Here is a 129,103-nt window from a genome sequence, read left to right on the forward strand (position 1 = left end):
GTTATTTGGGGTGCTGATTCAGAAGATTGCATTGGAGAGACCATATCAGCTCTAGTTTCTGACACAGAACATAAGCCATCCAGTAGTCACCATCTGCTTGCCCACAGAAAACCATATTTAATAATTAGAGCTGATGTGGTCTACCCAATGCAATTTTCCGAATCCGCACCCCAAATAACCCAAGGAATAGGCCTGAAAACGAAGACACCAAGGCACCCATGCTTCTAGGTGCCACATGGAACGGCTCCACTCAGGGAGGGAGGAGGAGGGGAAGCAGCAGTCAGGAGGCTTGTCATGGCCTTTCGTGAGGAATCAGCGTTTCCCCTCCTGACATCCCCGTTGCCTTGGAACTAGAAGAGGGTTTTGGGAGACCAGTCGCTCTCATTGCAACGGTGCAATAATGGTGAGGCCATGGACCATATTTGAGTTCTTAGGGACCACAGGTTGGGAACCACTGCCCTAGGAAGATGATGATGATGATGTCAGTGTCTACTCTGTTTGTATATGTTGTTGATGTTCATTTTTCTCCCTCTATTTGCCAGTTATCAATCATTCTTGTTGCCATAATCTTGTTTTTTTTTTTAATGTTTAACTGCAACCCAGCTTTTGCGCTTTCTGACTCACAGAACTTCCTGACTGTGAGAGCCGTTCAGCCAGTGGAACTCTCTGCCCCGGAGTGTAGTGGAGGCTACTTCTTTGAAGCTTTTAAACAGAGGCTGGATGGCCATCTGTCAGGGGTGATTTGAATGCAATATCCCTGCTTCTTGGCAGGGGGTTGGACTGGATGGCCCATGAGGTCTCTTCCAACTCTTTGATTCTATGATTCTTTCACCTTGATTAGAAGGCTCCTCAGCTCCTCCTCGCTTTCAGCCATCAAAGTGGTGTCATCTGCATATCTAAGGTTGTGAATGTTTCTTCCAGCAATTTTCACCCCAGCCTTGCATTTGTCAAGCTCTACACATCACATGATGTGTTCTGCATACAAGTTGAATAGGTTGGGTGAGAGTATACAACCCCTGCCGTATGCCTTTCCCAATCTTGAACCAGTCTGTTGTTCCATGGTCAGTTCTTACTGTTGCTACTTGGTCCTTGTACAGATTTCTCAGGAGAGAGATAAGATCTGTATAGGAAGGATAATAATATCGAGGATAGTTTTGATGGTGTGGTGAGCGAATTAGAACCAGACATCCTGAGGAGTGAGGTTGAATGGGCCTTAAGAAGCATTGCTAACAACAAGGCAGCAGGAGACGACGGGATCCCAGCTGAACTGTGTAAAATCTTGAAAGATGATGCTGTCAAGGTGATGCATTCCATATGTCAACAAATATGGAAAACACAAGAATGGCCATCAGACTGGAAAAAAATCAACTTATATCCCCATACCAAAAAAGGGAAATGCGAAAGACTGCTCAAACTTCCATACAGTGGCCCTTATTTCTCATGCCAGTAAGGTAATGCTCAAGATCCTGCAAGGAAGACTCCAGCAAGACATGGAGCGAGAGTTGCCGGATGTTCAAGCTGGGTTTAGAAAAGGTAGAAGAACGAGAGACCAGATTGCCAATATCCGCTGGATAATGGAGAAAGGCAGGGAGTTTCAGAAAAACATCTATTTCTGTTTCATTGACTACTCTAAAGCCTTTGACTGTGTGGATCATAATAAATTGTGGCACGTTCTTGGTGGGATGGGCATACCAAGCCACCTTGTCTCTCTCCTGAGGAATCTGTACAAGGACCAAGTAGCAACAGTCAGAACTGACCACGGAACAACAGACTGGTTCAAGATTGGGAAAGGCGTACGGCAAGGGTGCATACTCTCACCCAACCTTTTCAACTTGTATGCAGAACACATCATGCGATGTGCGGGGCTTGATGAATGCAAAGCTGGGGGTGAAAATTGCTGGAAGAAACATTAACAACCTCAGATATGCAGACGACACCACTCTGATGGCCGAAAGCGAGGAGGAGCTGAGGAGCCTTCTAATCAAGGTGAAAGAAGAAAGCGCAAAAGCTGGGTTGCAGTTAACACCAAAAAAACCAAGATTATGGCAACAAGAATGATTGACAACTGGAAATAGAGGGAGAAAACGTGGAGGCCGTGACAGACTTTGTATTTCTAGGCGCAAAGATGACTGCAGATGCAGACTGTAGCCAGGAAATCAGAAGACGCTTACTTCTTGGGAGGAGAGCAATGTCCAATCTCGATAAAATAGTAAAGAGTAGAGACATCAGACTGGCAACAAAGATCCGTCTAGTCAAAGCCATGGTATTCCCTGTAGTCACCTACGGATGTGAGAGCTGGACCTTAGGGAAGGCTGAGCGAAGGAAGATCGATGCTTTTGAGCTGTGGTGTCGGAGGAAAGTTCTGATAGTGCCTTGGACTGCAAGAAGATCCAACCAGTCCATCCTCCAGGAAATAAAGCCCGGCTGCTCACTGGAGGGAAGGATACTAGAGACAAAGTTGAAGTACTTTGGCCACATCATGAGGAGACAGCAAATCCTAGAGAAGACAATGATGCTGGGGAAAGTGGAAGCAAAAGGAAGAGGGGCCGACCAAGGGCAAGATGGATGGATAGCATCCTTGAAGTGACTGGACTGACCTTGAAGGAGCTGGGGGTGGTGACGGCCGACAGGGAGCTCTGGCGTGGGCTGGTCCATGAGGTCACGAAGAGTCGGAGACGACTGAACAAATGAACAACAACAACAAAGTAGTGACAGTGTGACTAAATTGTCAATATTTGCTTGAGAATAGTGCTTGCAGTTCTGGAGGGACGCTTAACTTTTTGCATCTCATAGACTTAGCAGGGGGATTTGGTTAACCAGTTAAAATTCATGAGTAAACCAGGTTTTTTTTAACCTGAACATTTCGGGGGGGGGGGGGGGTTACACACCCACCCACCCACCCACGCACAGAGGAGGGAGGGGGAAGCAGGGGGGGCAGGTATCTCGAGAAGGGGGCGTCCCCTCCTCTGGGGGGCTGCGGGCAGAGACAAAACAGCTGGGGGGGGGAGGAAGGAAGGAAGGGAGGAAGGAAGGAAGGGAGGGAGGAAGGAAGGGAGGAAGGGAGGAAGGAAGGGAGGAAGGGAGGAAGGAAGGGAGGAAGGGAGGAAGGGAGGAAGGGAGGAAGGAAGGGAGGAAGGGAGGAAGGAAGGGAGGAAGGGAGGGAGGGAGGAAGGAAGGGAGGAAGGGAGGAAGGAAGGGAGGAAGGGAGGAAGGGAGGAAGGAAGGGAGGAAGGGAGGAAGGGAGGAAGGAAGGGAGGAAGGGAGGGAGGAAGGAAGGGAGGAAGGGAGGAAGGGAGGAAGGGAGGAAGGAAGGGAGGAAGGGAGGAAGGAAGGGAGGAAGGGAGGAAGGGAGGAAGGAAGGAGGAAGGGAGGAAGGAAGGGAGGAAGGGAGGAAGGGAGGAAGGAAGGGAGGAAGGGAGGAAGGAAGGAAGGAAGGGAGGAAGGGAGGAAGGAAGGGAGGAAGGGAGGGAGGGAGGGAGGGAGGGAAGGGAAGGGAAGGGAAGGGAAGGGAGGGAGGGAGGGAGGAAGGAAGGAAGGAAGGAAGGAAGGAAGGAAGTGCTTGCAGTTCTGGAGGGACGCTTAACCTTTTGCATCTCATAGACTTAGCAGGGGGATTTGGTTAACCAGTTAAAATTCATGAGTAAACCAGGTTTTTTTTAACTGAACATTTCGGGGGGGGGGGTTACACACCCACCCACCCACCCACGCACAGAGGAGGGAGGGGGAAGCAGGGGGGGCAGGTATCTCGAGAAGGGGGCGTCCCCTCCTCTGGGGGGCTGCGGGCAGAGACAAAACAGCTGGGGGGGGAGGAAGGAAGGAAGGAAGGAAGGAAGGAAGGAAGGGAGGAAGGGAGGAAGGAAGGGAGGGAAGGGAAGGGAAGGGAAGGGAAGGGAGGGAGGGAGGAAGGAAGGAAGGAAGGAAGGAAGGAAGGAAGGAAGGAAGGAAGGAAGGAAGGAAGGAAGGAAGGAAGGAAGGAAGGAAGGAAGGAAGGAAGGAAGGAAGGAAGGAAGAGGAGGGGCAGGCAGGGGCAGGCAGGCGGCCCTCCCGGCTCCGCGAGCGATGCGCGCCCGCCTGGGGGCGCCCTCGGGGTGAGGCTGCCCAGCGGTGGAGGCAGGCCGGCCGGCCATGGGCAGATGCAGCGGGCGCGGCACGCTGGTGGGATTCTGCGCCTTGCAGCTGGTAAGCAGAGCGCGGCGTGCCCCTCTCAGCCATGGGGCCTTCCCCCTCCTCTCTCCCTCCCTCCCTCCCCACCCAGCCCTGGGAACCGACTTGCCTGGCCATTGACATCCACAGCACAAAAGAGCCATGAACAAAGCGCTTCCTTCCTCCGGGGCTCCTACCGACATACACACAATCGGAGCGGCTTGGGCTCACAGAGGCCCAGAAGGGACTCCTGGGTATACATACACCCAATGCCCAGCGAGGTTTAGTCCTTCAGCTGGCATCAACGGGCTGGAAGTATTGTCCAAGGCTTTCATGGCTAGAATCACTGCCTTGTTGTGGGTTTTCGGACTGCATGGCCGTCTTCCAGCTCCTGAGGTCTTTCCTGCATCTCTGGTTACTGTCATATTCAGAGGTCTCTTGGCAGTGAGGCAAGTGTAGAGTGTAGTAGATCATAGAATCATAGAATCAAAGAGTTGGAAGAGACCTCATGGGCCACCCAGTCCAACCCCCTGCCAAGAAGCAGGAATATTGCATTCAAATCACCCCTGACAGATGGCCATCCAGCCTCTGTTTAAAAGCTTCCAAAGAAGGAGCCTCCACCAGGCCCGTAGCCACGATTTCGTTTGGGGGGGGGGGGGGGCTGAATTTTTTTCAGGGGGGGTTGGGAGGGCTGAGTTTCGGGGGGGGGTGTGCTGAGTCTGAGTGAAAGAGGGTCTAGCCTAGCAAACCTTTTGTATCATTACCCCAATACCCCCAGGCATATGGGATATATTGAGTATGGTGATCAGATCATGATATGAATAAACATAACAGTTTGAATAATGCACCAGTAAGGCCTTTTCGCGAACCACCATGAGAATTTCGGGGGGATTATGTTAATCCTACAAACAAAAATTACATTTGTATTTATATAGATAGAATCCTAGAGTTGGAAGAGACCTCATGAGCCATCCAGTCCAACCCCCTGCCAAGAAGCAGGAATATTGCATTCAAATCACCCCTGACAGATGGCCATCCAACCTCTGTTTAAAAGCTTCCAAAGAAGGAGCCTCCACCACACTCCGGGGCAGAGAGTTCCACTGCTGAACAGCTCTCACAGTCAGGAAGTTCTTCCTCATGTTCAGATGGAATCTCCTCTCTTGTACTTTGAAGCCATTGTTCCGTGTCCTAGTCTCCAGGGAAGCAGAAAACAAGCTTGCTCCCTCCTCCCTGTGGTTTCCTCTCACATATTTATACATGGCTATCATATCTCCTCTCAGCCTTCTATTCTTCAGGCTAAACATGCCCAGCTCCTTAAAATTCTCATGGTGGTTCGCGAAAAGGCCTTACTGGTGCATTAGGCCTTGCATGGTCTGGGGCTAATGTATCTGATGGATCGTCTCACCCCCTACCAACCCCAGAGATCCCTCCGCTCTGAGGACCAAGATCTATTGGAAGTCCCCAGTGTCAAGACCTTGCGTCAAACGGCAACCAGACGCAGAGCCTTCACAGCAGTGGCGCCATCAGTCTGGAATGCTCTGCCACCTGAAGTTCGTGCCCTGCGGGACTTACCAGCTTTCCGCAGGGCATGTAAGACATACCTGTTTTGACAGGCTTTTAATGTTTGATACTGTTGTTTTTAAATTGTTTTAAATTTCTTTTAAACTTTGTTAGATTTTAGCTATTCTTGTAAGCCGCTCCGAGCCCCAGGGGAGTGGCGGCATATAAGTTTAAATAATAAATAAATAAATAAATAAATTTAGTTAAACTGTTACGTTTATTCATATTATGATCTGATCACCATACTCAATATATCCCATATGCATGGGGGTATTGGGATAATGATACAAAAGGTTTGCTAGGCTAGACCCTCTTTCACTCAGACTCAGCCCCCCCCCCCCCGAAACTCAGCCCCCCCCAAAATCCCCCCTGAAATTTTTTTAGCCCCCCCCCCCTCCCCGAAACGAAATCTTGGCTACGGGCCTGTCATGGGCCATCCAGTTCAACCCCCTGCCAAGAAGCAGGAATATTGCATTCAAATCACCCCTGACAGATGGCCACCCAGCCTCTGTTTAAAAGCTTCCAAAGAAGGAGCCTCCACCACACTCCGGGGCAGAGAGTTCCACTGCTGAACGGTTCTCACAGTCAGGAAGTTCTTCCTCATGTTCAGATGGAATCTCCTCTCTTGTAGTCTGAAGCCATTTTCTCCAACGAAGCAGAAAACAAGCTTGCTCCCTCTCCCTGTGGCTTCCTCTCACATATTTATACATGGCTATCATCTCTCCTCTCAGCCTTCTCTTCTTCAGGCTAAACATGCCCAGCTCCTTAAGGCTTCAAAGTGTGAGTGTCTTGTAACCAGGGAAAAGGAAGGCATGTCACAATGGCAATCAAGCTATTCTATTCCGTTCCAGTCTATTCTATTATATATATCAGGCATGGGCAAACTTTGGCCCTCCCTCCCTCTAGGTGTTTTGGACTTCAACTCCCGCAATTCCTAATGGCCTCAAGCCACTTCCCTTTCCTTTACCACTTAAGCAACTGAGGGGGAAAAGGAAGGGGTCTGAGGCTGTGAGGAATGGTAGGAGTTGGAAGTCCAAAATACCTGGAGGGAGGGCCCAAGTTGGCCCATGCCTGGTCTAGCATTAGGTATATTGCGCTATTTAAAAAACTGTTGTGTAAGATGTTGCTGAATGAGGAATTCTCCACTCTGTTCCATTTCTGTTCTCTTTTAGATCGCAGCCCTGGAAAGGCAGATTTTTGACTTCCTGGGTTATCAGTGGGTTCCGATCCTCGCCAATTTTTTACACATTATGGCTGTTATCCTGGGCATCTTTGGCACCATTCAGTACAGATCCAAACACCTCATATTGGTAGGTACCAAGGTGGCAAAACCCCTTTCTGGGTCATTTTCTAGAACCTTTTCCTGATCAGAGTTGGGAGTCATAATGGCATGCCTGGTGTTTCATTTTTTTCCCTTTTTGGTTTGATTTAAATGCATACTTTGGAATTTCTCAATTCAGCAGCTGATTCAATTGGAATCGGATTGTAACTTCTGGAATCCCCAAGTGAGCACGCCTAGAGTCAGGTCAGCAGAAATAATACCTCCAGCTCTAGAATGCTACAGATACAGTATTAATGAAGTTCATATCATTTAAATATTCCTTGCCTAGGGAAGTACATAAGACATCCATATCCCTGTCAAGCCTAAGCCTAAATACTTTGTGAGTTAAATAATAATAATAATAATAATACTTTATTTATACCCCGCTACGATCTCCCCATGGGACTTGGTGCGGCTTACATGAGGCCAAGCCCACAATACATCAATTCAAGCAATACAAGCAATAACAGACACAATACAAAGCAATTAAAATAAATCTCATACACAAATAGCATAAACATTAAACAAGGTACAGTGCACATTTAAAATCTATGGCTGGGCCAAATGTAATAGAAGTTTAAAAAATAATGCTAGGCATGAACAAGATAAAGGAGGTGGGACGCTGATGGAGACATACAAGCAGACATACAATGCAATGTTTTCCCCTTTAGAAACACTAGGCTCTGTTTCACACCCAATTTGGGGCTTTCCTTGCTTTGGAAAGCCTTAATAAATTCTTCAATGGACTTGAAGGTACATCTATCCCTGTCAGGACTGCTTTAATATTGGCATATTTTAAGTTGTATTGTAATGCTTTTAGTTGTGAGCTGCTTTGAGTCTCTGTTTGGAGAGAAAAGGCCAGATATAAATAAATGTAACAACAACAACAACAATAGGATGATTTAAAGACTCTGGCACAAGCTAGTAAAGATGGTTCCAGTGGTGATTAGCACACTGGGTGCAGTGCCTAAAGACCTTGGCCTGCACTTAAACACAATCTGCCAGCTACAAAAGGCCACCCTACTTGGATCTGCACGCATTATTCGCCAATACATCACACAGTCCTAGACACTTGGGAAGTGTCCAACATGTGATCCAATACAACAACCAGCATAGTGATCTTGTTTGTTGTGGATTAATCTGGTTGTATTTCAAATCATCATCATCATCATCATCATCATCATCACCACCACCACCTGGCATTTCTTTCTTTTCTTTTCTTTTCTTTTCTTTTCTTTTATAGAATCATAGAATCAAAGAGTTGGAAGAGACCTCATGGGCCATCCAGTCCAACCCCCTGCCAAGAAGCAGGAATATTGCATTCAAATCACCCCTGACAGATGGCCATCCAGCCTCTGTTTAAAAGCTTCCAAAGAAGGAGCCTCCACCACACTCTGGGGCAGAGAGTTCCACTGCTGAACAGCTCTCACAGTCAGGAAGTTCTTCCTCATGTTCAGATGGAATCTCCTCTCTTGTAGTTTGAAGCCATTGTTCCACGTCCTAGTCTCTAGGGAAGCAGAAAACAAGCTTGCTCCCTCCTCCCTGTGGCTTCCTCTCACATATTTATACATGGCTATCATATCCCCTCTCAGCCTTCTCTTCTTCAGGCTAAACATGCCCAGCTCCTTAAGCCGCTCCTCATAGGGCTTGTTCTCCAGACCTTTTATCATTTTTCTTTCTTTCTTTCTTTTTCTTTCTTTCTTTCTTTTTCTTTTTGGTTTATTTAAAAGCATAGTTTGGAATTCCTTGATTCAGCAGCTGAATCAATTGGAATTGATTTCAACTTCTGGAATCCCCAAGTGAGCATGCCTAGAGTCAGGTCAGCAGGAATACTACCTTCAGGTCTAGAATGCTATAGATCAGTGTTTCTCAACCTGGGGGGTCGGGACCCCTGAGGGGGTCACGAGGGGGTGTCAGAGGGGTCGCCAAAGACCATAAGAAAACACAGTATTTTCTGATGGTCATGGGGATTCCATGTGGGAAGTTTGAGCCAATTCTATGGTTGGTGGAGTTCAGAATGTTCTTTGATTGTAATGAACTATAAATCCCAGCAACTACAACTCCCAAATGTCAAGATCTATTTTCCCCTGACTCCACCAGTGGGCATATTGAGTATTCATGCCACGTTTGGTCCAGATCCACCATTGCATGAGTCCACAGTGCTCTCTGGATATAGGTGAACTACAACTCCCAAACTCAAGGTCAATGCCCATCAAACCCTTCCAATGTTTTCCATTGGTCATGGGAGCCAAGTTTGGTTCAAATCCATCGCTGGTAGGGTTCGGAATGCTCTTTGATTATAAGTGAACTATAAATCCTAGCAACTACAACTCCCAAATTACAAAATCAATCCTCGCCCAACCCCACTAGCATTCACATTTGGGTGTATTGGGTATTTGTGCCCAGTTTGGTCCAGTGAATGAAAATGCATCCTGCATATCAGATATTTACATTATGATTTATAACAGTAGTAAAATGACTGTTATGGAGTAGCAATGAAAACAATATTATGGTTGGGGGTCACCACAACATGGGGGACTGTATTAAGGGGTCACGCCATTAGGAAGGTTGAGAACCACTGCTATAGATATTAAGGACGTTAATATCATTTAAATATTCCTTGCCTGAGAAAGCCCTGATAAGTCCATAAGACATAGATATCCTTTTCAGGCCTAAGCTTAGATACTTTGTGAGTTAAATGCGACGTTTTTCTCCTTTAGAAACAATAGACTCTGTTTCCCACCCAATTTGGGGCCTTCCTTGTCTTGGAAAACCATAATACATTCTTGAAGGCACATCTATCTCTGTCAGGACTGTTTTAATATTTGTATATTTGAAGTTGTATTGTCATGCTTTGTGAGCTGCTTTGAATCTCTGTATGGAAAGAAAAAGCAGGATATAAATAAATTTATTTATTTATTTGCTTTATTTCTATACCGCATTTTTCAGCCCTTAACAGGCGACTCAATGCGGTTTACATGGTACAATTATCAAACAGTGTCAGTGCAATTAAAACATAACAACGCAACAAACAGGATCAACAGCATCAATCCACAACAGTTAACAATCAACAAGACAGATCAACAAAACAGACATAACATAACGCCTCAGTTGAAATCAGATCCGTTCTCATAATCCTTGTGCCATTCCTATGTTCCATTTACCGTCTTCCTATGATTGGTTGCACTGCTTAACCAAACGCTTGTTCATAAAGCCAGGTCTTAACCATTCTCCAAAACGTCAGCAGCGAATGTGCCTGTCTGATGTCTGCTGGTAGGGCATTCCATAGCCGAGGGGCCACCACTGAGAAGGCCCTGTCTCTCGTCCCCGCCAAGCGCGTCTGTGACGCAGGCGAGATCGAGAGCAGGGCCTCCCCAGACGATCTTAATGTTCTGGTCGGTTCATAGGTGGAGATGCGTTCGGAGAGGTAAGCAGGGCCAGAACCGTTTAGGGCTTTATAGGCTAAAGCCAGCACCTTGAATTGTAAATGTAATAGTAATAATAATAATAACAGTAATAATGATAATATCAGACAGTTTAATAATATTTCAGTATTTCTGTGTGTTTTGCATGTGTTTTTTAAAAATTGTGAATGCTGCCTTGATTTCTAGACTTGGGGAACAGGTGGAATACAAAGAAAGTGGCTGGTTGATGGACAGTGTTGCACCCTAAAACTGAGACACCCTTTCACCCAGAGGCCAGTGACCCAATAATAAAATGTTGATTGAAGAAAGGATATAAAAAGGGGGGAAAGGCAAATCCAAATGAGATGGTCAAGATACAAAATGCAATACACAAAATAAGCCAGAGTTCAGTAGCAGTACTTCAACAATGCCAGGGAAAAATCCCAGAACCAATGCAATCAAAGCATCCCAAAACTCCAAAGTATTTCCATGAATATGAACACAGGAATCTCTTCCAGGTAAAATCTCCAAAAGTACACAAGTATAGACAGGAACACAGAAGAAGAGTCTTGACAATACAGGAACATGGAAACATGAACAAGAGACTGATTCCCATTTAGCAACATTGTCTCCTCTGAGATACTTGAAGCCAAAACACTTAATTTAAGCCCATCCAGGCTGCCATAAGATCATGTCGAACGCACCTGGATTTCAAGGTCTTATCTCAAATCCGCTGGGAAGACCTAGTTTGCCTGCTTTTCACGCCCTGCATTCTCAAATCTAATTTACACTCCCTTGAAACCTCCTTGCCCTCCTCGTCTTCCCAAGGCCTTTTCTCCAGGGAACTGGTACTTTCAGTTTCCCTGGTTGCTTGGGAAAGATCTACAGAATTCCAAACATCAGCCTGGTCAGCCTGACCTGCCTCCAAATCTCCCTGAACACTCCCAGACACCTCATTTTGAAACACCTCATTCTCTGAAATTGAAATTGAATCCAGACAAGACAGAGGTACTCCTGGTCAGTCGCAAGGCCGAACAGGGTATAGGGTTACAGCCTGTGCTGGATGGGGTCGCACTCCCCTTGAAAGCGCAGGTTCGCAGCTTGGGTGTGATCCTGGATTCATCGCTGAGCCTGGAGCCCCAGGTCTCGGCGGTGACCAGGGGAGCATTTGCACAGCTCAGGCTCGTGCGCCAGCTGCACCCGTATCTTGGGAAGTCTGACTTGGCCACGGTAGTCCACGCTCTGGTTACATCCCCTTTAGACTACTGCAACGCTCTCTACGTGGGGTTGCCTTTGAAGACGGCCCGGAAGCTCCAACTGGTCCAACGTGCGGCAGCCATGATACTAACAGGAGCGGGACGCAGGGAGCATACAACTCCCCTGCTGTACCAGCTCCACTGGCTTCCGATCTGCTACTGGGCTCAATTCAAGGTGCTGGCATTGGCCTATAAAGCCCTAAACGGTTCCGGCCCAAGATACCTAACTGACCGCCTCTCGGCCTATGAGCCTACGAGGACTTTGAGATCTTCCGGGGAGGCCCTGCTCTCGATCCCGCCTGCGTCACAGGCACAGCTGGCGGGGACAAGAGATAGGGCCTTCTCGGTGGTGGCTCCTCGGCTGTGGAACACCCTTCCCGTGGACATCAGGCTAGCCCCCTCCCTGTTGATTTTCCGCAGGAAGCTAAAGACCTGGCTGTTTAAGAAGGCATTTGATCAAGAAGTGCAATGACTGGAGATTTGACCATAGGACTGGAACAACGGAAATGATATCGGACTGTGGGTTTGATGATGAGACGATTCGGAATGTAGTAGAAATTTTGTAGTATTGTTGATGTTTGATAAGATGTTTTTTGATAATGATGATTGTGGATATCTTGCACTATGTCTTGTAATTTGCACCTGTTTTTATGTTGTACACCGCAATGAGTCGCCCTCGGGCTGAGAATTGCGGTATATAAGAGCAGTAAATAAATAAATAAATAAATTCTGAAGAAAAATCCTGACGCTTGCCAGACTACAACAGACAAGTCCCTAAGTTGTTTAATTGCTGGCCTTGTTAGCTATCTCACTAGAGAGTGTTAGGTGCAGAAGGTAGTACCTTCAATTGATAATTATATAGAGAAAAGCCCAGACTCTCCTGATTTTAACACACTTTATGTCATACCCTTGTAACCGACACTCTGCCTCTTTTCTCTCTCCTGCTCTTCCCACCCCAGTATGCAGTATGGCTCATTCTATGGGTTGGATGGAATGCATTCATCATCTGCTTTTACCTGGAAGTGGGACACCTTTCACAGGTAATTCCTCCTGTAATCGTTTTGAGTGCTTACCCTTCTCAGACCAGCGATCCACCTGACAATCACAAGGCTTCCCATCTATCATTTTTTTCTGCTGTGATGGGCCACCTTAAATAGAACTGACAGATCAGGAGGCGACTGCATCATTCTGCAGCATTTTAAAAACATTTGGTGTTTCTCATGGTGCCAAACAGAATGCAACCTGGGCTGCTGGATAGGGTGTTAGAGATGCAATATAACCAGAGGGTGAGAGGTCCTGTCTCCAGCAAAGGATCACCGCCTTGTTGTGGTGCTGGAGCTTGAGCACCTCAATGATGTCATGAGCGAAACCGTGAAGGGCCACCCAAGACGGGACGGTCGTGGCAGAGAGGTCAGACCAAGCGTGATCCCTGGGGAAGGCAACGGCAAAGCACCCCAGTATTCTTGCCAAGAAAACTAAATGGACCAGTACAACCAGAGACTCTCACCGAACCTTTTTAACTTGTATGCAGAACACATCATGCGATGTGCAGGGCTTGATGAATGCAAAGCTGGGGTGAAAATTGCTGGAAGAAACATTAACAACCTCAGATATGCAGATGACACCACTCTGATGGCCGAAAGCGAGGAGGAGCTGAGGAGCCTTCTAACCAAGGTGAAAGAAGAAAGCGCAAAAGCCGGGTTGCAGCTAAACATCAAAAAAACTAAGGTTATGGCAACAAGAATGATTGACAGCTGGAAAATAGAGGGAGAAAATGTGGAGGCCGTGACAGACTTTGTATTTCTAGGCGCAAAGATTACTGCAGATGCAGACTGTGGCCAGGAAATCAAAAGATGCTTACTTCTTGGGAGGAGAGCAATGTCCAGTCTCGATAAAATAGTAAAGAGTAGAGACATCAGACTGGCAACAAAGATCCGCCTAGTCAAAGCCATGGTATTCCCTGTAGTAACCTACGGATGTGAGAGCTGGACCTTAGGGAAGGCTGAGCGAAGGAAGATCGATGCTTTTGAACTGTGGTGTTGGAGGAAAGTTCTGAGAGTGCCTTGGACTGCGAGAAAATCCAACCAGTCCATCCTCCAGGAAATAAAGCCCGAATGCTCATTGGAGGGAAGGATACTAGAGACAGAGTTGAAGTACTTTGGCCACATAATGAGGAGACAGGAAAGCCTAGAGAAGACAATTATGCTGGGGAAAGTGGAAGGCAAAAGGAAGAGGGGCCGACCAAGGGCAAGATGGATGGATGGCATCCTTGAAGTGACTGGACTGACCTTGAAGGAGCTGGGGGTGGTGACGGCCGACAGGGAGCTCTGGCGTGGGCTGGTCCATGAGGTCACGAAGAGTCGGAGGCGACTGAACGAATGAACAACAACAACGAGAGGTCCTGTTTCTGTATCATCTTGGAATGTCTGTACTATATACCAAGAAGGGAGAAATATATCATCTTGCTTGGTAAAATTAGCTTTAGAGCAGGCTTGCACAACCTGTGACTTTCCAGGTGCTTGGGCCTCCAGCTCTTGCCAGCTTGTCCAATAGTTAGGAATGCTGGTAGCTGGAGTCCAAAACAGGATCAAGAGCAATGCATTTATTCTAAATCATCATGCCAGCCACGTGACTTCGGAGGTGTCTACGGACAACGCTGGCTCTTTGGCTTAGAAATGGAGATTTGCACCACATCCCAGAGTCGGACACAACTGGACTTAATGTCAGGGGACAACCTTTACCTTTACCTATTATTTATGATTATTTATTAGGGAGATTTCTATGCCACCTTTCTCCAGGATGGACCCAAAGCAGGTCCTGGGTTAATTTAAGTGCTGAATCACAGTTACAGCGATTAAACATGAGAATAATGACATCCTGAAGTTAGGTCGTATTTATTTATTTATCATGTCAGAGCAGCCAGTCCATTATATTACAATTCTAACAGAACAAAGCAAACAAACAGAAAAATACACAACTTGTGAGTTTGGTAGCTGGTTAAATGTCCTTTGACCAGTATCTGGCCACTTGGAGTGCTTCCAGTGTTGCTGCATAAGGTCCTCCATTGTGCATGTGGCAGGGCTCAGGTTGCATTGCAGCAGGTGGTCAGTGGTTTGCTCTTCTCCACACTCGCATGTCGAGGATTCTACTTTGTAGCCCCATTTCTGAAGGTTGGCTCTGCATCTCGTGGTGCCAGAGCGCAGTCTGTTCAATGCCTTCCAAGTCGCCCAGTCTTCTGTGTGCCCGGGAGGAAGTCTCTCATTTGGTATCAGCCATTGGTTGAAGTGCTGGGTTTGAGCTTGCCACTTTTGGACTCTCGCTTGCTGAGGTGTTCCAGCGAGTGTCTCTGTAGATCTTAGAAAACTATGTCTAGATTTAAGTCATTGGCGTGCTGGCTGATACCCAAACAGGGGATGAGCTGGAGATGTCTCTGCCTTGGTCCTTTCCCTATTAGCTGCTACTTCCCGGCGGATGTCAGGTGGTGCAATACCGGCTAAGCAGTGTAATTTCTCCAGTGGTGTAGGGCGCAGACACCCCGTGATAATGCGGCATGTCTCATTAAGAGCAACATCCACTGTTTAGCATGGTGAGATGTGTTCCACACTGGGCATGCATACTCAGCAGCAGAGTAGCACAGCGCAAGGGCAGATGTCTTCACTGTATCTGGTTATGATCCCCAGGTTGTGCCAGTCAGCTTTCGTATGATATTGTTTCTAGCACCCACTTTTTTAGGTCTGCATCAGGCGTATAAAATAATGAAAGCATGAATGGAACATAGCATCATGCAAGTGTATATAAGAATACCAACAGAATAAGTTGGGGTCAGGTGATGATGTATGGCAAATTGGAGGATTCTGGAGAGAGCTGTGAATACTGTAATAGCTGCATCAAAGAATAAAGGAAGCTCCTGCGCCTGCTCTTTAGTGCAGTATTGCTCACATACTATAGACCCAGCATGGGCCAACTCTGGCTTTCCCTCCAGGTGTTTTGAACTTCAACTCCCACAATTCCTAACAGCCTCAGTCCCTTTTCCTTTTCTGCTTAAGCGGCTGAGGGGGAAAAAGGAAGGGGGCTGAAGCTGTAAGGAATTGTGTGAGTTGAAGTCCAAAACACCTGGAGGGAAAGCCAAAGTTTGTCCATGCCTAATATAGACATTACTTTAATACTGCTCTGATATTTGAGCTGAGAAGCTCTGCTTCAAGTTGAAGAAATACCTGACAAATCTCTCACAAAACCCCGGAGTTCTGGGCAACCTGGGCCAAGAAACCCTAACAGTGAAAACCTTTTCCAAGTGTGATCCACCTGTAGCCAAAATTGTATCACCCTTATCAATAGGATTGATGTTCAAAAACACCAAGCTATCCAAAGGCTCCCCACAGGGCCGGTCTAACACAGTGGGTTAAACCGCCTGATCAAGCCCGGGTCAGGGTGAGCTCCCGCCATCAGCCCAGCTTCTATTTACCTAGCAGTTCGAAAGCAACAATGAAAGTAGATAAATAAGGTACCCCTTTGGCAGGGAGGTAAAAGGCACCCTAAAAAATCATGCTGGCAAAAAATCCGATCAGGAAAGGCATCCATGGACGATAGGCTCCTCAGTGTGGAAAATGGAACAACAGCACCTCCCCATGGCCAAGTCGAGCATAGCCAGACACCGGAGATAAAAAGAGGGAAGCCTTGCCTCTGCTTATGTACTGTCTGTCTTTGTCAATTGTATAACGGCACTGAATGTTTGCCATATATGTACCTGTAATCTGCCCTGAGTCCCCTCTGGGAGATAGAGCGGAATATAAATAAAGTATATTATTATTATTATTATTATTATTATTATTATCATTATGTGCCTTGTTGTGCCTCCTTTTCCCCAGGACCAAGACTTCCTCATGACTTTTAACACTTCGCTGCATCGTTCGTGGTGGATGGAGAACGGTCCTGGTTGCCTGGTGACCCCAGTGATCAATTCCAAGCTGGCCTTTGAGGATCATCACGTCATCACTGTCAGTGGATGTTTGCTTGATTATCAATACATAGAGGTGGTGAGCAGTGCCATGCAGATATTCCTTGCGGTAAGTGGTACCAGCAGCCATCTCCAGCTGAATCTTCATGCTGGGATTCTTAAGGTGATTCTGCACACCCATGATCTCCCAACAGAATTCCCTTTGGGGTTCCCTTCTCCTGAAAAGAATCAGACTTATACTTGAGGCGGAGTTTTGGAAAGTTAGTTTTTTGGACTACCTCCCAAGTCTTACACGTTGGCTGTGGGATTCTGAAAACTGTAACCCAAGGATTACATCTATTTAAGTCCCAGTGGGAGGAGACACATTAAAATGAATGCGATATAACAACGCTATGTAGCAAAATTTGAAAAATGTTCTGTTCCTGGTTTGAAAGTGTGATTTTCTGTTTAATTGTGTGGTACTTACTTTAAAAGGAGTTGTTATACTCCAGAAAGTTTCTTTTTGTAGTTGTCACAAACTCTGTTGAATTGGTTGAGACCCAATGAGATATTCATTGAAAAACTAGAGTAAAATATGCTATAGCGAGATGTTATTCCCGCAGAAACAAAGTTTGTTATTCTCGCACAAACAAACTTTAAAAAGAGTTGTTATACACCAGAAAGTTTCTTTTTGTAGTTGTCACAAACTCTGTTGAATTGGTTGAGACCCAATTGAAAAACTAGAGTAAAATGTGCTATAGCGAGATGTTATTCCCGCAGAAACAAAGTTTAATAAACTTTTTCCATGTTTTTAAGATAGAACCAATTAGAAAATGTCATGACATTGATAACCCAGGAACAAACATTGTGTTAAATATTGTAATCAGGAGGGACTAAATACTATGCCTTCCTTGACCACCAGCAATCATAATTAATAGAATACAATCGCTTTATGGTCATTCTGCTATTGCAAAACAAAATTAAATCCCTTCGCCAGCATACACCACAAAAAGTAATTTTTTTTCAGGTCTGTTCAAATATAAAACCATTTGAGTTCAATGGGATTTCCTCCTAGGTAACGCTATGGGATTGCAGCAAAAATCTGTTATGAATATATGCTTTTCAATTTATTTACTGAAAAAATAAAACAGCAGTTCAGTAAAATACAACTAAAAGATAACTCAGAACAATCCGATAGTGCTCGGAAAACCCATCCCTTCAGGCATAGGAAAGTCAAAGAGGCCATGGCAGCTATTCTAACCTCAACTAAGGTTATTACACTATGGACAGTTCATAATGGAAGTAGAGAAGCAGAGGGAGATCAAAGATTACAAACATTGCTTTTGAGATTGCAACTCCCAGAGTCCTTGGGAAGAATAACCAATACGGGAGTTGACGTTTCACCATCTGATTGTGCTACTGGGGGATTCTGGGAGGTGTTGTTCAAAATGAAGTTATCGAGTTCTTAGGTAGATAAATGGAGGATAAATGTTGTGGTAATACAAATTGTGCCACTAATAAGCATAACAGGCAAATTCTGTGTATTTCTGCGGTAGCTCCTCTATGGTCAATTCTGTGCTTCGCTTGCTGTCTGCCAAAGAAGAACATCACATCACTCTTAACACTCCATTCCCAAACACGCTCACTTGGGCAAGGTGAAAATATTATGTTTTAAAAGAAATAGGATGCATTTATTTATTTATGAATATTGTTTTGTGAACATGATGAAGCCTGCAAGATTTTCCAAGTGTGATCTCAAAAGATCTGGGGATGGATAGATTTCAGTGACCCGAGTCAACGGGAACTTAGTAAGCCAACTGTCAATGTCAATTCTAACTCTAATTAGGATCAACCCTGGATTCAGGCTGATGATCACTCTGCACAGACAGGGCCTCTGCTTTCATGGGAAAAGGTTGCATTATTTGCATGATGGCTTTGTGTGCCTAACATAGTATGTTTGCTGATGATGTTTTTTAACTGCGTTATGCTTTTATTTGATTGATTTTAATGTGTTTCTGTTTTTATCTGTAATTTTGGGCTTGTTCCCTTGTAAGCCGCCCCGAGTCCCCTTGGGGAGATAGTGGCAGGGTATAAAAATAAAGTTACTAGAATCATAGAATCATAGAATCAAAGAGTTGGAAGAGACCTCATGGGCCATCCAGTCCAACCCCCTGCCAAGAAGCAGGAATATTGCATTCAAATCACCCCTGACAAATGGCCATCCAGCCTCTGCTTAAAAGCTTCCAAAGAAGGAGCCTCCACCACACTCCGGGGCAGAGAGTTCCACTGCTGAACGGCTCTCACAGTCAGGAAGTTCTTCCTCATGTTCAGATGGAATCTCCTCTCTTGTAGTTTGAAGCCATTGTTCCGCGTCCTAGTCTCCAAGGAAGCAGAAAACAAGCTTGCTCCCTCCTTCCTGTGGCTTCCTCTCACATATTTATACATGGCTATCATATCTCCTCTCAGCCTTCTCTTCTTCAGGCTAAACATGCCCAGTTCCCTAAGCCGCTCCTCATAGGGCTTGTTCTCCAGACCCTTGATCATTTTAGTCGCCCTCCTCTGGACACATTCCAGCTTGTCAATATCTCTCTTGAATTGTGGTGCCCAGAATTGGACACAATATTCCAGATGTGGTCTAACCAAAGCAGAATAGAGGGGTAGCATTACTTCCTTAGATCTAGACACTATGCTCCTATTGATGCAGGCCAAAATCCCATTGGCTTTTTTTGCCGCCATATCACATTGTTGGCTCATGTTTAACTTGCTATCCACGAGGACTCCAAGATCTTTTTCACACGTACTGCTCTCGAGCCAGGCGTCACCCATTCTGTATCTTTGCATTTCATTTTTTCTGCCAAAGTGGAGTATCTTGCATTTGTCACTGTTGAACTTCATTTTGTTAGTTTGGGCCCATCTCTCTAATCTGTCAAGATCGTTTTGAATTCTGCTCCTGTCCTCTGGACTATTGGCTATCCCTCCCAATTTGGTGTCGTCTGCAAACTTGATGATCATGCCTTCTAGCCCTTCATCTAAGTCATTAATAAAGATGTTGAACAGGACCGGGCCCAGGACGGAACCCTGCGGCACTCCACTTGTCACTTCTTTCCAAGATGAAGAGGAAGCATTGGGGAGAATCACCCTCTGGGTTCGTCCATTTAACCAATTACAGATCCACCTCACCGTAGTTTTGCCTAGCCCACATTGGACTAGTTTCCTTGCCAGAAGGTCATGGGGGACCTTGTCGAAGGCCTTACTGAAATCCAGGTACGCTACATCCACGCCATACTACTACTACTACTATTAAAAATAGACCTACAGAATAAGCCTGGACCTGAGCAGAAGTATATTTTATGCACACCCATAGAAAAGGAGATAGCTGGGCAATGCCTTTAGTTCAGATGGCATAAAGAAGTGAGCATTCTTTCCAGTTCACCTAGACGTTTTTCCCATGCTTGATGTTCAATGACATAAAGACAAAAATTGGAAGCAAAAGCACAAGGATACCTTAACGCATATCTCTTCCGGTGTTAACTTGCCTGTACTTTCAAACCTTTGCCAAAAGTCCTGCTCAGTGTCCCCAAACCAAAGAAATGCTTAATTTGGTGGTATAATAACAGAAGCTGAATCCAGACTGCCCAATATCCCAGCGTCGGATCCCATGTTTTCTGCTTTGAATTGGATTAGATGAATCTGCTAGACATGTATACATGATGTTTTCCTTATCTAATTATGTTGCTCAGCTTCATTGTGATAATTTTCAAGACTCTCCGAAAGGTGCCTCTGTTTCCATGCTTTTAAATAATCAAATAATTTCCTTCCTCCTTTTGAAAATTTTATTTGTGTTTTGAAGCTCTTCGGATTTGTTTGTGCCTGCTACGTCAGCAAGGTGTTCATGGAAGAAGAAGACAGCTGTAAGTACTGTGGGTTTTAATCACACCACAGGAGTGGCCGTCTTGCTCACTGGGCATATTCTTATCAAACAAATAATTTTCATTAAACATTTACTAGGAAAGCAGGGGGTGGGGGGAACAAGGAGGGAAAAGGAAAAATGGGGGGGGGGTAATAATGAGTTATTGGTTAGTTGAATTTTTACAAAAGTCTAATATGTCACGAGGAAAAAACAAAGAGAATTTTTGGGGAATGTAGGGGGAGTTCTTTTACTAAATTATCATTGTTACAACTAAGTCTTCCTCTCTATTTATTTAACACATCTTTCATAAAATATTGAGGATTCTAGCCATTTTAATGTTAAATCCATAAGAAGTCAGCTTGTGCACATTCAGATTAGGGCTGGGCGGTTTCGTTCGTTAATTTCGTAATTCGTTATTAATTCGTTATTTTTTTTGATAACGAAGTGATATTGAACCATTCAGGAGCAACTAAAAAACGAAATGAATTTTTTAAATTTGTTTCGTAATTGTTTCGTATTTGTTTCGAAATCGATTCGTAATTGATTCGAAATAGTTCCGTTATTATTTCCGCATGTCTGGTGCAAGTTTTATAGTCGTTGTTTGTTTTCTCAGTGAAAAAAAAAAATTATCACACCAACAGTCAACAACAGAGGGAGAGGGAAGCTTCCTGTCCCATTTGGAGGTTTTTTTAGCGTATTGCGCGATCGCGCCCGCCATTAACGAATCGATTCGTAATTGTTTCGAAATCGATTCGTAATTTTGTAAATATCGAACTTTTTTTAAGGAAAATTTCGGAATTAATTTAAAAATCGAAACGCAAAAACCCCCTAAAAACGAATCGAGTTTAGAAACAAATTTTTCCGTGGTTGCCCAGCCCTAATTCAGATATCCGCATCAGAACATATGAGGCTCAGCGCGTCTCAGAGGCTTTATTTTTGTTAAAACTAAAAGTGAACTTCCACTGGATGTCCCCTGTCCATCTTGCAGATTTCTAAAACCTGCTACAAACGAAGGTGTCGGGATGGCGGGGGAGCATTGACCAGGACTGACAGCTCAATGTCTGGAATTGTTGTCAAGTTCTGTGATGTTTTGCCTCTTATTTGTTCCACATTTTGAAGCTGTCTGGAAGCACCCTGAGTCTCCATTGCCATTTAACCTGGGATAAGAAGATAACCTAGGATCAGATTCTGGTATATAAGGCAGTGTTGAAGGGGCCCGAGTGTGTGATTATTTTTTAAAAAACAAATCTTGTGTAATGTATTGTCGAAGGCTTTTATGGCCGGAATCACTGGGTTGTAGGTTTTTTTCGGGCTATATGGCCATGTTCTAGAGGCATTCTCTCCTGACGTTTCGCCTGCATCTATGGCAAGCATCCTCAGAGGTAGTGAGGTCTGTTGGAACTAGGAAAAAGGGTTTATATATCTGTGGAATGACCAGGGTGGGACAAAGGACTCCTGTCTATTGGAGCCAGGTGTGAATGTTTCAGCTGACCACTTTGATTAGCATTTGATGGCCTGGCAGTGCCTGGGGCAAACTTTTGTTGAGAGGTGATTAGATGTCCTTGTTTGTTTCCTCTCTGTTGTTTTGCTGTTGTAATTTTAGAGTTTTTTTTAATTCTGGTGGCCAGATTTTGTTCATTTTCATGGTTTCCTCCTTTTTGTTGAAACTGTCCATATGCTTGTGGATTTCAATGGCTTCTCTGTGTAGTCTGACATGGTGGTTGTTAGAGTGGTCGAGATCCTCTCACTTCTGCAGGAGTCTACCGTGTTTCATGCAGCTGTGGACAAGTCTACATAGGGACCACCAAACGCAGCATTGCCCAAACACGAATCAAGGAACATGAAAGGCACTGCAGACTACTTCAACCAGAGAAGTCAGCCATAGCAGAGCACCTCATGAACCAACCTGGACACAGCATATTATTTGAGAATACAGAAATGCTGAACCACTCTCACAACCATCATGTCAGACTACACAGAGAAGCCATTGAAATCCACAAGCATGTGGACAATTTCAACAGAAAGGAAGAAACCATGACAATGAACAAAATCTGGCTACCAGTATTTAAAAAAACCTCTAACATTACAACAGCAAAACAACAGAGAGGAAACAATCAGGGACATCAAATCACCTCTCAAAGAAATATTGCCCAAGGCACTAACAAGCCACACCAAACAACTGCCAGACCATCAAATGCTAATCAAGGTGGTCAGTTGAAAAATGCACACCTAGCTCCAACAGACAAAAGTCCTTTGTCCCACTCTGGTCATTCCACAGATATATAAACCCTTTTCCCTAGTTCCAACAGACCTCACTACCTCTGAGGCTTGCCATAGATGCAGGCGAAACATCAGGAGAGAATGCCTCTAGAACATGGCCATATAGCCCGAAAAAAACTACAACCCAAATCTTGTGTACCTTCCACGTTGCTTCCAATTTATCATTTTCTGGCAAGATTTATTAAGAGGGGATGTGTCTTTGCCTCGCTCTGAAGCTGAGACAGTGTGACTTGTCATGTGGGTTGCCATGGCTAAGGCCCCTTCTGCCATACAATCCAAATTATCAAAGCAGATAATCTGCTTTGATAATGCAGATTATATGAGTCTACATTGCCATACATCTGTATTTTATATGGCAATGTAGAAAGGGCCTGAGTGGAGATTCGGATCCTGGTTTCCAAAGTCAAGGTCCAGTGCTCAAATCACTACACTACATCTGTTCTGTATTTTCAAAATACATCTATAGATGCTAAATTGATTCTTCCACATCTTTGTCTTGTTACCCTCATCATTTCTAAACATTGCCCATTTTTACTGGTGGCTGTAATTTAAAGTGAGAGACCCTTTTCAGCCTGAGACCCATTGCATGCTTATGTATTCATCATGGGGCTACTTTAGAGCTTCCACTTGTTGTTGGTTTCTGTCCCCGTCATCTTTTACCATTAACTATGCATTGAAGTCATGGTACTTGACAGTCCCAAACACTGACCACTGACCTCATATCAGGTTGCCACGTCAATTGGTTCCTAAGAAGAGAAATCTCCTTCCACATGATTCCACCTGTCCACTTCTTTAATTTTAAGATGATGACTTTCTTTCTTGAAGAGGCAACAATGTTTCTGAATTATAGGTAGAAAATAGGCTTGGGTAACCACGGAAAAATTTGGTTCTAAACTCGTTTCGTTTTTAGGGGGGCCCTTGCGTTTCGTTTTTTTAAAGAATTCCAAAATTTTCCTTTAAAAAGGTTCGAAATATACGAAATTTCGTAAAATTACAAATCGATTCGTTAATGGCGGACGCGATTGCGCAATATGCTAAAAACCCCTCCAAATGGGACAGGGGGAACTTCTGAAGCTTCCCTCTCCCTCTGTTGTTGACTGTTGGTGTGATAATTTATTTTTTATCACTGATAAAACAAACAACAACTATAAAACTTGCACCAGACATACGGAAATAATTACGAAACAATTACGAAACAATTTTGAATCAATTACGAAACAATACGAAATAAATTGGAAAAATTGTTTCGATTTTTAATTACTCCTCACAGTAGTCCTGCATGGCTCAATATTGGATCGTAAGCTAATTTAAATACGAATTAATAACGAATTACGAAATTAACGAATGAAACCGGCCAAGCCTAGTAGAAAACAAAGTAGATCTGACAACTCTGAATTCTGTTCATTCTGGGCTAAAGGACCCATCTATTCTCTGTACATTGAATATGAGTTCTCACCATTTGTCTTTCGCTCCACAGTTGATTTCATTGGAGGATTTGATTCCTATGGTTACCAGGCACCTCAAAAGATGTCTCACCTGCAGCTCCAGCCTTTATATACGTGAGTATCTCTCATACCTGGAGATTAAGGAACCACATGGAGTAGTTCTATAGCCTTGGGATGACACCCTTCCCCAGATGCTCTCCCCTTAATGTGGGGATGTTTTTTCCACCTGCAATGAAGTGAGATACAATGCATTCTCTGCCTCTGATGCCCCTGCTAGCTATATAGGATGTTCATACAGGGTGAGGCAGCATAACTTCCTTTTTTCAAAACTTAATAAAACCCATTGTATGAATCAGAAATTATTATTTTTTTATAATGTAGGCGCATACCTAAAGTTTTGTTTTATGTAGTTTTGAAGATCAAATTAGGTAGGTGACGTCCCCCCCCCCCTCTTTTTCCATACACTAAGTAAATCAATTTCTGGCATTTGTCATGACTCTTGCCAGCATAGTAGGCGTTATGTTGGAAATTTCTTCCTGGATGTTGGCCTTTAAAACTTGTAGAGGGTCCTTGGACGGTTCACATAAACACAGGATTTCAAAAAACCCTATAGAAAAAAATCACAAGGGGCCAAATCTGGAGAGCAGGCTGGCCACACCAAATCGGCTCGAAAAGTAGACCTCAACTGTCAGAACGCAGAAGCCTTTAAAGAGCCAGACTCAGTAATATGTCCAAAAGAAACAGTTTATTAAATCAAACAAAGGATTCAGAGACACTTATTTCAGTGCCTCTGGTCAAAACTAAAAAGCAGCAGCAGCAAGTTTTAGCTCAAAAAACCAATTTAGAAAATAATCCAGATTAAACAGAGATATAATCCGGATTAAACTGAGTAGTGTCCAAAGTTACCCAAAATAGCACAGCAGACAAAGGGTAAGCAAACAAAGGTCTGTGAAGCAAAAGCCGAAGTCAAAAAAGGTCCAAAGTCGAAGAAAGCCAAGGTCGAAGTTGCGAGGTTCCAAAGTCCACGTAGTCAGTGTTGTCGGTGTCCAGAAGCAGTCCGAAGTTAAGGAAGGGAGAAAACCACACTCACGGGAATCCAAGCCAAGTTCAAACATGGGGGATACAGCAACCTGCAGATCCAGGACCCAAGCCCAACACGAAAGTGGCAGCGACAAAACCCAAGGCATGAAACCAACACTTTGCCTTCTGCAAAGTTCTAACGTTTTGATGCTTACTTTTATCTACAATTCCTCACTCGATGATGAGCTGCCCTCCACCCTGTCATCATCACTTTCAGCTGGTTTAGCTTCTACAGCTGAATGCCAACGCCCATCCCTCCAACTCTTGTCAAGACTTAGGTTTCCCCATGAGTCCACAATATCCCAAGATTGCCAATCCCCACCACCAGAAAACCCTGCAAACGTGTCACTAGATGTTGGTTGAGTACAGATATCTCAAACCTCTTGAACCTTGGTCCAGTCCAATGACCCATCCTCCTCGTCACTCCCAGACCCATTACTCGCAGTGAAACCCATGAAATCCTCCTCCTCTGTGGGAGCATTAAGTATATCCCGGATCTTTGTCCTTTGACACTCCTCATCGGATCCCGACTCTCGAGTAGACCTCTTAACTCCCCTGCTTACATCCACTGAAACTCCTTCCTCCTCCTCACTCATTTCACTTTCAGAAAACCCCTCAAAGGAATCTTCGTCAGTGAGTGACATAAGTATTTCCCGAATCCTTTGCTGTTCCTCACTTAACTCCTGAGCACACCTTCTCTCTCTTCTACCACTCATACTATCAGTAGTAACAGTACCAGGAGACTCTACTACAACATCAACGGCAAAAGCATGCTCCTCACTGTTCCATGATGGTGACTGAACTGTGTCAGGACAAAACTTCATACTCCCGCCACTCGAACAAGACCATTAGCGCTCTGCTATGTCTTCAACCGACTGAATGGCGTGCATTTAAAAAAAGGAAGTTATGCTGCCTCACCCTGCATTTGAGCAGGACCTCTGATTACCCATCCGGGGAGGTGTCCAGAGGGGCCTGCGCTGCCGGTAGGCCCCTCATCAGGCCCGTAGCTGGGGGGGGGGGGTCTTGAGGGGCTTCAGCCCCCCCCCCCAATTCTCAGGGAGGTCCGCAAGAAGGCCTTACTGGTACATTATTTAAACTGTACTGTCGAAAGCTTTCATGGCCGGAATCACTGGGTTGTTGTAGGTTTTTCCGGGCTATATGGCCATGTTCTGGAGGCAATTTTTCTCCTGACGTTTCACCTGCATCTATGGCAAGCATCCTCAGAGGTAGTGAGGTCTGTTGGAAGTAGGAAAAATGGGTTTATATATCTGTTATGTTTATTCATATCATGATCTGATCATCATGCTCAATATATCCCATATGCATGGGGGTATTGGGATAATGATACAAAAGGTTTGCTAGGGTAGATCTTGTTTAAAAACTTTAACTGTTGGAATTTGTATGTTTTTTGCTATAAGCCACCTTGAGTCCGCATGCGGAGAAAGACAAGGTATATAATAAATAAATAAATCAGTTTTCTGCTTTGAACTGGATTATATGGCAGTTTAGACTCGTATAATCCAGTTCAAAGATGATAATGTGGATTATCTGCTGTGATAATGTGGATTATATGGCAGTGTAGAAGGGGCCGCAGAACAGCTGCCTGGATTCTATCGTGGGTTTGGTGGTGCAATAAGTATGATATCATAGCTCCATGCCTGATACAAGATCTTGGGCTGCATTTCTGGAAGGTGTTGTGCCTTGCTATGAATCCTTTTTGTTTTTTGTTCGTTTGTTTGTTTGTTTAGCTCTGGATAACTGTTTCCTTACCTACAGTGAACTGTCTCTTGGGTAAATTTGCAAAACGGCGAGCCAGCGCAGGACACCACATGTAATAAACTATGAAAAATAAAAATAGCCAGGGAAGATATTTGCAGCGGCCGACAGAAAACAGACAACTCCTTGCCTTCTCCTGCTTTTTTTTAACTTTTGCATTTGGAGAGACATAAGAGTTTTCACACAGAGCAGAGATTAAATTGTTGCTATTCCAAGACCAATGAACCAAATGAAGGTCAACACTCCACCTGCTGGTCAGTGTTTGTAGTGCTGCTGGCATAAGCCCAGCACATCATGAACCTCGAACTAGGGCAAATAATACTGTGTTTCAGAGAGATAAGGAGAACCTCTTTCCGAAGAAGACCCGGATCATCTATTTTCTTCCCTGCTTGTTCCAGATCAGTGCCTGCAGTCTTATGTGTTTCTGAGCAAATGGCATTGCAACACGGTCATACATTGCAATCCTCTACAACAACAAAATCAAGGAAATATTTGGTTGGGCGACATATGCATATCTTTATGGCTTGCTGATCAGAGAAAAGGAGAGGGCATCACAATCACAGAAAGAGCAAAGATATATCAACCCTACTAACTCCTGGGTAAGGTTCTGTCAACATGCAGACCCCAGCAGCAAAAAAAGTACCATGACCTTATCTTAAATCTAAGTTGAAAATGAATAAGACGAGTATCAGGAAGCAATGTGTGTCTTAAACATGAAGAATGGATTTAACAAGTATGTATTTTGAAAAGTATGTGGATTTCACTGCATTTTTTTTTCATCTCAAAAAGGTCCTCGGCGCAGGCTGATAATGTGTTATGATGCTTCCCATAACATGCTGGAAACTATTTTGTTGACTGTGATAAATTCCTCGTCCAAGGGGTTTGTGTATCCATTTGCTAACGGCTGCTTTGTCTTTGGATTTCCTTTTGAAAATGGATATCCCCTTCCCCTTGCTTCAAAATGTCACCCTTTCCAACATCCCATTGCAGACTGGTGCAGAGTGAATTGGACTGGAGCATTTCCGCTTTTGGGATGCACTACTTCTACAAATTCTCAATTGCTTACCAAGAAATAGTTGTTGAAACCCATTCTGTCCCTTTCAATGCTGGTGCTGATTTGATTTTTTTCTGGAAGGTGTAAGAGAAAGGTCCTAAGTTGGTAGCCAGGATTCATACTCTGTTTTTACGAAGTTCTGACTTAAATTGTTTGTTTACTGAGATGCAGTTGGGTAGTCTAGTCACGTTAGCAGGAACCATAATCAAGTCACCACCTTTTTGCCTCATTTGACAAATGTCCATGAAAGGCATCAAGGACTATCATGGTAGGTGGGCTAAGAAGACGTCCAGGATGTTGCTCCCACACAACACTTAGTCTTCCATAAACCCTTTGTCATCCAGCCATGTTTCAGTGCTTGCACAATGACCTCTTTGGGGAAAGTCTCATTCTTGGGCATGCTTTCCTGTTTAAACTCAAAGACAGTGGCAACTTCCGACCATCAGCGGTGATAACATAGCATCACAGTGATGCGCTGCTTTTTGTAGCCAGTGGTTATGATGTTGATCTTTTTAGCACCTTTTGCATTGACAGTGTAATTGTGAAATGCAGCCTGATCTTAGACACTAGAATCTCCCTAATTAGTGCCTGCCACATGGACTGGACTATAGTTCCCATAATCCCCAGCCAGAATGGCCATAGCAATGAGAATGGTTATTGGGAGTTGCAGTCCAGTACATCTACAGGACACTAGATTGGGAGAGGCCACTCCACATGTTTGCTTGTCCCAGTAATTTCAATGGGATATACATTCCAGATCAGTAGGTGTCAAAATGCAGCCTGACCCATTTGTTTGGAACTTTAGCTATTTTTAAGATTTAAAAGCAGATTGAAAAATGAATGAAAATTGTATTGAAATAAGTTATGATGTGCTCCATCTCCTTTACTTAAACATGTATAAAGTGTATGTCTACTGAAGGATGGCCTCTGAATTGCCACTATTACCGGTTTGATAGAAGCATTTATTTTCCTCTTGCACTCTGACCTCTTTCCTTGTCTATGAAAATGTCACAAATTCCGGCACTGGTGCTTGGAAATGTCTTTTTTAAAAACTTGGGTTGGTTTAAAATAAAATTGCATTTGTAATGTCAATTTCCCCCTCTTTGTATAACTCTAAAAGATCTGTTTAATAATAGCTGTTTTAAATTTGTGACTTTTTCTGATTTTGTGCACTGAAAATTATTAAAATGAATGGTGTTTTTGTACTTCCTTTGAGGCTCTTTGGTTTCTTTTGATCCACCATTCTGTGAGTTTTTTAATTACCGTATATACTCAAGTATAAGCCGACCCAAATATAAGCCGAGGCATCTAATTTTACCACAAAAAACTGGGAAAACGTATTGATTTTGGCCTGCATCAGTAGGAGCATAGTGTCTAGATCTAAGGAAGTAATGCTACCCCTCTATTCTGCTTTGGTTAGACCACATCTGGAATATTGTGTCCAATTCTGGGCACCACAATTCAAGAGAGATATTGACAAGCTGGAATGTGTCCAGAGGAGGGCGACTAAAATGATCAAGGGTCTGGAGAACAAGCCCTATGAAGAGCGGCTTAGGGAACTGGGCATGTTTAGCCTGAAGAAGCGAAGGCTGAGAGGAGATATGATAGCCATGTATAAATATGTGAGAGGAAGCCACAGGGAGGAGGGAGCAAGCTTGTTTTCTGCTTCCTTGGAGACTAGGACGCGGAACAATGGCTTCAAACTACAAGAGAGGAGATTCCATCTGAACATTAGGAAGAACTTCCTGACTGTGAGAGCCGTTCAGCAGTGGAACTCTCTGCCCCGGAGTGTGGTGGAGGCTCCTTCTTTGGAAGCTTTTAAGCAGAGGCTGGATGGCCATTTGTCAGGGGTGATTTGAATGCAATATTCCTGCTTCTTGGCAGGGGGTTGGACTGGATGGCCCATGAGGTCTCTTCCAACTCTTTGATTCTATGATTCTATGACTCGAGTATAAGCCGAAATGTGGGAAATGCAGCAGCTATGGGTAAATTTCAAAACAAAAATAGATATCAATAAAATTACATTAATTGAGGCATCAGTTGGTTTAATGTTTTTGAATATTGAATATTAAGATAAGACTGTCCAGCTCTGATTAAACCATTATTCTAATCTTCAGTGTAAATGTGCTTATGTATCTTTCCAATAATAATAAAGATAGTAAAATAATAATAATAATAATAATAATAATAATAATGAAATCCAGCATATATACCTCGTTTGCTGTGTCATACTGTGTTTTTGTGTCAGGGAAATTAATAATAATAATAATAATAATAATAACCAAGTAAAATAATGGAAATGTAATAACAGTGATAACAGAGTAAAATTATAAATGCAGTAACAATAAAAATAAAGTAAAATAATAAATGTAATAATAATAAAGAATAAATAAATAATACTAATAATAAATAGAATAAAATAATAAATGTAATAAAATAATAGGGTCAAGTAATGTAAATATAATAATAATAATTAAAATAATTCATGTAATAAAATGATACTAATAACAAAGTAAAATAATAAATAACCTTGACTCGAGTATAAGCCGGAGGGAACTTTGTCAGCCTAAAAAGGGGGCTGAAAAACTAGGCTTATACTCGAGTATTTACAGTAATTAAAAATTTGTAAAATTCTTCCCCCTGAAGTAGTACCTATTGATCTACTCACATTTTCATGTTTTTGAACTGCTAGGTTGGCAAAAGCCGGGTCTAACAGCGGGAGTTCACCCTGCTCCCCAGATTCAAACCACCGACCTTCCAATCAGCAAGTTCAGAAGCTCAGCGGTTTAACTTGCTGCACCACTAGGGAGCCCTTATATTTCTAAAAGAGGGTGGCTCAAGCTGGTACAAAATGCAGAGCTCGGCTTCTTGCGGGAATTCTTGCGGGAATAAAAGAGCTCAAGCTGGTACAAAATGCAGCTGCTCGGCTTCTTGCGGGAATTCCGATGAGATGCCACATAACCCCAATCTTACTGCAGCTGCATTGGTTACCAATTGAGCACCGGATCTCTTTCAAAGTGATGGTACTCACCTTTAAGGGCCTCGCATGGTCTGGGGCCGATGTACCTGAGGGACCGCCTCACCCCCTACCAACCCCAGAGATCCTTCCGTTCTGAGGACCAAGATCTATTGGAAATTCCCAGTGTCAAGACCTTGCGTCTAACAGCAACCAGACGCAGAGCCTTCACAGCAGTGGCACCATCACTCTGGAATACTCTGCCACCTGAAGTCCGTGCCTTGCGGGATTTATCAGCTTTCCGCAGGGCATGTAAGACATATCTATTTCCACGGGCCTTTGATTTCTGATATTGCTGGTTTTAAATTGTTTTAAATTGTTTTTAAATTGTGTTCGATTTTAGCCTGTTCTTGTAAGCCGCTCCAAGCCCCAGGGGAGTGGCAGCATATAAGTTCGAATAATAAATAAATAAATAAATAAATATGCTCCCCACATGCTGCTGGATTCCAACTTTCAGTATGTTTCACAGCATGCAGGATAATGGAAGCTGCAATTTGAAAGCACTTGGAGCTTTTCCCATTTTGCACCTCTCTTCTTGAACAACATGGCCTCTACTGTTTCTGAGAAAATAGGTCTGTGGAAGCAAGTTTTCAAATGCAAATTGTTTGAAGGTAAAGAAAATGGGTATAGATCTGATGGATGTACAAACGTACATCCAGGAAACACATTCAAAGGGAAGAATGCTGGCCATGGAACAAAATACCAAACCTCAAGTTCCAAAAACTATAAAAAAGCAAAGCATATATTGGCCAACCAAAATGCACAAAAATATATCTGACGGGATACCTTCAGTCAAAAGACCCTTCTGAGTTTAAGAAATACTGGGAACCCTTCAAAAGATCTCTAGAAGGAAATACTATTTCAACATGAGGATTTAATGCTTAAAATGGAAAGTCTGACCATTATAAATCTAAATTTCCAACATATTGTTTAATGTCCTCCTGAAGAAAGACACAATGAAGAACCCCCTTTGGAGCTACAGTAGAGTCTCACTTATCCAACATAAACAGGTCGGCAGAATGTTGGATAAGTGAACATGTTGGATAGTAAGGATAGATTAAGAAAAAGCGTATTAAATGTCACATTACGTTATGATTTACAAATTAAGCCCCAAAACATGTTCTACAACAAATTGTCAGAAAAAGCAGTTCAATACAGGGTAATGTTATGTAGTAATTACTGTATTTATGAATTTAGCACCAAAATTTAGCAGTGTATTGAAACAGTTCTGGATCAGGGCAGGAGGCAGACTCTGTTGGATAATACAGAATGTTGGATGAGCGAAGGTTGGATAAGCGAGACTCTACTTCAACTAGTCCAACGATCGGCAGCCAGGTTGCTCACCGGAGCGACGTACGGGGAACATACAACTCCTTTGTTACGCCAACTTCACTAGCTACCGATCAGCTTCCAAGCACAATTCAAAGTGCTGGTTTTAACCTTTAAAGCCCTAAATGGTTCTGGCCCAGACTACCTGTCCAAACGTATCTCCTGCCACGAACTATCAAGAAGTTTAAGATCTTCAGGAGAGGCCCTGCTCTCAATTCCACCACTATCGCAAACATGGTTGATGGGGATGAGAGACAGGGCCTTCTCAGCAGTGGATTGGATGACCACTGTATTTTCTGTTGGTCATGGGGGTTCTGTGTGGGAAGTTTGCCCCATTTCCAGCGTTTGTGGGTTTCAGAATGCTCTTTAATTGTAGTGAACTATAAATCCCAGTAACTACAAATCCCAACTGTCAAGGTCTACTTCCTCCAAACTCCATCTGTGTTCATATTTGGCCATATGGAATATTTGTGTCAAGTTTGGTCCAGATCCATCATTGTTTGAGTCCACAGTGGTCTCTGGATGTAGGAGAACTACAACTCCCAAACTCAAGGTCAATGCCCACCAAACCCTTCCAGTGTGTTCTGTTGGTCATGTGCCATGTTTGGTTCAATTCCATCATTGGTGGAGTTCAGAATGCTCTTTGATTGTAGGTGAACTATAAATCCCAGCAAGTACAACTCCGAAATGTCAAGGGCTATTTCCCTTAAACTCCATCTGTGTTCATAAAGCCCTAAACGGTTCCAGCCCAAGCTACCTATCCGACCGCATCTCTGCCTATGAACCCACCAGGACTTTGAGATCTTCCGGGGAGACCCTGCTCTCGATCCCGCCTGCTTCTCAAGCTCGGCTGGCAGGGACGAGAGATAGGGCCTTCTCGGTGGTGGCTCCTCGGCTGTGGAACGCCCTTCCTACGGACATTAGGCTAGCACCATCTCTAATGGTATTCCGCAAAAAGGTGAAGACCTGGCTGTTTGAGCAGGCGTTCGAATAATTAGTACAATGATTGGTTAATGAACACTGGAATGGAACAATGGATGACGAATCTGGAACATGTTTTTGATGACGAGACGACAGTGAATGGGTATTGTAGTAACTGTTTATTAATTGTGTAATGTGTTAGGTTGTTAACTGTTTCTATACTGTAGCACTGAATTTTTGCTGTTCATATTTGTTGTGAACCGCTGTGAGTCGCCTTTGGGCTGAGAACTGCGGTATATAAGTAAGGTAAATTAATAAATAAATAAATAATAAATAAATATGGAATATTCATGCCAAGTTTGGTCCAGATCCATCATTGTTTGAGTCCACAGTGCTCTCTGGATGTAGGTGAACTACAACTCCCAAACTCAAGGTCAATGCCCACCAAACTCTTCCAGTGCGTTCTGTTGGTTATGGAAGTCCTGTGTGCCATGTTTGGTTCAATTCCATCATTGGTGGAGTTCAGAATGCTCTTTGATTGTAGGTGAACTATAAATCCCAGCAAGTACAACTCCGAAATGTCAAGGTCTATTTCCCTGAAACTCCATCTGTGTTCATATTTGGGCATATGGAATATTCATGCCAAGTTTGGTCCAGATCCATCATTGTTTGAGTCCACAGTGCTCTCTGGATGTGGGCGAACTATAATTCCCAAACTCAAGGTCAATGTCCAGCAAACCCTTCTAGTTTTTTCTGTTGGTCATGGGAGCCCTGTGTGCTAAATTTGACCCAATTCCATCATTGGTGGAGTTCAGAATGCTCTTTGATTGTAGGTAAACTATAAATCCCAGCAACGACAATTCCCAAATGACAAAATCAATTTTTTTGAGTGGAGGACATAAATTGGACTGTTAGGTGTCTTGTGTCCAAATTTGGTGTCAATTCCCCCAGTGGTTTTGAGTTCTGATGGTAGCATGAACTAACATTACATTTTTATTTATATAGATATTATTATTGTTATTATTATGTATTGCATGTACCTGGTTCAAGATTGGGAAAGGCGTCCGGCAAGGCTGCATACTCTCACCCAACCTTTTTAACTTGTATGCAGAACACATTGTGCGATGTGCGGGGCTTGAGGAATGCAAAGCTGGGGTGAAAATTGCTGGAAGAAACATTAACAACCTCAGATATGCAGATGACACCACTCTGATGGCCGAAAGCGAGGAGGAGCCGAGGAGCCTTCTAATCAAGGTGAAAGAAGAAAGCGCAAAAGCCGGGTTGCAGCTAAACATCAAAAAAACCAAGATTATGGCAACAAGAATGATTGACAACTGGGAAATATAAGGAGAAAACGTGGAGGCCGTGACAGACTTTGTATTTCTAGGTGCAAAGATTACTGCAGATGCAGACTGGCCAGGAAATCAGAAGACGCTTACTTCTTGGGAGGAGAACAATGTCCAGTCTCGATAAAATAGTAAAGAGTAGAGACATCAGACTGGCAACAAAGATCCGCCTAGTCAAAGCCATGGTATTCCCTGTAGTCACCTACGGATGTGAGAGCTGGACCTTAGGGAAGGCTGAGCGAAGGAAGATCGATGCTTTTGAACTGTGGTGTTGGAGGAAAGTGCTGAGAGTGCCTTGGACTGCGAGAAGATCCAACCAGTCCATCCTCCAGGAAATAAAGCCCGACTGCTCTTGGAGGGAAAGATACTAGAGACAAAGTTGAAGTACTTTGGCCACATCATGAGGAGACAGCAAAGCCTAGAGAAGGGAATGATGCTGGGGAAAGTGGAAGGCAAAAGGAAGAGGGGCCGACCAAGGGCAAGATGGATGAAGTGACTGGACTGACCTTGAAGGCGCTGGGGGTGGTGACGGCCGACAGGGAGCTCTGGCGTGGGCTGGTCTATGAGGTCACGAAGAGTCGGAGACGACTGAACGAATGAACAACAACAACATTGCATGTACAGATACTATCACAGGATACCCGACTCTAGGGTCCAAGCGACTGGTCTTGGTCTCCGAACAGAACTGGGCCTACCTGTTTGTGTGCCTGCCTTTGGCGGGAGTGCGCCTGCGCGCGAGCAAGTCTTCCCCTCCCTCCCCGTCCGGCCTGCCTGAGCCTATCCTTCCCATGATGCGGCGCGGCGCGGGGAGGCTCGAGCGGGCCGCCATGTTGTCGGAGTGAGAGGCAGGCGGAGAGGCCCGGGGGAGGGGGGCCCGTTGTATCCGTCGCCATCGTGCCGCCCCGCCCGTGAGTATCCGGACCGGAGTGGGCGCGGGCGGGAGGAGGGTGCCGGGGGGTCCCGGCGGAGGAGCCGCCTTGGACGGGGCCGGGCGGGGGCGGCCGAGAGGAGGCTCCTCCGAAGGGCCGGCTAGCCAGCCAGCCCGGTGGGTGGTTGCCGGGGCCAGGTTCCCAGGCCGAGCAAGGCCTCTATTGTTATTCCCGGAAGCAAGCGAAGGCAGCCGCGGAGGGAGAGCACTCCGAGGGGCGCGGATCCCCCGCCAAGGGCTTCAGAGGAGCGGGAGGAGGCGGGCCCCATTGTCCCCTTTCCCTCCCCACTTCGGGGGAGGCCGGGGCGGGGAACGAGACGGGGATAATGGGGCGCAAGGCCAGAGAGAGTTGCAAGGAAAGGCAGGCCGAAAGGGAGGAGAAGAACAACCCACTGAGCAGGCTGTAAACATTCAAAGGCCTTGCCTAATTGCAGGCTCCCTGCCCAGGACATACAGGAAACGGCGTGTGGTAAACTTGGCGTGTTTCGAGACCCCTTCCACACAGCTGTATCAAACCCACCCTCAACTGAGTTATCTGGTAGGGTGGACTCCGGTAACTCAGTTCAAAGCAGATAATCTGGATTTTATATAGGGATGTAGAAGGCCCCCCTGATCTCAAATGCTTGTCTCAGAGCCCTTCCAGATCTGATCCCAGGTTTTCTGCTTTATCTGAGTCTGCACTGCCAGATAATCTGGGATAAACAGAAAACCTGGGATCAGATCCTGGGATATAGGGCTTGTCTGGGAGGGCCATTAGGCCCCATCTACGCTGCCCTATAATCCAGATTGTCAAAGGACATCATCTGTTTTGAATTGGGATTATCTGAGGTCCCTTCCAGACAGGCCCTATATCCCAGGATCTGATCCCAGGTCTTCTGTCTTTCCCAGATTATCTGGCAGTGTGGATTCAAATAATCCAGTTTAAAGTAGAAAACCTGGGATCAGATCCTGGGATATAGGGCCTGTCTGGGAGGGCCATTAGGCCCCATCTACGCTGCCCTATAATCCAGATTGTCAAAGGACATCATCTGTTTTGAATTGTGATTGTCTGAGGTCCCTTCCAGACAGGCCCTATATCCCAGGATCTGATCCCAGGTCTTCTGTCTATCCCAGATTATCTGGCAGTGTGGATTCAAATAATCCAGTTTAAAGTAGAAAACCTGGGATCAGATCCTGGGATATAGGGCCTGTCTGGGAGGGCCATTAGGCCCCATCTACGCTGCCCTATAATCCAGATTGTCAAAGGACATCATCTGTTTTGAATTGTGATTGTCTGAGGTCCCTTCCAGACAGGCCCTATATCCCAGGATCTGATCCCAGGTCTTCTGTCTATCCCAGATTATCTGGCAGTGTGGATTCAAATAATCCAGTTTAAAGTAGAAAACCTGGGATCAGATCCTGGGATATAGGGCCTGTCTGGGAGGGCCATTAGGCCCCATCTACGCTGCCCTATAATCCAGATTGTCAAAGGACATCATCTGTTTTGAATTGGGATTATCTGAGGTCCCTTCCAGACAGGCCCTATATCCCAGGATCTGATCCCAGGTCTTCTGTCTATTCCAGATTATCTGGCAGTGTGGATTCAAATAATCCAGTTTAAAGTAGAAAACCTGGGATCAGATCCTGGGATTTAGGGCCTGACTGGAAGGGCTCAGAGCCTACACTGACATATAATCCTGTTTAAAGCAGATAATCTGGATGTTTATATGGCAGTAGAAGGAACACTGAGTATCTTTTGTGAATACTTGCATAGGCCCCTTCCACACAGCTGTATAAACTCTACACAGAACTGGATTATATGGCAGTGTGGACTCAGTGCCAAAGCAGATATGCTGGATTATCTGCCTTGATATTCTGAGTTATATGGCTTTGTCGAAGCCTGTGGAAGTGTGTGTCTGGATGCTATATATTGTGAAGCTTTAAAGTGTATTTCACTAAGGAATTGTCTTCTTCAGTCCACCAAACCCGAAGTTTGTGTGTCTTTGTATTGTGTTTAGTTGATCTTGTGTTGGAATCTTTTTCATTTCTCAGTGCGAAGGGGAAAGGCCACCTTTTCTTCCTCCCACAAGTCAGTTACTATACCAATAATAGGAGTATTGGGTGTCCACATTTTTTTTTGAGTTTTCAAACTTTATTGAATGAAAAAACATGTTTAACAGAAAATATGTTAACATTTAGATTGAGACATTTTTTCCTATTAATATTGTCTTCCCTTTATGAAGCAAAACAAAACTACAGTAAATTATAGTTTTCACTTGGACATATCATGACCCATTAGCTATAGCTGTGTAAATTAGGAAAAGACTGAATACTATGGTGAAAATGGAAAATTATAAGAAACGTATTAATTTCTAGGGTACAGGACTGTGTTTCATTACAATTAGAACATCTGTATTAGTTAGTAGAGATGACTTGCCCAAGGCATTTTTGTCAATCAAGTTATTTTTTTCACATGGATCACAACAAAAAGTATCCCTTACCCTTTCAACCAGTAGAAATGACATGAAACTAAAGAGGGTCTCCATATTGGATTGCTTGTTAAAATAATATTTTTATTTATAAGAGATAAACAATGAGAGCCCCCCTCTTAGGTTTGCCACCCTTCAAGTTAATTTAGGGCCCTTCCATACAGCCATATAATCCAGAATATCAAGGCAGATAACCACAATATCTGCTTTGAACAGCATTATCTGAGTCCACACTGCCATATAGCCCAGTTCAATGTGGATTTTATACAGCAGTGTGGAAGGGGCCTTAGATGAAGATGTTCTGAAATGATTTAAAGTTACAAAAGGGGATGGGATTACCTTTTGATTATGTGCATTCAGCCTTCAGCTATAAATCTTTATTTATTTATTTATTTATTTATTTACTTCGCTTATATACCACAATTCTCAGCCAAAGGGCGACTCATTGCGGTGTACAACATAGAAAAACAGGTGCAAAATACAAAACATAGTGTAAAATAATCCACAATCATTATCAAAAAACATCTCATCAAAACATCAACATTACTACAGAAGCCATTCCGAGTCGTCTCATCGTCAAACCCACAATCCGATAACATTTCCGTTGTTCCATTCCTATAGTCAAATTACCAGTCATTGCACTTCTTGTTCAAATGCCTTCTTAAACAGCCAGGTCTTTAACTTCCTGCGGAATATCAACAGGGAGGGAGCTAGCCTGATGTCCACGGGAAGGGTGTTCCACAGCCGAGGAGCCACCACCGAGAAGGCCCTATCTCTCGTCCCCGCCAGCCGTGCCTGTGACGCAGGCGGGATCGAGAGCAGGGCCTCCCCGTAAGATCTCAGTTAGGGAGTTAACTTGTCAGGTGAAACCCTTTTTTAGTGAATGTTGTTTTGTGTGGTGGTATTTCAACAACAAAGTGACTATTACAAAATGATTCTACTGTGAGTGTTTGCTCAGAAGTGAACGGCACTGTATTCATTAAGGATCCACTTTAAATCCAGTTTCTACCTCCTGCAGAATTCTGGAGCTTGCAGTTCAGGGAGGGATCTTTAAACTGCTCGGCCAGACGGGTCCTGGACCTCACTAAACTACAAGCCTCAGAATTCTGCAGGAAGCGGAAACTGGATTTAAAGTGGAGCCACGCTCTAGTGCAGGGGTCCTCAAACTTTTTAAACAGAGGGCCAGGTCACAGTCCCTCAAACTGTTGGAGGGCCAGATTATAATTTGAGAAAAAACATTTATGAATTCCTATGCACACTGCACAGTCTTATAGTTTATTTGTCTTAAAGTCTTAAAGTTTATTTGTAGTGCAAAAACACTTTAAAACAATATAATAATTAAATTGAAGAACGATTTAAACAAATATAAACTTATTAGTATTTCAATGGGAAGTGTGGACCTGCTTTTGACTGATGAGATGCGATTGTTGTGTGCTTTCAAGTTGTTTCAGACTTAGGTTGACTGTGAGTGAGGACCAGGTAAATGACCTTGGAGGGCCGTATCCGGCCCCCGGGCCTTAGTTTGGAAACCCCTGCTTTAGTGTGATGAGGCTATAAGACTGATCCCCAGCTTAGTGATGATCATACAGTTGCACTTTCCCCCCCCCCCCCAATTTCTTAGTTTGTTGCTTCTTGTGTGCATTCAAGTCATGTCCAATTTATGTTGACCCTGTCATGGGGTTGTTACGTTTCTTGGAGTTGTTACTGACTTGTGACAACCCTAAGGTGAGCCTGTCATGGGGTTTTGTTAGCCAGCTTTGTTCAGAGGGTGCTGGCTTTTTCTTCTCTGAGGTGAAAGAGTGTGCCTTGCTCAAGTTAATCCAGTGGGTTACCATTTCAGAGTAGGGATTTGAACCCTGATCTCCCTAGTTCTATTCCAGGACTCGAGTCATCACGCTATGCTGTCTAGTTTCATAGTGCAAAACAAAAGTGCTCATTCAGGCAGTCCCAGTATACAGGTTGGGCATAGTTTATCCAGGATACTAATGGTTGGCTGAGATAGTGCCACCTTTGCTTTACTGTACACATACTATTATTTCATGCACAAAATTGTTTAAAATATTGTATATTGCATATCAGGTATGGGCCAACTTGTTTTGGTGTTTTGGACTTTGACTCCCACAATTCCTAACAGCTGAAGTTTGCCCATGCCTATTGTATATAAAATTACATTCAGGCTATGTATAGAAGATGTACATGAAACAAAAAAAGTTGTGATTAGACTTGGGTCCAATCTCCAATGTTATGTTTGTGTTGTTGTTCATTCGTTCAGTCATCTCCGACTCTTCGTGACCTCATGGACCAGCCCACGCCAGAGCTCCCTGTCGGCCATCACCACCCCCAGCTCCTTCAAGGTCAGTCCAGTCACTTCAAGGATGCCATCCATCCATCTTGCCCTTGGTCGGCCCCTCTTCCTTTTACCTTCCACTTTCCCCAGCATAATTGTCTTCTCTAGGCTTTGCTGTCTCCTCATGATGTGGCCAAAGTACTTCAACTTTGTCTCAATGAGCAGTCGGGCTTTATTTCCTGGAGGATGGACTGGTTGGATCTTCTCGCAGTCCAAGGCACTCTCAGAGCTTTCCTCCAACACCACAGTTCAAAAGCATCTATCTTCCTTCGCTCAGCCTTCCCTAAGGTCCAGCTCTCACATCCGTAGGTTACTACAGGGAATACCATGGCTTTGACTAGGCGGATCTTTGTTGCCAGTGTGATGTCTCTACTCTTTACGATTTTATCAAGACTGGACATTGCTCTCCAATGTTTGTACCTACGTATATATGTGTGTACAAACAGGTATTCCAAAATTTAAAAATTCTGGTCTCAAGAAATGTTGATAAGGGATATTCAACCTGCATTGGTGTTTGGCCATGGCCATAATATTTTTATGTTGGAAATTTGGAAAGTCATAGGAAAACCAGCCAGTTTCCAGTTTCCCAAAAGAAACGTGGTAGTTTAAAGGTGCTTTTGTAATGTGGGTATATCTCCAAAGTGAGCAAATTGTAATCCTGTACATGTTAGAGTTCAGTTTCTACCAGCTTTAGGCATCAGCATATCTAATGTCAAGGAATAATTGTAGTTGTAATTCCACAACATCTGGAGGGTTGGACAGTTGCTTATCCATGGTGCAAGTGTGGGCATTTACAAATCATAGTCAACCAGAATCCTTAGACCCGCTTATATAAGGCTAAGGTTACCCCCATGCTCCTATACAGAGCAGAAGTCTGGGGCCTAAACCAGGGATCATTATTAAACCAATCTTAAGCACAGCACCTGTGTAACTTTCTGGGAGTGGATAAAAAGACCCCAGCTGCAGCAGTGAGACCAGAAATGGGAGTATACACAGTTGATGGTTTATCCAAAATTAGGGCATATAAATATTGGTTAAAACTAAATGCCGTAGCAAATGATAGACTACCAAAACTGTGCCTGTTAGAGCAGAGCAAAAATCAACATCAGTCCTCTTGGCTAGCTCAACTGACAAAATACATTAGGGGTTGTGCACTTCTAATTCTGTATCAAATCTCCTAAAAGAACTAGATCCAAAAATAGTGGCACAATGAATACAGGATATAGAGGCCCAGAAAGACATTGCTGCCCTCAGTAAAGCCGGCTCACTGAAATGGCTAAGACGCTTCAAACACTTTTTTCAAACAGCCAAATACCTAAAGACAGAAATGCCTAGACATCTCAGGAGGATATTCACTAGAACCAGATTTGAACAGACGGATACAATGGTTAAACATGGAAGATTTAACCAGGTTCCATACAACGAACATTTCTGTATCTGTGGGGTGACAGAGGTAGAGTATATTACACATACACTGTTTAGTTGTATTTTGTACAAGAAAGAGAGAAATCAATACCCCGGACCATTCATTACACAGAAGACTCACTGGGATCCCCATATCAAATCTACATTTTTAATGGATGGCCAGAATGCTAAGATAACACACCAAACACCCCCTTTTCTACATAAAGCAACTAAGCTGAGAACTGTGTATTTGGAAGCGATTGGGGTAAACTGTAGGGATGAGACAGATATCTGCACTGGAGTGGGATTGTGTAATAGCTGGTCTATTTTAACCTTTGTTTTAAACCTTCGTCCTTAACTTCTGTGGTATGAAGTTTTACCTTGGCACTGTTTTTGAATTATCTTTAACTTTTAACTTAATCATGTTTTAATTGTGTTTTAATGTATGTTCACTATTACAGGAGTTTTAGGACAGTGATTGGTGTCTATTTGTGTATTTTCTTGTTTTTGTCTTTTACTGTTGATATTGGTCAGTGGACTAATCAATAAACTTTACAACTATGCTGGTATTGGATAATGGGAATTGCAATCCATCTAAAGAGTCTGAAGTTGCCCCTTTGTACTACTGATTTTGTGGTCTCCCAATAGTTCTGATATTCCTGGTGCTATAGGCTATATTTTAGAGAAAGGAACTGGCAAAACCGCCTCTGAGTACTTCTTACCCAGTGGCTGTCATGTACTCACCATTGGTTTATAGGGACTTGAAGATATACAGTCACGGGATGATTGACAGAGTGTGCTAACAGGCCATTCTGGTTTAGCCATGTAGAGTCCATAATCCTTATTATGCCACTGAACAAATAAAAGTATTACCACAGTATAGATTTTGGAGTAATATTGGAAAGCAGAAGAGGCCTGGTTGAATGAGTAGGCAGAGTTTGGCAATGTGTTTCATCCTTCAGCTGTGCATGAGCAGGAAAAAACTTGATGTAGAAGCTGGTAATAGTAATTTTGAAATCCCTAATTCAGAAGCACTGTAATTTCATGTGATAATGTAAACCTACTTTAGTTTTAAACTTGCCACTTGTGCTTCCAATCACTTGTCAAGATTGCTCTTTTGGGGATTTCCTTGCTTACGCTAGAAGGAAGTTTCGAACTTTCTTAGATTGGTATGAACATTTGTAAATAGTTACTGGTTTTGAGTCCCATGCTTGAAAAATAGTTAGAATAGTCATTGTTAGATGAGTGATTGTATAAAAATATTTTCTTTGATTCTGAGATGATCAGACAAAAATCATGTCTATATCTCAATCTTAATCCAAAAAACAAAATGTGTCCTTTATGGTTAAATTTACCACAATCCCTTTCTTAGGGCCCTTCCACACAGCCCTATATCAAGGCAGAAAATCCCACAATATCTGCTTTGAACTGCGTTATCTGAGTCCATACTCAGATAATGTGGGATTTTCTGCCTTGATATTCTGGGATATAGGGCTGTGTGGAAGGGCCCTCAGTTCCCAACAACCCTGTGGGGTTGGGTAAGCCAAATGAGACTATGCCTGGTGTTGTAATCACCCATTGAGGCTCAGGACTGATTTGATTTATCTTGTGTCTGCTACTAATTTAACTGTAACACCATATGGGCTCCTAGTTGTCTAGAGGACAGTTTAATATAGTTGTGTAATAGCTAATTTTTTGTTGTGCCAAGTAAGCTTAACCCTTATTGTTCAGTTTGTCCTTTCTGCTTTTAAGTCACTCTGTATGGGTAACCACTCCAAAGTAGGATGTGCTGTTTCCACATACTAACATTCGGATCCTCTTTGGGATAGCCAAGTTGCCCATGTAGCAATAAAGAAAAAAAGTTAAAACTTTTTTGTTGTAAAATAGAGATGTTACACATTAACCCTAGAGTTCCTTAAAACTATATCATTACAGCTAGTTGCGGGGACATGAGAGAAGCCTCCCAAAGAAGATAAAAACACCAAATCATCCGTGCGTCCCCTGGGCAATGTCCTTGCAGACGGCCAATTCTCTAACACCAGAAGCAACTTGCAGTTTCTCAAGTCGCCCCTGACACGACAAAAAAAAAAAAAAAAGCTAGTTGCTGCAGAGCATCCCCAACCAGAGGACCAATAGAGAGAACTCATATTTATAAGACATTGGTTTGTAACCAACTGGAGACTTTTAAGTTATCTTAAAGTCATTTTGCAAATAACTACATAACTATTTTTACTTCTGTGCCCCCCCCCCCCCCAACATAGCAATGTGTTTGTTTATTAAAATGAGTGTCTTATATTTTTGGATCTATAAGGCAGCAAGGCAGCTTATGACACTTAAATTTGATTAAACAGATCAAAATAACTTAACACTGAATTGAAAGAAATGGACTGATAACTAGAGTTGGATAACACCCCCAGCTCAAAAATAGCTTGTATTTCTGAATGCATTTGAAGTATGTTTTGGACTTTCTCAGGCTCCTGAGGATGTGATAGGGTATATTTCATTTCACAAGCTCTGAAATCCCGAGATACTTTACAGTCCATTCCATCTCCCATTTTTGCTGCTGTAGTGAAGGTTTGAAAATTGACTCTTCCCTGTTATCATATCAGAGGAGGACTTTCTCCTGCCTATTTCCCATTTATAATAACCTGCATGTTATGTGATTCAGTCAGTAATGTTTGGAAATTGCTGTTCTCAGTGCTCCCTGAACATTATGGGCAGCTGTAGGAGGAGTATGCCAGAGAACTATATCAAGTGATGCACTAGCAGATGCATACTAACACAACAAGATTTTTCCCCTTCTCTCTGTCCAACAACCATCCAGAATCAATTTTGGGGATCCACAGAGGACTGTAGAAGGAAAGGGAGATTTCCCCCTGCTGGTTCTGTTAATAGAAGTACCCCAGTTGCAGCAAAGGAGGTGAAAAGAGAAATATTTTTTGTTCACTTTCTGTTCCAGATAGCAGAAGCACTTCAAATACTAAAAAAATCCAAACCTCTCCAGCTTTTTCTATATACTGGGTAGCCACCTGCAAGTGGGCCTGCAAGTTCGGCAGCAGATCCACACTGTTTTGGAATATGTGCATCCTTAACATCTACACTGGATCATCATGTTTCTAGTTGTACACCTTTCAGAGATGTTTTTTCTAGATCAGCTGCAGATTCCTGATACATAAAATAGCAATTACACATTTGACATTATTTGACATGAAGTTGCTTTAGGTTGTTTCCCTTTGCCATGGTTTAATACCATAAAAGTGCCCTCGTGTATAACATGTTTATTGTAAGCCTATTTTGCTTTGTAAGCTTGCCAATCCGATTGTGAGCATTTTCTAAAAATTGCTTTAGAGAAGGTACTAGAAGATTGGTATGATGCTTTCTATTGGGAAGCCCAGTAATGGAACATTATTCAAGAAGTTTTCTGTTTGGAAAGAAATTCTGTCTTTATCCTTTCAGGCATGTGATGATAGACTTCAGTAGAACTTAATTTGTGAACCTCCCTTACAAGGAAAATTTGCCTGGTTCATTTACTTCATGTAGCACAATAGGCATACCAGAGGACATTTGGTACTGCATAGAATTTATTGTCCCATAGCTTTCTAATATTTTTGTTATGATTTTGTGATAATTTTTATGGTTTTGCAACACCATTATATACAATGATGTAGCAGAAAAATCAAGGTTTGTTTTGAGGTGGGTTTTCGGGGGGGGGGGGTATTTTCAAGCCATTTATGGTTGAATTCCTGGGTACAAAATCCGTGGCTATGGAGAGCCAACTGTCTTCCAGTGTATCTAATTATGGTATTGGAAGGAAGCTGAAGTAATCAGTTTGAATAATTGCCCTCAGCTTGTTACTAAGTTGTTCTTATTAAATATTAGTAGAACATGGCTAACAAAACCCAAAAGGTCCCGTTCATTACCTGAATGATACGGTTCAGTGTAGATTCCAGTTTTTAGATCATGCTGAAAGGTGTTTTGTTATATAGAGAACTAGTAAAATTAGTGAGAACTTGCTCATTTAAGTGTGGATTTTTCAAAATGGGTTTAACCCCTGCATATTTTTGATAGGAGGCTCATGTCCCAGTTTTTTATTTACCACTTTAGTATATGTAAATAGAATATCCCTTATTATCCCAAATACCATAGTTCAGTTTAGATGTGCAGAAACAGTGTTTTCCTGCTATATTTCAGGCTAGCACATTATTCTATGTTTTGTATATCAGACGGCGAGGTTGGAAGTTTCATTTGCAATTTTAAATTGTTCGTTACATTCAAATTGCATTTTATTTTTAAACTCTTAATTGGAATGAAATGGTCTTTTCAGCTCCTGTTCGTTCACCAACTTGAGTTAAAAAAATCACAGTTCATTGGGTTCATTCTGAATATATAATTAATCTTTGTTTCAGTGTTGTTGCTGTTACTTCAAAAGTGCTAACAGTAACAAGCTTCAAAAGGAGAGAGTGAATGGGTTATGTAGAGGGCTTTGAATTTCTATTAATCAAGACATGCTTCAATATGGATTCTGTTCACCCATTTCTTCTTATCAAATGTTGAGCAATATAATGTGGAGATTGAATGATTATAAGTGTATATCAACATTAAACATGCATTTTCAAATATGCTCAATTATTAGAGCCACTTGTGTATCTGCCCTCAAGTTCCCTGTTAACTTATGCTGTTCCTATGAATTTTGTAGGATTATCTTATTTTGCCAGTTACATTCTCTTAAATATAGTCTACACCACCTGACTGGAATTGCCAGTACCCTGTCCAGATACTAACCAGGGCTGACCCTTCTTGGTTTCCAAGATCAGGCAGATCGGGTGTTTTTAAATTATTCAGGTTCTGCTTGAGAGCTGCCTCGTTGTTGTGTGTCTGTGCTTCGTTCAGCTGAAAACAAAAAAGCTTTTCTTCAGTTAAATTGTACTCATCTGAAGAATTTAAGAAACGTCATGCACTTTAGTCCACTTGTCTGATGACTTCTGTATGGAAATACAAGAAAAATAACATGAACACTAACACTTTTAAAAAATTGGTTTTTAATTTCAATTTTACAGGGTAACAGGAGACATTACTAAAATGCAGCATTATAGAGGAAATAAAGAAGGGGGTTAAGAAAATTAAAATGGAAAAATATAAAGAATTAGAAAGGAAATTTATCTGGAAATGTATAGGACACCAGTTCAACAAGAAAATATGGGAACAGGATTAAGCTCAATGTGTTGGCATTGTAAAGTAGAGAAAGGCTGGTATGCAAATATGTTGTGGGACTGTTTAAATGCAACATTTTTTGGAATAAGATAACTAAAAAATAGGGAAACTATTCAAAATAACAATTCAAGTCAATATGGAACCTATGTTAATGGCAATTATAGGGAATAAAAAATTGCTGCGGAGAACCAAGATTTATTCAAAGCAATCATTCTAGCAGGAAAGGCGGTAATAGCCTGGGTATTGAGAGATGAGAAAAAATGGAATTTGGAAAAATTGGAATAACTATCTATTTAGAGTCATAGAGTTGGAAGAGACCTCATGGGCCATCCAGTCCAACCCCCTGCCAAGAAGCAGGAATATTGCATTCAAATAACCATTGACACATGGCCATCCAGCCTCTGCTTAAAAGCTTCCAAAAAAGGAGAGCTCCACTGCTGAACGGCTCTCACAGTCAGGAAGTTCTTCCTCATGTTCATATGGAATCTCCTTTCTTGTAGTTTGGAGCCATTGTTCCATTGCATCCTAGTCTCCAGGGAAGCAGAAAACAAGCTTGCTCCCTCCTCTATGTGACTTCCTCTCACATATTTATACATGGCTATCATATCTCCTCTCAGCCTCTCTTCTTCAGGCTAAACATGCCCAGCTCTTTAAGCTGCTCCTCATAGGGCTTGTTCTCTAGACACTTGATAATTTTAGTCACCCTCCTCTGGACACATTCCAGCTTGTCAATATCTCTCTTCAATTGTGGTGCCCAGAATTGGACACAATATTCCAGGTGTGGTCTAACTAAAGCAGAATAGAGGGGTAGCATTACTTCCTTAGATCTAGACACTAGGCTCCTATTGATGCAGGCCAAAATCCCATTGGCTTTTTTTGCCGCCACATGACATTGTTGGCTCATGTTTAACTTGTTGTCTACGAGGACTCCAAGATCTTTTTCACACGTACTGCTCTCGAGCCAGGCGTACCCCATTCTGTATCTTTGCATTTCGTTTTTTCTGCCAAAGTGGAGTATCTTGCATTTGTTACTGTTGAACTTCATTTTGTTAGTTTTGGCCCATCTCTCTAATCTGTCAATATCGTTTTGAATTCTGGTCCTATTTGAGCAAGTCCAATCTGATATTATTACATGCATAAGCCAAGAAGTTTCACAGGAGGACAAATTAGAAGTAGTTATAGATAAATGGACAATTTACATGAAATGGGTAGAAGAAGGTGAAGACAGTATATATATTGTACAAAGATCGAGAAGGTTATGTTTGTGGTTAAAGATAAAGATATAGAGGGAAGTGAGGGGGGAGTAGGAAAGGGAGGTGGGAAGAGGTGGGAGAAAAAATGTAATGTGAATGAACATGTAAAGAATATGAATAGATAATATAGAAATACTTTACCTCAATGTAAGTCTATAGTAGACACTTATTATCTGTTCAAATATGTTATTTTGTATTCAATAAAAATATCAAAAAATACAGCATTAATGAAATAGTACAATGCAGTGGAAACAATTAAGCAGTAAAATTTCAAGGCAGCACAGTCCTCAACATCATTGTTTACAGCAGTGGTTCTCAACCTTTCTAATGCCGTGACCCCTAAACCCTCATGTTGCAGTCACCCCCAACATAAAATTATTTTCGTTGCTACTTTATAACTGTCATTTTGCTACGGTTTTGAATCGTAATGTAAATATCTGATATGCAGGATATATGACACAAATGGAACATAATTAAAGCCTAGTGATTAATCACAAAAACAATATTTGGTGGGGTATAAACAAGGGATGATGGGATTTGCAGTACCTTCAACTGATTCAACTCTGACTTCCACAGACCACTAGGACCCCCGCAAATTACAGACCTGGACCAAGCTTGGCATATAGAACTCCCATGACCAAAAGAAAATACTTGAGAGGTTTGGGGAAAATAAACCCAGACATTTGGGATTTGCAGTTGTACTTACAATGAAAGAGTATTCTGAACTGCACAAACAATAGAATTCAATCAAACCTACATGGCAGGCTGTCACTAACCTTAGCACTAATATGGGCCCCTGTCTCTTGCATCCTATGGGCTGTGGTGCAGATAAATAGGATCCCATGGGGGAAAAGTGATTTTAACTTAAGCCCCTGTCTCTTGCATCCTATGGGCTGTGGTGCAGATAAATAGGATCCCATGGGGAAAGGTAATTTTAACTTGGGTGGTGCATAAATATAGGATCCCATGGGGGATTTTAACTTAGGCCCCTGTCTCTTGCATCCTTTGGGCTTTGGTGCAGATAAATAGGGAAACATTTTTAATCTGTGCCACTGTCCCTTGGCGCATCAAGAGAGGGCCTTTCCTTACTCTCTTAACCCCTGCAGTGGCTTGGAGTAGCAGCATGTTCCAGGCTCGAGGAGGAGGGGAGGAAAGAGACAGTTTGTGTGACGGGAAGAAATTTAAGAAAATAAAAGGCAGGCAGGGAGGGGGAAGAGTGTGATGGGAAGCAGAAGCAAGGGGAAGGAAGCACACGGTCTTTCCTTCCTTCCTTTTCCCTGCCCTCCTGCACCTTCCCCCGCCCACTTCGGCCACCCCCTGCCTACTGCAGCCTCTCCCCCCCTCCCCCGCCGCACCCTTTGTCACTGCCTTCCTCTGTTCACCCGCGATCAATTGGACCAGTGGATTGTTTCCTCCTCCAGGGGTGAAAATCTCGCTCCCTTTCCCAGTGGAGCCAGCGGCCATGTTAAGCTTGGGGCGCCCTCTTTGCGGGCAACTTGAGAGGGGAGGCCTGGAGAGCCCTGGCTGGAGGAGCCCGCAGCTCTGCCCTGACTCTCCTCCTTCTCCTCCCATCCATCCACTGATGGTTTTGCAGAGCTGCCAGACTGGCTGCAGGCCGAGCCCTGCTGTGGGCCCAGCAACCATTCCCAGGAGGGGGCAGGGCCATAGAAGGCAACATGCCGACCCCTCGAAAATGGCCCAGTGACCCCTCTGGGGGTCACCACCCCCAGGTTGAGAACCACTGGTTTACAGAGATTCCAGACAAAATTATTTTTTCCTTTTGCCTAAACGTTTCCAAGGAGTACGCTGCAGTTAAAGAACTGTCATAACAGATCTGAGTAGTGAACAGTGAAAAAAATGTTTTTAATGTTAGGTAAGTTTTGACTTATTCCCTCTGTAGTGTAGGTTATCGTGTTTCCCCTCTCCACTTGCTGTCCATGGTTGTGAAGAAAGGAGGACAGCCAGTTTAAAGCTGTCCCCCTGACTCCAGCAACGACAAGGCGGTGGGTCAAAAGATTGTGGTTGACTGTGTCAAATGCTGCTGTGAGATCCAATAACACAAGCAGCGCTGACCCGCCCTGGTCAAGCTGACATCGAAGGTGACCCGTGATGGAGACCAGCACAGTCTCTGTCCCGTGCCCCGCACGGAAGCCGGACTGGAAGAGTGCTAAATTCGTAAATACAGCAATTACTACATAACATTACCGTGTATTGAACTGGTTTTTTTTTTGTTTTAAAACATAATTTGTAAAATCATCACATAATTTGACGTTTAATAGGCTTTTCCTTAATCCATCCTTATTATCCAACAGTTTTGCTCATTCAACATTCTGCTGGCCTGTTTATGTTGGATAAGCAAAACTCTACTGTATTTCCTTCTTAAAAAACAAACATTTCTCCTTGCTATTTTTCCTAGTTTAAATTGCACCCTCTCTCTAATAACCTGTACATTTTTCCTGTGAGGCTCATACACCCTGTGGGGTTCATATACATACACTCCTGTTGCCATCAATCAGTCAGTCTCTTTGATTGCTTTTTAATACAGTTTTTAAAAGTCCTATATAATATATGGCTATGGGACAGCATTATAACCTAGCAATTCTTCCTTGGACCACTGATTATTCCTGACTTTAAAAAAAAACCCCTTTTGCCACTGAATGATCTCTATAGTCAGTTTATTTATTTTTCACATTTATACAACGATCAGAATGTAAGAATACTGATGAATTTTGAAACTAGAATTTTCCTAAATGCACCATGTAGGTGATGTATCTGAGTGAAGTGGGTCAAAATAAACCAAAAAAGTTGGAAGGATGTTATAGGACATTTGGTATATATTAAATTCTAATGGGTCACCATTTCCTTAGGCATTTTCTTGCTTTGTACGTATCTTTAAAATTAACTTTTGCACCAACGAGGGTGCATTGGAAAACATAATTGCATCTAGCCTTGCCTCCTAGGTTGTGGTACCTCTCAGTGATGCTTGTGACCCTCACTTACGATGTAGTTGTCAAAAAGTGCTCCTTCTCTTTTAGTCTGCTTTAACATAGTCTTAAAGCAAATGCTTCCAACTTATTTGTCTTGACTTTACAACATGTAAACATTTACATAGTTTGTATGTGTTTGGATCTGGAAGTGCTTGCTATGATATACATTTCAGAATGTCTGGTGAGAATGCAAACCAGATAGAATAATAGAAACCCAGTATCATTGAGTTTAAGAGACCACAAAGATCATCCAGTCCTACCCCTGCTGTCCAGGAAAATACAATCAAAGCAATCCAACATCTGCTTAAAAATTTCCAGAGAAGGAAATTCCACTACATTCTGAGGCAGGCTATTCCACTGCCAAACAGCTACCACTACCAGGAAGTTTTTCCTAATGTTTAGGTGGGATCTCTTTCCCTTCAATTTGAATCCAATTCTCCATGCGCTTTGAATGCAATTTTCCTGCTTCTTGGCAGGGGGTTGGATTGGATGGCCCACGAGGTCTCTTTCAACTCTGTGATTCTATGTCATAATCATTAGAGCAGCAGCCCCCTCCTCAGTTTCCCTTCCCTTCCACATGAATCAGAGAACCACTTGAAAACCACTGAGAATAGCGTCTTTTGTATATTGACTTCCTAAGTAATGCCTCCCAACCAAGACTAATTTGCATTAGTACTAATCTGATTTTGGTTTTTTTTCTTCAAGTACATATCCCCATTCTGACGGATTATGTCCTTATGGTTCAAAGGAAATTGAAACCTTTATGTCATTCTTTCTCTTGTGTACCTTTTATCATGATCTCCATGGAAGGCTTCTTAAACCATCAGTCATTTTATGTTTTGGAAGAATGCCCAAATATCATGTCTTTCCTTTTTTATAATACAATAATTTATTATAGAAATTACAGGTATTTTTTGCTTAGAGTATTGGGGTTCCAAGTTATAATTGCATGGTTTTAATATACTTACATCTTCTATATATATAAAAATGCTCTGTGCATAATGAGTACCTTAAAAACGAAAGAACCAATGAACGAAATCACACCAAATTTGGCAACAAAATGTCTCACAACACAAGGAGTGACTATCACTCAAAAATTATGATTTTGTCATTTGGGAGTTGTAGTTGCTGGGATTTATAGTTCACCTACAATCAAAGAGCATTCTGAACTCCCATCAACGATGGAATTGAACCAAACTTGGCACACAGAACTCCCATGACCAACAGAAAATACTGGAAGGGTTTGGTGGGCATTGACCCTGAGTTTGGGAGTTGTAGTTACTGGGATTTGTAGTTCACCTACAATCAAAGAGCCTTCTGAACCTCACGAACACAGAATTAAGGCAAACTTCCCACACAGAACCCCTATGAGCAAAAGAAAATACTTAAGGCCATCCAGTCCAACTCCCTTCACCAGGGTAAGAAAACATAATCAAAGCCCTCCTGACAAAGAGCCAACCACCCATAGATAAAGATAGATATATATGATTCACACACACATAGATATAGTATCATAGATTTGAAAGGGACCCCTAAAGAAGGAGAATTCTATATTGCATGTTCCAGTGTAGGCAAACCATACAATCTCCACATCAACAGTGACGAAGAAACAGCAAGAAATACTGTTTATCCACAAGCAGAAAGACATTACATACAACACTTTCTCATTACTTTATTTTCCAGATCACCAGACTGGACCATAGCAACGCGTGGCAGGGGATGGCTAGTTTATTATATGCTTACAGTTGTTTGCTACAGTGTGTTTGGGCCATATTGAATTGTATGGGTTTTACTGTGAATTCTGTTGACTGCAGCTATAGAGTTCATTTGGGTTTTTTTTTAAAAAAAACGAGTACATAAACCTCATATGTATACTGGTCATGAAATAATGATTTCAATTAAGTCTTTTGAATCTGTTTCTCCTTAGGTATTGGTGGAATGAGCGTTGCGTGTGTTTTGAAGAGAAAAGCAGTGCTCTGGCAGGACTCCTTCAGCCCTCACCTGAAACACCATAGTCAAGAAGCAACTAATCCCAACATGCCTGTTGTTTTGACATCTGGAACAGGGTCCCAGGCTCAGCAACAGCCAGCTGCAAATCAAGTCCTTGCAGCAGGGACCCACTCTAGCCCTGTTCCTGGATCCATAGGAGTTGCAGGCCGCTCCCAGGATGACGCAATGGTGGATTACTTCTTTCAGAGGCAGCATGGTGAGCAGCTTGGAGGAGGCGGAAGTGGTGGAGGCAGCTATAATAACAGCAAGCATCGGTGGCCTACCGGGGATAACATTCACGCTGAACATCAGGTAAAAAGTTAAATATTTCAGATGTACAAATGAGCCTAGCAAGCCTATGAATATTTGTATTATCTCTGAGTTTTTATGTGTCACTTCTTGGGCTTCTAACACATATGCCCTAGCATAAGATATAGCATTGAGAGAACCCCATAACAAAATGTATGTATATTCACATGTTGTCTTAGGTATTCTTGTTTGTTTATCGCTGTGCAAAAATTCCGTACTTTTTTCAGCAAGCTGCTGTCATTGGTGCTTTTGTTGAGTTGAACATTTCCAGTTCTCAGGACACTGTAGCCAAATTTTTATGATGTGGCAGGATGTTTTCACACCGTGAGTGTGGAAAACACTCCTAAAATTGTCAGTACTTCATCTCCCCTCTACATTTTTAGACTTTGTTTTGTTGTTGTTTGTCTTTATTAGTTGCTGAGTAAGTTTTTCTCCACATCATTCAGGCTGCTTGAAGATCTACTCACTGAGTCAAGAAAAGGTTAGTGGGTGGGTGCTCTCGTAAGAGTTTCTGTACATTTAGTCCATTTAGTGGAGCCGCAGTGGTGCAATGGGGTAAACCCTTGTGCCAGCTCAACTGCTGACCTGAAGGTTGGCGGTTTGAATCCACTAGATGGGATGAGTTCCCGTCTGTCAGCCCCAACTTCCCATGCGGGGACATGAAAGAAGCCTCCCACAAGATGGTAACACATCCGGGCGTCCCATGGGCAACGTCCTTGCAGATGGCCAATTCACACCAGAAGCAACTTCCAGTATTTCTCAAGTTGCTTCTGACACGTTTTTTTTTTAAAGTCCTTACTGGAGCCAACAATAGAGGATGAGTGGTTAAAAATCCATTGGTTTAAATGACAAATGATTTCACCCTTCTAGCCCGTATTATTATCGGCTCTTGCATTTTTCCTCCAGTTCCTGTCCAGAAACTATTGCTCAAGCTCCTAGCCCTCCGAACTCAGTATTTATTACTGTTCAGGTTATTGATTATTTCATTATATTTGTTATGTTTTATGATATGTCTGGTCCATGAAGTCACGAAGAGTTGGAAATGACACAACAATGATGTGTTTATTTTATTTTTAATCATTATTTTATTGCGTCTTAATCTATGTTTGCCTAGGCTTGTCCCCATATAAGCCGGCCCAAGTCCCTTCGAGGAAATGGAGACGGAGTATAAAAATAAAGTTGGGTTGTTGTAGGTTTTTTTGGGCTATATGGCCATGTCTGAGGCATTCTCTCCTGACGAAGAAGAAACAAATGCGGTCATCGCTAATAGTCAACATGGATTTATCAAAAACAAGTCATGCCAGACTTTTCTTTTTTTCAATAGAGTTACAAGCTGGGTAGATGCAGGGAATGCCGTGGATGTAGCCTACCTGGATTTCAGTAAGGCCTTCGACAAGGTCCCCCATGACCTTCTGGCAAGGAAACTAGTCCAATGTGGGCTAGGCAAAACTACGGTGAGGTGGATCTGTAATTGGTTAAATGGGCAAACCCAGAGGGTGCTCACCAATGCTTCCTCATTGCCCTGGAAAGAAGTGACGAGCGGAGTGTTGCAGGGTTCTGTCCTGGGCCCACTCCTGTTCAATATCTTTATTAATGACTTAGATGAAGGGTTAGAAGGCATGATCGTCAAGTTTGCAGACGACACCAAATTGGGAGGGATAGCCAATACTCCAGAGGACAGGAGCAGGATCCAAAACGATCTTGGCAGATTAGAGAGATGGGCCAAAACTAACAAAATGAAGTTCAACAGTGACAAATGCAAGATACTCCACTTTGGCAGGAAAAACGGAATGCAAACATACAGAATGGGGGACACCTGGCTCGAGAGCAGTACGTGTGAAAAAGATCTTGGAGTCCTCGTGGACAACAAGTTAAACATGAGTCAACAATGTGATGTGGCAGCAAAAAAAGCCAGTGGGATTTTGGCCTGCATCAATAGGAGCATAGTGCCTAGATCTAGGGAAGTAATGCTACCCCTCTATTCGGCCTTGGTTAGATCACACCTGGAATATTGTGTCCAATTCTGGGCACCACAATTGAAGAGAGATATTGACAAGCTGGAATGTGTCCAGAGGAGGGTGACTAAAATGAAGTGTCTAGAGAACAAGCCCTATGAGGAGCAGCTTAAAGAGCTGGGCATGTTTAGCCTGAAGAAGAGAAGGCTGAGAGGAGACATGATAGCCATGTATAAATATGTGAGAGGAAGTCACAGGGATGAGGGAGCAAGTTTGTTTTCTGTGGGGTATCTTTTCCCTTAAGTGATGGATGCACCTGTTTTCCATGTTTTTCCAATTCCCCTGTTGATCAAGATAGTGTCAAAGATGCAGCGACAAAACACAAATTGTGTATGTTAACAACAAAATGGCCATGTCAGCTGTGGCATCAAGGTAATAATGGTAATGATAATAATAATAAATTTTATTTGTACCCAGTCACCATCTTCCCGAATTTACTCAGGGCAGCTCACAAAACACTCCAAAGTTCTGCATTTAAAATAAACAGTACATAGACATAAAAACAATAACATAATACTACGACTGCAAACACACATAAAATAGCACATAGTAAAATATTAAAATTCATAAAACACAGTTGTGACTGGATTTTTTTCCCGTGTCAGGAGCAACTTGAGAAATCGCAAGTAGCTTCTGGTATGAGAGAATTAGCTGTCTGCAAGGACGTTGCGCAGGAACGGCCAGATGTTTTCATGTTTTACCATCCATGTGGGAGGCTTCTCTCATGCCCCTGCATGGGGAGCTGGAGCTGACAGAGGGAGCTCATCCGCTCTCTCTGACCTGTCGGTCTTCAGTCCTGCCGGCACAAGGGTTTAACCCATTGTGCCACCAGGGGCTCCTGCGGATAAAACTGGTTGTTTTCAATTAATGAGCCAAGTGCCAAACTGAAGCAAACACTAAGTCCTCAGAGTAACCCTTAGACTCTACTCAAGATCATAGGCTTGTTTAAAAAGCCATGATTTTAGACAGGATCGGAAAACTTGGAGAGAGGGGGCTAACCTAATCTCTCTAGGGAGGGCATTCCAGAGCCAAGGGGCTACTACCGAGGAGGCCCTCTCTCTCCTCTCCACCAACCATACTTGGGATGGTGGTGGGACCGAGAGAAGGGTCTGCCCAACAGATCTCAGAGCCCACATCGGTTCATAGAAGGAGATGCTGTTGCAAAGATAGGTTGGACCCGAAGCGTATAAAGCTTTATAGGTAATAACCTGCACTTTGAATTGGGCCCAGAAATTTGTCAAAAGCCAGTGGAGCTGCTTTAAAAGGGGTGTGATATGCTCCCTATAGCTAGCCCCAGTTAGCAATCTGACAGACGATCTTTGCACTAATTGCAGCTTCTGAGCCTTCTTCAAAGCCAGCTCCACGGAGAGTGCATTGTCGTAATCCATTCTGGATGTAACTAAGGCATGGAGCACTGTGGCCAAGTTAGGCTTTTCAAGGTATGGTTGCAGCTGGTGCACCGATTTTAACTGCAAAGGCCCTCCCGTCCACGCCCCACACCTGACCTTCAAGTGTCAGAGGACTGCAGACCTATGTTCACAGGGGGAGTGTAAGCCCGTTGAATACAGGTTGCCACCCTATACCCCGATCGGCCTCATGACTGACCAGGATGACCTCTGCCTTGTCAGGATTAAACCTCAGTTTGTTGGCCCTTATCCAGTCCATCACAGTGGCCAGGGACTAGTCCAGGACTCTGGGAGCTTCCTTGGAATAAGGTTGGAAAGCGTAGTAAAGTTGTGTGACATCTACATAGAGATGGTGCCCAACTTCAAAGGTCTTCTTCAACTGGTTCAGGTTCTTCATTACCACCTGCTTCTTCAAAATGATCTTCTCAATCAATTATTATTATTTTCAAGTGGATTTGGAGTGGCCGGCCCGCTCTCCAGATTTGGCCCCTTGTGATTTTTTTCTATGGAGTTTTTTTGAAATCTCGTGTTTATGTGAACCGTCCAAGGACCCTACAAGACTTGAAGACCAACATCCAGGAAGAAATTGCCAACATAACGCCTGCTATGCTGACAAGAGTCATGACAAACGCCAGAAATCGGTTTACTCAGTGTATGGAGAATGGGGGACGTCACCTACCTAATTTGATCTTCTAAACTACGTAAAACAAAATATATTTAACAATTTAGCAAGGAGAAAATTATAGATTGATTTTATTATATCTTCATTGACACTGTGAACCACTTGCTTCTGAAAGATAATTCACAAATCCAACTAGCTTTCAAAAAGATAATGAACAACTGAATATTAGAGATATATATTCTCTAAGAACAACTCTATTGCTTTGGTATGTCTAAGGTTTACTTTTTAAGAAGAAGGTTTTTAAGATCAAGTCAGGGGGTGCTGTGGTTTTAGCTTTGAATATGTTTAAATATCATTGATATTTAATTTTGTTTTAATGTTTGTATATTTGTGGATTTTAAATTGTATTGAAATTCTTTTAATGTAAGCAGCCTTGAGTCTCCTTTGTGGGAGGCAGAAGTAGGGGTATAAATAACAACAATGACATTGTGCTTCTGAAAATTCAGATATGTATCTATACAAACATCTGATTTACAAACGATTCATAGTTAACAGTGGTGAGACAGCAGAAAATGAGAAAAATCTACAGCTAGGAAGAGAAATTCACTCCTGGAAGAGTTACTATCATGAGGAAAAGGTGTCTTCACTGAAGCTTTTATCACCAATCTTTGTTTCCACAACAAACCAAATTATTCTATTACAGGGGCAAAAAGTGAGGTGAAATCTACTGAATAGGGACACAGGCAGCAAAACAAATGCCACAGGGGTGTTAACTGTTTCCTATCCAAAGCTACTATCTATATATGTATGGCTGGAGTTACACTTTTAAAATGTGCCTGTTTTGACTTGCATACAAATTCAGCTTAAGAACAAACCTACAGAATCTATCTTATTCTTAACTTGGGAACTGCCTTTATGTGTCCTTATTTTAAAAAATCTGTTTCTACAGCCTTGATGTGTCTTTTTAATATTTTTGTTCATGTCAGGTGCACCTATTTTTATGTTATTTTTGAATAGTTCATTCTATTTTATTGTTTAGTTTGTCCATCTAATAACAAACTTCAATCTTTCAATGCTTCATAGGTCCGATCTATGGATGAATTAAATCACGATTTTCAAGCACTTGCTCTGGAAGGAAGGGCTATGGGAGAAGTAAGTGAATAATTTCCCATTATGTCTATATCTTGATCTTCCTCATGGAAGTCACAGTCGTTTCCAGTCTTGATATCTGTGCCAGACCTACCTCATTCCAGATGGAAACCTATACAACAATGGCCTCAAATTTAGATGTGAATGTTCTTTTCTTTCTCAAAGTTGCGGATGTTGCCCGAGTGAAATTTTTCAATCTTAATTGTGGAAGATGTCTGTTCATTATGTAGCCTGTGACTGCTATATAGCAAGGATTGTAAATCAGCACAGATTCATACAAGACAATGGAGTTTGTACATAGGGGATGTAGGGGATGTCAATTAAAAAAGAATAATGTAGCCTTCTGGACGTGTTGTTATCCCTACATATTGACTACAGCAGATTGATATTAGAGTCTGAAATGTCTTGAAAGAGACAACATTGGAGAGGTAGTCCAAGTCTGTGTTGATATTTTCAAGTCTGTGTTGATATGGCGGGGGGGGGGAGGGGCGGGCTATGCTCGCCTGAGAAAGTTTTTCTCTTAGGGCAGTTCCTGTGCTGAGCATCTCTGGCATCGAAAGTGTTGGCCTGGTGTGGGATTCCTGTGAGAGCATAGCCTTTCTGCTGGTGTACCGTGCGCCTAGCGCACCAGCAGACAGCCTATCCCAACTGCTTGAGACTGTGTCGGAGTGGTCCTTGAGGTTCCCCAGAGTTATCGTCTTGGGGGATTTCAATGTCCACGCTGATGCAGGCTCTTGTTCATTAGTGGCTGTGGACCTAGTGTCTACCATGGAGACACTAGGACTCTCGCTTTGTAGTACTGGGCCCACGCATCGGGCGGGACACATGCTAGATTTGATTTTCAGCGCAGGAATTCAAGTGACCCAAGCCTCCACAATAGAGGTTCCATGGTCGGATCACTGCGCTCTGAGAGTCCGGTTGGAGCATGCCTACCCACGCTGCAAGGGCACCGAGCCAGTTTGGGCTCGCCCAAGGAGACTTATGGAACCCAGTAGGTTCCGTAATGTTCTGAGGGATCTGGAGCCTGCCAGCGACTCGATCGATGTGCAGGTGGACACATGGAACATCAGGTTATCTAATGCACTCGACGAGATCGCCCCTAGACGCCCTCTCAGACCCCGCCGAAATCGGTCTCCTTGGTTCACCGAGGAACTTCGACTGATGAAGCGGGAAAAGAGACGGCTGGAGGGCGTGTGGCCAGAACTCCGTGACGGAGCATCGAGATCAGCTTATGAGGCATTTAGGGAGTCCTATGAGCATGCTATTGCCGAGGCGAAGTGAGTATATTATGCTTCTTTGATAGCGTCTGCTAGCTCACGCCCGGCAAAATTGTTCAAAATAATTCGATCTCTAACAACGGTTCCTACCGTCCCAAAAAGTGGTCATCAGGCCCCTTCAGCCGAGGTTTTTCAGAGCTACTTTGCAGACAAGATCTCGCTACTTCGCCGGGACCTCCCCGCCACAATTGATACAGTGAGAGAACTTGAGACTCTGTGGCCACTTGCTGGGCGCATCCTCGACCGGTTCATCCCGCTGGACGCAGGGGCTGTCGATAGGCTCATAGCTGCAGCTAGACCGACCACGTGCTCCCTCGATCCGTGTCCCTCTTGGTTGGTGAAATCCTGCTTGGAGGGATTACGCGACCCTCTGTTGAAGATTATAAACAGCTCCCTTGAGCAAGGAGTTTTTCCAGAGGGTTTAAAAGAGACGGTGGTCTCTCCCCTGCTGAAGAAACCAGACTTAGATTGTTCGGTTCCCTCCAGTTACCGCCCAGTTTCGAATCTCTCGTTCCTGGGCAAGGTGATTGAGAGGGCAGCAGCGGAGCAGTTGCAGCAATTCCTAGACGACACAGCCGGACTAGATCCCTTCCAGTCCGGCTTCCGTGCGGGGCACGGGACAGAGACTGTGCTGGTCTCCATCACGGATCACCTTTGATACCAGCTTGACCAGGACGGGTCAGCGCTGCTTGTGTTATTGGATCTCACAGCAGCATTTGACACAGTCGACCACAATCTTTTGACCCACTGCCTTGTCATTGCTGGAGTCAGGGGGACAGCTTTAAACTGGCTGTCCTCCTTTCTTCACAACCGTCGACAGCGAGTGGAGAGGGGAGGCCTGGTCTCTGAGAGGTCCACTCTATCTTGTGGGGTTCCTCAGGGGGCCATTCTCTCCCCTCTGTTATTTAACATCTATATGCGACCACTTGCTCAGCTGGTTCGAGGTTTTGGGCTTGAGTGTTACCAGTACGCTGATGACATTCAGCTTGTGCTGAAGATGGAAGGCCGACCGGACTCTGTACCCGATTATTTCCATCAATGCCTCAAGGCCGTTACTGGATGGTTGTGTGCCAGCAGGTTGAGGGTGAATCCAGCAAAGACGGAGATCCTATGGCTGGGTCGACCGGGCAGTGGGGACATCCAGCTGCCTACCCTGGATGGCGAGGCACTACGCCCGTCATCATTGGTAAAGAGTCTGGGAGTCCTTTTGGACCCTCTGGTGACGATGCCCAGGTCTCCGCCGTTAGCAGAACCGCCTTCTTTCATCTGCGGCAGGCTAGACAGCTAGCCCCCTACCTGTCCTGGGACGACCTAGCTACGGTGATCCAGGCCACGGTCATCTCAAGACTGGACTATTGTAACGCCCTCTACATTGGCCTTCCTCTGTCGGTGATCCGGAAGCTCAAGTTGGTACAAAATGCAGCTGCTCGGCTTCTTGCGGGAATTCCGATGAGATGCTACATAACTCCAATCTTACTACAGCTGCATTGGTTACCAAAGTGATGGTACTCACCTTTAAGCCCTTGCATGGTCTGGGGCCGATGTATCTGAGGGACCGCCTCACCCCCTACCAACCCCAGAGATCCCTCCGTTCTGAGGACCAAGATCTATTGGAAGTCCCCAGTGTCAAGACCTTGCGTCTAACAGCAACCAGACGCAGAGCCTTCACAGCAGTGGCACCATCACTCTGGAATACTCTGCCACCTGAAGTCTGTGCCTTGCGGGACTTACCAGCTTTCCGCAGGGCATGTAAGACATACCTGTTTCGACAGGCTTTTAATGTTTGATATTGTTGTTTTTAAATTGTTTTAAATTGCTTTTAAATTTTGTTAGATTTTAGCTATTCTTGTAAGCCGCTTCGAGACCCAGGGGAGTGTCGGCATATAAGTTTAAATAAAAAATAAATAAAAAATAAATATATTTCAACAAAAGTATGAGCAACGAATATAGGAAGATCTGACTGTTTTATCTATTTGGCCCAACGTTTGGTACTTTGGCAGGCAGCGATTCCACAAGCTCTCAGACAGATTAACTTTTTTTCCTGAAGACTGCTGCTTTGAGTCTCTGTTAAGAGAGAAAACATGGTATATAAATATAGCAATAATATGTTCCCTACTGGGATGATTCTGCTGTCCTTCATTCATGGAAATTTTGCTGGCATAGGAAAAAGCAATAATAATGTATTTTCTTCTTTCAACAATAGATCTTGCATATTTTTCCACATTTTATTTATTTATTTATTTACGGCATTTATATGCCGCCCTTCTCACCCCGAAGGGGACTCAGAGCGGCTTACAATATATATTTTCATACAATATATTATATTATTAGCATAGTACAATATCAGTATATATTACTATATTGCACTATACCATTATATTTAAAAATATTATTAGTAATATTACATGTAATTAAATATATAATTGTAATTATAATACTGAATTATGATTACTAGTATTATATTGTATTACATTATGATATTATAAATATTATATGTATATACAATATACTATATTATATTATTAGTAAAGACAAGATGGAAATGTCTTCTGCTCCCCTCTGTCTTCGCTCTGGCCAGAGCAGCCGTTGGTACCAGAAGGGGGAGGGGCCTCTCAAGTGATGATATGGGCAGAAGACAAGATGGATTTCTGATCCTTTTATTCTAGTTCAGTATATTAGAGATCGAGAAAGACAGTTGAAAACATACCAAAGTGTTGTCTTTTGAGCTTATCTTTTTTAAAAATAAATAAATAAAACGCTTTGTAATACCCTTTAAAACTATTTTATAGCAGCTGTTACCAGGGAAGAAATTTTGGGAGTCGGATGATTCAACCAAAGATGGACCAAAAGGAATATTTTTGGGTGATCAGTGGAGAGACAGTGCGTGGGGCACATCAGGTACTCCTGCTTATCATAACTGAAAAGTATTTGAAACAAGCTGCTTTCTCTTATTTAGAACTTTCTCCTTCTTCCAGCTCTTGTAGCAAAAGCATTTTGGGAAAAGTCGTAAATGGGATGTCAAAATAATTGTGAAGTTAAATTTGTAGAGTTCTCATATTTTAAAATACTATAGTTACATGTAGAATAAGAACTCCCACTGACTTTGCTGTGTGGGTATGGAAGAGAATTGAGGCTAAAGCTTGCTCTGACCACATGAAGTGTATCTCTCATCTGTTTCAATAGGACTGCTGGTCCTTAAGTGCAGTTCAAAACAACCGACTGATTTTCACTGTTCTTGGCACCATTTGCCTGGTGAAAGATTAAGAAGTGGGTCACTATAGATGGATGTGTGTAGCTATCCTATTAACAACTGCTTGCAAGATTACTTTGGTGTCTTGAATTCATCAGCTATCAGAATATTTGTTTAAATACTGTGGTTTCTTGTTGTCCATGGCTAAGACCATTCTGGTTTGTAGAGATTGCGAAATTGACTTTCCTCAAGTGGGAAGGAGTTTCATATTTGAAACTGCTGATAACTTTTTTTTTCTAAACAAATACTGCAAAAGACAAGTGACGTTACATGTATGTCTGTTGCAGATCATTCTGTTTCCCAACCAATCATGGTTCAGAGAAGACCCGGCCAAGGTTTCCATGTGAATAGTGAGGTTAACTCAGTGCTGTCACCACGATCAGAAAGTGGTGGACTTGGAGTTAGCATGGTGGAGTATGTGTTGAGCTCATCCCCTGGGGATTCATGTCTCAGAAAAGGAGGATTTGTAAGTATATCAGATTATACATAGTTTCACTGTCTCTTCTAAGCATGATGTGTATTGCTGAAACGGATTGCTGTATTTCAGCACTGGAAGAGTTTAGTCCTACAATAATCTAAATTCCAAAAAAGATAATGCAAATGTAGGAAAGCTTATTTAATAGTAGAGGATGGGAATAGTTGCACAGAAATGAATGCCCAGCTATCTTTTCAATACAGGCTTTAAAAAACCTGACGGTACACATTATATTTTACTTTGATTTCGTGTCAAAAGCATTGCATAAATAAACAAGTATAAAACTGATAAAATAAAAGGAGCAGAAGCAGCTAAATAATTTCAGACCAGAAACTGGCAACAGCAACTACATTTTCTGTAGCTTTAAATAGTTCTTCCTCCGTGTATGAGGCAAGTTATGGTGGGCAAGCATACGAGTGCAAAGTTGTTTTTTCTGCTCCACAATAGCACAAGATGGAGGATTCTTCTAGGTCATCCCATTTGGCCAGGTTGTCTTTTGATCTGCCCACTGCACTTCTGAGTCTGTTTCAGGACTTCCATGTTGCTCATTCTTGGTTTGCCCCTGGAGGAAAACCCTCAGGAGGGGGCATCCAGTTGGAATTACCTGATTTTGCTGCCCAGAGGGATACTCTTGCTGTTGCTAGGGAAACATTTAGAGGAGTAGTGGTTCTCATGAAACTTCACCTTGATTTGAGTCTTCTGGGAGGAGACTGATAGCCATATAATGGGTGGCTTTCACAGTATTCAACCTTATTTCTCTCGCAGTTGGCAGCAACTTCCCGTTGCATTTCAGTGGGGCAATGCCAGGTAGCTTATCAAATCTATCAGCAGGTATAGGTTTGAGACATCCTGTGATGATGATGATAACAAATTGTATTTCTTAACTGCCTCTCCTCATGGCTTGAGGCAGGTTACAGAATAATTAAAACTCATAAGCAAAGCAAAAGCACCAAAATGCACATATAAAAATTGTATTTCTATGAAACTTAAACACCACAACAAATCTCTATAAAATATTATTTTATTATTATTATTTACAGTTTTTATATTCCGCCCTTCTCACCCCGCAGGGGACTCAGGGCGGATTACAGTAAACACATATATGGCAAACATTCAATGCCAGTATGACAAACAACATTTAACAGACAAATACACCGAGGCTATTTAACTTTTTTCTGGCCGCCAGGGGAGCTGCTGCTTTTCATCATCCATCAACGACACCGATGAAGTTCTTCCGCATTCCACATTCCCCGGAGTCTTTTTTCTTTATGGCCTCATAAATTAGTTAAATTTAGCCTCCCACACAAGGTGGTACCTTATTTTCCTACTTGACAGATGCAACTGTCTTTCGGGTTGCAAAGGTCGACAACGGGCTACACAATAGCTGGACACCCACTCCAGCCCGGGCTGGCTTCGAACTCATGACCTTTTGGTCAGAGTGATCTTAATGCAGCTGACACTCAGCCAGCTGCGCCACAATCCCGGTACACAATACATATTAACATACACAAAACTGAGGTTAAACAAAGGACACACCTTTAAAATTCATGTTTAAAGACTGTCTGGGTAGCCTGCTGGAAGAGATAGGTCTTTACATAGTTTTTAAATTCCAACAGCTCATATTGCTGTCGAAGTTCTTCCCTGGTGTGGTACAATTTTCTGGAAATGCAGGAAAAATGGAAGCAGTAGGATGAGGTGCAGAATCCAGCTTCTTGAAAATTTACCTTTTACAAAGTTTCAATTTTATATATAAGCAGTCCCTGTGTTACAAACGTCTGACATACATCCAGCTCCAAGTAACAAATGGGGGTGAGACAACAGGAAGTCAGAGGAAATCTACCCCTAGGAAGGAAAATTCCCCCCTGTTATCAGGGGGAAAAGGTGTCTCTGAGGCTTTATCACCAATCCTTGTTTTCACAACAAGTCAACGTTTTCATAATCCAATTGCTACAGAGACAGAAAGTGAACAGAGGCACAAACAGCAAAACAACTTTGCAGGGATCTTAACCCTTCCCTATGCTACCCAAAACTTCCTTTTAAAAGTTTATGTGGTGTTACACTTAAAAATGTATTTATTCCAACTTAAATACAAATTCAAGAACAAACTTACGGATCCTATCTTGATTGTAACCTGGGAACTGCCTGTACAAGCAGTCGCCGAGTTACAAACATCTGACTTAACAAATGACTCCAAGTTAAGAATGGGAGTGAGACAACAGAAAGTGAGAGAAATCTACAGCTAGGAAGGGAAATTCACTCCTGGAAGAAGTGCTATCACGGGGAAAGGGGGTCTGCACTGAAGCTTTATCTCCAGTCCTTTTTTCCGCAAAAATTCCAGTTCTCACAGAGACTGAAAGTGGGGTGAAATCTTCTGAACAGGGACACAGGTAGCAAACCAAACACCACAGGGGTATTAACCCTTCCCTATGCTATGTAATATTATATTTGGCTGGAATAACACTGTTCTGACGTACAAACAAATCCAATTTAAGAACAGACCTCTAGAACCTATCTTGTTCATAATTTGAGTTTCACCAAGGCATTTATATTGGAGAACACATTTCTTCCCAGAAACTGTTGAGCTCTAGAATGCTCTGATAGTGGTTCTGCACAATCATAAGACCCATTTATATGAATTCACAGGTGGCCATTTTAAAAGCTGCAATTACAGGCAAGTATCCTGCTCTTATTGAAGCATAATTTTCCATGCACCAACCTCACTTTCCCACAATGAGCTATATCTGCAGAGAGCTGAGCATTCCACCCCTCACTCCTGCTCAGTTCTTTGGGGTTTGGAAAAATCTGAACCATGTCTCAGTCCTGCTTTACTGAAGGCCTTACTGGTACATTATTTAAACTGTTAACATTTATTCATATCATGATCTGATCACCATGCTCAATATATCTCATATGCATGGGGGTACTATAACTCATATGCATGGAGGTATTGGGATAACGATACAAAAGGTTTGCTAAGATAGATCCTCACCCCCCCCCCCACCCCCAAATCAAAATCCTGGCTACGGGCCTGTCCAGGGGTGTTTATTTTATTAAATCACTACCTTCCCTTACATACCTTATTAAGGTGCAGTCAATCTCTAATGTACCACAAGATTCTACTTCAGTGTATCTAGGGACATTACTCTGGACAGGAAATAATAACTTGTATAGATGCAGTGAGGCACTGTCCCCGAAACATTTCATCCTGTTTTCTCTTTGTAGCTCAAAAATTACCCCTAGAAATAACAGAGTAATATCATAGACAACAGTGGATGCTAAAGTGGATTTTTATACATGATGAACTAAAAGTGTTGTTGCCTGTGTCTGTTTGTGTATAATTTGCAATCAAAACAGTGAGAATTACTCCCATTTTCAATAGGGGCCAAGGGATACAGAAAATGATGACAGTGATAAAGGTGACAAGAAAAATAAGGGCACTTTTGATGGTGATAAATTAGGTGATTTGAAAGAAGAAGTAGACGTGATGGACAAGGCCAATGGCTTACCTGTACAGAATGGCATTGATGCTGATGCAAAAGATTTTAGGTATGTATGTCCCAATATACGGGTTTTTTACGTGCTACATTGTCCAATAGAAAGTCAGTGGGAGGCACGGAGCTACCATACATGGCGTTCTGTAGGTGCTCATACAGAAAAAAAATTAGCATATAATATTTAGATGCACAGGATGACGAACCGCCCTGAATACCTTTTGGGAGATAGGTGGTGGGATATAATAATAATAATAATAATAATAATAATAATAATAATAATACTTTATTTATATACCGCTCCATCTCCCCGAGGGGAATCAAAGCGGTTCCCAAGTAATATCACAAAACATACAGAGTAAAAACAACATAACCATAAGATTAACAAACAAAATATAAACATAAAAATTGTCGCCATAACACACATATATTAAAAGTAATCCTGCCTGTTCAAGGCAATTAAAAATTTAAAAGGCCGGGCCAAGATTTGTGCAAGCCCAAAAATTCTAGGGGCCCGGGAATTAAGTGCAATGCTATGGCAGGCAACAATAATATTAGGTCTGTGGCTGTCCATTCCAGGGCCGATTAGAGGAAAGAATCTGGGTAACTGGTAGGAAGAATAAGGCCGTATTAGACAGTGTGTGGGGCTGAGTTAGAACTGGTCATTTTCAAAGGCTTGTTGAAACCACCAGGTCTTCAAGCTCTTACGAAAGGAGGGGAGGGATGCAGCCTGTCTTATTTCCTTTGGAAGGGCGTTCCAGAGACGGGGGGCCACCACTGAGAAGACCCTCTCTCTCGTCCCTACCAACCGCGCTTGAGACGGTAGTGGGACTGAAACGAGGGCCTCCCCAGAAGATCTTAGAGCTTGTGCCAGTTCATAGAAGGAGATGCGATCGCGGAGATAGGCGGAGCCCGAACCGTTTAGGGCTTTATAGGTCATGACCTGCACCTTGAATTTGGCTCGGCAACTTATCGGCAGCCAATGAAGCTGTTTTAATAGGGGTGTTGTATGCTCCCTATAGTTTGCTCCAGTAATTTATTATTATTATTATTAACACATAACGATTGAAAGTGGGAGCCAGCACTTTAAAACGCTTCGTAATGTGATATGGAAAATACACAGGAAGTCACCAGGTAACAAACAGTTCTTTCCAAATAATTATGTTTTGATGATATTTTTTCCCCTTTTAGCCGGACTCCTGGCAATTGCCCAAACTCTGCAAACGATGTGGATCTTTTAGGGCCAAACCAGAATGGATCTGAGGGCTTAGCACAGCTAGCAAGTACTAATGGTGCAAAGCCTGTGGAAGATTTCTCAAACATCGAGTCCCAGAGTGTTCCACTGGATCCCATGGAACATGTTGGAATGGAGCCACTTCAGTTTGATTATTCTGGCACTCAGGTACCTGTGGACTCAGCTGCAGCAACTGTGGGCCTATTTGACTACAATTCGCAACAACAGGTAGATCTTACATTTATTAATGCGGATGTCTTTTCCCATTTTTTCTCCTCATTGACATTAAGAATCAGAAATGGTTTTGTGGAGCAACAAGGCAGCCTTTTGATTTCCCCATCCCATTTTTCCCCCTGCTGAGAGCACTTACACTGCAGGCTTTTCTTGCCTGCATATATGTGCTAATATATGTGGGTCATTGATTTCAAAGAAAAGTTTAAGCTGAGGAGTAAATAAACATTAGTTTTGCTTTATAGGAGCTTCTTGTTTAATTAGAACCTAATTTTAAAGTGTTTGTGTTTTACCTGTGCATAAGATATGTCTGCACTTACGTGTACAGCATAGTTGTAGCAGCTGCGAGAGTTGTTATCTTGGGGAAAATCCTAAGAAAATGTGCAGTTTAGCTCTTTGATTACTGTCACTCAGAGGCCCCCAAAGTGATTAATAGACTGATCAAAGGGGTGAGGAAAAAAGGCTATTATGGAAGTAAATATAAAATCTAAGGTTTCTGAGAGTTGAAGAACTGCAAGCAAATAGATCTGTATGGTCAGGAAGTAATGCATTAAGAAAGTTAGCAGCATTGGGATATTGAAGGGTAGAATTAGTCATCCCCTTCCTTTTTAAAATTAGGGTTCTGTGGCGTACTCTGTGCCAGTGTGCACCAGTTTAGTCCCTTATGAAAATTTTCAAAACAGCACTGAAATAAGATTTTGAAATAACTTGTCTTTAATTTCAGTTGTTCCAAAGACCGAATGCTCTTGCTGTTCAGCAGCTGACAGCAGCCCAGCAACAGCAATACGCATTGGCAGCTGCTCATCAGCCACACATAGGTAAGTTCTTTAGTAATAACAATCACAATCAATAATGTATTGTCGAAGGCTTTCATGGCTGGGATCACTAGGTTCTTGTAGGTTTTTTCGGGCTATAGGGCCATGTTCTAGAGGCATTTCTCCTGACGTTTCGCCTGCATCTATGGCAAGCATCCTCAGAGGTAGTGAGGTCTGTTGGAAATAGGAAAATGGGTTTATATATCTGTGGAATGACTGGCGTGGGGCAAAGAGCTTTCTGCTGAAGCTAGGTGTGAATGTTTTAGCTGACCACCTTCATTAGCATTTGAAGGCTTGGCTGAGCCTGGGAAAATGTTCTGTTGAGAGGTGTTAAGATGTGCCTGGTTGTTTCCTCTCTGCTGTTTTGCTGTAGTAATTTTAGAATTTTTTTAATACTGGTAGCCAGATTTTGTTCATTTTCATGGTCTCCTCCTTTCTGTTGAAATCAATAATCAATAATCTTATCTGCCTCTCCTCAGAGCTTGAGGCAGGTCACAGCACATTCAAAAACACAAATACAATAACAATTCTACACACACACATATTAAAATGTAGTTCCATAAAATATACATATCATCCTTACCAATAGAAGGCCAAATGTCTTCTTATTTTATCTTGAGTGGGGTTTTTTTCAGTTGCTATATACTTTAGCATTTTTGTTTTGTTTTAATACAACTGAGAAACCTCTGGCCCTCCAGATATATTGGATTTTGTTCCCCTGGCTTTTAACCCCCCACAGTGTATTATCAGTGTTCATGAGGGGTAGAAAACTCAGCCAAAAATGCTGAGGCTGATGGGAATTGTAGGACTCCACAGTGGGAGAGCCAATAAAATAGTATTTTGAAGTCCTCTGAGAGAAATCTTCAAATTGAAGAGGATAATTAATGTGTACAAGAAGAACTAACATTACCATATTTGGGTTGTTTTCATGATGGAAAAAAAAGATTAAGGAAAACTGCCTTTTCTAGATGTCCTAGTCATCCGTAAATAAAGAACAAAACTCAATCACAGGGGAACTTCAGAAAAGAAACAATCAGGAACAGCTAATCACCTCTCAACCAAGGATTCCCCCAGGCAGGAACAAGCCACACCAAAAAACTGTCAGGCCATCAAGTGCTAATCAAGGTGGCCAATTGAAACATTCACACCTAGCTCCAACAGACAAGAGTTCTTTCTTCCACCCTGGACTTTCCACAGATATATAAACCCAATTTTTCTAGTTTCCAACAGACCTCACAACCTCTGAGGATGCCTGCCATAGATGCAGACGAAACGTCAGGAGATAAAGCTTCTAGAACATGCCATAAAGCCCCAGAAAACTACAACAGCCCAGTGATTCCAGCCATGAAAGTTTTCGACAATACATTACCATATTTTCTTGAGTCTTATGCACCATCAAGTCTAATGCGCACCTCGATTTTCAAATCCCTGAAACCATAAAAAGAGGATTTCCTGCTAAATGTAACGCACAGTGGCAAAAAGGTGCTCTCTTTGCAATTTGGCCAAAAAAAGGCACACATTACAGTTGCTGCCTGATTAGAATCCCTTCTTTAAAAACAAAAGTGTTGGAGCACCAAAGCTTCCATGAACAGAAAGGAAGGCCATAGGGTGTATCTATGTTTTAAAATGAATCCACTTTAATTGCCTTGGTTCAATGCTATGGAGTCATGAGGGCTGTAGTTTGATAAGGCCTTGAGCCTTCTCTGCTAAAGAATGCTGATACCTCATCAAACTACAAAGCCCATCGAGCCCTGGCCATTAAATAAGAGATGAGGTTCCTCAAATGGGAGCTCCAGGTGCTCCTGAAGCACTTTCCCTTTTTGCATTGAGATTACTGTTTTATGTGGATGTAAATTTATAATTATAATTATAATATTGTATTACATTATAATAATATAAACATTATATGTATATACAATATATTATATTATTAGTAAAAACAAGATGGAAGTGTCTTCTGCTCCCTTCTGTCTTCGCTCTGGCCAAAGCAGCCATTGGTGCCAGAAGGGGGAGGCGCCTCCCAAGTGATGATATAGGCAGAAGACAAGATGGAAATGTCTTCTGCTCCCTTCTGTCTTTTTAGAAGTAATTTTAAAAATCTTTTTGCATGTCATTCTATTTTTTTTTCTTTTTAGTAGACTTTAGTAAATAAGTTTTGGGAGCGGGATGTGAAAATGGATATATTAATGCAGTTTTCTTATTGACATAATCCTAATTGATTCATTGTATGGTTTTTCAGTTGCATATAGGATTAAAGGAAATAAATGCTTGATAATTTTTATGGCATACTGCCCTAAAGCAGATTTTATCTTTCTTCTTTGTGGTCTCTGTGAGTGCACACCGATGGGTTAACTGTGCCTGCGCCATGCAACTCAGAACCTTCTAGAGCAGTGGTGCTCAACCTGTGGGTCCCCAAGTGTTTTGGCCTACAACTCCCAGAAATCCCAGCCAGTTTACCAGCTGTTAGGATTTCTGGGAGTTGAAGGCCAAAACATCTGGGGACCCACAGGTTGAGAAGCACTGTTCTAGAGGCTATTTTCAGTAGTTTTACTGTTCTGGCATAATTCTCCAGATTCTCATCTATTTGGATCCTGACAGGCACATTACGATATCTATGACATCGTTAAAATGATATGCAGGATCTAAGGCTAAAATGCCAAATAAGGATGGCTATTACTGCTGCTTAGTCTTCCATGGTGAGGCACACATGCAAGATTTGCCACTTTATGTCAGTGGCAAGGAAAAATGGAGCAACGCCTGAAAGCAGACCTCTATGAGACTATCCTTAATGGTCAGCCTTCTTCCTCAGTCTCTTACTCTCCCAAAACCCCTTCTGTGCCATCTAATAATAATAATAAAACTTTATATCCTACCCTATCTCCCCGTGGGGATTCAGGGTGCTTACCAACAAATTAAGGCAATTATTTAGTGCTCGTAACAAAGACAATAACCATAAAATTTAAACAAAAAACACTAATAAAGTAAGTTATAAAACCAGACATTGTGAAGTTAAAATCAAACAGTTAATCTACCAAGCTTCAAAAGCCTTCCATTGGCAGAGGCTGCTGCTCTCTCGACCTCCATGCTTAAACAAGCTCGGAAGAGACCAAAGAGTCCAAAAAGTGCAAGGCCTTTTAAATGGATTGCAAATATGATCCAAGTACTATCCCATCTGGCCTATGAACTGACAGGAATACCTGCTCCAAATACTATTAGAGGTCATTTCATGAGGTCAGTCTTGGCCGCTTTCCTCAAACCGATTCTCTTGCAGGACATTTGTCGGGCTTTGACATAGTCCCCTTTGTGTCCCATTATGGGACTCTGTGGCTAATAGGGACACTGCCTTTGGTCGAGCATTCTGTTTTCCTGTGTTGCCGTAGTTTATAACACTTAAGTCATGTGCCTTATGATTAAACCCTTCTGTTTTGGTTTGTATGACATCAATAATAATAATAATAATAATAATAATAATAATAATAATAATCTTTATTTATACCCCACTACCATCTCCCCGATGGGGACTCAGAGCGGCTTACATGAGGCCAAGCCCAAACAGCAATTACAATTAAAAAAAACCAAAAACACAAACCAAAAACTCAAACAATAAGCAGTAACATAAAATAAATGAATACATAGCAATATACAAATTACAATATGCACAGGCACAGTAACAATGGGTGGGCTACATGTAGTGATTTAAAGACAAAGTAATTAAAACTAATTAAAAACTCGGGTGAGATTAAAGGGAGAAGCGGGTAATTCACGGAAGAGGGCTCATTTTAGCAGGAGTTGTGGAATCAATTCATCTTTCATTTTGCCCCTTTATCAGGCCACTGTTTGATATGCACTTCTGTTATATGCGTGGTATTCTGTTGCTTTAATGGTTACTCTTACCCATTAAAACAATTGGTATTGCATGTTTTATTTGATATAACATTTATTTTTGACATTCAATAATGTATTGACAAAGTGGAAATGCTTATTTCTTGATCCTTCAAACTACATGTCCAAGGATGGAAAAGTAAAGTCTTTATTCACATTAAATGCTTTCCTCCTTATATTTCAACCTTCACATGTCTAGGTGAACTTCTTGTTACTTTGACATTCTTATCTCTGACTTTTTCTCAACCTCTTGTCAACCTTCCCTCCTGTGCGATAGCTTGCTCGTCTCCCATTGGTGTGCACCACAAAGAAGAAACACAGGTAGCTTACCTGTAGCTGTAATTCTTTGAGTGGTCTTCTGTGAATTCACACCACACCCGCTTGCCATGTCTTGCAGAAGTACTACACAGCAGAACTTGAATTGAGACAATGGCAGTGCCTGCCCATTATATACCATCAGAATGGTGGGCGGAAATACCGCCATAAGTTATCCTTTTGAGTTCTAGAAGGTTACGAATTGCATTGCTTAGGGGCAGGTGTAAATTGGTGTAAATTCACAGAAGACCAGTCGAATAACTACAGTTACAGGTAAGCAATCTGTCCGTCTCTTCCAAGATTGTTTTTAAACTCCTGGCGAATTGTGGCCATTGTTTTGATCCCTCATGAGATATAAACCAATTAATAGACCACAGACTGCAGTCGCCATTTTTTTAGGGGCATCTGCCTGGTTTTACATTAGTTTTAAACCTTGAATGCTCTTAGCCTACTTCATGATCTCTAGTTGGTGGAGTACTCCACTCCATCCCCTGCAAACACATTTTGTTAGGGCTGCAGCTCTAGTCGTTTGTTTTTACTGACAGGTATGTTTTCAGCAGGTTTAGCTCCTGCTGCCTTTGTGCCCAATCCATACATCATCAGCGCTGCTCCACCAGGAACGGACCCCTATGCAGCAGGGCTTGCGGCGGCTGCAACATTAGGTGAGATGCATGTAAAGATGTGATTTAACTTTGACATAAATGTTAATGAAATGTTTTACAAAGGATTGGATCTGTAGGTGCATTCTGTTCACAGGAAGGCAGTTTTTTTCACCTTTCATATCTCTAGCCATTCCAAAACTCTGTCTGTGGATGACTAGGACTACATATACTATTGCCCTAGTTGGTTTTGCTGGTTAAAGATAATGCAAGTACTAATCTGAATCTTTCAGAAGAATACTAATAATGATGAGAAAATAAATTCAAACATCCAGCCTTGCATTCGAATTGTGAGAATTGCTATAGAATCCATGTATTATAGCAGAGCCCCCGGTGGCGCAGTGGGTTAAACCCCTGTGCCGGCAGGACTGAAGACCAACAGGTCGCAGGTTTAAATCTGGGGAGACGCAGATGAGCTCCCTCTATCAGCTCCAGCTCCTCATGTGGGGACATGAGAGAAGCCTCCCACAAGGATGATAAAAACATCAAATCATCCAGGCGTCCCCTGGGCAACGTCCTTGCAGACGGCCAATTCTCTCACACCAGGAGTCACTCCTGACATGACAAAAAAAAATGTATTATAGCACCATATGAACACAAATATATCCAGAGCAGCCGTGTTGAATATTTTCTTTCCATCCATGATTACATGTTTAGTCTGTAGCAAAAATGAGCATATGAAGTGAGCCTCAGCCAGGTGTTCATTGCAATAAAAAACTTCCTTTGTGTTCAAGATTTCTAATACCTGAAGATCTGAAAATGAGGCAGCATAAAATAGAAAGCTTTGACAGCTGGAATGAGCTTCATTCAGCACAACCACTTTACTATGTACTTGTATATGGCATTTCTGGAGAAAGTACTTTTCAAGGAGTTGTTATGTTTCCCAATTTTAGCAAAAAATGGAAAGGAATGATTACAGTGAGCTGGATAACGTTTGTATGACCCATTCCCTTGACAGTTCCCCTGCACAGCCCCCTCTTGGCTTGGCGCCTTTTCTCTCTTAGCTTGGGACTTATAAATCCCTGTAGAAAATGGCATAGGGCAGCCCTGGAGGCAGTGGAAATCCACAAATAATCAAATCTGAGAAAACAAAGGCATGATGAACACGGGGCCCTCACTGTATTACTTCCCGCAATCTAGAGACTGTACTTGTATTGATTCAACCTATAATCACATTGCCTTTTTTAGCTGTATTTATTTATCGTATAAGGAGCGAACCAAGGGTAGGGTTGTAATGTATTAAAAAGACCACAAAGTTTAGAAACTTGGCATTCTATTAAATGTACTTTGACCAGTAGCTGGCCATTTGGAGTGCCTGTGGTGTTGCTATAAGAAGGTCCTCCATTGTTCATGTGGCAGGGCTCAGACTGCATTGTAATAGGTGTGCTATAACACTGTTGACTCATGTTCAGCTTGTGTACACTGGGTACTAGATTCCTTACATGTGTTCTGTTGTCAAGCCAAGTGTCACTCATCTATATCCATTCATTTAGGGGACCGCAATGGCACAGTGGGTTAAACCCTTGTGCCTGCTGAAATGCCTAAAGGTGGGTGATTTGAATCCGTGAGACAGGGTGAGCTCCCATCTGTCAGCTCCAGCTTCCCAGGCGGGGACATAAGAGACGCCTCCCATAGGATGGTAACACATCCAGGCGTACCCTGGGCAATGTCCTTGCAGATGGCCAATTCTCTCACACCAGAAGCAACTTGCTTCTGACATGATTTTAAAAAATCAATCCATTTTATTTTTTCTCCTATGTGTACTACCTCACATTTCTCCCTGCTGAAATACATTTTGCTAGGTGTGGCCAATTAGCTGCCTAATGTGTTAAGAATTCTGATCCTGTCCTCTGGGGCATTAGCTCTCCCTCCCAATTTGATCTCATTTGCAAATTTGTTAAGCATGTCCTCGGTTTAGAAAAGTGTTGAGCAGCATTGGGTGTCATGCCCATCTGGAGAGTTCAACTCTGTCTGAGAAAGCTTTGTGTCCCCTTGTATGCTGGAGGGTAGAGATACATGGCGATCAAGTTGCTGGGCCTTCTCCTCCTACAGGGCAACCAACTTCCATATTCTCCAACGAGAACACTAACCCATCACAGCTATTTCAGATGACTGCAGCAGCTCCCTTGCCATCCAGATTCAGTAATCTTAAATAGGCAGTGAAACAGAACTCAAGGTGTCCCCTACAAAATACCAATTTGACCTCTCCTGAGAGCCAAATGCTGTGTGCCTTGCAGCTATATAGAGAGCTCGTTAATAATAATGATAGGCTCAAAGAAAACACACCTAATTATCAGAATAAATAACAACAGCAAAACAATCACAAATTTGCAGCAAATTCTGAAGACATTTTAAAATTATTACTCAAAGCTTTATAAAAAAGAACAGGAAGATTTAGGTAAAATCTCTCTATTTGTTAATGAGACTGAGTGTATAAGGTTAACAGAAGCAATGAAAGACAATCTGGATAGATTAATCTCACCGGATGAGTTAATGGAAACAATAGATAAGATTAGATCACATGAAGCTCCTGGCCCAGATGGCCTTTCACCACTTTGTTACAAAACATTCAAGGAAGAGCTGATGCCAATACTTGTGTCAGTAATGAATAAAGTTTTGGGAAAAGGTGTAATTCCAGAATCTTAGAAAGAATCCACAATTGTACTAATCCCAAAATCAGATAAGGATATGGACCAAATTAAAAATTACAGACCCATCTCTTTATTAAATTGTGATTATAAATTATTTGCTACAATTCTGGCAAATTATATTATTTATTTATTTACTTACTTTATTTGTATACCGCTGTTCTCAGCCCTTAGGCGACTCACAGCGGTTAACAACAGAACAGCAAAAATTCAATGCTACAACAACACGGTATATAAAAACAATTAACATCATAAACACATTAAACAATTAACAGCAGTAATCATTCACTGGCGTCTCATAACTAAAACATGATCCAGATTCGTCATCCATTGTTCCATTCCTATGTTCATTTCACTCATTGCACTGTCTATTCAAACGCCTGTTCAAATAAATATATATAATAATAATATATATGTCGCCCTTCTCACTCCGAAGGGGACGCAGGGCGGATCACAGTATACATACATGGCAACATTCAATGCCGTTTTGTATAGAAAATACAGAGACTCACAGAACAGAAGGAGGTGTGTTGTTTCGATTCAATGTCCATCTTTTTGGTGCCATGGAAGGTTGGGCTCGAATCAATGGAAGGTTGAGCTTGAATCCAACCACAGGGGGTGCTGTCGCTCCATCCTCTTATGACGAATTAGGAGTGTGTGTGCTTGTCTAATTTCCTTGGGGAGGGCATTCCAGAGTCGGGGGGGGGGGGTATTGCTTCCGAGAAGGAAGCCCTCTCCCTCGTCCCCACCAACCGCGCTTGAAGGAGGTGGGATCGAGGAGGGCCTCCCTGGCTGATCTCCAGGCCCGAGCAGGTTCATAGGGAGATATACAGTCACATAAATAGGCAGGACCCAAGCCATATAAGACGTTGTAGGTAATAACCTGCACTTTGAGTTGGGACCGGAATTACAACCAGTGGAGCTGCTTTAAGAGGGGGGGTTGAATGTTCCCTACCACCCGCCCCTGTCAGTAGTTTCTACTAGCTTCTAACCGGTTTTCACTCACTTCTTCTCAGCAGATGCCCTGCCTTTTTGAGACCATGTGCTCTGGTGGAGGACCAGAGGCCACATATACTAAAACATAATTGTAATGAACCCTCAAGCAAGCCTCCACTGAGCTCACACAAACAATCATCCTTAATCTAACACAGACCACAACCCTAACCCAACAAACCCTCGGAGACTGGGGTTTAATCCCACAGACACAAGTTTACCTTTTGCTCCCTCTTCATTCCTGCTGGCCTTGCCTTTTATCCAAGCCCCTTTATGTGATCGAGAGACCTAGTGGCTGCTAGCTCCTCCCCCAACCAACATCTGAGACAGAAAGTAGACCTGTGATTTTAACATTGCCACTTCTGTGTGATTTTAGTAGCTTTTCTGATGAAGAAGCCAGTGAATCTTCACAAACTTCCATGGTGTATTTTGTGAATTTTAGTTGGCCCAATAAAAGCACCACTGTTTTGTGGATTTGGGGTTTTGTTATGCAAAACTCTCCAGTTACTTGAGGAAGTGGTGGCAGAGGATGGCATTCAGCAACCCTCAACATAGCCCTTTTTTTAAACAAATGGAGATAATGGAAGTTACTGTATATACTCGAGTATAAGTCTAGTTTTTCAGCCCTTTTTTAGGCTGAAAAAGTCCCCCTCGGCTTATACTCGAGTCAAGGTTATTTATTATTTTCCTCTGTTATTATTTTTATTACATTTATAATTTTACTCTATTTATTGTTATTACATTTATTATTTTATGATATTATTACTGGTATTATTACATTTCCATTATTTTACTCTATTATTATTATTACATTTATTATTTTATGATATTATTATTTGAAGGATACTTAAGCACATTTACATTGAAGAAGGTTAGAAAAAAATGTTTAATCAGAGTTGGGCAGTCTTATCTTAAATTACAGTTTTATGTAACTATTTAATCTAATGATGCCTCAATTAATGTAATTTTATTGGTATCTATTTTTATTTTGAAATTTACCAGTAGATGCTGCATTTCCCATCCTCGGCTTATACTCAAGTCAATACGTTTTCCCAGTTTTTTGTGATAAAATTAGGTGCCCCGGCTTATATTCGGGTCAGCTTATACTCGAGTATATACAGTATATCTTTGCTAGTGTCCTCTCCTCTCCCTGCCGCTTGCTTGCATCAGCAATTGTCCAAAAGTACTGGGTTCTTATTTCAAAAAAGTAGCCTTTTACAGCTCTTGTTTTGTTATTGGAGGATCAATTAGATGCCTGAACTAACTAGCAGAAGATAAGATGCATCCTCTCTTGATATTTTAGGGCCTGCGGTTGTCCCCCATCAGTACTATGGAGTGGCTCCCTGGGGAGTTTATCCTGCCAGTCTCTTTCAGCAGCAAGCTGCTGCCGCCGCCGCCGCCTCTAATTCCTCCAATCAGCAGACCAGTCAACAGACTCAGCAAGGACAGCAACAGGTGAGCAGCACTTCTTGGCTTTGCACACATACAGCCAGCCTGAGATGTACAACAGTGCTTAAAGGTACAGCCCTTAAAGAATAGTCGTTGCCGATGTTACAAAATAGAGCGATCACCAAACAATTAAAATGTTAGCATGTAACGCAAAGTGGCGTGTCCCGTAAAGGGAATAATTTTTTTGTAAATAGAGTAACATTTTACTCTGTTCTGTTTAACCCTTCTGGAAAATAAGCTGTTTGTTTTGAGATAGATGGCTTGCAACATAGCGTAGATCTCTTTAAGAAATCATAGAACCATAGAGTTGGAAGAGATCTCATGGGCCATCCAGCCCAACCCCATTCTGGCAAGAAGAGATGTGTGTATAGTTCTGATACCCAGACTCCAAACACAATGCCTAGATATGACATAATGAGTCAGTTTTATTTATGGAGAGTCTCCATGATCAAACAAAGCAAATTGTCACTGTGTGTGTGTTTAGATTCATATTTAGTATTTACTGTAGCAGAGTAGTGATCTCAACCTTACAAGCAGATTTTCTCTCATTTCTGGCCTTAAATCTGGTCTCAATGCAAAGTGCTTAAAGCAGTGGATCACACTTACAGATGTGGATCTCATTGCTGTAAAATAGTATGTTGTAACATTATTTCTACAAGGGTCAGAGGAGTGAAACAATGTTTTTTATTTATCCATTTTGGTTGTCTTCAAAGGTCTGGCAATGATGACACACTTGCCCTCACTGAGAACACTGTTCAGTATTGATGATCCTCTTATGTGCTGAGCTAGACCTTCTTAGACAAATTGTTGTGACAGTGTTGGGTAGTAGGAATGTATTCCTCTGCCCATTGATGTACATACATCTTTAGAAATATATTTTGATAGCCAAGAGACAGTTCCATTGCAATGACAAGATCACTTATAGAATTTTGTGTATACCTATATATAGAACTATGTGTCAGTCTGAAAATACAGAGGGAATAAGGTCATTAGCTCTTGAAAAAGGTGCCAGGTATTTTTTTTTAAATAGAACTATTTTCCAAGGGTAATAGAATAGTGGGTTTTTTGCTATTTACATTTGATTATTATTACAATTACTATTTCTATGTTTATTTGTAACCACCTTTTCTCTCTACAAAAAAGACTCAAAGCAGATTATAGTAAAACCAATGCAAAAAAATATATGAACATCAAAATAGAATTAAATTAATGGTATTAAAAATAAACAGTTAAAATCCTTAAATTGAGGGGCAGCCACCGAGAAAGAAGATCCAATCTCTTGTTCCCACCAACTGAACTTGCAATGGAAGTGGGATCGAGAGATGGGCCTCTCCTGAAGGGGATCTCAGGGCCCTTTCCTGATTCGCTTTAACAGTCTTGTTTTCCTGTGTTATCTGATGTTCCTGTACATTTGCTCTTTGACCTTCTGTAGGACATATCTGTGATCCAAGTCTATTCTGATCACCCTACTATGCTGGAATGTTTCCCTGGGCTTCCCTATCCCTTGTAAACTAAGACAGATCTATGGATGGTATACTGTTTAACACAGGCATGGGCAAACTTTGGTCCTCTCTCCAGGTGTTTTGGACTTCAACTCCCACAATTCCTAACAGCCACAGGCCCTTTCCTTTCCCCCCTCAGCCACTTAAGTGAAAAGGAAATGAAAAAAGAAAAGCAGCCTGAAGCTGTTAGGAATTGTGGGAGTTGAAGTCCAGAACACCTGGAGGGAGGACCAAAGTTTGCCCATGCCTGGTTTAACTATGCTCCATTTTATGTCTTTCTAGCCATCTTGGTCTTCGTAAAGAATTTCATTATGCTTTATCACAGTTATGAATAACCCTTATGCAAACTTGCATTGAGTGTTTTGGCACTGAAGTGTTCTTGGTGTTTAAGAAAAGTATCCTTTGGTTTACCATTCCCTGGGCTCTTTGTGTGGCACAATTCATGCTACCTACTATCTTGAACTTACTAGTCCCCCAGTTGTGTAATTCATGGAGAACACATGCTTACTTGTAACTATATTTCTGTGAGTGATCACCTGTCACATCCTCCCTCTGGACTCTTACCACCTCAGTCACATGTGCTGTAACGTTGGACATGGAACTGAGTAGCATTGGCAGTAACTGTCATATTTATGTCACCTAGAGAGTGGGCAGGGTTGGTGCCAAAAAAATTATGCCTAGCGATTCTAGAAGGTTTTGTAGGAAGCTTGTGTTGGTGCATTAGACCCAATTGTGTAAATTTACAGATAACCACTAGGAGAAATATAGTGACAGTTAAGCAACAAGTACTTTTTCAGCTTGTCAATACAAGACTGAACACTCGATCGTGCTGAGTTAACTGGGGAAAGAAAAAGAGCATGCTGAGTAGATTGGGAAGGAAGCAGAGCATTGTTGAAGCAACAGACCAGGTCAAAAATGCAGTACATGGCTATAATTTAGATCGGTTGAAGGAGGATAACATTTTTTAAAAACCCTGGTAGTCAAGAAGAGGATGCCTGTATTCACTGGAGAGGTGCATGTACATGCTTGCATGACCACTAAGTATCAGTTTGTTTTTGTCTACTTCTTCCTCGTGTAGTCTGAAATGTGCACAGATGGATTCCCCCTGCGCATGCACAGCAATTTCGGAACATATCAGAGCTTATTGATTGAATTTAGGTGGAGGCCCCGCCCACACTCCTCATAAGTATATATGGCCCTGGGTGGGGCTACGCCTCAGTTCCTCTTTCCATGCGACATTAGCAGCAACAACAACAACTTGGAACTTCCTCTCAATCTTCCTTTGTACTTACCTTTGGACCGGACGCTCGACTACCTGATCTCTCCAACCCTGACTCAGACCTCGTCACTACAGGCCAGATTCTAACATGTCCACTTTATATTTTAAAAAATGTGCGTCCTGCGGGATTAACCTCCCTGACACCAAGCACCACAACAAATGTGTTTTGTGCCTGGGCGAATCTCACAATCCCCAGTCTTGCACTATCTGCTTGTGTTTCACCCCCCAAGCCCGGCGTAACAGGGGCATCCGCCTTAAAGCCCTCCTTTACAAACAGGCTCTAGCCCCCAAAGAAATGCCGGCTTCCATGCGCCTTGTTCCAGAACCTCCCTTACCCTCCCTCACCCAGGGACAACAAGAATCCCCCTCTCTGCCTGACATGGACAGGGTTGCAACTACCAAGGAAACCAATCTGCTCACGGAGCCTCCCAAAAAGAAGGCAAAAGCCTCTAAACAATCTTGCCATGCGGCAAAATCGAAACAAACTCACAACAAAAATAAAAAAAGGACAGCAACTCACTGACAACCAGCCCTTGTGTCCTCCTCCTCCAAACATTGCACTCTCTGAAACAGGAGTTGCCCAGCTGGAACAATCCTCTTTTCCTGACCTGGTTGAACCACCCCAACTCCTCTCCTTGGAGTTTCCTGCCTTGCTCCTCGAAAACCGACGGCCAATCTTTCACAGAGACCGTCTGCCCTTTAGCACTTCAACTAGCCACACCTCGGAACCGCCCCTCTTCCCCAACACTGCCAACAAGGCCATGGTCTAGGGAATACCTTCCCTCTCTCTCCAGATGCTCTCCCCGGCGCCCTAGATGTTAACCCTCCTCGGCTTCGGGTCGCTCTCCTTAACATATGCAACGTTAACCATTTCATCAAACTGCGGAAATTCCGCATGACCACCCTTTCCTCTACCCTTCCTTTTATTAGCGTGGCTAGCTACCGTTGACCTTCGGGTGCCTATTTCCTGGAGCCTGGAGCTCATACTCTCCCAACTTTCAAAACCTCCCTTTGAACCTATGTCATCCAACTGCATTTCTCACCTCTCATGGAAAACTCCCTTCCTCAGCAAGACAAACCCGCAAGCTTGCCGCCCTCCGGGCAGACTCCCCTTATATCCGATTTTAAGATGACAGTGTAGTTCTTCGCACTGACGTCCCGTTTCTTCCCAAAGTTGTTTCCCATTTTCACATGTGCCAGGACATTACTCTACCTACCTTCTTTCCTAACCCATCTTCTCCACTTGAAGATGACCTTCACTCCCTGGAAGTCAAAAGAGCTCGGGCATTCTGCATACATAGGACTACCCCTCACAGGAAATCACCGAGACTATTCCTCAAATACAGACAGAATGCCCTAGGCCTCCCAGTAACATCTCAACGACTCGCCTCCTGGATTGTTGTGACGATTCGACTGGCTTACCAATTAGTGGGCAAGGACCAGCCACGTAATGTGACTGCTCATTCAACTCAGTCAGTTTCTGCCTCCTAAGCCTTCCTTCAAGGCGTCCTGGTTGAGCAAATTTGCAAAGCAGCAAGGTGGTCAACACTATCAACATTCGCTGCTCACTACAAGCGGGACATCATGGCAAAAAAGACTGTGCTTTTGGAAGAGCCATGCTGTTCTCCTCTGTGGCATAACCCACCTCCAAGGTCAGTAGCTTTTTAGTCACCCAACTGTGCGCATTTCACACACTACACGAGGAAGAAGTATAGGTTGCTTACCTGCAACCGTATTTCTGTGAAATCTGCACAGCCCCGCCCATCCTCCCTGCTGCATCATGCCTCACAACCTCTACTGCTGTCTGGCTATGAGGAACTGAGGCGTAGCCCCGCCCAGGGCCATATTTACTCATGGGGTGTGGGCGGGGCCTTCGCCTAAATTCAATCAATAAGCTCTGGAATGTTCCAAAATTGCTGCGCATGCGCAGGGAAAACCCATTTGTGCGCAGACTAACACTCGAAGAAACAGGGTTACAGGTAAGCAACCTATACTTCTGTGTTACAAGAAAAATATTGTGCACCTTTACCATGTAAAGGTATATTGGTACCAGGGCCATTTAACTCGATTTCAATTCTAGGTTATAGTTTAACAAAATGTAGGTCAAGGTGGGGGGGGGGGGGTTAGATACATCTGGAAGGCATTTTTTTTTGGATGATTACCATGATTAATTTTGTAGTTGTCACTGGCAACCATATTGTTGGACCCTTTGGCTGCTAACTGAAGAAAATATAGCAGTTCTTTTGGTTTTCTGTGTTTCTAAGGTTCTCCGTGGAGGAGCCAATCAGCGTCCTTTGACACCAAATCAAAGCCAACAGGGCCAGCAAACAGATCCGTTGGTGGCTGCAGCAGCAGTAAATTCAGCTCTTGCTTTTGGACAAGGGCTGGCAGCTGGGATGCCAGGTAGGCATTTCTGTTTTGTTTCAGCAGCACATTGGGAATGGAAAGATAGGATGCAGAAGAGTATTGCATTGATAGAATCATAAAGTTTATTGGACTGGAAAGACCTTTTAGTCAAACTCCCTACCAGTGCAGAAAGCCACAGTCAAGGTATCTCTGAGAAGTAACCATCCAGTCTTTTAAAACTTCCAGGAAGGGTGCCTCCTCCACTCCCCAAGGCAGTGCAGTTGGACTCTTCTTATTACTATCAGGGTATTTAGCCAGAATGTTCTTTCTTGCGATTTGAGTACTGTCCTCTAGGGCAGCAGAGGACAAAATCACTCCTCCTTCTAAATGGCAGCCATGTAACACTAAATGTTATGTTAGTTCTCTGGTGTAACTACTTAAATTTGTTATCCTAGGTTATCCCGTACTGGCGCCGGCAGCATACTATGACCAAACAGGTGCTCTTGTGGTGAATACAGGGGCCCGGAATGGCTTAGGAGCCCCAGTGCGACTGGTAGCCCCTGCTCCTGTCATCATCAGTTCCTCAGCAGCACAAGCAGGCATGTTTCTTCACAAAGTGCGGGCTAAATGTAATTCCGTGAAGTGTTATTAGTTTAACTGTGTACTATCATGAAATGCACAGTTTCATTTTGTGTATCCAAGAACTGACAGAAAGATTCTAATAGGGTTTAAATTCTGTCAAATGGGAAGGGGATCATAATGGAAACGGCATTCAAGGAGGCATCAAGCAGGAATAGCTAGATCAGCAAGCATTACTGGTTCTTAACTGTTTTTTCAATACCAATAATACAATACTGAAACTAACAACACTCAGTTTGGCCTGGAGTGGACTTTTGTTTGCAAGGAACTGTAAACTTAGTTCAACTTTGTCATTCCAAAGTGTGTGCCAAAGATCAAAATATCTTCAAAGGCACTTTGTTCTTTAATTTTAGGAGTGCATTTTTTCTTTGGATCTATCTTTGGACTTTTGAGTGGTAGTGCTGCCATTGTTGTTTTTTGAAGTAAACTCCTTCTGGTAAACCCTGAAGCCCGCTCACTACAGAGTAGTTTGCGAACTAAAAAACAATTTTGTGAATTAAAATATCTGATGAGAAAGCCTTCTCATCTTTTTATCCCATGGTGATTTAAATAACTTTTTTTTACCTTGGATAGACTTATGTTTGCCTTGGGTAAATTTAGATTGCAATTGGTAGTAATTGTAAATATGATTTAAAAGGACACCTTAGGACAATTAATTGCTGAGCTGATAAAAAAGAGACAGAGGGAAATGTGTGTTCTTTGTGCACACTTGAGTGTATATGTGTCATAAATAACTTTTCAATAACTTTAAAGCATAGGTTCTTTTTATTGCAATTTCCAGTGTGAGAGGGTATATCAGAACTTTTACACGAAGAATGACATTGGACATACAGACATACTCTATGCAACTGCATTGGATTCACAATTACATTGGCTAACAAGTAAACAAAGGAGAATTACATTTTCAATCACCATTCACACACGTGCATCCAAATATTACTATATCATTTTCTCCCTCCTTGGAGAAGCACCTGTTTAGGCCAGACCCTCTTTTCCTGCAGCCAGCCAACGCACAGTTCCAAAACTTCCATAACTTCAAAACACCAAAATGACAAAACTTCTTTCCATAAGAACAATGCCAAGGACCAGATCTCTATTTTCCATACAGCAGAACCTGACTCCCTGCACAAAATCTAAGACTCCAAAACTCACTTCTTCCTCTTCCCTTGAGAAAGTTCTTATCAGAGTTTACTTTCAGTTCTTATTAGTAACTTTTAATTACAGTTCCAGCAAGCAGGTAGTTGATCATTGCAGGCCTTAATATTAGAATTGTGTCTTCAGCCAAATTAGGCCCCTTTCATTCAGTTCCATTCATATCCACACGTCATATTAAATTGACATTTATCAAATCTATACATTGAATTTCTTATTACATATGTTACCCAGAAGCTAAGTGTAAACACCTTTGGACTACATAGTGATGTGTGTGATCAACACTACATAAATGTGAGTGAACATTTGCTTAGAAAGTGCATGGGTTCTGTATGGAGTGAACTATAGATAAAGAGGTGTCTAAGCTGAATTGCACTAAGCTCTTTGGTTTCTCCCCTTCTTTCTCTCTTTCTGATTTATTTTTATAGCAGTGGCAGCTGCTGCTGCTTCAGCAAATGGAGCTGCTGGTGGTCTTGCAGGAACAACTAACGGTCCATTCCGCGCCCTGGGAACTCAGCAGCCACAACCCCAGCAGCAGCCAACCAGCAACTTGGCTTCCAGCTCCTTCTACGGCAACAACTCTCTAACTAACAGTTCCCAGAGCAGTTCACTCTTTTCTCAGGGCTCTGCCCAGCCTGCCAATACTTCCCTTGGCTTTGGGAGCAGCAGTTCCCTTGGTGCTACCCTGGGGTCTGCACTGGGAGGCTTTGGAACAGCAGGTAGGACTCATGGTTGTCCTTAGGAGGGAGGCGCATCTGTGGGGATTGTGTTGGACTGAGTTGTTCTGGGTATAATAGGGCAGGAACATGCTTAAACTAGCAGGTCAGGTCCAATCAAAATTAGTTTTGCTCTTTATACTAAAAGAATCTACAGGAATTGTGACTTGAGCAGTCTGATATCTATAGTTTGAATTGTCTTGTAGCTGCCTGAAGGTGAAGAACCTTTGCCACTGCAGGTAGTTTAGACACCAACCAAAGTGAATTCCACCAATCATGGCTAATGAAGTCCAAAACATCTGAAGCATCACAGGCTCCCTATTCCTGCTAGACAGTGAATACGTTTGTGTTATTAACTTCGCTGCAAAGAGCTTAGGGTGATGCCATGGTTCTTCTGATTTGTTGTTGTTGTTGTTCATTAGTTCAATCATTTCTGACTCTTCATGACCTCATGGACCAGCCCACGCCAGAGCTCCCTGTCGGCCGTCTCCTCCCCCAGCTCCTTCAGAGTCAAGCCAGCCACTTCAAGGATGCCATCCATCCATCTTGCCCTTGGTCGGCCCCTCTTCCTTTTTCCTTCCATTTTCCCCAGCATCATTGTCTTCTCTAAGCTTTCCTGTCTCCTCATGATGTGGTCAAACTACTTCAACTTTGTCTCTAATATCCTTCCCTCCAATGAGCAGTCGGGCTTTATTTCCTGAAGTATGGACTGGTTGGATCTTCTCGCAGTCCAAGGCACTTTGATTTGTAATGCTTTGTTAATATACAGCATCGGATTTTTCATTGAGTTATTTGACTGAACCTAGATTTACTAGGAGTGAACAGGTTATTCTAACCACTCTTATCATCCCCCTGGTTTTCTACTAAATTTGTTGAGTTAAATTTGTTACAGTTAACTACAGATCACTACCAAAGATCAACAGTTCTTTGGTAGACATATAACGTTACACTTGTAGAAAAATGAAAGCCAGTTTACATACTAATGAGATCGATGCACTTGTTTATTTTTACATGAAGAATTAAATCTTGACTATTTGATACTGCAGGATTCAGGGTAAAATGCTTTCATGCAGCGCTGGGATGCTTGGTTTGGAGCCTGAGTGGCAGAGTATACTCTGCTGGTTCGCATTTTTTCTCTTGAATTAGGGGGCCACAGTGGGATGTTTTGGGGGTCCGTGCCTCCAACTTTCGAGGTCCCAGGTTGCAGAGTGACCCATGTGCCTGAAATGGACCCACACCCACTTCTCTTATTCCCATCAGGGTTTCATAGAATCCTAGATTTGGAAGAGACCCCAAATGCGATCCCGTCTTGCCCCATTTCTGCCACGCGGGAATGCCCAGTCAAAGCCCTCCCAACAGATAGCCATCCAGCTTCTGAATAATAGAATCTTGGAGTTGGAAGAGACTCCATTCTATTAACAGAGACATCAGGAATGTAATTTCATCTGAAAGGGACACAAGGTGAATTCTTCCCAACTCTAACCATGTTCCCCAATCCTTGGGGGACTTGCTAACTCTGGTTGATTCCCCTCCCCAATCACAGCCAGAATGAGTCCAATTCCCTGCCTCTGAGTCAAGACCTCATCTCTCAGGAAGAGAGCCAAATCTTGCACCCTGAATTGGACAAGCTACTGGCATGGCACCTTGGCTTTTGTTTTAGAAAATGGCCCAGGTCATCTACTTCTTTTGCCACTCCTCTACTCAGTACTCTTATGGATTAAATGAACTTTCTTATCCTTCCTTCTGACAAGATCCCTTGCCATAAGAATCAAGTTGCCCTCCAGCCTATCCCAATTTTCTTTCTTATTTTCACCTTTTGCAGAAGTTTAGAGAAAAGTAACAAGGCTGATCCAGTTTTGTAGATCAAAACATATGAGGAAAAGGTGTGTTCTACATGCTGAAGAGAAGACTGAGGGGTGACACAATTGCCTTCCTTAAATACCACAAGCAGTGTCACAGAGAGGAGGGGGAGCGTGTTCTCTGCTGCCCCAGAAGTTAGAACTAAGCCTAATAGTTAGAAGTTACAGAATGATAGGTTGTTATGGAACATTAGGAGGAAAATTATACTATTGAGTATTACAAGGAATATTGATAGGAAGAGCAACTTGGCAATAGAGCCAATTACTCAGAAAGGTGGTGGCGTCTCCTACCCTGGACATCTGAAAAAAGGAGGCTGGGCAGCTATCTTCTGGGAATACAATAGGTGAAGCTCCTGCATTGAGCAGGGAGTAGCCTTGATGTCCCTTTCAATTCTGTGTTTCTAAGACATACTCATGTTCTTTTTAAAAATAATCTTTATTGAAGTTTTTTTAAAAAAACCCAAAGAAAACAATATAGAAAAATCAAACAAAGTGTACAAAACAAAACAAAAAGAGAGAGAGAGAGAAAATGAAAGAAGGAAGAAATTTAAAAAATTGGTGAAAAAGGAAAAAAGAAAAAAATAAAGATGAAAACACAGCATAGCAGATAGTGGTTAAAAGGGGAAAAAAATCTGGAGCAGGGTGGTATGTATCTCCTTACTTGACTTCCTGGGTCAAGTGGTTTTTCCTCTTTTTTCTTTTGCCTTGGCTTTTCTCCCCTCTTGTTTTCTCTTCCTTTTAAATTATTATATTTCCATTTTTCTGTTTCAAATAATTTGTTACTTTTGTCCAGTCAGTTTCTTTTATTGGAGTCCCTTTATTTTTTTATATTAGGTATGTTAACCTATCCATATTTTTAATGTCAACAATTTTTTCTATCCAGTCACTAATTTCTGGGATCTCTCCTTTTTTCCATAGTTTCGCGTAGCAAATTCTTGCTGCAGTATTCAATAAAAAAAGGAGTTTATCTATATATTTTTTCTAATTTTTGGTCTATTATCTCTTGTAGGAATATCTCGTGTTTGAGTGGGAATCCTATTTTTAACATGTCCTGCAGTATTTTGTGAATTTTCCCCCAATATATTTTAGATTTTGTACACGACCACTACATGTGGAAATATGATCCCTCTATATTTCCACATTTCCAACATTTTGTGTTTATATTTTTGTAACATTTCCTAAGTTTTTGAGGGGTCATGTACCACCGATGTGCTACCTTAATCCAATTTCTTTTTAGGTCTGTTGCGTATGTGTGTTTGATCTTTGTTTTCCAAATTTTTTCCCAATCTTCTTTTTAAATTGTTTTTCCAATATTTTCTTTCCATCTCTTCGTGTATTTTTCCTCTCTTTGGTTCTGTGTTCCATTCCAATAATTTCCTATATATCTTTGCTATTACTTTCCGTTCCGACTTCAGTATAGTGTCCCAGAAGATATCTTGTTCTTGAAAACCTTTAGGGAAATGGAATGGAATAATTGGCCAAAATATAAAGAATTATTAAAGAAAGAAAAAGGTGTGACTGTATTAAAGACACAACAGGGAATTAATATGATAAACAAAAAAAATCAATGTATTGTCGAAGGCTTTCATGGCCGGAATCACTGGGTTGTTGTAAGTTTTTCTGGGCTATATGGCCTTGTTCTAGAGGCATTTTTCTCCTGACGTTTCGCCTGCATCTATGGCAAGCATCCTCAGAGGTAGTGGTATCAATATAGACAAATACAGGAATGTTTTAAGAAAGACAAAAAAAAAGGTTTTCAAGACATACTCATGTTCTACCGCTGAAGCTACGGATGAGGAAAGGACCCTGCATTCTGTTGATACCAGGTCTGCTCTAGTCTTTTATCTCAACAGGAACCACACTAGGCTACACTCCTCATTTGCTATGAGGGACCAAGGAAAGGCCTCCCTGTATCCCCATTTTTAAAGTGGATTGTGCACAACCCACCTGGCCTATGAAATCAGCCCTAGGCTCCATCCTCTTCGTATCAGAAACCACTCCACCAACCTTTCAATGGCTCCTTCTTTGGAGGCTTTGAATCAGAGGCTGGATGGCCATCTCTTGATAGTGCTTTGAGTGCAATTTTCCTGCTTCTTGGCAGAAAGGGTTTGGACTGGATGGCCCACAAGGTCTCTTCCAACTCTAGGATTCTATGATTTTCTTCATGGAATCCAACTTGAAATAAGCCGCACAGCTTTGTGGGCCCATGTTCATATAGCACTACAACATGGACATTGCATCAGCTGACCAAGCAAGCTTGTAAACACCTTCCTCTTAATCACCAAAATTAACACTTTGCTTGCCCTTGAGCGGTAAGTACATATTTGGTATTCTACCCATATGTGTATTCCACCAAAGCTATAAAAGGACAATGGTCTGCTTACTGTGACGCTCACAGAATCCTGCTCTTGTGGTGTCAATCCCTGTTCCTCATTTTAACTTGTACTTCGCTACACAGTCTCTGGAATTGAGGGCTTCATTGGGAATAGCCAGAATTGTATGGATGGTAGAAAGCACTGCCTCTGTCTAAAGACACTTTTCAGCTCTAGAGAGTTTAGACAAGGCATGGGCAAACTTCGTCGCTCCAGGTGTTTTGGACTTCAACTCCCACAATTCCTAACAGCCGAAGGTTGCCCATGCCTGGTTTAGGCAGTTGCTTTAAAGGCACAGAACAACCTAGAGAATGGGAGAAAGGCCGGACATAAATAAAGATGATGATGATGATCATCATCATCATCATAACAACAACAACAACAATAATATGTGAGTTCACAGATGACCACGTTACAAGAAAGCAATGGTTTTGCTTAAGAAAGCCCAGGCAACCCATAGTTTGTATTTATAGTAGCCTATGATGTATCACTTGTTTTTGTAAACAGCCATGATGCCCCTTTCCCATTATTTGAATGTTTTGTTCAGTGATAAATCCCCTTGTTTCTATTTCAGTTGCAAACTCTAACACAGGCAGTGGCTCTCGCCGAGACTCCCTTACAAGCAATAGTGACCTGTATAAGAGGACATCGAGCAATTTGACTCCTATTGGACACAGTTTTTACAATGGCCTTGGGTTTTCATCTTCTCCGGGGCCTGTTGGCATGCCTTTGCCTAGTCAGGGACCTGGCCATTCTCAGACTCCACCACCATCCTTGTCTTCGCATGGATCATCTTCGAGCTTAAATCTTGGTAAGGAGCTATTTCCTGTAATTGTGAAAATAATGTTTGTAGCAGCCAACATTCATCAGTCATCATGTTAGATGTCTATACGGATGGGATGCGGGTGATTTTGGTGTGGAGGAAGTCTCAACAGTTCCATTGTCATGCATCAATCTTTACCTGCTCAAGTTTGGACTCACTGGGACCCAAAATTAAAGACATGCTCTGTGGTTATGTGAGGAGCAAATAAACAATTTTTGTTGCCACCATCGCATCTGCAAAGAACCATCCAGAGAAGTGTTGAGTGGTCAGAGGTCTGTCCTCAAGAGGAAAACACTGACCACTCAAAAGCCCGCTTTGAAGATAAAATTGCTCATATTCAATCCAATTTGGATGCTGTGCTTGATACAGTTCAAACAAATGTAACCTTGGCTCCTGCTTATCCAGTGTTGTTACTTTTCAATTCGTGCAGCCTGAGGATGTGGGCAGGATTCTTGGAGATGTGGCAGCCAGCAAATATGTACTATATTCTTATATTTTCTGGTTTATCAAACAGGCCAGAGGGGAAAGTGGCTGAGTAGGTGAAGATGATGTAAATGCCTCTCTAGAACAAGGCAGAAATGCTACTTGCCTAAAGCAGACAGTTCTGAAGCCCATATTAGAAACGCCATCCCTGAACCCCTCTGTAATGGACAATTATTGGGCAGTGCCCAACCTTCTATTTTGGGGCAAGGTATTGGACTAAGTAGCAGATTCGCAACTCCAGCGGTTTGTATTATTCTTTCTCAGCTAATATGTGATTCTATGCCATAGTCAGAAGACAGATCAGAAAATAGGAATCCAGCCTAAGGATTACCATCCTCCTGAAAACTCAGGTTTACAGTTTGGGGTACTCCTGAACTGAGCATTGAATCTGGAGGCCCAGGTTTCTGCTGTGGCCCAGGAGTTCCTTTGACCAGTTAAAACTTCTGTGCCAACCGTGCCCATGACTTGAGGTGCCAGATCTAGTCCTGTTGGTACATGCCTTAGTTATATCATGTTTGGATTACTGTAACACACACTATGTGAGGTCTCTCTGAATGTCCAGAAACGTCAGCTGATCCAAAGAGCTGTAGCCAGACTGTTAACCATTTAGGGTCTACAGGGAGCCCACAACTCTGCTGTTGCAACAGCTCCACTAGCTGCTAGTTTGCTTCTGAGCACAATTTAGGGTGTTGGTCATGACCTCCAAAACCTTTTATGGCTCAGGTCCAAGCTATTAGTCTGATCATATCTCCCCATATGAACCTGCCTGAGCTCTGAAATCCTCAGTAGAGGTCCTTTTCTCAGTCCCACCACCATAACAAGTGTGGTTAGCGAGGACATGAGAGAGAGCCTTCATCTTGGTTGTAGCTATGAATCACACAATTGGGTTATAGTGCGCTTCCGATGTTTGTGAATTTTTAGCGATTTGAATTTTGGCAAAACACTGCCCCCTCTCCCCCGGGCAGAAAGGTGCCCCCTCACTGGTACGCTCCTGATTTCTTTTCCTCCACTGCTACAGTTAGTAACTCTCCAAATCTGTTTCGCTTTGATTTTCTGCTTTTATATATATATATATATATCTATATCTATATCTATATCTATATCTATATCTATATATATATATATATATATATATATAATCTTTATTGCGAAATTTTTTTGCTCTTGTGCAGATATAGAGTAGTGTTAAAACAAAGAAGAAGAAAAAAGAAGAGTAAGAAAAAAAGAGAAAAAATGAAAAAGAAAGAAAGAAAAGAGAGTGAGGGATAAAAAAGGAGCGGATCGTCTTGTAACTCCTTTGTTGACTTCCTGAGTATCTTTCTGGTGGTTTTTCCTCTTCTTTCTTTCTTCGCTTCTCCTTCTTCACTCTTGTTTTCTCTTCCATTCATATTATTATCTGTCCATTTCTTTGTTTCAAGTAATTTATTACTGTTGTCCAATACGTCTCTTTTATTGGGGTCCCTTTATTTTTTGTTATTAGATATGTTAACCTGTCCATATTCTTAATGTCTATCACTTTTTCTATCCAGTCACTAATTTCTGGTATATCTTCTTTTTTCCACAATTTCGCATAGCATATTCTTGCTGCAGTGTTTAACAGAAAGAGGATTTTATCTGTATTCTTCTCCATTTTTTGGTCTGTTATTCCTAGTAGAAATATTTCCGGTTCAAATGGGATTCTCATATTTAACATTTCCTATAATGTCTTATGTATTTTTCTCCAATATATCCGAGCCTTAGTACACCAACACCACATGTGGAAATAAGTTCCTTCTATCCTTCCACATTTCCAGCATTTAGTATTTATATTTTTAGAACATTTTCCCAGTTTCTGGGGTGTCATGTACCATCTGTGTGCTACTTTAATCCAATTTTCTTTAAGGTCTGTTGCTTGTGTGTATTTGATTTTTGTTTTCCATATTTCTTGCCAATTTTCTTTTTTTTTTATTGTTTTTCCCATATTTTCTGTCCATCTTCTCATAGAATTTTTTCCTTCTTCTGATTCTACGTTCCATTCCAGTAATTTTTTTGTAAATCCTTGTTATTACTTTTCTTTCTGAATTTAGTATGGTATCCCAAAAGGTATCTTGTTCTTGAAAACCTTTTTCCTTATCTATTTTAAAACATTCTTTTACTTGTCTATATTGATACTATGAGATTTTTTTGTCTATCATATTCATTTCCTGTTGTGTCTTCATTACTTCACTTCTTCACTTCACTCTATTTATTACAGTCACACCTCTTTCTTTCTTTAATAATTCTTTATATTTTGGCCAAACATACCAACCCATTTCTCTTCTTTGTATGGCCTCTAATGGGGATATCCATAATGGGGTTTTCTTATTTATTTTGTTTTTATATTTTTGCCAAATTTTTATAACGGCGGATCTAAGAAAGTGATTGCCGAATTTCTTCTCTTTCTTTGAGCCTTCATACTACAAATAATGATGCCAACCTGTTATCAGATCTACTCCCTCTAGATTTGATTTTCTGCTTTGTGCTTCATTTCTCTCTTATGCACCCACCTCAGATTGTCTTAATGCCACCTTTGCTTAATACTCCCACCATGAGATGTAGGAGATGCTCTCAGAGCAGCAGCAATATGCCAGATTCAGATGGCCATTCAAATTGCCTCCTTTGCCTCACAGAAGACCATGTTGTTGGCTCCTATTCCCACTGCCAGGCCTTCTTCATAGCTCAGGCAAGGAAGAACGCAGAGGCTCGCCTCCTTTCTCTCCTTTAACAGTCAGCTTTTTAAATATATATAATTTTTATTGAGAGTTTTCCTTAAAAATACAATTTAGTTTAAATTAAAAAGAAAGAAAGAAAGAAAAGAAGAAGAGAAGAAAAAAAGAAGAAAGAGAAAAGAAGGGGAAAGGGAGGGGGAAGAGAGAAAAGTAAAAGTTTCTTTGACTTCCTGAGTATCTTTCGTGAGGATTCATCCTTTTCTTTCTTCCATTTCCATCTTCTATTTGCTTTTTCTCCCTTCCTTTCTTATAGAAGTGATGTATTCTTTTCATATTATTATCTTCTCCTTTTTTTGTTTTAAGTATTTGGTAACACTCTGCCTTTCCCCTATCCCCTGTCAGCATTTCCCCATCTTCTCCTCAAAGAGGCCCTACCGCCTCCTTGTTCTTCCGATTGACCTTGAGTTTTAGAGTTGTAGTTCACCTACATCCAGAGAACACTATGGACTCAAACAATCATAGGTCTGGACCTACCTTGGCACAAATACTCGATATGCCGAAATGTGAACACTGGTGGAATTGGGAGAAAATAGACCTTGATGTTTGGGAGTTGTTGTTGCTGGGATTTATAGTTCACCTACAATTAAAGAGCATTCTTAACCCCACCTTGAAGGGACTCACTGGCGCAAACCCCTCTCCAGCTTCACACTCTCGCTCTCGCCTGCATATGCACAACACGCTGCCATGCACTAAGCATGCCTTCTCTCCCCTCCCCACTTGGAATCTCAAAAACAGCCCTCCCCTTGGCTGAGAGGCCAGCCAATCACAGCAGAGGAGGGCTTTTGGCGGGAGGATTTGCCGTCTGTTTCCAAAAAGGAAGAGAAGGACAGGTGGAGAGATCTTCAGCCTTCTCTTCCAAAGGGGTTACTGAGACCATCAGAAATACGTGTTTTCTTATGGTGTTTGGCAACCCCTCTGAAACCCCCTCATGACCCCCCCCAGGGGTCCCGACCCCCCGGTTGAGAAACGCTAAGTTACATTGACCTTGTTAGGATACTTCTCACTTAAAATGACATGTATATTATGTATTATGGAAGAAGCAGTCATCAGTGTGAGAATACAGGACTTTTGAAAATAGTTAAACCACTTTGAATGAATTTTTATACTTTGAGAGGATAAGCATATTTTCTACATTGTAGACCAAGCCACTCCTCAATCCTGAATCCATAAATTCTAGTAATTCACATCTGTGCTAACTTCTATCTAATCAGTGGAATGCTGCTCAAATCGGTTCATTATGTTGCTTTGTTCATGACCTTATGGACATTCATAGTGCAGGTCAAATAAGGGACATTGCATCTCTGTGCAGATAACTCTGCGGTATTTTATTTCCATTTTATTTAATCCTTAACCTGTTCACATTTGTATCCCTTTATACCTAAACTGCAAGTCTCAGGTCGCTCCTGACACGATATATATTAAAAAAAATACCTAAACTTCAAAAATATATCCAAAATTTTTTGGATTGGGTGTATTAGGAAAATAATGGTTACTTACTATGAATGTGAGGCACAACATTTCTCAAGGACTCTGCCTTTTTTCAAGAGCAGGAGAAAAATAAACTCTTGATTATAAATCATTTATATAGTGTTACAAACAAGATAGGTTCTGTAGATTTGCATACAAAGCTGAATTTGTATGCAAGTCAGAATACACACATTTTAAAAGGGTAACCCCAGCCATTTTTAAAGTTTTGGATAACATAGTGAAAGGTTACCATCCATGTAATCAGGGCCATAGTGAGAAAAAATTGGGAGGGGGGTAATCTTTTTTTTAATTGAATCATGATTCAGGTAAAACACAAAATAATTTAATTTAATAATAATAATTTAATAAGTAAAATAATTTAATAAGTAATTACTGAATAAATTGTCAAAATTTGTTTGAGATAGTGCTTGCAGTTCTGGAGAGACTCATTTAATTTTTGCTTCTCAGAGACTTAGCAGCATCAAGATTTGGTTCACCAGTTAAAATTCATGAGTTAAACCAGGTTTTTTTTAACCTGAAAAATTTCGGCCAGGGAAGGGGAGGAGATTTGAACCCCTAACCCTCCCCCTTAGCTACAGCCCTGCCTGTAATGTTGGTTCTGCTGTCTGTGCCCCTGTTTGTAAGATTTCATCTCACTTTTCTGTCCATGTGACTATTAGATTTTGAAAATGTTCAGTTATTGTGTAAACAAGGATTGGTGATAAAGCTTCACCGGAAACGACTTTTTTCCCACGCTAACAGGAGTGGTTTCCCTTTCCTAGGGGTAGGTTTCCTCTTACTTTCTGTTATTTAACCCCTTTGTAACTAGGAGTCAGATGTAAGTCAGATGCTTCTAACTCGGTAACAGCCTGTATGTTGTTTTGAATGTTCAAGCTCAGAGATTAGTGGCTAATTCAAACTAAAGTTAATGACGACAAGCCAGGGTGAAACGTATTCCCATAATTATATTTCACCAAATCATAGTTCTCCAGGCCTGAATGTTATGGGAAACTTTGTCTACTGTCTGTAATGCGTATGTCTAGAATTATTTGCCAAGATGTGGATTTCTTGAATGAATGCCTGGGCAGGAAAATGGTGGTACTTTCCTCTTAGTAGAATAACCCTATAATTTTAAATGCTTAGTTGTTTTTTTAATTGCTTATAATGTATTATATTTCGATTGCTGTTGATTTTGTATTGTATTTTAACATGTTGGAAGCCTCTTGGGGTCCCTTTATGGGAGAAAAGCAGTGTATAAATACAACTTCATCATCATCATCACCAGGAATGGGCAAACTTTGGGCCTCCCTCCAGGTGTTTTGGACTTCAACTCCCACAATTTGAACCTCAGGCCCTTTCCTTTTCCCCCTCAGCCACTTAAGCCTGAGGCTGTTAGGAATCATGGGAGTTGAAGTCTAAAACACGTGGAGGGAGGCTCAACGTTTGCCCATGCCATGGATCTTATCAAAATCCAAAAACGAGCCCTGGGTTTATACATGAAGTTGACTTACATATGAGTCCACAATTAAAAACACAATAACATATTCTAATCTAATAAAACAATTAAAAACAGCAGGGTATAAAAGCATGATTTGGAAAATAATATAGTGAAATTGATGGATTTGGAATTATGTGCAATGACAACTGGAATGGCCTGGATTATGATTGCGTATAGTGTGGTTTATGATAGTAATTGTAATGTTTTTAAATGTTTTAATGTATTTTAACTTTGATTTTAATTTTTAATTTAAATGTTTATTTTAATTGTTTATTGTTTTTAAGGCATTGAATTATTGCCTATATTGTAAGCTGCCTTGAGTCCCCTTCGGGTTTGAGAGAGGCAGGATATAAATATAGTAAATAAATAAATAAAAATATGGTCAATTGAATGAGATTTTTTTAAAAAAAAACGAGCATGTGTTCTGTCTCGGTGATAGCTTGGGCAGATTTGTTTCTTTGTGTTCACGGCTGTTAAAACCTCTTTTATCCAATTCATGACAAGACATGTTATTTTCCATTTTTTAAAAAACCTTACCCCAGGAGGTCTCACCAATGGAAGTGGGCGCTATATCTCTGCTGCTCCTGGAGCGGAAGCCAAGTACCGGAGCGCAAGCAGTGCCTCCAGTCTCTTCAGCCCCAGCAGTACGTTGTTTCCTTCCTCGCGCTTACGTTATGGCATGTCTGATGTCATGCCCTCTGGTCGCAGCAGGCTGCTTGAGGACTTTCGGAATAACCGGTATCCAAACTTACAGCTCAGAGAAATTGCTGGGCATATCATGGAGTTTTCCCAGGACCAACATGGATCTAGGTAAGATGATAAAACTAAAATAAAGCTACAGAATTGATCTTCGATATGTCTCTTAAAAATTAATATAAGTTCCTAAGAATTGTAAAGTGCAATAGTATAAATAGTATAAATTTCTTAATTAACCAATATGTCACTGTGAATGTAATTTCGAAACCGACTTTCATATTTGAATTCTTAGAAGCCTTTGTAATATACATGACAGAAACAGTGACTAATATGTTCTGACACAAGAGGCCTACATAAAGAGTATAATGAATTCAATGGGTGTATCTGCATGGCAGAAGTTGCAGTTTGACATAACTTTAAAGGCCATGGCATACTGAGATCTGTGGCATGGTGAGGCACCAGCACTCTTTGGCTAAAGATCTTGTACAATTCTAACTGCCCTGATTCCATAGCCTGGAACAACACTGTCTAGTTCTGGGAATCACAATTCAAAAAGAATGTGTCCAGAGAAGGGCGAACATCATTATTAAAGGCCTGGAAGCCAAGTCATGTGAGGAATGGGAGTTAGTATGTTTTACTTGAAGAAGAGACGGTTGAGAGGAGACAAGATAGTCACATTTAGCTATTTTGAAAGAATGCCACTTTGAGAAGAGGGCAAGCTTGTTGTCCGGGATCAACCTAAGTCTGAAACGACTTGAAAGCACACAAAAACAACAACAATCCTATCTCATCAGCCCAAAGCAGGCCCATACTTCCCATTGAAATACTAAGTTTATATTTGTTAAAATTGTTCTTCATTTTAATTATTGTGTTGTTTTTAAATGTTTTTTGCACTAAAGATAAGATATGTGCAGTGTGCGTAGGAATTCAATCATGTTTTTTTTCCAAATTATAATCCGGCCCTCCAACAGTTTGAGGGACTGTGACCTGGCCCTCTGTTTAAAACGTTTGAGGACCCCTGCCCTAGAGCAATGTTCCCAACCTTTGGTCTTCCAGGTGATTTTGGACTTCAGCTCCCACATAATTCCTAACAGCTGGTAAGCTGGCTGGGATTTCTGGGAGTTGAAGTTTAAAACTCGTGGAGGGCCAAAGGTTGGGAATCACTGTTCTAGAGAAGAGGACAGGGAGCAATGCATTCAAATTGCAGGAAAAGAGATTCCACCTAATAATTATGTAGAATTGCCTGAGAGCTGTTTGACAGTGGAATGTGCTTCCTCAAAATGTGCAGGAGTACTCTTCTCTGGAAGTTTTTAAACAGAGGCTGAATGGTCATCTGTTGGGAGTCCTTTGGTTGTGTTTTCCTGCGTGGCATCATGGAGTTGGACTGGATGGCCCTTGCAGTATCTTCTAACTGTGATTCTTATTACCACTAGAGATTTTTAGTTTTAGATCTGTTGTTGGGTTTCTTGAAGTCATTTCTGATTTAAGGTGACCCTCTCATTGTGTTTTCTTGGCAAGATTTGTTCAGCTAGGTTTTCCTTTGCCTTCCTCTGAGGCTGAGAGTGCAGCTTGCCCAAGACCATCTTGTGTATTTCCATGGGCAAGTGAGGATTCAGTGTCTGTATTCTTGCCAGAGAAGCACCGAGTCTCATGTGGTGTTGTCTTCCTTATCAGAAGATTAACAAGTAGTACCATTTGGCAGTAACTCTGTTTATACTCAGGGACAGAAAAACCTTCCTTGTGGTCGTCATAGGTCACATAAGACTTATTTGCCTTAACCTTCTGCCAAAACAGCCTTGCAAAAGGATGCCCTCGAGATATGCTGTACAGCTGTAGTGGGCATGCTGACTGGGGTTCATGGCTTATGGATCCAACACTGAGAAGTATCTGGTTGGGAAGCAAGAATATACCTAAAACTTTTTAAAAGATGTATGGTAGATACACAGGGGGATTGTAGAGGCAGTTGACTTCATTTGTTCAGCTCTTCCATTTGGGGGAAACAAAACCCAATCTTTTACAATGGAAATACTTGCAGGTTTATCCAACTTAAACTGGAACGCGCCACCCCAGCTGAACGGCAGCTTGTCTTTAATGAAATCCTGCAGGCAGCTTATCAGCTGATGGTTGATGTATTCGGAAACTATGTCATCCAGAAGTTTTTTGAGGTAAGTTTTATTTGCGTTGTTCACTGTTTCTAAATTTCATTTTTGTTTCTTGATTTTTAAGAAGACTTGCATTTTAAATTGGTAGTATAATATCTGCTTTGTGGGATTATAAAGAATGTCTTTTTTTTTTTGCTTTCTAGTTTGGTAGCCTGGAACAAAAACTGGCCTTGGCAGAACGTATTCGTGGCCATGTCCTATCCTTGGCTTTGCAAATGTATGGCTGTAGAGTTATACAGAAGGCCCTTGAGTTTATCCCTCCAGACCAGCAGGTAATTGTAAGTTTCCACTTTAATTTACTTCTTGATGTCAGATGCTCTTGTCTGTGTTGCTTCAAATTAAATTACATTGTGTTTTGTCTTTGTGAATTTCCTTTAGTCTGTATGGTCTGTATGTTCTGTTGTGAACGTGCAAATAGTGATACACCTTAGGGCGAAACTGAACCAGGGATACTTGTCTAAGAGAGTGAGTTTCCTGATTTGTAATTTCAGCAGCCAGTACACAAAAGCATCTCTTGCGTTGTCTAGCCAAAGGAATATTCTAATAATTCGCTAAGAAGTTTCTGTTCTCTTGTGTTTGGGAGATATAAAGGAAATAAAACAAAGCTTCTCCTTACTATCTTTGAGAATGGTTGATTCATAAAGTTGGAAGTATCCCTTGAGTTTTCAGGGAACCAGGTTAGTAGTAGAACCACATAGTTTTCATACAGAAGGTTCACTCCAATTGGTGGCATCTTTAGTTTAAAGCATGAGGGAGCAAGTGATGGAACAGTCATCTGCTTGAGACGTCAGAGTATCATTGCTATACAAAATGGACAGTACTGGCCCAGATTAACAAAAATTGTGAACTGGTATCAAGCAGTTCTTGAAGCCCTATGATGCTTGCCAGCTGTGATTCTGGTGGTGCTTTCTCTCTCCTTCCCCCACCCCCATAGAATGAGATGGTCCGAGAACTGGATGGCCATGTGCTGAAGTGTGTAAAAGACCAGAATGGGAACCATGTTGTGCAGAAGTGCATTGAATGTGTGCAGCCCCAATCATTGCAGTTTATCATCGATGCATTTAAAGGGCAGGTAAGTGTGCTTGTTTATGCCAGGCAAGAAGGGGTATTGTCTAAAACAGGGGTCCTCAAACTAAGGCCCAGTGGCCGGATACGTTCATTTACCCAGCCCTCGCTCAGGGTCAACCTAAGTCTGAAAGCACACAACCGCAACAACAATCCTATCTCACCATCCAAAAGCAGGCCCACACTTCCCATTAAAATGCTAATAAATTTATATTTGTTAAAATTGTTCTTCATTTTAATTATAGTATTGTTTTAAAGTGTTTTTTTGCACTACAAATAATATATGTGCAGTGAGCATAGGAATTCATTCATTTTTTTTTTTCAAATTATAATCTGGCCCTCTAACAGTTTGAGGGACTGTGACCTGGCCCTCTGTTTAAAAGGTTTGAGAATCCCTGGTCTAAAACATTGTGAAGAGGTTAGTTTTCCAAGTTAGTCTTAGTTATTGCTTCTTGTGATTTAAACGTTTCCCTTTCCCTTTGAAACCCACAATAATTGACATCGCAGTGTCCCCTTTGTCAACTATTGTAATGTTTTGGCTAAATTATTCAGAAATATATGGCAGTACAATAACTGTCTTTGGTGCATGTTATAAGACTCCTTTTGAGCTTGTAGAAATTTTCCTCCAAATTTTATTCAAAATAAAAGGGGAGATTATGCAGAAATTCTGTTTATATACTTACTCTTGGCCTCCAACTAAAACTGCATTCCATTCCATTTCACATTATACGTGAGTAAATGCAGTAATGTAATCTACTATTTTTAAGAGCTTTTAAAGTGTCACAGTGTTTCAGTTGTCGGGTTTTTGTTTAAAAGAATGACTGTTTTGAATCAGGAATTTCCCCCACCCTCCCTTGTGTCTCTCAAACTCAGGTGTTTGCCTTGTCGACTCATCCCTACGGCTGCCGTGTCATTCAGAGGATCCTGGAGCATTGTCTTCCTGAGCAAACTTTACCTATCCTGGAAGAGCTTCACCAGCACACAGAACAGCTTGTGCAGGTAGCACTTTGGAGAAAGAGATGTTGAATAAAAATAATAAGGCTTCTCGCCTTCTTGCCCTGAGTACCTTCTCTCCCCGAAGGTACTCAGGGCAGCTTACAAAAAATAAGAGAAATGGCAAACATTCAATGCCCAGAAACAAATAGGCAACCAAGGCAAAAATATAAAATAGTATAAACTCAATATAACTTGTAAACAACCAAAATCAAGAGTTATACGAAATAAACATAATAGACACAAAGAGTCATATCAATCAATACATAATACATTGAAAGCACAGGGAGGAGGGAGCAAGCTTGTTTTCTGCTTCCCTGGAGGCTAGGACACGGAACAGTGGCTTCAAACTACAAGAAAGGCGATTCCATCTGAACATTGGAAGAACTTCCTGACTGTGAGAGCCATTCAGCAGTGGAACTCTCTGCCCCGGATTGTGGTGGAGGCTTCTTCTTTGGAGGTTTTTAAACAGAGGCTAGATGGCCATCTGTCAGGGGTGCTTTGAATGGAATATTCCTGCTTCTTGGCAGAGGGTTGGACTGGATGGCCCATGAGGTCTCTTCCAACTCTATGATTCTATGATATAATATAACACATCAGCAAGCGGAGGTAATTATCTGTTGTCAGGGCGGGAGTGTATGTCATTGAGAATTGATTCCCTTGCCCTCCCTTTCCTCCCCCATTATTTTATTTTCTCCCATCTTAGTGATTGGAGCAACAGTGTATTTTTCCATCATTACATATTCTTGAAAGTTGGAAAAGCCATCCTAAAAGGTCTGGAACCAGCAACCCTTAACACATTTTTCAGAAAAGTAAACACTATCAGTATTACATTTTTGTATTGTTTTTGGTTAAGTTCATTACTTTCTCCTCTAGTCCCCAAAGGTGAAATCAGGGGACATAAACGTACTAAAAAGTAATTTCTATCTGACCAAAAATACTACATATACTTCTTTATATGCTTCTGCTGTCCTGGAGACTAGGACTAAGGGCAATGGGTTCAAATTACAAGAAAAGAGAACCCTGAAAGAACTTCCTCAGCATAAGAAGAGCTGTTCACAGAAGAACTTTCTGCCTCGGTGTGTGGTAGAGACTCCTTCTTTGGGGGCTTTTAAACATAGGCTGGGTGGCCATCTGTCGGGGGTGCTTTGATTGTGCTTTTCCTGCATGTCAGGGAGTTGGACTGGATGTCCCATGTGGTCCCTTGCAACTTTGAGATTCTATATTAGACTCATGTATAAAATCAAGGGAAGATTTGGAGGCCAAAATTATGGACTTTGATATGACTGGTGGATAAGTCAATAATTTTTGTGGAGAAGGAAATGCAGCAATGCTGTTTTAGGGGTGCATCCCATTCCTGGCCCTTGCCACCATTTGTGTAACAAATCTATAACAACAAATACAAAAACTGTAGATTGCAAATCACAATTTCTATGTTCCAAGAATTTCTACATTGAATGTAACATGAGAACATTCACACGATTAATTAAAGACTGTTTATAAAGAGAAGATAATTTATCAATACTTTGTCAATACAGTGAAACTAGAGCTTCCAAAATAACAATTAAACAATGTCAGGCACAGTGACACAAAATAACACTTTCTATATTGTCGAAAGTTCTTCTTCCATAAACAACATCAGAGGCAGTGACACACGGTTTATCAATACTTTGTCAACACAGTGAAACTAGAGCTTCCAAAATAACAGTTAAACAATGTCAGGCACAGTGACACAAAATAACACTTTCTATGTTGTCGAAAGATCTTCTTCCATAAACAACATCAGTGACAGTGACACACAACAAGGTCTCCTGGGTTGTTTCCCTTGTTTCGCAATATCTTCATCAGGTGTTATGATGTTTTAATTCAATTATAATTGGTAGCTATCGGTTCTGTTTTGATTTCCTATCAGCATTTATAGTCTTTGGATTCAACTCCTGTAAACAGCCTGGGCTCTGAGTGAGGAGTTCTGAATTGAGCCAATGCACACAACAACAACAACAACAACAACAATCCTATCTCATCAGCCAAAAGCAGGCCCAGACTTCCCATTGAAATACTAATAAGTTTATATTTGTTAAATTGTTCTTCATTTTAGTTATTGTATTGTTTTAAGTGGTTTTTGAACTACAAATAAGATATGTGCAGTGTGCATAGGAATTCACGTTTTTTTCGAATTATAATCCGGCCCTCCGACAGTTTCAGGGACTGTGACCTGGCCCTCTGTTTAAAAAGTTTGAGGACCCGTTCTCTAGCCTATGGCCACCCGGCTCAGAGAAGTGGGTGGATCCTATGTTTTGATACTATACCCACAATGACCTGTAGTAGAGCCATCAATCCAGTTTTTGGATTGCTTTTTCCACTAAAAAAATCTAGACTTAAACATGCATACAATATGGAATTGGGAAGAAAGCAAACAAAATGAGACAGCAAGCTACTATATATCATCTTAGATACTCTTCCATTTTGAGCAGATAGTTCAAGTTTCCACTTAGTTATAAGGCTTACTCATTGGCTTTCTTTTAGTTGTTCAAAGTGCTATAAGAATCAAATGCAATGAGCATACATGTTAATCAGCCAGGTTGCAATATGTAAGGAATAGTAACATAGAGCATGATGTAATAAAATAGAAGAAAAGCAGGGACCAAGGGACAATCTTCTATCAGATGGGCTCCAGTTGAAGATGTTAACTTTACAGACTTTCTCTATTGATACTTTCCCCCTGCCTGTCATTCTCTTTTTGTGAGTGTTAGTTACATTTGCTGTTCATGTAATTCTATTTAATTTTTTTTTGTAGAAAATCGGGGTACAAAAGCTGTAATTCAATAAAAATGAATTGTTTTGGGGTTTATGTAATTCTGTTATGTGCCCAACAGGATCAGTACGGGAACTATGTTATCCAACATGTACTTGAGCATGGGCGGCCTGAAGACAAAAGCAAGATTGTGGCAGAAATTAGAGGCAATGTGCTTGTACTAAGTCAGCATAAATTTGCCAGGTGCTGTGTTTTCCTTGTTATTGATTTTCCCAATCAGTGTTAGATTGCAGGAGGGTAGAGTGAATATTTCGTTTAAAAGTACCAGGGGTGTTTTTTTTAATGATTATGATTCAAACTGCAATGGGGGAATTTAGCACAGTGTTTAAAGTTAGCTTGTTTAACGTTATGTAAATAGCTGCTAAATAGCCACTGTTAGTATTCTGGAACATTTTGTTTGTATCTCACCACATTTCTTTGTATGGTCTTACTTGGCAATTCATACTAGCTTGAGTCAGTTATGATACTGATCGTTTGGAGCTGAAATTCTGGAAATAAATTTCTGTTGAGCCCCAGACTCTTCTTCACTTGCATGCAATTATTCCTTACCAACTTGTTTAGGTTTGAAACACATTGTGGTTCACGAGGATGAATTCATGGAAAGAGTCCATGCAGAGTAATCACATTCTGCTTTACATTGCCATAGACAAGATGCAATTAAGATTCCTTTTCACATTTCTGATTTCTGTCCTATCATTCATTGCAACCAAGATTTCTAGTTTTAAAATGAACCCTTGTTTATCAATCAAGCCTGCTAAAACAGGCACAGGCAAAGTTAGGACCTCCCTGCAGGTGTTTTGGACTTCAGCTCCCATAATTCCTAACAACCTCAGGCCCCTTCCTTTTATCCCTCAGCTGCTTAAGCTGAAAAGGCAATAAAAGAGGAAAGGGCCTGAGGCTGTTAGGAATTGTGGGAGTTGAACTCCAAAACACCTGGAGGGCCTAAGTTTGCCCATGCCTGCGCTAAACCAACTAGGATATTTGGTTTGTGTAAGAATTCAGTTTAAGTAATGACTCTTACGCTGTGTATAAACTGTGGGTCCCAATCTCAAATGGGGTCTCCTTCTCAGGCTCAATGTTGAGGTTCCAAAAATATTTCTGAATATCACAGAATGGTTGTGGTAGTAGACATTTACATGAATCTGTTGTGCATTGTTCACAGCGAACAAAAGATGCTTCAGGTGTCCTCCATAAAAAGGGAAATCACCCCGTTTAGCAAGCCTTGCGAATGCCGTTTTATTATCAGAAAGTGTTTGGTTTTTATACCTGTTTGATATGCCTAGAAGATTTATTGGGCTAAAAGAAATCCCAAATGGAAACATGTAAGAAGCCCTGGTATATCGGGAAGGCTATGAAACTAAGCCTTTCTCTTGTTAACTTTGAAAAAGAAAAAGACACACATTCTCAAGGGGATCAAAGAGAAGAGCAGTGGCTATAAAGCAAGCCTGGACAAACTTCAGCCCTCCAGCTGTTAGGAATCGTGGGAGTTGAAGTCCAAAACACCTGGAGGGCCAAAGTTTGCCCAGGCCTGCTATATAGAGTATTATGCAAAGTATAGGCTAAATTACTCCTGTCCACCTTTTTCAGTTCTCACACATCAAGAGATGTGTTCATGTCATTCAGGTGCTACCATGTATACAGTTTCTCCAATATGGAAATTGTTGGGAAATAAATGAAAGCATTTTGTAGCATAGCTATTTTGTTACGGATCAGGATGCTACATTGGAATGTTTTCAATAACCTGCACCCCCTTTTTCTGTTTTCTTCAGCAATGTTGTGGAGAAATGTGTTACACACGCTTCCCGCACTGAGCGTGCCATGCTAATTGATGAGGTCTGTACTATGAACGATGGCCCTCACAGTGCCTTATACACCATGATGAAAGACCAGTATGCCAACTATGTGGTACAGAAAATGATTGATGTCGCAGAGCCAGCGCAAAGAAAGATCGTCATGCATAAAGTAAGCAGGAAAAAGTTTGGGGGGGGGGGGCGGACACATATGGGCAGTTTGCCAGGGATCCTAGCCAAAGGCCGCTCACCTATTAGAATCATAGAATCTTAGAGTTGAAAGAGACCTCATGGGCCATCCAGTCCAACCCCCTGCCAAGGAGCAGGAAAATTACATTCAAAGTACCCCTGACAGATGGCCATCCAGCCTCTATTTAAAAGCCACCACACTCCGGGGCAGAGAGTTCCACTGCTGAACGGCTCACAGTCAGGAAGTTCTTCCTAATGTTCAGGTGGAATCTCCTTTCTTGTAGTTTGAAGCCATTGTGCCGCATCCTATTCTCCATGGCAGCAGAAAACAAGCTTGCTCCCTCCTCCCTATGACTTCCTCTCACATACTTTATACATGTTTATCATGTATAAGTATATGTTTATCATGTATATGTCTCATTTCAGTCTTCTCTTCTGCAGGCTAAACCTGCCCAGCTCTTTAAGCTGCTCCTCATAGGGCTTGTTCTCCAGACCCTTGATCATTTTGGTTGCCCTCCTCTGGACACATTCCAGCCTGTCAAGATCTCCCTTTAGTTGTGGTGCCCAGAATTGGACACAGTATTCCAGATGTGATCTGACTAAGGCAAAATAGAGGGGTAGCATGACTTCCTTGGATCTAGACACTAGACTCATATTGATGCAGGCCAAAATCCCATTGGCTTTTTTTGCCACTGCATCACATTGTTGGCTCATGTTTAACATGTTGTCCATGAAGAAAAAGATGGGGCCTGAGGCTGTGAGGAATGGTGGGAATCCAAAACACTTGGAGGGAGGGAGGGAAAGACGGTGGGTCTAGGTTGGGGGGCCTGAGGCTGTGAGGAATGGTGGGAGTCCCTGGATCTAGACCTGGGGTCCTCAAACTTTTTAAACAGGGGGCCAGTTCACTGTCCCTCAGACCATTGGGGGGCCGGACTGAATCCCACCAACATAACAAATTTTAAGTTCTGGTGGAGTTTTTTTGGGATTAACCTGGCGTGATGTGTATTGTAGTTCACCCACAACCTTATGCATTTTGTACAATTAAAATTTTGACTTTTTCAAATAACCCGGGCAACACTGGGTAGCCAAGCTTGTTTCAAAAATAAAAAATAAAAGTGGATACCAATAAAATTACATCAGTTGAGGTAATAATAGGTAGCAATCGGTTAAATGTTTTTTACTACTGGCATAGAACTGTAATTTATTATAAGAGTGTCCGACTCTGATTAAATCATTTTTGTGGAGGTTGAAAGAGTGTGGCTTGCAACTCTGGGGCAGAGGCCACCTCAAGCAAATGGACCCTACAAAAATGCAGAATGGAACTGAAAGGATGCCAATGAGAATTATTAATTATTAATCATTGTTCATTATTGTTCATACTTTCTCCCAGTTTGGGACTCCAGGTTTACAGGAGATAAAATAGATATAGCTATTTTTTTTGTACATTATGTAAAAGGTTCTTCACTTGTCTACAAAAAGATAGCAAGGAAGACACCCAGCCCTATTAAAGTATTAATTATAATGCTACAGATAATATATAATGACAATACTGCTTTATTATTGTATATTTCTATATTTTAAGTTGTATTATGTTTTTAATTGTGAGCCGCTTTGAGTCTCCACATGGAGAGAAAAAGTGGGATATAAAATAAATGAATAAATGACTCCTACATTTGAAGTCCAAAACACCAGGAGGGCCAAAGTTTGCTCACTGTAGAATTAATGAAGTTTGACACCATGTTGACTGCTACAAAATCCTGGTATTTGCAGTTTGCCATATTCCTCGGCAGAGGAGGCTCAAGACAACAAATCCCATGATTTATTGACCTGCGGAAGTGGTACTGAACTGCATTCATTGTAGAAGCAGCCCAAGACCTTGTTAAACTACAACTTCCAGGGATCCACAGCCTTGCACTATGGCAGTTAAAGTGCTACTGAACTGCATTAATTTCCCAGTGCAGATGCACCCCCTAGTTTCATCTCCCATCCTTTCTCAAAGACATCTCCCATCATCTCCTAAGTGTTTGGGGGATGAAAGTTGTAATCCATCACCTCTGGAAAGCTCAAGGAATCACTCTGCACATGCTCAGAGGCATCCAGCAATTCAAAGAACCTTTGCCCACAAAACCTCTCCTCTTGCAAGATTCAGGCCCTAATTTCAGGTTCCTGCCTCTCATCTTTTCTCCTCTGCAGTAAATAAAGCTTTTGGTCACTTTTCCTGGCCCTTGCCATTGCTCGAGAGGGTGGGGGTTGCCAGGGCGAAGGTAGCTACTCCTTGGCTTCCCCCTCCCCCTGAGGAGCCATATGACACAAACGTAGAGTTAGGTGTGGGGCTGGGAGCCTGCAGAGCCAAAACCAAGAATCCAGTGGATGCTGCGGAGATAGCGAGGAGAGTCCGTCTCCCTTCTTGCTGCTCCTCTGTCTCTCTCTGTCTCTTTGTTTCTTTTGCTGCTGCTCTACAGTAAATCTAAAGTATTGTTTACCTCTTTATGTTTGTTCTTTTCCTTAATGTGCCACCCATCCCTCTTTTCCTTCAGTTGCAAGTTTCCCCTGGAAAGAGGAGGAGGAAGCCCAATAGGAGTAGAGACACTATACTCCTATTGATGCAGGCCAAAGTCCCATTGGCTTTTTTTGCCGCCGCATCACATTGTTGGCTTATGTTTAACTTGCTGTCCACAAGGACTCCAATATCTTTTTCACACGTACAGCTCTTGAGTTATGCGTCCCCCATTCTGTATCTCTGCATTTCATTTTTTCTGCCTAAGTGGAGTATCTTGCATTTGTCACTGTTGAACTTCATTTTGTTAGTTTTGGCCCATCTGTCTAATCTGTTAAGATTGTTTTGAATTCTGCTCCTGTCCTCTGGAGTATTGACTATCTCTCCCAATTGTCGTCTGCAAACTTGATGATCTTGCCTTTTAACCCTTCATCTAAGTCATTAATAAAGATGTTGAACAGGACCAGGCCCAGGACAGAACCTGAGGCACTCCACTCGTCACTTCTTTCCAGGATGAAGAGGAAGCTGGGTCTGTTCATTTAACCCTCTGGGTCTGTTCATTTAACCAATTACAGATCCACCTAACTGTAGGTTTGCCTAGCCACATTTGACTAGTTTGTTTGCCAGAAGGTCATGTGGGACCTTGTCGAAGGCCTTACTGAAGTCCAGATACGCTACATCCACGGCATTCCCCGCATCTACCCAGTTTGTAACTCTATCGAAAAAAAGAGATCAGATTTGTTCTGGCATGACTTGTTTTTGATAAATCCATGTTGACTATTAGTGATGACTACATTTGTTTCCAAGTGTTTGCAGACCACTTCCTTAACTATCTTTTCCAGAATCGACGCAGGTAAAGAAGCCCTTTTTATTGTTTTTAATGTCCCTGGCAAGCCTGAGTTCAATTTGTGCCTTAGCCTTGCAAGCCTTTTCCCTACAGGAGTTGGCTATTCGTTTGAATTCTTCTTTGGTGATTTCTCCTCTTTTCCACTTCTTGTGCATGTCTCTTATGAGTCTTAGCCCAGTTAGAAGTTCTTTGGGCTTATTTACATTTGGCATGCTTTTTCTCTTTGTTGGCACTGTTTGCAATTGCGCCCTGAGTATTTCACTGCCAAAAACTCCCATCCATCCGTAACTCCTTTGTCTTTTAGTATCTGTGTGCACAGAATGCCGCTCAGTATTTCCTTCATTTTTTGGAAGTCAGCTCTCCTAAAGTCCAGAATGCGGGTTTGACTTGTCTTAGTTTCAACCTTCCTTCATATCGCAAACTGCAGGAGCACATGGTCACTTGCCCCTAAGGAACCAATCACTTTGACTGCATTGATCAGGTCCTCCGCATTTGTTAGGATGAAATCGAGAGTAACCAATCCTCTTGTTGCCTCCTCTACCTTCTGGAACATAAAATTTTCTGCAAGGCAAGCGAGGAATTTGTTGGACTTTGTACTCTTGGCCGAGTTTGTTTTCCAGCAAATATCGGGATAGTTGAAATTGCCCATGACTACTATATCTCTTCTTCGTTACTGTTTGGTCAACTGTTGACAGAAAGCTTTAAATAAATAAATAAATAAACAGAAAGCTTTGTCGAGTTTTTCATCCTGGCTCGGAGGTCTGTAGTAGACACCCACAGCGAGATCTTTTTGAGTCCCGGTTCCCTTGATTCTTAATCCAGATGCTTTCAAGCTGGCTTCCTGGACTGCAGTCTTGCATCACTTTTATGACATAACTGTTTTTCACATATAAGGCTACTCCGCCTCCTCTCCCCTTTGTTCTGTTTCCGTGAAAGAGATTATAACCCTTCATGTCTACCTTCCAGCAATAGGAGTCATCCCACCAGGTTTCAGTGATGCCTATAAGTGTGGTGTTGTGTTAAAAGTTGGAGTTCGTCTTGTTTATTTCCCATGCTCTGTGCATTAGTGTAACCCTTGAGATCTTCCCCTGACCTGTTTATTTGGGATTATTGTGCTTTTGTTACTTAGTTCTTGTTGTGTTTGTGCAACCCTTCGTTTAGCCTTTTGGCAGTTCTCTGGCATTGTAGGTAAAGTACTGTTTGCAGGGCTCTTGTCCTCCTAGCTTAAAGTGCGCCTAATGAGGTTTGCGAGTCTGTGAGCAAAAAGGTGTTTTCCTACTTGTGTGAGATGCACCCCATCCCTTTGTCAGTAGGTGATCCTCCTGGAAAAGCAGGCCACGGTCAAGGAAGCCAAAGCATTCCTCCTGACATCATTTTCTAAGCCAGTTATTGACCTATACTATTTTTCTGGCCCTTGTAGGGCTGTGTCTTACAACTGGAAGGATGAAAAGACAATTTGTACATTACACTGTTTCAGCTTTGTTTCAAGAGCTCAAAATCATTTATGATCTTTTGAAAAGTATGCCTAACAGTATCATTGGTTCCTACATGGGGGGGGGGGGGGGGTGTGATGGGGCTTAAGGAGCCTGGTGAGCCTCTCAGTTATAAGGTGCTTTTGGCCCCAGGAGGCAGAATATTTCTCATCAGGTCTGGAAATGATGGCTTCCGTTCCTCTACGGAGGGAGTCGCCTACTATCAAGACCTGTTTCCTTTGAACAGACAGTCCCCAAGTTACAAACATCCAACTTACATCTGACTTATAGTTAAGGATGGGGGTGAAACAATAGGAAGTGAGTGGGATCTACCCCCAGGAAGGGAAATGCAGCCCGAACGAGTTATTATCATGGGAAAGGGGCTCTCCCATTAAGCTTCATGCCTAATCCTTGTTTCCAGAACAAACCCAATTTTCTCAAAATTATTATTATTATTATTATTATTATTATTATTATTATTATTTTATTTGTACCCCACTAGCATCTCCCGAAGGATTCGATGCGGCTTACAACAGGCCGAAGCCCAAAACAATACAGCAATACAATACCTAGCAAATAAAAACAGTCAAGCAAAAAACAATAACAATCCAAAAAATCCAATTATCACAGGGACAGAAAGTGAGGTGAAATCTTCTGAACAGGGGCATAGGCAGCAAAACGAACAGGACAGGTAACCCTTCCCTATGCTATCCAAAGTGTGTGTGTTGCTGGAGTTACACTGAAAAAATGTGCCTGTTCTGACTTGCATACAGTTTCAACTTAAGAACAAACCTACAGAACTGAACTTCTTCGTAACTCTTCCTGTGTACTGCGTGATTCCACTCTCTGGCAACATGGATGGAAAGACTTCCAAAGGATTGCCTTTTCAACCTGACCAGAGGAGTGTCCCATGTCACTCAGAACTTAGGACCATTGTGTGCTGCGTCTATGTGCCTCCTGTTCCTAAACTTTTGCTCTTTCTCATCTTGTAGATCCGGCCACATATTGCCACTCTCCGCAAATACACTTATGGAAAACACATCTTAGCCAAGCTAGAGAAGTATTACATGAAAAACGGGGTTGATCTTGGGCCCATCTGTGGACCACCAAATGGTATCATTTGAAGCCATGAGCGACATACAGAAAGGAATAGCCCGTGACCACCTGGAATTTACAACCAGCAACCAATCATCTTCTATACATTTTGAAAACATTTATGGTTGCGCAATGTCGTAGACCTGGAACTCCAAAAAGAGAAAGGAAGTCAAAAAGACCATTTGTAAAGTTCTTTAATTTTATTCAGCATAACATGTACTAATTATTTTTAAATCCTTTATGACCCTGCTGTTTCGGTGGTGTATAGAATTCTTGTACATAGGCAAGAGATGTACATGGAAAGCCACATTTTGTCCACTGGTGTAACTATTTCAAATACAGGAACTTTCAAGGTGGCTCATTGGAGAGTTTTAAAAACAAACCCATCTTAATTCCTCTCCCTTCAAAGAGGAGGAGAGTTTTTTGGAATACTCGTTGGGTTCTCTTTTAGCCAGAACTCTAAAGAGACGCTTAAAATTTTAGTTAAATTGCACAAATCTGCATTGAACACTGTTTATAAACTTTTAAAAAATCAATTTGCTAAATCTTCAATTAAAAACCAGTTTTTAAGTTTCAGAAACTTTTACAATTCCTTTTTCCTTGTATACTGTGTGAAAGAATTGAGTGTGGCAGTCCTCGAGAGAGAGAAAGAGAGAGACCCTGCTGCTGCACACCCACCAGGAAGTTTTAGAGCAGTTGGGAGGCAGGCAGGCAGGGAGGTGTCTGTGCGGTTCCTGCCTGCTCCAGTTCTGTCCACAAGGACAAGGCCTTTTTAATTCTTATTATTATTTAGCATGTAGAGAGAGAGAAATCCAATTTAACTTTGGTCTTGCTTCTATAAATATATAGTGTATACTTGGTGTAGACTTTGCATATATAAAAATTTGTAGTATTATTCTCTTGTTTTGATGTTTAATCTGTATCTATAATGTACCCTAGTAGTGGAACATACTTTTGATTGTACAATTGTACATTTGTAAACCTCTGTAATGTAAATGTGGAAAAGTTTGAATCAGCATAAACCCATTTTGGTAAGGAAATAAATTAGCCAACCCTGTGCATTTCAGTGTATATTCACCCCTTTTATGGTCGTAGTGTTGTATATTGTAAATTGTAATTTCAACCAGAAGTAATTTTTTTCCTTTGGAAAGAACTGTTCTCTTTATACAGCCTGATTGATGTTTCAAAGAATGCTTGTTTTTTAATTTGTCACCTCATCGAGAGTAGCCATCCTTTCTAAGTGTTCTACACCAATTATTCAGTTTCGAGAGTAGTGTTTTATTTGACTCTTTAAAAAAAGTAATGTTTTACTTACTTTGTGGCCGTTAAAAAAAAAAAGTCCAGCTCCTCCTCTCCCCCCCCCCCCCTTCCTGGTTAGTACGATTCCTTTGCGATCTGAGTCCCCCTTACACCTTGTAAAGTGTGAATCACTTTGCCTTTTTGTACAGAAGAAAAACTGTATTTTGCATTTTGTCTACTTGTAAGTGAATGTAACATACTGTCAATTTTCCTTGTTTGAATATAGAATTGTAACACGACACGGTGTACATTTACAGAGCCTTGTGTATATTTCCAATGAACCTTTTTGCAAGCACACTTGTAACCATATGTGTATAATTAACAAACCTGTGTATGCTTATGCCTGGGCAACTATTTTTTGTAACTCTTGTGTAGATTGTCTCTAAACAATGTGTGATCTTTATTTTGAAAATACAGAACTTTGGAATCTGGGGTTGTGTTTTCATTGGAATCTTCTCAATATAGTGCACCAGGACAAAATCTTCCTACGGGTTGTCTGTCTTCTTTCTCAGTTCTCTAATTCCATTATTGACATCTCACCTTTCTCCCAGAACTGGGTCTCAGTGTATATACGTCTATGATACCAAAATAAAGCAACCACATATTTGAAGCCGATTTCTTAGGATCCAGTTAGTAATCCAAATTCTATCTGAATATGGAACTCTTTGCTTCTTGGTAAGAAGAGCCTCCTTTGGAAGACAGGCAGACCTGTCCGACATCAACAAGCTGGAAGATGTTCAGAGAAGGGCAACCAAGCTGACTAGAGACCCCACTACCAAGTCTTATGAGGAATGACGTGGAGTCAAGAAAACAGAGAGGTGACATGACTGCCATATTCAAATATCTGAAGAGATTCCATGAGGGCGGTAGAATCATAGAATCAAAGAGTTGGAAGAGACCTCATGGGCCATCCAGTCCAACCCCCTGCCAAGAAGCAGGAATATTGCATTCAAATCACCCCTGACAGATGGCCATCCAGCCTCTGCTTAAAAGCTTCCAAAGAAGGAGCTTCCAAAGAAGAAGGTAGATCAGGTATAGGCCAACTTGGACCCTCCCTCCAGGTTTTTTGGACTGCAACTCCCACAAATTAATTGTGGAAGTCCAAAACACTTGGAGAGAGGGCCCAAGTTGGCCCATGCCTGAGATAGATTTAGGTTGTTTCCTGCTGTTCCAAGAGAACACAAACTTAGATGCAAATCAAAAAACAAAAGGATTCCACCTAAGCATTAGGAAGAACATCTTTACTGAAAGGATTGCTTTAGAGTGGAATGGGTTTGCCTTGGAGCATGGGATATACTCTTCAGAGGATTAAACAGGTTGGACAGGCGTCTTTCATCAATGCTGTAGGTGTGTATTCCTGCCTTGCAGAGCATTGGATTAGGTTGCCTTTGTGATCCCTAATTACTCTTAAAATTCTACGATCCTCACTCAATGCCTCTCTGCCTTTGCAAATAGAGGAACAGCTGTGATCTGCAGATTGTAAAATCTGGGTAAGGTTGTTAATAGAATAGAATCTGCAAGCAATGCTGTTTGAGATCTGGAACAAGGAAAGATACATGCCTTTCTATACTGACAGTAATAGAAGTAGTTCTTTGACCTACAATAAGAGATGGGGAAGAGCATGCCTATTAATTTCTTCCACCCTAGACATTATTCCACAGATATATAAATCCCACTTCGCCTAGTTTCCAACAGACCTCACAACCTCTGAGAAAGCCTGCCATAGATGTAGGCGAAACATTGGGAGAGAATGCTGGAACATGGCCAAGCAGCCTGGAAAACTCACAGCAACCCAGTACGTAGAACTTTCTGTCCATGAAAGGCAATCCTGGATCAATCAATTTCTCCGCAACAGAGTCCTTCTGTCAATGGAAAGCAGATACTGGATCTTACAGAAGACAGGATTATCGAAGCGTCCCACAGCAATCAAAACATCAGTGAGTCTTCAGTCACAAGCAAATGAATGAATACAAAGAGAACCTGCCCCAAAACATTACAGCATCCATTGTTCTTGTTCACATTCTTGCCTTTCATTCTTCCTACCCAACCCCCTATTTTGAATTCCCAGCAGTTGGCCTCCAATGGCCACTAAGCAGATGCAGTCTCTACTGGATGCTTTGCATTTTCAGTCTGCCCCCACAGATATTTTGCCACGAAATATATTTTCTTTCAAAACAGTATATTCCTGCACCTTGCTATTAGTGGGTTCTCTGCAACAGAAACTGTTTTGGTTATATAAGCAATGCGGGTTATTCTAAGCATAGGATACATGGAGTGACTGGTAGGCCTATCCATGCATTACTAATAAAAAAACAATAAAACATTTCCTTTAAATTTATCTTATGCTGCTTTATAGGGACAGGAGAAAATTTGGAAATAATGACTGCAATTAAATATAAATGTAATTTTACCCTGGTGCGAAAAACTGAGGAAAGGTGACCTCCATGTCTGCTGTTCACTCTGCTAGGAGCTGAAAGCTTGTGGCATTGCATCATAAGAAAAACTGCCCAGCAGCCACCTCCCATGCTCTGTGACAACACACAGCTCCATGCAACAAGGAGCTGTGTCACCAAAAACTATCCGGTGGCCAATCATCTTGTATAAAAGACCACAAGAAATCTCAGCAGAGACTCATTTGCCATTCTACCACACAGCTGTCAGAATTATGCCAAAAACAGATACATCTTCATGAGGTTGGCTGGGTGAAATTGTTGCTGGGGTCCTCCTTCCCAAGCCAGGCACCACCCATGGCCACTCATCATGACAGATATAAAAATGGCCTGGAGAAAGAGCCAGGACCCATTCACGAGCCTGTCCAGAAACCACCAATGCTGGACTCCTCCTCTGTAGAAGGCCTCCCATCCCTCATTGTTTCTCCTCATTGCTATCATATGGGTATTGACAGGGAACCAGGCCTTATCCATGAGGCTGTCTGGAATAATCAATTGTTGGAGGAGCCTGAAGCAGAAACAATCTCCCCTGCGGTTATTCCACCATGCAGGCATCGAAAGTGGATGGAAAGATCACTAAGCCCTCTCCACGAGCCTTTGTGGGAACAACCTCCATTGGGCTCCTCCTTATTATTACAGACTCTGCCGGAGCCTATTGAATTTGGCAGAGGTCAGAAAGAGAAGAGAAAACACAGAGACCATCTCTGTGAATTTGCCTTGAAACAATCAACAGGCTCCTCCCAACCAGAGCGGACTCCCTCACCTGGTGACCCCGAGAGAAGGAAGGAAAAGCCATTAGGCCCTCTTCACGAGCCCATCTGGTATAAAGTGCCCTTTGTATCTTACTTTCTGCAACGGGTTGCATCACCGCTGGACATGACATCTGCCCATTCTCTGCAAGGAGCAGACAGAGAAGCACCTGGTTCCTCCCAAGCAGAACAGACTCCTTCAGTGACCGTGGCACCTCCTTGTAGCTGTCAAATGGGGAGAGAGAAATGGCTAGGGCCGCTGCATGAGCCGCTTTGGAATCAACCACCATTAGGCTCTTCCCTTCTTCTGCAATGCCTCCCAGAGCCCATTGAACTGGAGAGTTATAGCAATGGCTTGAAGAAAGAGCCCGGACTTCCCCATGCACATGGCTCCTCCCAGCCAGAACAAACAGGACCAGTGGCCACTCCACCCAGAAACCATCCCCTCGGCCCTCACTGTGAACCTGCCTGGAGCCACCTGCCGTTGGGTTCCCCTTGCCTAGGCCGGAAGTCCTCAATGGGGGTCTTACCTGGCCAAGGCCAGGAAGTAGGAGAGAGACCCTTAGGCCCTCTCCATGAACCACTTTGGGAATAACCTGCTTTGCACCTTTTCTTCTTAGAGTGGATTCAACCAGCAGCATTTCTAGAAGCGGCGGAAGGAAACTCAGTAGGCCTTCCCCATGAACTTGACTGGGAACAGTTACTTCCCCATGAACTTGACTGGGAACAGTTTTTAAGGGTGTCTACTCTTAAAACATAACTGGGCTTGGACCTGCGTGTTTTCTTCTTTGTACCACCACCTTGCTTTTTATTTTACATTTCCTAGGCTGTTCTCCATTGCAGCAGAAACCTGTCATTATTTAAGCATGGCAAGTTTGGGTAAGTATTTACAACAGGTGGTTGAGGTTTAAATGCAAGAAACTAAAGCAATGCTTTTCTGTGTGATGTTTAATGTTGGAAATCGTTCTATTTAACAATTGAAGAACCACATTTGGATGTGTTTTTTAAAACTTTAAATATTGTGTTATTTAAATTACTTGTTATTAATTCATCATTTTGAGAGCCCTTGTGGGCTGAGGGGTGAACATGAACATTTTAATAACTTAATTCATTAGTGAAGTCACAAACATCCATCAATGACGCCCAGTAGGCCAAAACATAACATTGCAGATGGCATCTCAAGACAGTCAAATCCAAGACAGTCTTCATTAGGGCAGTTATGGGGGTTGATCTTCTCTACCGTTCAGCTGATCTTCCTCTCTGTGCACTTCAATTCCAGAGGTTACCCATACATTTTGTTTGCAGTATCAAATCAGCAAGAGCAACCAAAGTGTCACCATAACCAATTCCTGGAGCTCAATTGTAGAGAACGTGCTTCTAGTACAAGTGGTCCCAGATGAAATGACTGGTTCCTCCAGGGATGGCCAGGGAGGATTCTAGTTAGAAACTCTGGAGAGTAAATGTAAAACATGTTAACCAGATAAGTTTTTAGAAGTTGCAATGGATCATCCTCAAGAACTTTCTTTGGGTTGTACTGTGGTTAATGCTACAGTTCTTTAGGACATTCTTCCCTCCTAAAGCAGAAAACACTTTGCTTTGCTTTTTGGCAATTGCACCAATTCATGATGGGCCATTTTGCTGACAAAATAGTAGCAAATAGATATTAGGTGACACTACAAAACAGCTGATCGAGGAAGATGAAGATGTCTCAGAGATGACATCTTCACACCCCTCGGCCATAGCTTGATACTAGCCTCGCCAGATGAACTGGTACCCACATGCCCAAGATATCAAGTGTGTTTTTATATGCCTTCGGTTTATGGCAACCCTATGAATTCCATAAGGTTTTCATATGCAAGGAATATGTCCCCACGAATAGTTACCACAGCCGTCAATGCACACAAACCAGTTCTACTATAATCCTACTACAAGCCCTCGAGGCAGGTTTTGAAACTGCCAAAAGAATGAATTGTGCCAGTTGATACGTGAGATTGATTTGGACTAGGTGTTTCTTTTGTCTATGGATAGTGCTGGGTCTGATCCATCCCTTCCCCACCATAACCAAGCATGGCCATTGCAAGCCATGTGCTTGTTCTTCCCAGCTGTGGCATCATAACAAAGGACTCCATGACAACACAACTCCCCATGTAAAAATGACCTGTGTTACTCAAATCTAGTCCAAATCTATCAATTGGCACAACATCCAGTCTGTTGGCAGTTTCAAAATTTGCACAGAGGGCCACAATACACCCCACCAGAGATACCGCTTGTGGCAACCTTGCAGCACAGTGATTGTGGAGGGAGGCAGAGGCCAATATTACTTCTTTGTGAGCCTGAGGTGTTTATTCCCTACCAAAATAGACACCCAATGTTCCCCTGACATTTCTTAGAAGGGGATGAAGAGACATCCAGGTCATCTTCATGAACCTCCTTGGGATGAAGAACCAGGCTTCTTGCCTTTGGGAGGCATCCCATCCGCGATCATTCCCCCACGTGGCGTTCCAAGAGTGATCCGCAAGGAGCCAGGTGCCCTCCATGAGGCTAATTGGGAGCAGCCATTCTCGGACTCCTCTCCTCTTGAAGCCAAAACAATCAACTCAGCATCTCTTTACCAAAAGGAAAGAGGGAAGCAGATGGACAATCAGTCCCCGTGCTCCTCTCAAGCAGGAGAGGCATTGCCACGAGCCTCTGAAACTGGAGGCCTCCAGAAGCAGAAAGTGAGAAACCTGGGCCCTCTTCACGAACCACCATGGGAGGAGGATCTCTCAAATGAACCTTCTATCTGGAAAGAGACCCCTTTGGTAATCCTTGCACCAGGGAGCAAGTCTGGGAATAAGAAAGCTGAGAGAGGCCCTCTCTATGGATCCCATTACCAAAAACCAGAACAAGTTCCCACTGCACCTGGAAGCTGTCAGAAGAAGTCAAGGGGGCCCGATACTTCCCCTGGGCCTGGTTGGAATCAACCACCATGTGGCTCCTCCTGCCCAAGCCAGGCTCCGCCATCAGTGGCCCTTCCAGCTGCCAGAAGTCAAAAAGGGGAACACAATGGTCCCAGCTTTTACGAATGGGCATCGAGTTCCAATCAGTCCCAACAGGTGCCATCAGAGGCTGTTGCAACCCAAAATAGTCAGAAATGGAGGGGAGCGCAGCTGGGCCCGCTTCACGAAACCGTCTGGGAGGAAAGTCCCGTGGATTCTGCTCCGCTGCTGCAGGCACCACTAATGACCATTCCCCCGGGCGGATATCTATCAGATTTCTCCCAGCCATGGCAACCGTCATCAACAGCCAGCATACCCAAAAGCGGTCCAAACGAAAGGGACAAAAGCAATGAGGGTTCTCTCCAGGCACCCGCTTGGTACAGGCTGAATAGGCACTCGGTACCTCTCCATGAGCCCGAATGGGAATGAGGCCCTGGAGGGGACCCATCTGACAGTTGTCAAAAGATGAGAAGGGACTGCCAGGTCTTCTTCCTAAGGATGGCTCCAAGCAACAGCTGTGGGTCTTCTCCCACCTGGAACCATTGGTCATTTAATGATCAACCATTTGTTGTCATTCCACCTCTGAATTTGCTTTCTTTCTTTCCTCTGCCATCTTTGTGTCAAATGTCTTAGAGGTCAAGCCATTCTTGGGGGCTCCTTTTTTGAACGGAGCCTCCAAAACAGACACAGTGCTTGGGAAGGTTGAAACAGTAACGTCAAGTGAGACGTTAAATAGTACTTTACAAGCAACTATGGCAAGATGCAACACTTTACATTTGAAACTTTACTTTTTGCTACTAAAGCAACAATACAGTTATATTCAGAACAAAACGTAAGTAGAATACCCAAAGCCAAGATATACTCGTATTGAAGACTTTTGTGTGAAGCCCAACAATGCATATTTAGACTGGAGGATGTCTCCTAACACTTCTCATCCTCAGTGGCAAGCCACTTCTCCCTTGCCACTTCTGGATCAGAATGCTAAAGGTTCCTGTCTTAACATGTCACATGCCATGCTGTTTGGGGATGATGGGTGTTATACTCTTACCATGTCTTAGGTAGGAGAAAATGGAGCTAGACAGACCAATGATCTGATACAACGTGAGACCTCTTCTATGCCCTTAATTATTTACTTATTTATTTATTTTCAATATTTATGTTCTGCCCTTCTCACCCCGAAGGGGACGCAGAGTCGATCAGATCACAGAACACATATATGGCAAACATTCAATGCCATTATAGACTGATGTGTGGTGGGGGCTCCTTCTTTAGAGGCTTCTAAACAGAGGCTGGATGGCCATCTGTCAGGGGTGCTTTGAATGCAATATTTCTGCTTCTTGGCAGGGGGTTGGACTGGATGGCCCATGAGGTCTCTTCCAATTCTATGATTCTATGACAAGACAGACAACTGTACATAGACAGAGACTTTCCCATCTTGGGCATCTTGGAGGTTGCGCTCGATTCCAGCCACTGGGGGTGCTGTCGCTCCACTTTCCTGCCAAAGAGCTTTGTTTGTAAACTTCCTCCTTGATTGAATCACCAGCCTTTTCTGGCATTTCCTTATGGGTGCCTTAAATACCTCCTCATTTAAATGATACCTATTTATCACTGTTTTTGAAACTGTTCGGTAGGCAGGAGCTGGGCCAAAGGCCAGGAGCTCACCACGACCCAGGCTTTGAACTGTCAATTTTTCGATTGGCAAAATTTACTGCAGTTGGCAGTTAACCTACTGTGCTCAAGCCCCACCCATAACTATTCCAACATGAGATTCCTCAGTGGTGGATTGCTGGTTGATTTTGCTGACATTGTCAGTACCAAGGTCTGCAATATGTTTGCAGCATCTTTGGCCACATAGAAACATTGTACTAATGTTCAAGCACATAGATGTAAGTACTCCCATTCAGATCTTATTGCTACCATTTTCTTGTTTTTAGCTTTGCTGCAAACATGACCTAAAAATCTTTTTTTTTTTTTACTGTTCATATGGCAAAAATACAGTGAGCCCTTTGTATCCACTGAAGTTTGGTTCCAAGATCTGCCGTTTGTGGACTGGGGGGTGGTGACCTTGAGCAAGTCCCAGCCTCTTAGCCTCAGGGGAAGGCAAACCTTCCTTGGAACAAATCCTACCAAGAAAACACCATCATCGCTTTGCATTGGGTTACCAGAATCCGGAAATGACTTGAAGGCACACAACAGTAAACACACACACATTATTTATTTATTTATTTGCTGCAATTATATACTGTTTTTCTCACCCCCGGGGGGAGGCAAAGTCGTTTACAACAAATAATGGCAAAACCCAATGCTTCACATTCATATAAACCAAATCATAGATCTAAACAAAACATATAAGGGCAGCCAAGGATGAAGCATGGTGATGGATGATAGGTGAGCCTGCAGACATTTCTTGGTGTGCTGCCTTGACCGATAAGCTTAACACTGGGTATAGGGCAGGCCTGGGCCAGCCCTCCCTCACTCCAGGTGTTTTGGACTCCAACTCCCACCATTCCCCAGGCCCTTTCCCAGCTGCTTAAGTGGAAAAGAATCATAGTATCATTGGGTTGGAAGACGGTGGATCTAGGTTGTGGGGCCTGAGGCTGTGAGGAATGGTGGGAGTCCAAAACACTTGGAGGGAGGGAGGGAAGGACGGTGGGTCTAGGTTGGGGGGCCTGAGGCTGTGAGGCATTGTGGGAGTCCAAAACACTTGGAGGGAGGGAAGGACGGTGGGTCTAGGTTGGGGGGCCTGAGGCTGTGAGGAATGGTGGGAGTCCAAAACACTTGGAGGGAGGGAGGGAAGGATGGTGGGTCTAGGTTGGGGGGCCTGAGGCTGTGAGGAATGGTGGGAGTCCAAAACACTTAGAGGGAGGGAGGGAAGGACGGTGGGTCTAGGTTGGGGGGCCTGAGGCTGTGAGGAATGGTGGGAGTCCAAAACACTTGGAGGGAGGGAGGGAAGGATGGTGGGTCTAGGTTGGGGGGCCTGAGGCTGTGAGGAATGGTGGGAGTCCAAAACACTTAGAGGGAGGGAGGGAAGGACGGTGGGTCTAGGTTGGGGGGCCTGAGGCTGTGAGGAATGGTGGGAGTCCAAAACACTTGGAGGGAGGGAGGGAAGGATGGTGGGTCTAGGTTGGGGGGCCTGAGGCTGTGAGGAATGGTGGGAGTCCAAAACACTTAGAGGGAGGGAGGGAAGGACGGTGGGTCTAGGTTGGGGGGCCTGAGGCTGTGAGGAATGGTGGGAGTCCAAAACACTTGGAGGGAGGGAGGGAAGGATGGTGGGTCTAGGTTGGGGGGCCTGAGGCTGTGAGGAATGGTGGGAGTCCAAAACACTTGGAGGTAGGGTGGGAAAGACGGTGGGTCTAGGTTGGGGGCCTGAGGCTGTGAGGAATGGTGGGAGTCCAAAACACTTGGAGGGAGGGAGGGAAGGATGGTGGGTCTAGGTTGGGGGCCTGAGGCTGTGAGGAATGGTGGGAGTCCAAAACACTTAGAGGGAGGGAGGGAAGGACGGTGGGTCTAGGTTGGGGGGCCTGAGGCTGTGAGGAATGGTGGGAGTCCAAAACACTTGGAGGTAGGGTGGGAAAGACTAGGTTGGGGGGCCTGAGGCTGTGAGGAATGGTGGGAGTCCAAAACACTTGGAGGGAGGGAGGGAGGGACGGTTGGTCTAGGTTGGGGGGCCTGAGGCTGTGAGGAATGGTGGGAGTCCAAAACACTTGGAGGTAGGGTGGGAAAGACGGTGGGTCTAGGTTGGGGGGCCTGAGGCTGTGAGGAATGGTGGGAGTCCAAAACACTTAGAGGGAGGGAGGGAGGGAAGGACGGTGGGTCTAGGTTGGGGGACCTGAGGCTGTGAGGAATGGTGGGAGTCCAAAACACTTGGAGCGAGGGAGGGAAGGAAAGTGGGTCCAGGTTGGCCCAGGCCCAGAGGCGGCCCTAGGTAATTTTCAACGGTAAGCAAACAGTATTTTGGCGCCCCCCACCCCCAACCAATCATTGATATATATTTTCTGTCCGTCGTGGGAGTTCTGTGTGCCGTATTTGGTTCAATTCCATCATTGGTGGAGTTCAGAATGCTCATTGATTGTAGGTGAACTATACAACCCAGTAACTACAACTTGCATATGTCAAGGTCTATTTTCCCCCAAGAGCATCTCAAGAGTGCCCCTGGGCAAAATTAACTATACTGCCAATGCTTACTTTGCGTAATGGGTTGCCGAGGCTTCCCCCGGACTGCTAGGGCTGTTGTGAGCTGAGGGGGCACTCCTCAAGTGGCAATCGAGGGGCATTTACAGAGGTGCCTCTGTGCCCCTGGCAAAAAAAAGTGTACTGCGACCGCTTACTTTGAGTAATGGACGAGCCGCCCCTGCCCCCAGGCCTTATATGTTTCAGTGGGTCAACTACCCCCCCCCCCAATCTCAACGTGGATTTGATACAGGTAGGTGGAAGGGGCCAAAGTCCAACATGGACAATAAGAAGGTGTTATGGCCAGAGTTAACTTCACACTTGCACAGCCTCAGCGCGTTCCAGCAGCTTTCCTCCTGCTCAGCATTTTTCAGTCTTCTGCTTCCACAGTAGATACTTGAGCACATGCCCGACCATTATCAGTTTTTACTATTGTCTTTCCCCCAGTTTAGATGATATTACAGACTCACAGACTCACCACAGTACGCAGTGTCTTGTCCAAGTAGACAGGTTCTTTTATAGTCTTTGACGAATACCATCACAACAGCACAACATCAAAGGAAGGGGAATATACATTGTACATGGTTTCCTTATATACAATACATTTACAATACATTTACTCCTTGATTGGTTACCAACTAATTGACCCAACCCAAACCCAGGATTGTGTCATAGACAATCACTCTGAGTAGGCAAAAACACATTTCCCAAATGATTCCCCACATACAATCAATACATTCTCACAGTTCTTGTGGGTTTTTTCGGGCTATATGGCCATCTTCTAGAGGCATTTCTCCTGACGTTTCGCTAGGTGTGAATCTTTCAACTGACCACCTTGATTAGCATACAATGGGCTGACTGTGCCTGGAGCAAACTTTTGTTTCCACAGACAGATCTTCTTCATTTTCATGGTTTCCTCCTTTCTGTTGAAATTGTCCACATGCTTGTGGATTTCAATGGCTTCTCTGTGTAGTCTGACATGGTGGTTGTGAGAGTGGCCCAGCATTTCTGTGTTCTCAAATAAAATGCTGTGTCCAGGTTGGTTCATCAGGTGCTCTGCTATGGCTGATTTCTCTGGCTGAAGTAGTCTGCAGTGCCTTTCATGTTCCTTGATTCTTGTTTGGGCAATGCTGCGTTTGGTGGTCCCTATGTAGACTTATCCACAGCTGCATGGTACACGGTAGACTCCTGCAGAGGTGAGAGGATCCATGAAAATGAACAAGATCTGGCTACCAGTATTAAAAAATTCTAAAATTGCAACAGCAAAAACAGCAGAGAGGAAACAGGGACATCTAATTACCTTTCAAGAAGAGTTTGCTCCAGGCACAGTCAGCCCATTGTACTTAGGCGATCCCTCGCTTTCCGAGGATGATTGTCTTCCAATATTCTTGTGGGTCCGTATGTGGCTGTGGAGCCCTATTCTTGCTCTGCATCTTCTCCCACAGTGAGGGCATTGGTTTCCAGGTGGAAGGCGGTCTCGGCTGGGGTTGGCTTGAAGCGCCTTCCTCTTGGCACGTTTCTCTTTTTCACCCTCCACTCGTGCCTCCTCAAATTCTGCAGCACTGCTGGTCACAGCTGACCTCCAGCTGGAGCGGTCAAGGGCCAGGGCTTCCCAGTTCTCAGTGTCTATGCCAGAGTTTTTAAGGTTGGCTTTGAGCCCATCTTTAAATCTCTTTTCCTGTCCTCCAACATTCCGTTTTCCGTTCTTGAGTTCGGAGTAGAGCAACTGCTTTGGGAGACGGTGGTCGGGCATCCGGACAACATGGCCGGTCCAGCGGAGTTGGTGGCGGAGGACCATCACTTCAATGCTGGTGGTCTTTGCTTCTTCCAGTACGCTGACGTTTGTCCACTTGTCTTCCCAAGAGATTTGCAGGATTTTCCGGAGGCAGCGCTGATGGAATCGTTCCAGGAGTTGCATGTGACGTCTGTAGACAGTCCACGTCTCACAGGCATATAGCAGGGTTGGGAGGACAATAGCTTTATAAACAAGCACCTTGGTATCCCTACGGATGTCCCGGTCCTCAAACACTCTCTGCTTCATTCGGAAAAATGAAGGCCATTGTATGCTAATCAAGGTGGTCAGTTGAAAGATTCACACCTAGCCCAACTTACAAAAGCCCTTTGTCTCACCCTGGTCATTCCACAGATATATAAACCCCTTTTTTCCCAGTCCCAGCAGACGTCACCTCTGAGGATGCTTGCCATAGATGCAGGCGAAACGTCAGGAGAAATGCCTCTGGAACATGGCCATATAGCCCGAAAAAACCCACAAGAACTGAGTGATTCCAGCCATGAAAGCCTTCGACAATACATCAATACATTCTCAGCATTCCCAACAGAATCTCATTAACTCATTAGCAGTGCATGACTCAATATGTAGTAAAACCTAACAGAAGGGATTTTCCCGAAAGAAGGTGAGTGGGGACAAGTGACCAGTCTTTGGGTGGGAAGGGTGGGCTTCAGGCCTGTAGCCAGGATTTCGTTTCGGGGGGGGGGGGGGGGCTAAAAATTTTCAGGGGGGGTTTCGGGGGGGGGGCTGAGTCCGAGTGAAAGAGGGTCTAGCCTAGCAAACCTTTTGTATCATTACCCCAATACCCCCATGCATATGGGATATATTGAGTAGGGTGATCAGATCATGATATGAATAAACATAACAGTTTAAATAATTTCATTTATTGATTTATTTATTATTTATTATTTAAACTTATCTGCCGCCACTCCCCTGGGGCTCGGAGCGGCTTACAAGGATAGCTAAAATCTAACAAAGTTTAAGAGCAATTTAAAACAATTTAAAACAACAATATCAAACATTAAAAGCCTGTCGGAACAGGTATGTCTTACATGCCCTGCGGAAAGCTGGTAAGTCCCGCAGGGCACGAACTTCAGGTGGCAGAGTATTCCAGAGTGATGGTGCCACGGCTGTGAAGGCTCTGCGTCTGGTTGCCATTAGACGCAAGGTCTTGACACTGGAATTTCCAATAGATCTTGGTCCTCAGAACGGAGGGATCTCTGGGGTTGGTAGGGGGTGAGACGATCCCTCAGATACATTGGCCCCAGACCATGCAAGGCTTTAAAGGTGAGTACCATCACTTTGAAAGTGATCCGGTGCTCAATTGGTAACCAATGCAGCTGTAGTAAGATTGGTGTTATGTGGCATCTCATCGGAATTCCCGCAAGAAGCCGAGCAGCTGCGTTTTGTACCAACTTGAGCTTCCGAATCACCGACAGAGGAAGGCCAATGTAGAGGGCGTTACAGTAGTCCAGTCTTGAGATGACCGTAGCCTGGATCGTCCCTGGACAGGTAGGGGGGCCAGCTGTCTAGCCTGCTGCAGGTGAAAGAAGGCGGTTCTGCTCACGGCGGAGACCTGGGCC

At 42.5% G+C, this 129,103-nt stretch overlaps 2 protein-coding genes and 1 non-coding gene across 11 annotated transcripts; all 3 read left to right on the forward strand.

The window, feature by feature from the left end:
* The first annotated feature begins 3,963 nt into the window (after nt 1-3,963).
* On the forward strand, nt 3,964-29,372 carry NKAIN1 (sodium/potassium transporting ATPase interacting 1). 2 transcript variants are annotated; one of them, XM_060784689.2, is made up of 7 exons: nt 3,964-4,179; nt 6,876-7,013; nt 12,644-12,724; nt 16,550-16,747; nt 20,468-20,528; nt 24,285-24,366; nt 27,081-29,372. In XM_060784689.2, exons 1-7 carry the CDS (start codon nt 4,126-4,128, stop codon nt 27,088-27,090), a joined length of 624 nt encoding a protein of 207 aa, XP_060640672.2. In that variant the 5' UTR covers nt 3,964-4,125; the 3' UTR covers nt 27,091-29,372. The 2 variants fall into 2 exon arrangements, with proteins under 2 accessions (XP_060640672.2, XP_060640671.2); XM_060784688.2 differs by having other exon boundaries at nt 27,109-29,372.
* A 6,194-nt stretch (nt 29,373-35,566) lies between these two features.
* PUM1 (pumilio RNA binding family member 1) lies at nt 35,567-115,815 on the forward strand. 8 transcript variants are annotated; one of them, XM_060784675.2, is made up of 22 exons: nt 35,567-35,682; nt 53,300-53,673; nt 58,797-58,865; nt 62,929-63,037; nt 63,677-63,855; nt 67,244-67,410; nt 68,547-68,817; nt 69,545-69,638; nt 74,378-74,494; nt 79,436-79,587; nt 84,627-84,765; nt 85,164-85,307; nt 86,928-87,218; nt 92,021-92,257; nt 99,007-99,274; nt 101,196-101,325; nt 101,466-101,600; nt 102,257-102,394; nt 103,261-103,386; nt 106,257-106,378; nt 107,965-108,157; nt 113,983-115,815. In XM_060784675.2, exons 2-22 carry the CDS (start codon nt 53,311-53,313, stop codon nt 114,112-114,114), a joined length of 3,576 nt encoding a protein of 1,191 aa, XP_060640658.1. In that variant the 5' UTR covers nt 35,567-35,682; nt 53,300-53,310; the 3' UTR covers nt 114,115-115,815. The 8 variants fall into 8 exon arrangements, with proteins under 8 accessions (XP_060640658.1, XP_060640663.1, XP_060640662.1 ...); XM_060784680.2 differs by having other exon boundaries at nt 74,390-74,494; XM_060784679.2 differs by having other exon boundaries at nt 35,576-35,682; nt 101,466-101,594.
* On the forward strand, nt 80,296-80,371 carry LOC132782220 (small nucleolar RNA SNORD103/SNORD85). The gene has a single exon (XR_009632054.1). It is a non-coding gene; the product is annotated as a small nucleolar RNA SNORD103/SNORD85 (small nucleolar RNA).
* Nucleotides 115,816-129,103: the final 13,288 nt, after the last annotated feature.

The sequence above is a fragment of the Anolis sagrei genome, chromosome X (genome assembly GCF_037176765.1).
Source record: "Anolis sagrei isolate rAnoSag1 chromosome X, rAnoSag1.mat, whole genome shotgun sequence".
In the NCBI taxonomy this organism is placed as follows: domain Eukaryota; kingdom Metazoa; phylum Chordata; class Lepidosauria; order Squamata; family Dactyloidae; genus Anolis; species Anolis sagrei.

Bases quoted from the DNA above. Each gene is read 5' to 3' on its own strand.
- NKAIN1 (XM_060784688.2), top strand. From the start codon at position 4,126: ATGGGCAGATGCAGCGGGCGCGGCACGCTGGTGGGATTCTGCGCCTTG. The intron at 16,748-20,467 runs GTAAGTGGTACC...TGTGTTTTGAAG, and splicing joins CCATGCAGATATTCCTTGCG to CTCTTCGGATTTGTTTGTGC. The intron at 20,529-24,284 runs GTAAGTACTGTG...TTCGCTCCACAG, and splicing joins CATGGAAGAAGAAGACAGCT to TTGATTTCATTGGAGGATTT.
- PUM1 (XM_060784675.2), top strand. From the start codon at position 53,311: ATGAGCGTTGCGTGTGTTTTGAAGAGAAAAGCAGTGCTCTGGCAGGAC. The intron at 68,818-69,544 runs GTAGATCTTACA...CTTTAATTTCAG, and splicing joins ACTACAATTCGCAACAACAG to TTGTTCCAAAGACCGAATGC. The intron at 101,601-102,256 runs GTAAGTTTCCAC...CCACCCCCATAG, and splicing joins CTCCAGACCAGCAGGTAATT to AATGAGATGGTCCGAGAACT.